This window comes from Suncus etruscus, chromosome 9 (assembly GCF_024139225.1).
Source record: "Suncus etruscus isolate mSunEtr1 chromosome 9, mSunEtr1.pri.cur, whole genome shotgun sequence".
Taxonomy (NCBI): domain Eukaryota; kingdom Metazoa; phylum Chordata; class Mammalia; order Eulipotyphla; family Soricidae; genus Suncus; species Suncus etruscus.
Genome location: NC_064856.1, coordinates 31,444,816 through 31,566,711, shown reverse-complemented (window position 1 = coordinate 31,566,711; position 121,896 = coordinate 31,444,816). Strand labels below are relative to the sequence as shown.

Here is a 121,896-nt window from a genome sequence, read left to right as displayed (position 1 = left end):
GTGCTCAGGGAACCATATAGGATGCCAGGAATTAAACACAGGTTGGCCACATTCAAGGCAAATGTCCTCCTTACTGTGCTATAGTTCCAGCTCCATGATCCGTACCTTAGAGCCTGGCTTTCAGGTCTGAAGAGACAACACAGGGATTAAGGCACTGGCCTTGTATGTGGTACCACGTGTGGTCCCCTGAGCACCTCCAGGAGTGATCCCTAAGCATAGAGTCTGAGTTCAGCTAGGTGTGATTTCCATTATAAAAAAAGAGAGAGTTGCTGGAGTGATAGCACAGTAGTAGAGTGTTTGCCTTGCACAATACTGATCCGGGATGGACTCAGGTTCAATCTCCAGCATCCCATGTAGTCCCCCAACCCTGCCAGGAGCTTAGAGCTCAGAGCCAGGAGTAACCCCTGAGCACCACCAGGTGTGGCCCAAAAACCAAAACCAAAACAAACAAAAAATACCCCAGAGCTGGGTTTTTAGTACAAAGGTTCAGGGCTGTAGATTTGTGAATTTGGGTTTGGAGATGAGCACAGGAAAAATGGCATGCGTCCTAGTTTGATCACCAGGTACAGTCCCTAGAGTCGTGAGCACTGCTAGGTGCATCATTGGAGGCCCTTGAGCACTGCTGAGGTGGCCCAAGTAACTCAGCACTGTGAGATGAGCACTGAAAGGCCAGCACTAACAGTTGCCAAGAACCTCCAGGAGGGGCTCCTGGGCATGCTTCAGAGAACCCCCTTCCAACTGCCGTCCAGAAAAGATGCTTTTTCTAGGTCTGCTGTGTAGAAAAGAAGTAGGTTTGATGGGGCCCTCAAGCTCCAACTTGAATGGTCATTCTGTGCCATTCTGGGCGAGCTCCAAGTTAGTCCTCTTGTTCTTTGTGTTAAGGTGGGGCCATATTGGGGGAATGCTATAGGAGGTAGGAAAAGGGCCCCTTTGATGCTCCACCTTTTCCTCCATAGTTACCCAGATTCTTGGCTCCTGCCCCTTCAATTCCTCTTTCTGCTGTCAACCTTGCAAAGTTCTCTGGAACCCAGAGACAGTCTTGCTTTGTGCTTCTTTCCTTACTCCCTTTGATCTTCTGTTCTCTTGTACCTTTCTCCAGGTGTCTCTCTGCTTTCCAAATACTTCGTCCTTCTTTCAGCCTCAGGACCTTTGCACCCACCACCTGCCTGGCAACCCTTCTCCACAGGGGCCCACAATGCCTCCCAGCAAGACCCTATTTGTCCCCTGCCTCTATCAGTGGGTTTCCCCAGAAGTCAACGTTCTCTCCTTTCTCCATCGGGTCGCAGTGCACCGCTCTGCCCTGAGGGGGCGCTGTGGAGCTAAACTGCCTCCCTGGCCTGGTCCGAGTGCGAGTGCGCAGCAGCTTCCTCTCAAAGGGTATGGGTAAGGCCCCAGGAGGTCAGCGGCAGGGCATAGAAGGTCGCTGGTGCTGTCCTGTTCAGGCCCTCCACCCTGTAGCCACAGAAGGCATGAGGCCAGGCACTGTGCCCCTGGCCCTGGCTCTTAAGAACACGAATTATTTGTTTTGGAAGTAAGAATATTTCTTGCCCCCAACCCTAAGTCCCACCCTTCAAGGTCACCTTTGAAGAGGAAAATCTTATTTTACAAGATCCTGTCCTAGGGTGGCATTTGATCTGTATGCTGTCCCTTTAGGATCTTTGATTGCTTTGGTGCTAATTTAAAATCCTATGAGAAGGAAGGAAGGAAGGAAGGAAGGAAGGAAGGAAGGAAGGAAGGAAGGAAGGAAGGAAGGAAGGAAGGAAGGAAGTATTCTTTTACCAGAACCATATGGTACCTCCAGCATCATCAGGTGTAGCCTTGGAAACTGAGCACTGCTGGGGGGTCCAGGTAACCCTATGTCCTTTGGCAAATATCCTCCTGGCCCTTACACTAAACTGTGGTCTAATTGTTAATTGGACCAGGGGGCCGGAGCAATGGTGCAGCAGTTTGCACTCCGCTGACCAAGTACGAACCTTGGTTTGACACCCCCCCCCCCCCGTGTCCCATATGGTTCCCTAGCCCTGAGCATCACTGGGTGTGGCCCAAAATATAAAAAAAATCACCAGAAATCTTTACAAAGTTTATCTACATACTTTTCTATATATTCAATTTCCATTCGTCCTTCATGGAAGTTTCAGTCCAAGAATCTATCCTTCCATCCATCCATCCATCCATCCTCCATACCTCTATTCATCCACCCATCCATTTGTCCATCTGTCCATTCATCCATTCATCCACCTACCCATCCATTCTTCCATTCATCTACCACCCACTTACCCACCCATTTGTCCACTTCCCTGTTCCCTGTTCCCTATATACACAGTGGGAATGAAAGAGGCAATCAGGATAACGCCTTAGTGAACCTCATAGAATTGGTTTTGGGCAAATAACTCCTGATAGTGCTAGAGTTATTTCTGGCTTAATGCTGAGGATTAAACATGGAGGCCCTTCATGTAAAGTATTTACTCTAGCCTATTAAGCTAAATCCTGGGCTTGAAGTTTTTGATTAGCAAGTTTGGGTCAACCTCATTTTTTTTGTTTCTAGGGAAAGATAGGACCGTTTGGTTGAGGGTTCTATCAAGACTTGTCAAGAGGACTTTCCCAGCACTCTGAAGTGTTGTTATCAAAAGGGAAATGGTGGTTTTGGGTGGCTAAACCAGTCCCATGTCCACTAGCTTAGAAGCATTTCATCACTATAGGATGGGTGACAATGACCCCCAGCTTTCTTCATTCTGCAGTGTATCTCTAACCCAGATTTCAGGGTCGGAAATGAAGATTTTGTGGCGCCAGGGAGATGCACAAAGTTTGGAGCACAAATGTTGCTGGTGAGGGCCCTGGTTTGAGGCCCAGCACTGTACAGTCTTCTGAACACCCTGGAACACTCCTAGAACACTGAGCCAGGACACTGCTGGGTGTGGCCCCTAAGATCCAATATAAGAAAATAAATTCGATGGACCCTCTTTCAATTCTAATAGCCAGAATATACTTCCCAGGATTCATAGTTGGCTAAGTCCTGAATCAATTATGGGCTTTTCTTTGTCCTGTTTCTTTCTTTTGGCTTATTAACATGAATGGGAATGAAGCTGACAATGACAACCAAGGAATGAGAATTATTCTACATAATTAAAATCAGTCTTCAGTCACCTCACAACTTCTTTGCTGGGGCAGGGTGCGATGAATCAGTGTCTGATGCAGTGGTTGCTCCCCGGCCACATGCTAGAAACTTCTGGGTGCTTCTTTATTTATTTTACAAAACTCTGATTTTGTAAAGCGGAGATTCCAGAGTCCAGTGTTCAGATTCTGCCTACTATTCAGATTTCCAGGTGGGTCTCATAGGTGACCAGGATGAAGGAGCCAACTCTGGGTGTGGCTTTAAAAACTTGCTCCTTTTGGGGCCTCTTGGATCCTGGAGAGAAGCAGGGACGCTGGCCCTGTGTTCAGGGAATGTCAAACAAACAAGCAAGAAATGCACATTCCTGTATCTCTTGACTGGGAGGGGCCCAGGAAGGAGCATCTCGCACTGTCCTGCAAACTTCTCTCCTGGATGCTACGCCTGCCTGAGTCGGGTTCACCTTTAGCCACTTGCAGGATTGGTCAGGACCCTCCAAATGTCACTTTCACAGTGGGCTTCTTGTTCTGGTTTCTAGAACTAGAGTTTTGCAGGTCCCCAAGTTAGGACAAGAGGTGTGTGTGTGTGTGTGTGTGTGTGTGTGTGTGTGTGTGTGTGTGTATGTGTGTGTATGGGGTCTGGGGTTCCCTTGAAAATGGTGCCAATATTAGGGGGTAAAAATCCTGCCCCAGTTGTGGTGCACAGAATCCTAGAGACTTACTTGTGTAGTAGAAAGGAGAGGGCAACCCCGAGAAGGAAGGGACCGGCGGATCACTTAGAGCAAAACTCTAGGATCTATGAAGTGGTAACTCTCTGGTCTCCACTGGGCAGGAGGTGGCAGGGCCCAGAGGGCGGGCAGCGGGCCTCCTCGCCATGGCCAGCCGGGCCACCCGCCCGCCCGCGCCGGGCTCCCTCCTTCCCCGGTGGCGCCCCGCCCCGCCCGGCCCGGCCCGCCGCCCTGTCCCCGCCTCCCCCGCTCCCCGGAGCAACAGGTGCCTTCTCGGAGCAGGAAGCTCGGCCGGGCCTCGCCGTCCGCCGCTCAGCTCCTCGTCCAGGACACGCTGCTGCGCCCCGGAGCCGGCGTGCTCCGTGATCCCGTGCCCTGCGCGCCCCGAGTTCTGCCACCTCCGCCCGGGAGCCCGCAGAGCCTCGCCGCACCCGGCCGGCCCCCAGCCCGCAGCCCCGGGTCACCTCGTGCAGCATGGACGCCCCAGAGCAGCAGCCGGACCCCGATGGTGGGGACGGCCTGGGCCGCGAGCCCGGGGGCAGCTCCCAGGACGAGCTGGACTTCTCCATCCTCTTCGACTATGATTATGACTATTTACTCCAAGGTCGGTGGGGCTGTCAACCCCTCTTCCACCCCCACCTGGCCCCCCCAGCCGTGCTGGGCAGGGTCCGGGGAGTGGACACAGGGTCCCACTTAGCTCCAGATGCCGCATTTCCAGGGGAGGGGATGGTGTGTGTGTGTGTGGGCGCCTGTTCCAGGTAGGAGAGAGGAATGGAGGGAAGGTGGCTTGGGCACAGGCCATTGGGGTGGGTGGCCGGGGCCCCTCTTGTCCTGCAGCTGGACAGTGTCCTGTTGCTTGTGACTTCTCCCTGAGAAGCATTGGTAGCCCCGAAGGAAGCAGGGGCGGGGAGGGGGGCGGAAGTGGTTCATTTGTCTTTGGGGAGAGCAGGTGAGAAAGCAAAAGACTGGAGCCTGTGGGGGGAAGGGCGCCCAGGGAGTCTGGTCCCAGGACTGGGGTGAATCCCTCCTGCTGAAACCCAGGAAAGGGTGGTGGGTGTCTCAGGTAGGCAGGAAGGGGCTCAGCTTGGCTTGAGGGACGCCCATTTCTTCCCCGGGGTTAGTTCTGCTATTGGTTCTAATGTGACTACTGGGCCCCTTCCCGGGCCCTTGCCAGCTCTCTCCAGAGCTCTCCTCCCCCTGGTGCTGGCGAGGCTTCTGGAAGGCACAAGACTCCAGCCTAATCTGCTCCTGTGCCTCTTGTGTGGAGAAGGAGAAGGGAAAAGAGGGTTTCCCCGGGCCTCATCTCTGGCTTCACGTGTTTATCAGGAGCCTTTGGCAGACAGAGGCAACAACACCCCCCACCACCACTGTATTTTGCTGGTTAGCAGGTTGTCTTGGAAAAAAAACAAAACCCCAACCAGGCTTCCTGATTTTGACAGCCCAACCCTGGCTGCCCAGCCTCGCCCCGCTGGAGCTGGGGGCAGCATGGTGGTGTGTGCTGGGCGGGCCACATCCGCTCTAGGAGGGAGGGGTTGGCTGGCTGTGGATGTGGGGGGGGGGGCGGCAAACCTGAGGACTCACTGGTTCCCTGAACCAGCCCATGAGCTTTCACTTTCCTTCCATTCCGGCCTCATCGCCCCTGGAGATGAGGGGCTCCTTCACCTGATTCCCCCTCTAGTGGTACCCCACTGGGATCTCCAGAGGCACCTCGAGTTTGGGGTTGGAGCTGGAAATGATTAGCTCTGAGGAGGCTTCTCCAGTTGCATCTGGAGACCATCCTCTGCTTTGAAAGATACAATTAGGAATCTGCAAATCAGCCCTCCAACAGCTGTGCCCTTCCTGTTGGTTAAGATTAAAGTCATATCTTGCAGGGAACTAATTCTTACACCCTCCCAGGTTCACAATCAATCAGGGTTTTATTATTTCTCTCTCCCTTCCCCCTCTCTCTTTTTGAGGGTGTGGGGGGAGATTTCCTGGGAAATAGTTTCCGAGCCAAATCGGAGGGGAGGTGCTTTGTAGAGTTTTTCTTGGCAAGTGGTACATGGTGGATGCCAGATGGGTATCAAAATGACCACAGGGAAGCCCTGGAATCTCATATTTTTTTTCCTTTCACAAAACTAATGTTAGTTTGGACTTACAGAAAAGCTGTGAAGATAATGCAGGGAGTCCCAGAATCCTCAGGACCCAAGACATACTATTGGTCCGTTATGTGAGAGAAGCTCATACTTTAGGCAAGCTCTGACAATGACAGTTTGGAGAGTCACTATCCAGGTTGGGTGCGAGACGCCCATCAGTTGGAATCCGAGTTTTTTTTCTCCCTGGTGGTTGGAGCAATGGGTTTGAGGAAGGAGATTGTGGAGGCCAAGAGGTAGTTTGTACTCTGGATTCTAGGGTACCAAGTGTGGAGGCTAGACTGGGGGTGCTGATCTGGATGGATATGTGTGTGGCTTCAGTCAGTGATTCCTGTCTGTAGAGGGCTCCTGGGGAAGGAGAGACACACCCTGTATTTTGGGCTGGGCAGTTACTGCTCAGTGATAGCCTATCCTGGGAAGAGATGGGCCCCTATGGGCTCTGAGAGACTCAAACCAGAGGTACTAGGTGTGGGCCTGGCTCTGGCTACCCCAGATGTTCCAGATGGGCACCTTGCTTTGCTTCCTGGTGGCAGGACAACCACAGTAGTTGAGGCCAGCCCCTACTTGCCTCTGGGCCTTGTCTGACACACTCTTCTTCTGGGGAGCAGAGCAGCTGTGTGGACAGCTCCCCTGACACCCATGTCTGCATGTGGGTATGGGCTATGAGACCCTCCCTTCTCCCATTGAGAGACTTCATCAGCAGATTGAAGGGGTGTGGCATCACTACAAGACTGGACTGCCATGGATTTATTAGCAGGGTGACCTGCCATGCCAGCTCCCCTCTTTGGAGCTGTTTATTCTCACAGCAAGGAGCTGTGGTCATTGTCCTTTCACCTTAATGAGTTAACCCACTTAGTCCTGAAGATATGTTCCCTATCTGATGCTTGTGTTTTCCACAGTCCTGCTTTTGTCCCTTGAGGTTTGAGGTGAGGTGGGGTTGGGGAGCCAGATTTCACTCATCCAGCTTGGCATGAAGAGCTGGTGGTGCTTGAATTGGAGCTCCATCATATTACAGCCCCCACTGGGACAGAGCACCCCCTAGTTTTCTCTGGCCTATCTGCACTGATAGCTCTGCCCAGGTGCATCATGGGGGTCTGTCCCACCCACCAGGCAGCGCTTTGTGGGGTCCACGGTGTGTGTGTGTGTGTGTGTGTGTGTGTGTGTGTGTGTGTGTGTGTGTGTGTTAAGTGAAGGGGATCTCCATCCATATGTTTTTATTAGGAATGGGGTGGAATTACTCCCAGAGACTTTCAGCCTCAATGGAAATATAGGGATTTATTTTTCAATCTCAAGTAAGTTGACTTGCAGACTTCCAACTAACAAATTATTCAAGTTGAATATTCCTCATTAAATAACCCCCTGGGTTACTGTGTTATTTATTTCCTCAGGGTGGTGCCAGTTTGTTTCATGATATTTAGGATTTCTTTCAGCAGGATTCAGGAGTGTATGTGTGTGTGTGTGTAAAGAACTCTCTGATGTGATGTCATCTGGAGGTCCATTTCTGTGCTCAGAAGCAATGAGTAGGCGGTGAGGAAGAGAATCTCCTGATTTGTAGGTCTGGGTCCCTCAAAGCCATAGAATGGAGCCTTGTTTGCTCTAAATTTTATCTGTGGAACTTGGTTCAGTGATGCCTTCTATTTCTGCTGGAGTCAGTTTTGAAAATCATGTCTTTCTTTCCCCCATCCCTTCTCTCTTGCCAGTTTTGACTGCAGTGAGATGTTGCATACTTGGGGTTGGAGTGTTGACACACGCTCACACCTACTCACACCTTTCAGTGGTGTTGCTCCTGCAAACTTGGTTGTGATGTGCCGGAGAGCACATACTTTTTTGTGGGTCTGGGGTTCCCACACAGCCAGGCTGCAGATCTGTGCTTGGCACGTGAGAGGTGTTAAGGCTCGAACTTACAAACTAAAGCTTGTAACATGTGCGTGGCCACAGAGATACCCGTGGGCCACACCCTGCACTGCTCAGGGAGTGACTGCTGGTAGTGCTTAGGGGAACGTCTATGTGGATTGGCCACATGCAAGCATCTTAACTCCTGTACTATCTCTATGACCTACAAATGATTTATTTTATTATTATCATTATTATTATTTTGTTTTTGGCTTTTGGGTCACATCTGGCAGCGCTCAGAGGTTACTCCCAGCTCTGCACTCAGCAATCAGTTCTGGCAGGCTCGAGAGACCCTATGGAATGCTGGGGCTCAAACCTAGGTCAGATAGTGGTGTTGGTGTATAGTGGTGAGCTTAGCTGCCTTCCAAACCTTAGCCAGCCATGTGCAAAGCAAATATACTTCCCAGTGTGCTATTGCTCCAGGCCCCTAGTTTAAAGAAATTATCTATTAATCCATCTAGGTTTTCAAATTTGTTTGCCTAAAGGCATGTGTGGAACAGGGGCTGAAGTAATATCATAGCGATAGAGCATTTGCCTTACATGTGGACAACACAGGACAGACCCAAATTTGATTCTCAGCACATCCCAGATGGTCTCCTGAGCCTGCCAGGAGCAGTTTCTGAGAGCAGAGTCAGGAATAACCCCTGCACACCACCAAGTGTGACCCAAAAACCAAAAACCAAAAAAATTGTGTGGGGACAAGACTGGGGTGCTGTGCATGGCTGTGACCCACAGGGTCTGGACAGGTTTGTGAATGTTCTCGACAAGAGTAGAAGTTGTCTTCTCTTGGGTTTGCTGGTGACTCCATTGCAGTTTTATTTCTTCCAACTGGTAGTGCATTAAGGGAGATGGGTACATTCTGGGTCTCCCAAGTTACCCCCAGACTTCATCTGGAGCTAAGTCAATGCAGAGGAGATGGCTGATCACCTCTTATGTAAGGAAACAACCTCTCAGTTATTGCTTATAGAGTCTGAATTTTAAGAGGAATCCCTACATTGGGGGGGGGCACAGCCCTTCGAAAGCTGATGGAAACCGAATACATTGCAGTGTTCCTCCTACATGTCTCCCCACTGTGCCCTTCCCACTGGTGTCCCTGTCATCCCCACTCATAATTCAAGCTATTTCCAGAAAAGAGAGATAGACCCTGTGACCCATCCCAGGTGTCCCTACACCTCCCTCAGGAACACCTGCTCCCCACCCTTGCCCTAGCCCCCCTTTCAGCACCCTCCCTGAATGCTGGCTCTGAGCCAGTCCCTGGGGGTTACCGAGACATGTTCACCTCGGTGCTGGCCCAACCCCTAGGCCGGTGTGAGATGGAAGTGTGATAAACAGGCAGAGACAAACGGAGCAGGGATAGAGCATGAGGGGTTTTTTTTGGGTGCCTACTAAAAATAGCATTCCAGCCTGAGCAGGCGATTTCACATGTGACATTCAGAGCCTCGGCCGTGTGTACTGAGTTAGGGACAGGCCTTAATGAGCTTTGTGCAAACAGAGTTAGAATCTCAAGTTGTGGCTGGAGTAATGACAGTCAGACCTGTCGGCAAGGCAAAGGGCCTGGGGACAGCGTGGCCTTCATTGAGCCTTGTTGTCACATTCTTGTCTGCCCGGCCTCCAGACCCCAGGCTGCAAGTCTAATAAGAAAGAGTCTTTTAGAATCCGAAATCAGGGGGTAGGCTAGGGACTTGCTAAAGGACTAGAGCACATGTTTTGCATGTAGGAGGTCCTGGTTTAATTGCTGGCATGACCAGGAGTGACTTCTAAACATCAAGCTAGAAGCAGCCCCTAGCTCCAGGCCGGGTGTACCCTCCATCCCCCAAAATAAACACCTAAACTTGAAGAAAGGGTGATTTGGGTTGGCTTGTGCAATCTTCCACCTTTGTGTGGTGGGTGATAGGGTTGATGCATCTAAGTAAGATGCAGCTTGGGTGGCCGGCAGCTCTCCCTCCTAGATGCATATTAGTTAGAACCTTCCAGACACACTCGGCCAGTGAAGTCAGACTCTTGGCTCATGGAACTTTGCTGAGAGCCAGGCAGGATTGGCTTTGAACCCTTACACTTGGGGACCCCCCAACCCCCAGTTCTTCAGCATTATTCATAGCTGTGAGAACAGTGAGCTTGAGACATTTGCTGACTCCAGCTTTCCCAGGCTTCCCACGAGGCAGTGTGGGGAGAGTTCACCCCTTTCCTTTGGTACTCATGTAATCACCATGTAATCTACAAATGTCCGCTGGAATTTGCCTCATTGTAAAAGATGCAGGAAAGAAAATGGGGAAGGACAAGGAAGACACAGGCCCTCTGCTCTTTTCAGAGCTCCCTGTATCTCTGTGTCACCCCTACCACCTGGGGTACTCCCTCTTTCTAACCAGAAGTGGTGGCAAGTCAGGGCACCCCACCTAAGCCCAGCTTGACTTGAAGTTTTCTGGATTAGTTGCTTGCTGTTCTGAGTGACCTTGGTCCATTAAGACCTGGAAGTATGGCCAGCAGGTGGGAGGCAGTCTCCAAGTGTGTGGTGGTGCTTCTGCAAGTCCTTGGGGGACTTTGATGCCCTAGAAGGGTACAGAGGGCAGAGCTGGCCTGGCTTCCTGAAATGACATGGTGGGAATGTATGTCTCAGGCAGGTTGAGGTGACAGGGGCCATGTTGGTGGTGGTAGTATCAGTGTTAATGTTGTTGGTAGTGTTAGTATTGGTGATAGTGTTAGTGGTGTTGGTAGCAATGGTGGTGTAGGTGGCAGTGGTATTAATGTTGTTAGTGATGTTGGTAGCTATGGGGGTGGTGGTGGTGGTGATGGTGGTGTTGGAAGTATTGTTGGTATTATTGTTGGTGTTGTTGATGGTGGTGTTAGTTTGGTGGTGATGGTGTTGATGGCAAGATTGGTACTGGCATTGGTATTATGGTGGTGGTGGCTCCCAGGTCTCCCCCAGCTTTCCCTTTTGAGATACCTTGGCTCCTTGGAGAAGAGTCTTGGCCTCAGTCTTCAGAGGAATCTAGGGCTTCAAGGGACCATGGAACAGGGCATAAAGGCTGTACTGTTCGAGCTGTGTGGCTTTACCATGTCACTCACTATGTATTGTGCTTTAAGTCTGATGTCACAAACCCACCTCTGACCCCACCCCAGCCCTGACCTAGCTTCCAGAACTTCTTTGGTGTCTGGCCTGTAACTGATGTCAGGAAGGCGGTATTACTCTGGGCCCCTTGGACCCCTGTGCCAGGACTGGAAGGAATAGACATGGAGAATGTAGTATGAGGGTACCTTCTGGTTTTTACCCACAAAGGGACTTCCTTCCCCTCCTCCACCTCTTCTTCCTCCTCCCCCTTCTTCCCATCCTCCCTCTCCCACCAGCACAGAAATAGCCACAGGCAGAACTTTAGACCCAACTCAGCTTACCCAGTTGGTAGCTGGAGGTTCCTGCCCCCAAACTGAGTTCAATCCTTTAAGGGATAGTGGATGCAGAGCCCCATGTGCCCTCCCCCCAACAAGAGAAAGGCTCTGGACTCTTTACTGAACTTCTCCCAAAGGAAGAAGGAGAAATTGTATTCTTCACTCCTACTCAAGAATCAGGGACTGAGGCCAAATGGATTTCATCCCTCCCCAACATAGTCTCTGTACTCACCTCAACTTTTAAATTTTAACACTATAGTATTTTAATAGATTGACCAGAAGCTCTCAAAGATAAGGATTTAAGAGAAATCAAAGACCAGTATAAAACCTAAAATTAATCTCTTAATCACTTAATTTGTAAGTTTTGGAATTAAAATTTCTTGTCTTTTTCTGTGGGGGGATGTTTGGGGGTGCTTATTCCTGGCCATGTGTTCAGGAATTACTCTTGAGTGCTTAGGATACCTATATGGTGCCGGCAATCAAGCCTGGATCTGCCATATGCAAGGCAAGAACGCTCACGCTGTATTATCGCTTCAGTTCTCTTGTCTTTTTTTTTTTGTTGTTGTTTTTTGTTTTTTTTTTTGGCCACATATGGCAGCGCTCAGGGGTTACTCCTGGCTCTATGCTCAGAAATCGCTCCTGGCAGGCTCAGGGGACCATATGGGATGCTGGGATTCGAACCACCATCCTTTTGCATGCAAGGCAAACACCTTTACCTCCATGCTATCTCTCCGGCCCCAGTTCTCTTGTCTTTTGATGGTTAATTTGAAACAAGAGTCAAACCAAATGCTCACATTATGTTTGTGGGACACAGCCTTTACCTCTGTTATTTGAGAGCAGTCCTGTCTGGCTTTCTTGCTATTCACCTATGGTAGATCAAGCCCCCTATCCCAGGCATTGCTGCACACCTGGTTCCCTCAGGCACATCCCCATGCTATCTCTCAGGCCCCAGTTCTCTTGTCTTTTGATGGTTAATTTGAAACAAGAGTCAAACCAAATGCTCACATTATGTTTGTGGGACACAGCCTTTACCTCTGTTATTTGAGAGCAGTCCTGTCTGGCTTTCTTGCTATTCACCTATGGTAGATCAAGCCCCCTATCCCAGGCATTGCTGCACACCTGGTTCCCTCAGGCACATCCCCATGGTATCTCTCCACCTGGCTCTCTGCCCTAATTTCCCATCATCTGATATTCACACTGAAAGACCATTGCAAGCCGGGGCCCTTCCTTGCCTTTTCCCTCTGTAAAAGCAATGTCTAAGGCAGACACGAGAAAGCATGAGGCAGTACAGAGGTGCTTCCTCACCATCCCCCACATTGGTCTCTGGAGCCTTTACTGCCTCCAAATCTGGGGTACAAAGGGGGTAGGGATCATCTTCTCCACAAGGCCTATTTTCTGAAAGCCAGGTATGCTGAGTGTTAAGTGATCATTGCTTGGGTGTACTTTCTGGAGAGAAAAAAAAAAGTGGCTGGTGCTTTCTAAGTTCAGAATTTAGAAAGGCCCTTATCATAATAGACCTGGTGGAATTTTTCTGCAAAGAAAAGGGTTCAGCTCACAATGCTTCCCCCATCTCTGCCCCATTATTCTAGGGATGATAGCCAGGGCTGTTTTTGTCTGCACGATGTTGGGGTAGGTGCAGGCCCGAAGCTCACAGCCTATGGCATCACCTCTATTGCCAGTGAGGATGGAGCAATGCCATTAATGACCTGGGCTGGCAGGCTCCACTGATTAAGGATGCCTGGATGCCAGTTCCAGTTATGTGGCCCTGTAGGGCAGGCCCCAGGGGAAGAATGTAAATGAAGAGGAGGCTGCCAGCAAGCTTGGAATTTGTTTAAATCTCTACCAAGGCAGAAAGGGACATGGCTCACTGTCTGCAAGGGAAAGTTTCTACTTGGAATTTGAGAAGAGAGGATAGAGATATAGAGACAGGGAGAGAGACGGAGAGAGAGGGAGAGAGAGGGAGAAGGAGAGAAGGAGGAAAGATGGAAATCGACTTTTTGAGCTGAGTCAAACTGGGGTTGTCCTTGAGGGGTAAGATAACTGGGTGAGGGGTCAGTACTAAGTTGGTTTGAACATTTTTTAAAATTATTTTTTTGTGGGAGCACTCAACTGTGCTCAGTGATCATTCTGAGCTTGGGAAACCAGATGAGGTGCCAGGCAAGTGCTTTCTCCCCTGTACTATCGCTCCAGCCCAAGCAGGGTTTCTCAATATACTGACACTCGTGTCAAGGCAAATCTAAACAAGCCACTGGTGATATGCATCAGTCTTTAGGTGTTAAATCTATTTCACATATAGCTCCTTTTCGGTCGATAGATTTTTACAGGACCCTGAATCTATGACAGAGGATGCAAGTAAAACATTTACTGATAATAAACCTTAAGTGTCTTTTAAAACAAACATTTTATGACTTCCTTATTTAGTCACACAGACCCTCCACACGCCCATGGGATTGAAGCTACAGTATAAGAAGCTTTGAGTTAGAGGATAATGGGGTTGGTGGGGGGAAGTGTTCGCTGGCCTCACACTTACTGTGAGCTCTGACCCAGTGGCTAGTGGAATCAGTTTGTTTTTGAAGGGAGCTCTTTTAGGTTGAGTCTTCTGACAAGTTCACTCCTTTTCTTTTCCATGAGGAAGCCACAGACATGCCTGACAAGCTGAGGTGGGAGGAAAGACTGTCTTGTTAGAAGTGAACACAAGGGCCTGGAGAGATAGCATGAAAACAAGGGCGTTTGCCTTGCATGCAGAGGAGATAGCATGGAGGCAAGGCTTTTGCCTTGTCTGCAGGAGGACGGTAGTTTGAATTTCTGCATCCTATATGGTCTCCTGAGCCTGCCAGGAGCAATTTCTGAGAGTAGAGCCAGGAGTAACCCCTGAGCACTGCCAGGTGTGAACCAAAAACCAAAAACCAAAAAAAAAAAAAAAAAAAAAAAAGAAAGAAAAAAAAGAAATTAACACAAGCTCAGGTTTTATATTTGGCTTGGGGGCCACACCTAGCAATGTAGTTGGGTAATTTTTGGTGATAGGGCATCTTTGGTGGTAGTGATTGAACCAACCATGGTTGGCCACATGCAAGGCAAGTGCCTTAACTCCTGTCCAATATTTCCTGGCCTTGAGTTAAATTTCAAAGGGCTGTTGGTTCTGAAAACAGGGGGCTGGGGCAGTTCATCAGGCGACTGGAGAAGTAAGAAGTCATCATTCCAAAGAATATTACATCACAGATGATCAAAAAAGAAATCTTAGCCATGAGCAAAAAGGATGCAGCTCATACAAAGACTGCCGAACAAAAGGCGTGATAAGTACATTTTTGGTGATTTTATTTGGGTGACATTCAAAACCGATTTATGAGAAGTGAGGCTGGGTGGGGGGAGAGGTTGAGTGGGACAACTGTCCGTCTTGAATGGTGCAGAGATGCCCACACAAAGTGCCTGTTTAACTGTGAGCATCAGTTCAACTGAGACCTCCACTAGGGTCATGTCCCTATTTAAGGACTGGGGTGGATCCCTGCGGCCTGATGGCGGATATGTGAACAGATAAAGCCAAAAGTTTCAGAGCTTCGGAAGAGCATAAGGGTCCCTAGTTAGAGCCCCTGGATGGACTCACCCAAAAGGGGTAGTTCTTTCCATTCTAGTTAAGTATTGGAGACAAGCCTCTCATTTACCTGGTCTCATTCCCCACCATGACCTCGTGGTCTGCAAGTTGCTGGTTCCAGGCCTTTCTGAGCCCTGCCAAATACAGCTTTGCAGCCCAGACAGCCTCACTGGCAGCCAATCAGGAAGCGACTTTGCAGATGTCCTGGGCCCGGGTCCTCGGCGCAGGGCCCCATGGCTGGCTGCCCAGGAGCAGCTCCGAGCGTCCTGGCTGCCGTGTGTGGGGTGGACAGACAGCTGTCTCAGCCAGCAAGGTCAGTGAAGGTTCCTCGCGGGCATTTCTGGTCCCAACTTCATGTGCATTTTCTCTCATGCTCTGCACCTATATGTATCATCCCAAGGGAAGCAAATGCAGCCAAGGCTCTCTATCTGGCATTATTAACACACGATTCATTGAGAATCTGATGCTGGTCCCGTGTGCACTCATAGGGTATGTGGATGGGCCGGAGAAGCCATGAGAGGTCTTTGGATGGAGCCTAGGTTGAATTTCAATGCCTATGACCACTAACAATTGCTCTGGGTCGTGTTGGACACCAGGTGAAAATCTATCCACCTTTCTTCCTGCAGCCGGGTTGCGCATAATAGTGAGGAGCCAAGGGTGTGGTGGAGGTGGGGTTCGCTGCGTCCCCCAATTTCTGGTGATCTGACTATACAAGGGTGGGGTGGCTGTGGCATCCTCAGCAGTGCCATGGCGACAGACTGTGATGTCTCACCCACACCTCAGGGCTGAGCTCATGCCCTGGTGCGTCCCCGGCCAGCCCTTGGCATCTCTCCGCCACGTCTTGCTAAACTTTCTGCCGGCCCCTCCCCACAGGGCAGCCTTTGGCGGGATCCGGAGCTGGGTTTCTGTTTCAGTCATTCTCTTCTGCTTCCTGAAAATTCCACCGTCTGGAGCTGAGACAGCTGGCTCTGCGGTCGGTGCCTTTTTTTTTTTGCAGCACTGCAAAAAAGGGCAGGGTGGCACTGACCAGCAGAGCACCTCTCCTTTCCCCCCACCACATGGCTGGAGTGGGATTTGAAAAGTCATCATTGCCTCTATTGGGGCACAATGGGATTATGATGAACATTCTAGAAGAATGCGACCTTAGTTACCAGGAGCAACCCTGCTGCTGAAGACCTACTTTAACCAGCAGCTGCTCTTTTGGACTCCCTTACTCCTCTACTCCTCTTAGGGTATAAGGGGAGTCAGGAAGGTTGAGGCCTTCCCTGATAAGCAGAAAAGAGTAGTGATGACCAGAACCAAGAAGATAGCCAGCATGGGCTTGGGGTCCCCATTGTGGTTTCTGCAGGTCCCTCTCAGAGTCACTCCCATGTTGAGTGATACCTGATGGGAAACAGCAGAAGAGTTGGGGTTTTCTGAGTTTAGGTGAACTGAGTCTGGGTATCAGTGTGGGTGCATCTCAGATTGTTTGGGGGCAAGGGGTACTGGTAACTTTGGAGAAGGGCCAGAGATCTCCCCCAATATTCCTGGGGTCTAGCTCTTGGGGATCATCTTGGGCTCAAGGCAGGAAAGTCGAGTTTGAGGTCAGCAGTTGGTGCTTTCTGAATCATTTTAATGGCTTGAGTCATGATGATTGCTGGGCTTATGGGTGTATGCTCTAGGGGACACCCCAGGGATCCGTGGGCAGTGGCTCTCAGCTGGGGGTTGTTTGCCCTACAAGAGACATTGGGAAGATGTGTTTAGGAATATGGGTTGTTTAGGGGCATGTTGTTTTTATTGGGGCCACCCTAGAGATGCTTGGGGGTAGCTCTTTGTGGCACTTAGGGGAACATGAGGTGCCAAGGATGGAATTCAGGCTTCTTGTGTGTGAAGCATATGCTCATCCTTTTTGTGTCATCTCCCTGACTCTGCTTTGGGGTTGTTACTAACCCCTGCTTGCCTGCAGAAAGTGCAGAGTCCAGTAATAAACAGTCAGGAGAATCCAGGGATCAAAGACTGAAGAGACAGCACAGCAGTAGGGCATTTGTCTTGCATGCAGCCAACCTAGGACAAACCTGGATTGGATTCCCAGCATCCCATATGGTCACCCAAGCCTGCCAGGAGTGAGTTCTAAGCTCAGAGCCAGGAGTAAACCCTGAGCTCTTCCAGGTGTGCCCCTCCCAAAAATGAGTGACTTCTAGAAGAGGTAAAACATGAGAAATGGAGTCTTGGACTCAGAGAAGAGATTGTGCAAAGTGAGTGGGATGTGGAGTACAGAGACAGCCGCCTCCAAACCCCAATCTCTGCCCATACCTCCGAGTGCTGGATGTGGGTTAGGGACCTCTGGACAGGGGCTGCACTTTAGGGGGGCCAAGCAGTGTGTGGTTTTCTCCTGGTCAGAGTTGCTCATGGATCATGGCCCACGGAGGCATCACCCTTAGCTGCTACTCTGTGATTCTTGGACCACACCATCAGGTTCTCAGGGCTTATTTTTGGCTCTCTATTTGGGGATTACTTCTGATGATGATCTGGGGGACCATTCATGGTGTTGGAGATTGTATCTGAGTTGGCTGAGTTAAGGGGAAGTGCCTTGCCATGGTATTACACGTGGCCCCGACATTTTCTCCTCAACCTCCAGCCTTACAAAAAGTGGACTCTCAAGCAGTATACAAAACTCTAACCAGAGGTGGTGGGAGCACTTTTTTTTTTGTTTGTTTTTGGGCCACACCTGGCTGTCTGCTTAGAAATAGCTCCTGGCAGGCACGGGGGACCATATGAGACACTGGGATTCGAACCAACCACCTTTGGTCCTGGATTGGCTGCTTGCAAAGCAAACGCCGCTGTGCTACCTCTCTGGGCCTGGGAGCACTTTTCAATGTGGGGAAAAGTCCTTGAATGCTCCACTATAAATCTCTATTAGTGGAAGCTCTATCCAGGGCTTTAAGAAGGTTGAATTACAGGCCTCCAATACTGAGCTTCTTGCCTCCCCCCAAGTACTGCCTCAAGTCTCACTTAATTTTAGTAACTTTTATTTTTCTTGTGGTTTCCCCTGATCTCCCTTATCTTCTCTTACTGCAGTGCTAGCATCTATTTCAAAGTAGGTGGTACTGTTTCTCCATTGGTGTGGGTGTCAAGTTTCCTCCAAAAGATCCAAGTCATTTGTGAGCGGATTAAAGTAAATATGAGGAGGAAATGATAGCTACAAGAGGCACAGGATGATGGCAGAGGTCAAATGGGAAGAAGAGCAAGATTTCTGGGAAAGCCAAAGCAACAGGGTGGTTCTGAGATGAAAGAAATGTGGTTCGGTGCTGTGGGCACTGCGGTGGCTGGCAGGAGCCATCTTCGATGCTGCAGGTGTTTACAATGAAATGTGAAGAATCCTTAACGACGGGCCTTCAGTCTGAGCTTCCCAGCTAAACCCACACCCAGAAGACTGAGCAAGAAATGATGATAAATGACCTTCCTGCTTCCTGCTTGTGATTTAACTTTCAAAACCTATGGGAGGGTGGTGAAATCTTGCTGCTTGGATGAATGAAAGCCAGTGTTGATACTGGGCCTGCTTTTTGTTCAAACCATTTCTCTGGTTTTCTGGGCTTCTAGGGCATGTTCATAGTGTGTGTGTCGATGCATAGGTTCTGAGACTGCCCACTCTAACCCAGGGTGTGTTTCTGATAAGATGTGACTTGGGCTTCCTGATAAGGGCAGAACGAGTGCTATGAGACTGGTTAGTTTTGCTGGTTGGAAGGACTATTCAGGTTGTCAGACATGGTTTAAACACTGATCTTTTCTTAGATTAGAAACCAGTGTTGTTTGTTACCTGGGGAGCAGTGTGTGTATGTGTGTTTTTGCATGCATGCAAATACAAGTTTATATTGAACTCCAGCAACATGAGAACTCCAGACCTCAGCAGATCTAGCTAGAAAATGCAAAGGGTTTCCGGGCCACAGGCAAGTGAGGAGGCTGTTGTGATAAGGATCAGACCCAGAGTAGGTACAGGACTTTTCCAAGGTCCCCCATCTTTTTAGGGGCAGAGAAGAAGACCAATTTCCTGCTTCCGGAACCAGAGTGCAGTTACTGTATATCACTTTCAATCAACCCTACCTAGAAAATAGATTACTTTTGGGGAACTGTTTTTTTTTTTAACCTTCCTATAAGACCAAAATCTAAGTCTCATTTTTGTCCTGTCACTGTCCCCCAATTCTTAGTTCCCCTCTCTGGAGGAAGTCACTGTTACCTGTAATTTTCAGAGATAGTCTTGTATATGTGCATGCATGGGAGTACACGCATACATGTGTATGCGTATACTTGTATATGATGCATACATGAGAATACATATGTACCCAGCAGCACTGAAAATGTGTATGCATTGGGAGCACAAAACATTTGCTGCACCAAATACATACATGTGTATGAGCTCACATGTGTATCAGCTCACAGTCTACTGCATTGTGTATACATGTATGTAAGTGCACACACATGCTTCATTTTATATGTCCACGTGTGCAGCAAAAGCATCCTGTAGCAATGCATGTGAGCACACACCCTACTGCATAGTATTATATCCTGTGTGGTAGTGTGCACATGTGTGAGTACACACCATCCTGCTGTGTCATGGGTACATGCATATTGCTGTATTGTATGTGAGTATATCCTGCTGCATTCTGTGTAGATACAGAAACTGTCTGATTGTCTGGGTACATATGAAGGTATATCTGTGGGTGCATTTCTAAAAATAATGTCCCCATGCTTTCAGAGATATGGGTGTTTGGCCTTTGAATAACTTACTCAGTTGCTCTCTTTTAAGGTAGTATCTTTCTTCCTTTTTGTTTGCTATTAGAACCCTTGAATAGGGGCCAGAGCGATAACATAGTGGGTAGGGTTCTTGCCTTGCATACAGCCAACCTAGGTTCCATCCTTGGCATCCTGTATGGTCTCCTAAACCTGCCAGGAATGATTCCTGTGCACAGAGCCAGGAGTAACCTGGAGGCACTGATAGGTGTGGCCCAAAAACAAACAAAAAAAAGAATTCTTGAATGGTAGTTTCCATTGTGAAGAGATGTCCCCAATGTATTTTGCTCACAAACTCAGCCAGCATCATCAAATAGATTTTGTGGGGTGAGAGGGTGGTAGGCTTTGTTTTAGGTAGGTCCTGTCTAGGTGGGGCCAGATTGGGGAGAGACCTCATGAAAGGTAGATGGTGTGGCTGGAAGAGGGGAAAGCAGCAGTCAGTCAGCTTAGGGGTCCTGTATTGGAACATTGAGTCTGAGTTGTGTTGGAGCCAGTGGTGGAACCTAGTAGGATGATGGGGGCACATGAACTCCAGGAAGGAAAGTTTAGTTATGTAGAAAAGAGCTGTGTGTGAGTGTATGAATATATGCATATGAGTGTGGTGTGAATATGTGTATGAATGCATGCGTGTGTGAGAATGTGTGTATACATATTGCGAATGTGTACGTATATGAATTTGTTTACATGAATGTGGGAGTATACATAAATGTATGTCTGAGTGTATGTTTGAATATCTATGAATGTAAGTATGTGATGTGTTTGTGAATGTGTATGGTTTGGTCAGAGTGAGTACAGTTTAGTCATGCAACGCATGCTGAGCCTTGTTAGACCCAGTTCCATGAGCTTGGAGACCAGTGCTCAAATCAAAACCCTCTCTGAATATTCAGATTCTAAATAATTCCAGCTTAGTGGGTCACACAGCCTCTGTCACAGGAACCTCAACAATTGCAATGAAAGAACAAGCCTTAGACCATGAGGAAGCAAACTGGGGTGGAAGTTTCCCCATAAAACTTGATCACACACAACCTGTGTACTGGATGTGGCCCCTGATTGTTTGCTTGTCCCTGCTCTGTGACACGAAGTTCCTTACACAGTGAAACATGGATGTGAGGGGAATTGGGCTGGAGATTGACACAAGGGGGAGAGTTATTTGATTTTTTTTTTTTGGTGGGGCCAGCTGGGTTGTTGAGGCAGCTGACCCAGGGTGGAAGAAATGAGGGGAGGGAGGTTTCAGGGAAAGAGAAGGGCCTCTGCTTGAGTGACCAGCACCTTTATGTGTGGGAAAAGGGGAATGGGACACCCCAGGGCAGGGCCCTGGGTGTTTGGGTGTTAGGGGAGAGCTTTGGTATGAGTCTCCAAATGCTGTAAATGTAGAAACCTGGAGGGATAAGGGTCGAAATGGGGAAGGGGACTCCATAGTTCAGGGGAGAGGGCTGGGGGAGCAATAGGGAAGCAATAGCAATGCTTAGGGCATGAGCAGCTTAGGAAAGGGAGAGAGAGAGGAAGGCTGGTGAAAGGAAATAGGTCTGCTGGGGGCACAGTGAGGGTCAGACAGATAAAGTGTGAAGGTAGCAGTCTGTCTCTGGGTGATTGACACAGATCAATGGGCTAGCCTCAGCCCTTTCCAGAAAGCTGTGGGTCTGAGCACACGGCTTCCATCAGGATAGATTGTTGGGGTTGGAGTAATAGCCAGCAGGTGGGGCTTTTGCCTTACATGCGGCCAACCCCAGTTTGATCCCCGGCATCCTATATGGTTCTCCAAGCTCTGCCAGGAGTGATTCCTGAGTACAGATTCAGGAGTAAACCCTAAACATCACTGGGTATGCCCCCTCCCCCAGAAAGGACAGATCATCACTGGCTTTCTCCCTGGGTTTGAAGTCTATGAGATTCTCCCCTGTTCTGGAGAAAGCTGCTTTGTGGGGTCCAAAGGTGTGTTGGGGGGATTCTGGTCTTGCTCATTCTTTGTCTTTGGGTAACCCTCCCCCCAGAACCAGTGTCTACCATGGCATGAGAACGAGGATAAAATGGAAGACAGGGTCTAGATTCTCACTCTTGGGTGGGCACCTGAGGTTTGCATCCCGAAAGCCCCCTCCCGTCCCTGGGCCTCTCTGCTGACTCGAAGTTGGGGCATGGTGAATGTTAGGGGTGATGTGTGGGACCCGCCTTTAGACAGAATATCCCAGACAAGAGAGAGAAAGGGTGATGGGGCGTCCCGGGCACGGGGCAGGGATGTTCCACTCATTACCAGGGACAGTGCACAACCGAGTTGGTGCTTTTCTTCAAAGGGATCTGGGAACAGCTCTCTGGAAACCCCAGACTGGTGTGGTACTGTAGTTATAGTTGATTTGGAGGAGCTGCACCCCTGTTCTTGGCACCGCAACCTCCCTGCTTTGTGCCCCTCAAACGAAGGAGGGGTAGAGTCTTTATCCTGGGGTTTTGGCAGTGGTGGGGATGCAGGAGGCGAACCCCAAGCACTGATGTTCTGCTCCCGGAATTCTGTTTTGGAGGCTTAAAAAGACCCCCCTTCCCTCCCCCCTTCTCTTTCCAGAAGAACCGAATGCACATAAGGTGGACAGCCCATCCCCTGGACTCGCATACCAGGATGCTCTCCCGGACTATGGCCCCAAGCCACACAGCTCCCTCTCGGATCTCGTGGGGGAGCCCCAATTCGGAGAGCCGGATAGGGTGGGGTCCCAGACTTTTCTGAGCGCGGTCAAGCCTGCAGGCACTTTGAGCATGAGCCCTCGCATCGAGATCACTCCGTCCCACGAACTCAATCAGGCAGGGGGGTCCCTCGGAGGGAGAGACACCGGTCTGCTGGGGGGCCAGCTGCCCCCGGGCTTCACGCTGCCTGTGCCGGGCTTGGAGAGCTACCGCGAGCCACCTTGCTTGAGCCCCGCTAGCAGCGGCTCCTCTGCCAGCTTCATTTCCGACTCCTTCTCCCCCTACACGTCGCCCTGCGTCTCGCCCAATAACGGCGGGCCCGATGACCTGTGTCCCCAGTTTCAAAACATCCCTGCTCATTATTCCCCCAGAACCTCGCCAATAATGTCACCTCGAGCCAGCCTAGCTGAGGACAGCTGCCTGGGCCACCACTCGCCCGTGCCCCGTTCGGCCTCCCGTTCCTCGTCGCCTGGTGCCAAGCGGAGGCATTCGTGCGCCGGGGCCCTGGCCGCCCCGCTGCCCGGAGCCTCGCCCCAGCGTTCCCGCAGCCCCTCGCCGCAGCCCCGAGACCCGGGCCCCTCTGCCGGCTACCCCACCACGGCGGGCTCCAGCGTGATCATGGACGCGCTCAGCAGCCTGGCCGCCGACTCCTGCGGGATCCCCAACAAGATGTGGAAGACCAGCTCGGAGCGGGCCCCAGGCCCCACCGGGCCTGCCAAGGCCGGCTTGCCCCATCACCTCTACCCAGCCGTGGAGTTCCTGGGGCCCTGTGAGCAGCAGGAGGAGAGGAGGAATTCAGCCCCCGAGTCCATTGTGCTGGTGGCACCCACTTGGCCGAAGCAGCTGGCACCACCGTCCTTTTCCATCTGCAGGTGAGGCGCGGGCAGACCTGCAGTGATGTTGCCTGGGTGGGGTGAGGTGACAGCTGAGACCCCTCCCAGCTCTGGACGGCAGCCCCAGTGTCCACTCACCTTAGGTGAGATCTACAACCAGAGTGACCAGCTCATTCTTTCACTCATTCGTGGTGGGGTGACAACAGTGAGCAGGGTTGGTACAGAGTTTGTGCCTGGAACTTGCATCCCTAAGCTGGCTTGGGCATCAGCGACGCCCACTCTCCTCGTGTCAGATCTTCAGATAGGGAGACCCCCAGATAAAGGTGTGAGCTGTTTCCCGGGAGCGCTGCTGCATGCAGAGAGCTAGGAGGATTTGGGCATCTCTCTGGGCCAGGGTTGGGTCCCGCCACTGATATGGGGAGCGCAGCTGCCTCTGGGGGGCATTTGCTATGTTTTGAGTGGACCTCACCTGGCCCATCCTGAGCTCAGACTAAGCCAACCCTGAGGTTCTGAATGTGGTAGAGTTCATAGTCTCCCACAATGCCAACCCACCAGCAATAGGAGACTCCTAAGAATCTCCCGCAAGATTGAGTGGAGGGGCTAGAGCTGCAGGCCATGGGATAACAGAAACAAAGACTCCTGAGGTTGAGTGGGAGGTTCAGTCAGGAAAGTTTCAGGACATTGTCTCAGGGCCTCTGGACCTTCAGTAGAGGAGTTCAAAGGCAGAATGTCAGAATGACTCTGAGGTTTCAAGTCTTAAGATTTATTTCACTTGTCAAAAGCTTCATCCAGAACCAAACCAAATGAACCATTAATCTATTCTGCATTGAATTATGTGAAACTTTAAGAGATATTAAGGAGTAAAGTGATTTTTTTTTTTTTTTTTTGGTTTTTGGGCCACACCCAGCGTTGCTCAGAGGTTACTCCTAGCTGTCTGCTCAGAAATAGCTCCTGGCAGGCACGGGGGACCATATGGGACACCGGGATTCGAACCAACCACCTTTGGTCCTGGATCGGCTGCTTGCAAGGCAAAAGCCGCTGAGCTATCTCCCCGGACCCAAGTGTTTTTGTTTTTGTTTTTTTTTTTTTAAATTAACCTTATTCTGCAGACTTTTGAGCATTCCTACTTGCGAGCACAAATGAAGTCAGAGTAATTAGCATCAGGCATCTTGGTTGCGGGCAGAAGTTGAATGGATGGCATCTAGCACTGCAAATAAGAGGTCCAAATAAGAGAGTTTTGGTCACCCTGAGACCGCAGGGAACACTGGGGAAGGGATGGAGTTCACTGGCGCAGTGAGAACAGGAGTTAAGTTGGATTGCAGTTTTTGGGATGAAGTTGCTTCAATCCATTTACAGTCATACGCTGGCCCACAGAGTTGAAATCATAACCAAGGTGGTTGACCAGTGGTATCCAACTCTATACCTGTGGTACTATACTGTTGAATTAAATAATTAACGATGGGGCTGGATGGTGGAGGATGCCATCCAGCCCACATGGCTCTGCAACCTCCATGCAGCCGGCGAGTTCCAGGCCCAGGTGAAATTACTCACTCACACGCAGCCATCAGGAAGAATCATTTTTATTCATGCCCTTGCCACCACAGGTGTGTGGCCTATGTCAACCTTTTAAGCACAGCTATATTTTGCTAGCCCTGCATCTTATCTCCTGTTAGCCATCTTCCCTTTGGGCTCCATGCGGCCCAAAGATCCAAAAGCCAGGAAGCCAAGCCGGGCCAAGAGAGAAACGGCAAAAGGGCCGAATCCCCTGGCTCAGAGGTTTATCTATCCTTTTCCAGACCCCTCCCAGAAATGGGAGGTCTTGCAGGTAGTTACACCTATTATCCGGTTCCCAAAACTCCTCCCAGATATGGGTGGGTCTTGGGGTACACCACATTTCCCCCTTTTCTAAATATTTTCATGCGCCAACGTAATAAAGTGAAAATTAATATACCAGCCCTTTTCAAAAACATATTATTTGCAAAATATACTTTACACCTGTAACCTAAAATTCTATTAATGCTTTTTTACCAAGCACTATTTTGGAACTTTCATGTTCCTATATTTTTAAACTATATTGGGGGAACTTCAATGTTCCTATATATTTTCTATACACAAGTACTTTAGCATACATGCATAACATACATTTTAAAAACAGGCTAAGTACATTAAAATACACAGTAAAACATTTTGCAATTGAAAATATTAATTTTGAAAGACAACAAAACACATTTAAATCATAAAGAAAATGACTAAGACAAAGATGCAGGTGGTTAGAAATTAGATGTTAAAATGGGCTAATTTGTATTACCTCCCTTATATTTTTATTTTTTAACCACTAACTAATTAAAACTTATTCCATCACCAACTATGAGTAAAATATTACTACCCACTAATTTTCTACACCTAAAACCATAGTTTAGATTAATTTGTCCCACGCTGATCTCACCACGTGGCTTTTGTAAACTTTTAAAGTTCAGATGTTGGTTTGTCCCACGCTGATCTTACCACGTGGCTTTCTTCCGTAGTTCCAGGCTCCGCTGCCGGTTTGTGATCTGGAGCGAGGATTCCAGGTTTTTCGCTTTTCCGGGCAAAGCTGAGCCCAGCCAAGCCGATCCCAGCCGAGATTCCAGCCGAGCCGAGCCCAGCCGCTTGGAGCTTTTCGCAGCTTTTTTTTTTTTCCTTTGGGCGCACTTTGCAAGCAAGTTTTCGGCCACTTTTCTGATGCTGGAGGGGCTTCACCGCTGCCTTATTTTTCCCTCCGGGCGCACTTTGGAAGCAGCTTATGGATGTTCAGAGTTTCAAGTGATTTAAACTAAAAGTTCAGTTCGAAATTTCCAAAGTCGAAATCCAAATTCAAGCCAAAGGTCATTTTTAGAAAATCAGTCCACTTTAAATACAGTCTTTTTTCTCCTCCGTTTCCAATTTAGACTTTTAATAAGTTTTTGAAGAGGCCGAGGTTTTTGGTTTTTGTAACAAAGTTTTAGTTCTGGGCCTTGGCCAGAGGTGGTGCAAGCTTTCACCTCTCTTGTTTTAATGGCCTTTGAACCCCCAGATGGGGTGTCGGCCATTTTTAAAAATGGTTGCACGTGGCCCAGGGTTTTGGGCTCAGTGCACCCGACAAGAGCCAAAATTAAACTGAAAAGCAGAAATGTTACCATTGTTGCTGGTTTCTTGGGTTCAGGATTCAGGTCAAAGTTCGGAGCGCCAGATGTTGAATTAAATAATTAACGATGGGGCTGGATGGTGGAGGATGCCATCCAGCCCACATGGCTCTGCAACCTCCATGCAGCCTGCGAGTTCCAGGCCCAGGTGAAATTACTCACTCACACGCAGCCATCAGGAAGAATCATTTTTATTCATGCCCTTGCCACCACAGGTGTGTGGCCTATGTCAACCTTTTAAGCACAGCTATATTTTGCTAGCCCTGCATCTTATCTCCTGTTAGCCATCTTCCCTTTGGGCTCCATGTGGCCCAAAGATCCAAAAGCCAGGAAGCCAAGCCGGGCCAAGAGAAAAACGGCAAAAGGGCCGAATCCCCTGGCTCAGAGGTTTATCTATCCTTTTCCAGACCCCTCCCAGAAATGGGAGGTCTTGCAGGTAGTTACACCTATTATCCGGTTCCCAAAACTCCTCCCAGATATGGGTGGGTCTTGGGGTACACCACACTATACTAGTCCATGACTGGTGGTGGACAAACACTGACTTAATGAGCTATGGGCTTGATGGGGTTTGAAAGGTGCTGGCCACCATCCAGTTATGTTTAGATGTATTAGGAATTGATTCCACTGCAGCTAGGACTAGTTAGTGAAATGGTCTCTCCTTCCTCTTTGGTAAGCTACCTTTGGTCACTCGACCCCAAAGCATTACATGGAATAATGTGAGAGAAGCAGGAGATGGCATTATTATCACTTTATTACAAGGGCATTCACATAACTATTCTGTTTTATGTAGGCCCATTGTTCAAGTCTTACAATGTCAGATTCATGAATTGAATGCTATTTTGTGAAGGAAAACACAGTGCATCTAAGGGTTGGTACTCTCTGTTTCATTAGACACCACTGAAGGTCTTGGACTTTATGTACTCTACTGTGAATAACGAGAGGACTAGTGCAATGTTATCTTCTAGCAACTCTGTGTGAGTGGGGACTAATGATTCCCACCACATGTGAAAAATCAGCTTATGTAAATTGGGGGCATTGGCAATACCAAAGCCATTGAGTCTACAAAGCTTTTCTGAACGAAAACTTATTTCTTTAACCCACTCTCTGAAAACCTGCCAAATGTCAGGCATTGTTGTGGAGTGTTTCATAAATGAGCCATCTTTCTTTCTTTCTTTTTTTTTCTTTTTTTTTTTTTTTTTTTTTTTTTTTATAAATGAGCCATCTTCCTGGATCTGGTTCAGACAAGCTGGCATGGCATGAGGCAGGAGGTGGAGTCCTGACTGTGTTTGCTCTGTGATCTTGGGAAAGTGCTCCCAAAACAAGTAGTATAGATAGTGGGGAGGATCTTCCTTATAGGCCACAGGTGAAGATCTTGTCACTGGGGGATCACTGGCATCAGATTAAAGGGCTGATTGGTTGGACAGGAAGGAAGGAAGGACAGAAAGATTAAGAAACACTGGCCCAAATGGATGAGAAGCCCTCAGCAGACCCCTATGTAATTTATTTTAACCATCTGACTAGTCCCAGTTATGTGTCTGACGAGCTGAGACTATCTGAAAATGAAACTAACGCTGTCCTCGTAGCTCAAGACTTACAACTTCCTACCTAAAGATGGATCCTTAATACTAAAGCATGCCAGGTTGCCTTATAGAAAAGACTGTTTATTGGGCTTATTGCCTATAAAAAGAATTGGAACTGCTATTTCCGAGCAGCACTCAGGCAAATGTTTTTGATCTCAGTATTCTTGGTTCCTCAGGAGGCATTTGCTTGAAGTTGCAGCCAGGATTTGGGACCAGGAGGGGCTTTGCCCTTTCTTCTTCTCTTCTGATTAGAGTCTGTCTGACCTGACTCCTGTGTACTCAAACTGGGCATTTCTCTGGGTTGCATTTTTGTACTGGATCTCTGTTTCATATTTGGCTGAGCAGTAAAAGATGTCCCTTCCCCCACTCCCAAACTTGTGTGTCCTTGAGATTGTGTGAGGCTGAGATAAGAGCTGAAACAACTGTGGGGACCTCACATCCATCTGTGGTGTGGTCACAGGGGATTGAGGCCAAGAAAGTGAAACTTCCTGTCTGATGCAGCATGGCATGTACATGGCCTGTTGCTGCACCACTGCCCTGTCTCACGCTCCCTCCAGTGCAAGAGGAAACCAGTTCAGCTAAGGGGGACCTGGCAGTCCCTAAGCGGTGCTTATGAGTCTGGGAGGGACCCACTGATGAATGCCAGCCAGTTTGGCTATGAGTTCAGTATAAGTGCCTGAGGATAGTGGTACTACTGTGGCCTGTGATACTCAGGGTCTCTGGGACACTCTGACAGTACTGGGGGCCCCCAGAGCAATGCCCCAGCAATGCTCTGGGGACCATGTGCTGCTGGGACCCTAACCTGGTAGGAGTCAGGATATCTCCTGCCTCTCAGGGGACTTAAAATAAATAAAATTAGAAGTTGACAGTGTTTAGAATTCCCTCAGGAAAGGAAGTAAAGGGAATCCAGAATGAAAGTAGCTTTTAGCATTGCAGTTTTTTCCTCAGACTTCATCAAGGTGGGAGAGGAAGCAGAGGAAAAGATACTCCACCTTGTGAGTATCCCCAAGAATAGGGGTCCTCACAGCCCTAAAGAAGGAGATTTTTCTAAATAGGGTGACAGCTGGCAAGAGATAGGAGTGAAGTGGAGAAGACTGGGGGAACTGCTGGGGAGGTGACGGATATGTGCAAAGGCTTGGGGTGGGAGTGGCTGCTGTGTCTGAGACTGATTCTGTTTCATTTCACAGTGTCCCAGTGACTGCATCTCTACCACCACTGGAGTGGCCTCTGTCCCAGCAGTCGGGGTCCTACGAGCTGCGCATCGAAGTACAGCCCCGACCTCACCACCGGGCCCACTACGAGACTGAAGGCAGTCGGGGGGCTGTGAAGGCGCCCACAGGTGGCCACCCTGTGGTTCAGGTAGGAGCTTGCTCATCACCTTAGTGATTGCTGGTCTGAATCTTTCATGGAGGGAAGGGACCCTCCAAAGAGGGACTTGGTGGGTACTAGTCTGAGTCTCCCTGTTGGGTGTTGGTCTGAGTCACTCATGGAGGCAAGGGGCCCTCCAAAGAGGATCTTGGTGGGTGCTGATTGAGTTGCCTGGTAGGTTCTGATCTGAGTCACTCATGAAGGAGCCCTCCAAAGAGAGACTTTGTGAGTGCTAGTCTGAATTGCTCTTTTGAGTGAGGAGATCCATGACGTCGCTTGCATTGGTGTCAGAAGCAAGATCAGCTGCTGTAAAGCCAGACAAGATGCCTTCCTGGGCGGGCCCAGGAGAGACTCACTTCCTCCTCACAGCCCTTCTGTGCTTCCCATTCTCAGGGAGAAAGTTCTTTAGTTTTGCAGAGGTTTGTGTGCGGATGGAAAGTTTGAAAGCCATCATTTGGGGTTTAAATTTCACATGAGAGCTTGCAGGAAACATAAAATTCTTGCGAGAATGGCAGAAAAGTATGGGAAAAAACTAAAACTACACATAATTAAACTATCAAAAAGAACTATGATAAAGTGTTTGGCTGCTAGCTGCTTTCTTTTTTTTTTTTTTATCAAAAGCACGGTGATGTCTAGCACTGATTGTTTATATCTCTAGTATGTAGTTTGAACTTCTTTTTATATTTTTTTAATTTTGCTTATACCATGAATGTTTCCTTCTTTTTTCTTAATCCTTGTTCATGTCTGTGGCTTTTGATTTAACCTCAGCTATTAAAAAAAAGTAGAGAAGTGTTTCTTTTCTTCCCAAAGAATGAAAGCTAAAATATTCTTCTGAATTGTATAGTTTGGACAACCAGACACTGTGGACTGGTGCCTACAAACCAACTTGCTCAACTAGAATTTTCAGTACATCTAATGTGACTTAATTTTAGTATTTTCTGAAAGTGTTGTGTGATGAACATGCTATGAGAAAAATGTGAGGTAGTGTGTATTGGACCATCAGGAATATTGTTATGCATACAGATTTTCAGGCATATCCTGGGCCTCCTTGATTAGAAACTACACAGCATGTTCAGAGCTCAGATAAAACACAACTATCCCAACAAACAAGCAAAAGAAAAACCTCAAACAAACCTCCAAACCCAACTTGCAAGAAACTGATTTCTTTTGGTCCCTGCATTATCTAAACCCAACACCATCTTGGGGTCTGTTTCTATTCTCTGCTCTTCTCCTTGACTGAATCTGTTTTTCTTTTATTGCATGTTTGGTCACTGTCATTGATGGTCTGGCATGGTGATAGCATCCGTACTAGATGCAATAGGCCAAGTACTTTTCCATCTTTCTCTGTGGGCAATTCATGTACTGGTGCCTTTGAACTTGTGCAGGCTGACAGCTCTCTTCTGTAAGGATGGCTCTGCAGAAAGCTTGTGGTGTCCCCATGCTTTCATTTTGATGGGGCTGAACCTTCAAACTCTCTCCTTTGTACCTAAATGAATCTTGGTTTTGGTTATTTATTATGGCAGTGTTGTGGATTGTATTCAGTGCCTCACACATGCAGGGCAAATGCTATACTATTGACCCCCAGTCCCAAAACTTGCTTTTAATTTATTTATTGGGGGAAGGAGGTGTTGAGCCATACCTGGTGGTGCTCTGGGGCTATTCCTGGCTCCGTGTTTAGAGATCACTCCATAGGTGCTCAGAGGACAATACATAGTGACATGGAGTGAACTGGGGTTCCGCACCTGCAAGACAAGCTTCATCTCCACACACTACCTCACCAGCCTCTCACTGTTCTGAAAGCTTCAGCTTTTGGGGTGCCTGTGGGGTATTCACTTGATTGTGATGTCTTAGAACCCTGATATGTGGCCATTGTTTGCTTATTCCTTTGATGAGGCAGTTTCCAACAGTGCCCAGGAGGCCTGGAACCCCTCCTAGTGATTCTTGGCCAGTCATGCCAATAGTTGAATGTGGGACCTGTGGATATTGAGGTGCCTGGCTCTGTGGTGGCAGGAATTTCCAGACCACTTGAAAGGTGTTGGATGGGCCTCCAGGGCAGCACCCTGGTAATGCCCAGGGGTCCAAGAGCTACCAGGGATAGAACCTTAGCCAGTTACATGTAAGGAACAAGTCTAACCTCTGGACGCCACCTCTGCCTTCCTCCCTTGGCTTTTAGCTCTTCTCTGCTGTTGATGGTGGAAGGCTGGCCAGGTGCTGCTTACTCTGATGGCTCTGAACAGATCTTTTGGAAGAAGCAAGTCTTTGCTCCTCTTTGCTCATCCTTGCTTAATCGGGAAGTGCCTCCTCTGAGAGGGTCAGGCAGGGCAGGGGTCAGAATTCCTCAGTTCCAGTCGAGCAGCAGGAAAATATATCACTTCTGTGTATTGGACCCAAAGCCACGAGCATCGATAGAATTGAGGGAAAAGAGAGAGAGTACAGCAGGGAGAGTGCTTGCCTTGTATATGGCTGACCTAGATTTGATCCCTGGCATTCTATATGGTTCCCCTAAGCACTACTGGGAATGATTCCTGAGCACAGAGCCAGGAGTAACCTTGAGCACTTCTGGGAATGTCCCCAAAATGAAAAGAAAAAATAAAAGAAAGAAACTCATTGAAAACAGTCTAGAAAAGGGGCTTTGTCAGCAGAAGTCCTAAGCTGAAGCATAAAGCCAGGCTAGTACTTAACTCAGGAGCCTGGGCCTGGAAAGTCAGGGCAGCTTTGTTGGCTCTGAGAATCAGGGATTTGTCAGACACCCACTTGGGGCTTTCAGTAGAACTGAGGAGAAACGCATAGTGAAGGACAGGAAAGCAGCTGCTGTTTTGTTTTTGTTTTGTTTTGTTTTGTTTTGTTTTGTTGTTGTTGTTGTTGTTGTTTTTTTGGTGAGGCTTGTAGTCTGGGGCTGGGAAAAAGCACCAGCTAAATGACCCTCAAACTAAAAAAAAAAAAAAGTTTATGAAGCCCTGTCCAGACTTATCCCTCTGTAGCATTCTCAAAGAGGAGAGTAGGGGTAGATTCCTCCTTATTTGGGGCGGGGGGAATTGGGTCACACCCAGCAGTGCTCAGGGTTACTCCTGGCTCTCTACTCAGAAATTGCTCCTGGCAGGCTTGGGAGGAGAGGGGGAGCATATGGGATGCCAGGATTCGAATCACCATCCATCTGCATGCAAGGCAAATGCCTTACCTCCATGCTATCTCTCCGGCCCATGATTTCTCCTTTCTTCACGAGTTACAAAAGCCCAAATTCACACATTACACTCTCTGACAAAAATGGCCCATCTCAGCAAATTAACCTTATCAAACTGCCAAATCAATAGATTTTTTGATATCTATAAAACCTATATAACTCAGTATTTTATAATAGTATCAAAGGAGTTGTGATGCAAAGTTACATAGAATCTACCAAGTTCAGGGGCCGGAGAGATAGCATGGAGGTAAGGCGTTTGCCTTTCATGCAGGAGGTCATCGGTTCGAATCCCGGTGCCCCATATGGTCTCCCGTGCCTGCCAGGAGCAATTTCTGAGCCTGGAGCCAGGAATAACCCCTGAGCACTGCCGGGTGTGACCCAAAAAACACACACACACACAAAAAAAAGAATCTACCAAGTTCAGTGAGCCTAAGCAATAACATAGAAGATCAAGTAGTACCAACCACAGCCCAGGAATTCCTTAGACACTGACTTTTATAACATCATGTGGAGACAGAACAATTATTTAAAACTTACCCATGTTGGGGCTGGAGCGGTGGCACAGGCCATAAGGCATCTGCCTTGTATGCACTAACCTAGGACAGACCACGGTTTGATCCCCAGAGTCCCTTATGGTCCCCCAAGCCAGGAGCGATTTCTGAACACATAGCCAGGAGTAACCCCTGAACGTCACTGGGTGTGGCCCCCCCAAAAAAAAACCACCAAAAGACTGACCCATGTTGATCTAAGTTTTGATCATTCCAGTTGCCTTTGTGTTGTAACAAGCAATAGAAAGCAAATTTGTTTGTGTTTGTATGGAGGCAGATTATGGTGGTAAGTGGGAGAGAGATTGGGGACACTGGTGAAGGGAAGGTCACACTGATGATGGTGGGTTTGGTACTGGAATCTGTAATGCCTAAAATAACTGTATTATGAACAACTTGGTAAATTATGGCGTTATAATAAAAATTAGGGGAAAATGATCTTGCCAGTGACTAACAGGGGCAGAAACAGACATGGGGGTCAGGGGTGCATTAGGACAGCTGGTTTACTGAGGGCTTGAGCAGATCCAGTGCTACCCAAGACTCATTTGAGCAGAGGGAAGACAGGCAGGCAGACCATCTGCCCGGGTGAATGGGGTCACTGTTGCCAGACACGAGGTGGGTCTGTGGTTTTGAGGTGCCCAGGAGATGACCCTGACACGTGCCTTGGAGGATCCATGTCTCCCTCTGGAGGCAGCTGAGGGAGGCATCAGTGGAGAATTTGATGGGAGTGAGGGGTACAAGAGCCACTGGAAAGGTGTGAGGATGTGGCCACTTTCTTAGAGGGTCAGTTTGGGGTGTCTAAATTGAGGGTGGATTTTTTTTTTTGGTCATACCTGGCAGTGCTCAGGAGTTACTCCTGGCTCCATGCTCAGAAATTGCTCCTGGCAGGCTCGGGGGAACATATGGGATGCCAGTATTCGAACCAATGACCTGCTGCAAGAAAGACAAACACCTTACCTTCATGCTATCTCTTTGGCCCCTCGAGGGTGGATTTTGAGGTGTCCAGATGGAGAGGCAAGTTGGCTCATGACTCTGAGTCTGGAGTACAGAAACAAGTGCCAGATTTCAGGGCCACTTGTACTCCCAAAGAAGGGCTTTGTACATACCCCACATGTAAGAGCTGGATCCCCTCTACCAATTGCACCTCTAACTGGGTCAGGTTCCAAAACAGATGATACTGACACCCCCAGCCCACCTATGTTGGGATGCTAGAACCCTAGGGACCCTAGAGATGCTAGAACACTGGGGAGAAGTCGCCTCAGGTGCTTCAGAGAGGTGTTTTCTATTTGTTTCCTTGGCAAAAATAAATTTCTGGAGGACACTGAGTGGTTTTTTTTTCCAGTAAAGTTGAGGAGCTAAATTATTTTGGGAACCTGCATGCCAAGGCTGGAGAAGCAGGTTAGAAACTGATGTACTCAGGGATTCTGTAGCGGGAGGAAGGGCCTGGTCTGGCTCAGAGTTTGGGAGCAATAGGAAGTTGGGGGCAGGTCACAGGTCACTATCTTTGGGGCTTCGTGAGAAATGAGGGCTGAACCTTTCCAGGTTTCACTGGCTTTTTTTCCCTCAGAATTTCTCAGAATCATATTTTTTGCAGGGGAAGAGTGAGATCTCTTTATTTTGGGGGCCCCATGAGCCATTTGGGACCCTACCAGTGTTTTTCATCCCACTAGGCTGACAGTTCAGTGCATGGGCCTACAGACATGGTGCTGTCCTGGGCATACCCACTTACTCACAGAGCCATCCTGGTTATGCTCTCTGGGCTGTCTGTCCTGTTGGGAACTGACTCAGACCAGCTGCATACTCTGTGTGTAGCTGTGTCCTGACCACTGTGCTGCCTCCCAGCCTTAAAATTCCTGCTTTGACATGTTCCTACTAAAGTCCTTTCAGACAGAAGGCACATGTGGACCATATTGTCTCTCCTGGGGGTCGTGAAGAATGTGTTTCTTTGAGGTTTATCACAGTAAAGGGAGAGAAGGCTTCATGTCCGAGATAGCTAAGGATTCCTGGCACATCTTGCTGAACTGGAAAAAAATCTCTTAACGTCCCCGGCTCAGCTCACTGCATAAGAGCCAGCACAACAGCAGGGCCCCTTCTCATGTCCATCTTCAGTGGGACAGTCTCAGAGATGAGGTCTGAGTTGATCTCCATGCACATGCTAGGCAATTAAGTAGCTTTGGTATGGAATTCTTTTTCTGGTGGAAGAACACATCTGGTAGTGCTCAGGGATTGATCCCAACCAAATTTGGGGGTGGCCATTCTTGAGGATCTCTGTGGTGCCAGGGACCAAACCTGGGTCTCTGACTTACAAAGCAGGCACTTCAGCCTTTGAGCGGTTTGACCAGCCAAGAGGTCAAATTCCTAAGTGGGGCCCACATCTGGGTGTGGACACTTGCCTGTCTGAGCTCCTCCATCTATGTAATCCCCTGCTAGTACCAGAATCTGCCTCCTGGTCTGGGGTTCTTTCTCTTTTGTACCCTCTCACTGACCAGACCCCCTGGGAAGGGAGAGGGTCTAGGGAGTCTCAAAGACTTTGACCTTTGCTTGCAACTTGCTATGTAACATTAGCCCACATGCTTCTCCTCTCTGAGCTAGCTCTGAACTGTTATTCCGTGACTCAGATTGGGAGGGGTCACCTGAGCTGAGGTACTGGGTTTTGTTTGGTTCCCTTTGAGGTGGGATTCCAGCTTCTCTTCATCATGGCCTAACTTAGTTTGCAGGGTTTCCTGGCTCCAATGTTGACTCATTTGGGAACTTGAAGGTGACATTTGAGAAAAAGAAACAACACGAATTTGTGGGTGATTGAGGCAGAAGACTTAGAAATCTAACTGAATGACTGTTGTGTATGATTAATGTATCACCTACAGAAGGCTTTGATTCCCATTGAAATGAGGTCTTCTGCTTCTATTTGACTAAAGACTTCAGCTCCCATTGAACTGAGGGCTTCACAGCTCCCATCGAACTGAGGGTTTTATGTCTGCCAGGTTTGTCTATCCTGCAATCTCACTAAATACTTGAGGGAGACACAGTCCTCATAAGTTTACACATGACCACTGCTCAAGGAGCTGATGCTTCTGGTGAAGATCATGCAGCAATCAAGTTGGTAGGTTCACAGCTCAGACTGGAGAGTAGTAGTCAGGAAAGGACTGAGCATAGACATATGCCAGAAACATGCAGAATGCTTTTGCTCCATGTGACCTATGAATTGGGTCTTTTTGTTTAACTAAGGGGAAGATTTAAACTCCAGAGAGGTCTAGGACTGGCCTCAGTGGGACCATTTTTCTTTCTTTAAACATTTTTTTAAAAATTAAATTTCTTTATTTTGTTGTGATTTAGTGTTTTTTTTTTTTGTTTTTTGTTTTTTTTTGGGCATTCATTTATTTCTAGCGTTCAATATTCCACCACATTCCCTTGAACCTGGTCATCAGTTTTTCAACCTCCCCAAAGTCTGCCCCCTTTCAGGTAGGAATAATATATTTAATATATTGTGTATTCCTGATGGGAAAACAGAATTAAAATTATGCGGCTTCAAAAATTTGAGGATGTGGGCCTAGAGAGATAGCACAGCGGTGTTTGCCTTGCAAGCAGCCGATCCAGGATCTAAGGTGGTTGGTTCGAATCCCGTTGTCCCATATGGTCCCCATGCCTGCCAGGAGCTATTTCTGAGCAGACAGCCAGGAGTAACCCCTGAGCAACACCAGGTGTGGCCCAAAAACCAAAAAAAAAAAAAAAAAAAAAAAAAGAATTTAGAATGTTTAGTGGTAGACTGATGAGCACATATGGTGTCAGCAGTGGTTTGTAAGGGCCCTCTGAAGTTCCCCAGTGCTGTGATACTGTGATACTGGTATGCTTATCAGTTTTCCCTGCTAGTGGGTCTCTCTTTTGAGTTAGATGAGTCTATGGCATTGGCTTCTTGTGCAGACATATGTCCCCCTTTTCTGTCCCTTCTGCCCTCCTCCACTTTGTCAACTCTTACTTGTTCCTTCTACCTCAGAGGTCCCTGCCCAAGGGCGGGGGATGCCAGTACTTGGATGGCCCCTGACTCAACCCTTTCTCATGGCCCGCCCACCATCCACTTGGATTGATGAGTGATGCCATCAGCAGTCCTTATCTGGTGACAGTTGACAATGAGAGCTGCCGGACTAGTTTCCTTGTCTCATCACGCCCTGTCCGCCTAACCACATGCAGCAGCCAGAGTAGCATTTACCATGTAGGCCAGCCAAGTGGTCTTAGCTGATCCAGACATGCACCCACTCCCACCCCAGGGCCTTTGTACACACTCATCACCTTCCCAGCATTGCCACCCACTGATGGTCTTCTTCATCTTATCCCATCTCATTTCCATTCCATCTCATTTCAGCTGACACCTCTACAAAGAGGCTTCCCCCTTTCCTCTGTCTTATAGGCTCCCCAGTTTATTGACCTACTGCTCCCTTTCCTGAAAAAAAAAATCACTCAGCAGCTTCTGGAAATCTACCGTCTTTTTGCAATTAAATGAAAAGTGGTCCTAGCACCCCTGGGGTGGTATCCCCACCTTAGGAGACCTGCCAGACTCTTCCCCTTCACTTGTACTGTATTTCTCCTCCCCCACTGACTTCTCTTCTTTCTTCTTTTTCCTCTCTCCCACCCCAATCTTCCCAAGCCCTATTGTTGATCAACTGAGCATCTTCTGATCGTCTCTGAGACAACACCTTCCCTTGCAGGCTCCAGGAAGTCATTTGCTGGGGCCTCAGGGGTCTAGTGGTGGCCAGTCATGCTAAGCTGTCACCCTGCCCCCAGCCTTTCCTGTGCTGGGGAAAAAGAGACAGGAAGTGCCCACAATGAAGAGGGGCTGATTCCATTCTGGGGACAGCCCAACTTCCTCCACCCAAGCCCCTCTCCTGCCCCAGGCCCTGTGGGTCTTGGGCCCCCAGAGGCAAACAGAAGTCTTGACTGGATGCAGTGGGCACAAGTTAGTTTTAGAATGATTAAGAAGAAGAAAAACTCCCTTCTTTTTCACTTTCCTTTTTTAATCAAGAAGTATGCCGTGGGTGTTCCCTTGTGGTTTTGCTGTCAAAGAGAGGATTGTCCATGAGCCCCGAGTTCCCCGGGGGGCCACGGCCCGCGTGCGTCTAACTTTAACTCTGAACTCCTGCATTAGGGGGGCTGGGGTCCCAAGTCCCTCTGGAACAAGGCAGCAGGCTTGTTGATTGTCCCACACGCCATCTCTAGAGTGCACCCCACCTCCTTCCTGTTCTGCAGCAACCCCTGGAGCTGGGGAGGGGGCCAGAAGCAGAAGCCATAGTGATCTTGGATCCGGTCTGTTTTTGGAGCATCTGGATGTGGGAGACTGAGAAGGTGTTAAAACAAAGGAGTAAGGGACCTACCTGCTGGGACCAGAGATAGGGCCCTGTTGGTTAGGCCTTAGTGCTGTCCCAGAGGTGCACACAATTCAGTCATGGAGCTTGTGCCTGGGTGCCTTCTGCCCCATGGCCCCACAAGCACACACACATATATGCAAAATACACACAACCATGCGTGCATACACATGTACACATCTACAAATGCATACACACATACATTCTTAAAAACTCTCTTCGGAGGAGTGGTATTTTCCTGCCAGGGAACAGAATTGGCTGAGATGCCCTCTGCTTTGCATTGGGGCTGTAGACAGTGCCACGCTTCTCCTTGGACAGAGGCACAGTCTTGGAGAGGGGCCCTGCTGGGTGGGAGTGTAGTTAGAGCAGCTGCTCCAGGCTGGAATTCAGGTGCTGTTTCTGCCCATGAAGTTTTGCTGCCAGGACAGCACACATTCTCCCCTGCACCCCAGCTTCCCATGAGTGGGGGACTTGGAGAGCAGGCCGGGTGAACATCCACACGTATTAACCCTCTGGTCAGCTATATCTTGGGGAGAGAAAGAGCAAGATAGCTCCTACCCGCAGGGATCTCTGACCTGCTGTGAGTCCTGGTGGTAAGAGAAGCTGTTCCCAAAGCAGGATGGAGCCAGGTCAGATTCTGGGTTCAGATCCCAGCTCTGCCGCCTCCTACAGTGACTGAGTAAATGACTTTTACTCTTTGTGGCTATAAAGTAGAAATGGTGGTCACACTTTAACCAGATGATGGCCAGAAGTCATAGGATGATGGATCCTTACATGTCCAATAAACTTCCTTGTCTGTTATTTATATATGTTTTGATTTTTCAACTGATAAGGCTGTAGGGCCTGGAAGGAGCCCCTCTCTGGGTGTCCTGGAATTAGGGCAGCTTCCTGGAGGAGGTGACATTTGCAAAAGGTAGCTGAGAAGAAAGACCTTTCTAGGCCTCCAGAATAGACCAGTCATTGAGAAAAGATAATAACCCTCTGCTCCAGGGTAATCCACACAGGGTTGCCACCAGCTCATCTTAGGAATTTAGTTCTGGGGCCGGAGAGATAGCATGGAGGTAAGGTGTTTGCCTTTCATGCAGGAGGTCATCGGTTTGAATCCCGGCGTCCCATGTGGTCCCCTGTGCCTGCCAGGAGCAATTTCTGATCCAGGAATAACCCCTGAGCACTGCCGGGTATGACCCAAAAACCACAAAAAAAAAAAAAAAAAAAAAAAAAAGGAATTTAGTTCTGGCTTTCACCGTTAGATCTATCTCTGGCAATTTCAACTTCTGTCTGTGGTAGATGATCTGATCAGAATCCAGGGTCTCTTCTCATACAACCTGACACCCCATGCCTACAGGTCCTCACCTAGTCCTGGTCATCTTGGGACTGACCTTGCATGGATGGGGAGAGCCACCAACAGGAACCAGATCTTGCTGACTTGAAAAGTCAGAGTTTGCTCAAAGTCATGGAAACAGCTCAGCTGAGGCTACTGGGCTTTGAACTCTAAGCGCACTTCCCTTCTCACGTTTCTGTCCTAGACGGGCATCCCTTCAGCGCCTCAGATTTTCCAGCAGGGAAGAGGAAGGACACAGGAGGCCAAATCAGTTCCTTTTCCCATGCCACCCAGGGTCTGCAAGAGTCCCTGGCACCGTGACCCTTGTCATCAGCTCTGAGGCCACAAAATGCTGGAAATGAACACCCCCATTACAAGGTTTTAAAATGATATTGGTTTTTTTGGGTGGAAAGGGATACACATGCCTGGCAGTCTCAGGGCTTACTTTTGGCTCTGCACTCAGGAATCATTTCTGGTGGTGCTTATGGAGCCATATGGGATGCTGGGAATCAAACCCAGGTCAGCTGCATGTAAGGCAGGCACCCTCCTTCTCCATTGTGCTGTCACTTAAGCCTGCTTTCCAAGGTTCTAAAAGGGAATGAAATAGTTTTGTTCTTAGGCTCCACTGACTCCCACACTTGCTGAATCAGAATTTCAGAGTTCTTTTGCTGTCTGCCCCCTGGACTCAGGTGGTCACAGCACAGAAGGGACTGAAAGTCTGCACTCCACACAGCTGCATGTCACTGTACAGCACATATATTCTTTCTGCATGGCCTGGGCTCCATGTTCTCTAAGGGACATCGTGGTCCCAGAGGTCCCTCTTAGCTCGGGGTGTTCAGGGCTCTCTTGTGAGGCCTCACTTCCCCCACCCCAGAAGAGAGCTGCATTTTCTTTGCCTCTTCAGGAGCTCCAGAGTCTCCCCACAGTGGCCCCATGTGGCTTGATTCCATGCATGTGTGACTAGTGGGAGGTAAGCTGGTCCCTTGAAGCCCCTGCAGAACAGGAGGTGGTTATTGTCTGCACTGGCCTCTCAGAGCACAGGTGTTCGGGGTGACCCTACCTGACCTCCCTCACCCCTAAGGGGAGATCAGTCTTTTCCCCTCAACAGCTTTGGGCCCCTTCCAAAAGTTCTTTTATTTCTGGACTCTTGTATTTGAAGAACCATGATTAATAGCACTGTTTGACAGATTTCACACACTCCCAGTGTTCGCCACCCCTAAGCCTCCAAATGTTCTTCTTGGCAAATGTGGCTTCTCAGCCTCTCTCCTCCCACACCAAGAGGCATCCACAGGGGCTTCCTGTATGGTGGTCCTGCTATTGCCCCTCAAACTTCCTGGGTCCAATTCAGCCCCACATGGTACCACCATGTAGAGCTTGTGGCCTGAGGGGGCTGATGGCAGAAGTAATGGAGATGGGAAACATTGGGAAAAAAAGGGGGGGGGGCTTTCTGGTGCCAGAGTGATAGCACAGTGGCAGGGCGTTTGCCTTGCACATGGCCAACCTGGATAGACCTGGGTTTGATCCCCAGCATGTCAGGAGTGATGCCTGCCAGGAGTGATTTCTGAGCAGAGCCAGGAATAACTCCTGAGTGCCACTGGGTGTGACCCAAAAAACAAAAACAGAAAGATAAAGGGCTTTGGGGTCTACACTTGTATGTGTGTGTATATGGGTGTTTGTGTATCTATATGTACACACATGTGTGTACAGGTAGTATATGCACATGAGTGTAATTATGTGTAACACACAAACATGCAATTGTGTGCTCACATGTATATGTGTGTGCATGGATATGTGGGTGTGGGTGTGCATCTGCATTTATGGGGTGTGGGGCATAGCCTTCTCAGATGTGAGGTGATTAGATTGTAGGTCGGTCGTCAACACTGGAAACAAAAGGCAAACGTTTTCACGAAGAAGAAATGGGAGGAGCAGGCAGCACATGGGACTATGTGGGAAGTGGGTTTGGGGAGTCTGGAGTTCCTTCATTTGGTCCATTTGGTTGTGCCCCTGTATCTGGGGAACTTTGGAGTGGTCTGAAGCCTTCCCCAGGGTAGTGTGGGTCCATCCCCACTCCATGACCATCTCTGTGGGGACCCACAGCTGGATAGAGGGGTCACAGAGCTGTGGTGGGAGGGACAGAGCAGGGGAGGGCAGAGTAGTGGACTCATAGGCCCTTGCCACAGGGGATTGGGAGGGAGTCTCCAACAGGGCCTAAGAGAGACAGGCAGGGCCTTGTGATGGGCCTGGTGCTTATTGAGGGGACACTGGGCTTAGAAAATTGGTGCTGAGGAGGGACCTTGTGTCCACACACCTCCTGTCCACTCAGTCTCTGGACCCAATCTTGGTCTTCCCAGGGCCAGCGTGTCTGGGTTCGCCTGCAGTCCCTGGATGTTGTCACAGCTGCAGTGGGGGTGGCTGCATTGTTGTGTAAATTATCCATGTCATTTCCAGATCATGTGGTGTTCTCACGGGGGTGGAATGAGGTGAGGGGCGCTAGCCTCACAAGAACCTTGTGAAAAATAGGCGACACTTAGGTTCTTAGATGGGCTGTTTCCTGCCAAACGCGTGCAAACAGCATTGATTAGTTGCCCATTGTCGGCATCACCAGCAATGGTTTCTGCTCCTGGTTCTGGACTTGCTTCTGCTCTTCCTGCTGACCAGCCAGGCACGATGGACAATAGTGGCTCAGCATATGCCACAGGCCTTGGGAGGGAGGGTGTCGTCTATGGGATAGTGCCAGCCGTGGCACCATCATGTGTGCTTGCAAACTTGCCGCTGACCGGGATGCAGCACATGAAAGTGCACGCGGCCTGGCCGGGCCAGCCCAGTGCTCTTGGAGCCACTTGAAAGACAAAACTGCCGCGAGGAGACCATCATGCCTTAGCTGGGCTGGCTTCCTCCCTCCTGTTGCGTGAGCCTCCAGCCTCCTCCAAGGCCTGGCGCCCAGCCCAGTGCCTCCTGCTCGCTCCCACTTGCTCTTGGGCCACTGGCTCTGGGAGCTGGCCCACGGTGGGCGGGTGCCAAGCCTTTGAAGCCCCCCAGCTCCCTGAGGCCCTTATCTGAGCCTGTTGGTGTTTCTGGGCCGGAAAGGGAAGTGCAAAAAGGAAGGTTTTCCCCACTGGCTTTTGTAGTTGGTGGCAGGCAAGGCTCACCCACTCTTTGTTGTCTGTTTTCCCACTTTTCAGTAAAAAGGATAAGCGATGCCTCCCTGCCTGGCAATGGGGTATCAGGCAGCTGGCAGCATGCCAGGCCCCTTGCAGACACGTGCACCTCCAGTAGCAGAGTGGGGTCCCCGAGGTCTGTGCCCAATCCTACAGGGCCTTGATAGTGCCTGAGTCAGAAGGGCTATGGGTTTATTCATGGTAGGGTCCTGGCAGCCAGCAGTGATATGCAGACAGGAAGGTGTGTGTACTTGGATTTAAGGAGTGGTCCAATCCCTGCAGAAGGCCAGGGGCTTTCTCTGGGCTGAGATGGGAACAGACTGGCAGTTCTTCAAGGAACTGAGGGGATGGCATGCATGAGGGTGTGGTTATTCCATTGCAAGGTCCTGCAGCATGGGCAGGGGCAAGAATAAGGGAGACAGAGAGACCTGGGTAGATCAGCTGCTGCTGTGCAGTCTCAGACCTGGGCAGAGACCTGTCTCTGTCTGCACCTATGTGAATCTGAGTCATGTCAGCATGTGGATCATTTCCAGGAGTTGTACTCCTTCACACTGACCTCTCTGCTTTTCCTGGGACACAATATTCATGTCCATTTGATGTCTCCATCCATGTCCATGCTCATATACACTCTGGCCAGGTCAATGCAACTGGCTACTGACCCGCCACAGTGGATAACCTGCACCAGGGAAATAGGCTGCCCCACCCCAGATGCCCTCCAGAATTGCCTGTTCATCAGTCACTGTCCTTCTGTGTCCCCCTTAACTGTTTCTGCAGACATGGGGGAAATGTGGGCAGCCATTGGGGGTCAGGAAAGTGGATCATGGAGCCCGGAGAGATAGCACAGCGGTGTTTGCCTTGCAAGCAGCCGATCCAGGACCAAAGGTGGTTGGTTCAAATCCCGGTGTCCCATATGGTCCCCCGCGCCTGCCAGGAACTATTTCTGAGCAGACAGCCAGGAGTAAGCCCTGAGCACCGCCGGGTGTGGCCCAAAAACCAAAAAAAAAAAAAAAAAAAAAGAAGAAAGTGGATCAGACTCTTAGACATCGCTTGATGCTTTTTCCACCTTTCCGGCACCCAGGGCTTTTCTCTTGGGCTGCTTCCTGTCCTCAAGCCTTTTAGCAGAGTTTTCCACCTGCATTGCATCCATCTCTCTGCCCATCAGTCTGTCTGTCCACCCTGCCTGCCTCTTCACAGGGCCATAAAGCTCCTTCTGAGGTATATTTCTATTAGTAAAAATAGGAGCCACATTGAGAAGGAAACCTCATGCTTCAGGAACAGAACACAGGAGAGACACAGATCTGGAAACAAATGCTGAGGCAGTAAAAATCCACACACATTGAAGGGGGTGAAATGGGTTCAGGAAATCCAACACGCAGGCCTTCCATTCCTAAGAAGCAGATAGCTCAGTGATGAAAGTGGAAACACAAGAGAGTGTTTTACTGAGATCTGAGTTTGTTTTTTTTTAATTAGGAAGAACCAGACCACACCCTGGCTTGGAGAACAAGTGGTCTAAACACCAATCCTAGGTGTTACATTCAAAGATGTTTCCAACCAATGAGTAACAAGGCGTATATTGAGTGGGGTGGCATCCGGTTAATGTAATACATCCTTTTCTCTTTCTTTCTTTCTTTCTTTCTTTCTTTCTTTCTTTCTTTCTTTCTTTCTTTCTTTCTTTCTTTCTTTCTTTCTTTCTTTCTTTCTTTCTTTCTTTCTTTCTTTCTTTCTTTCTTTCTTCTTTCTTCCTTCCTTCCTTCCTTCCTTCCTTCCTTCTCCTTCCTTCCTTCCTTCCTTCCTTCCTTCCTTCCTTCCTTCCTTCCTTCCTTCCTTCCTTCCTTCCTTCCTTCCTTCCTTCCTTCCTTCTTTCTTTCTTTCTTTCTTTCTTTCTTTCTTTCTTTCTTTCTTCCTCCTTCCTTCCTCCTTCCTTTCTTCCTCCTTCTTCCCTCCCTCCTTTCCTCCCTCCCACCCACCCTTTCTCCCTACCTCCCTCCCTCCGTTCCGCACTACCTCCCTCCCTGCCGCCCTTCCTTCCGTCCTTTCTTCCTCCCCCCCTCCCTCCCTCCTTCCCTCCCTCCCTCCTTCCCTCCCTCCTTCCCTCCCTCCCTCCTTTCCTCCCTCCCTCCTTTCCTCCCTCCCTCCCTTCCTCCCTCCCTCCCTTCCTTCCTCCCTCCCTTCCTCCCTCCCTTCCTTCCTTCCTTTCTTCCTTCCTTCCTTCCTTCCTTCCTTCCATCCTTCCTTCCTTCCTTCCATCCTTCTTTTCCTTCTTTTTTTTTTTTTTGGGTCACACCTGGCAGTGCTCAGGTTGTTACTCCTGGCTCTATGCTCAGAAATCGCTCCTGGCAGGTTCAGGGGACCATATGGGATGCCGGGATTTGAACCACCATCCTTCTGCATGCAAGGCAAATGCCCTACCTCCATGCTATCTCTCCAGTCCCAATACTACATTTCTAAGAGAAACTCAGTTGCTAATTGTCCAGTAAACATTCAGAACTGTGGCTGGAGAAGAAAGTTAGGGGATCACAGTGGGTCTTCTCCCACTTCCACACCAACAGGGACCAGATATATCATGGTGATGAGAGAGAGGGCCATGGGGGAGACTGGCCCCAGATGGAGTCTGCTTTATACTTTCTGGCTGCAGACTCTTGAGCAACTCGCCTGACCTCTCTGAGCCTCAATTCCCTCATGTGCATATATATCATTACAAGAATTAAATTTAAAAAATGTTAGGACTAGAGTGATAGCATAGCAGTGGGGGGGCTCTTGCCTTGCATGTGGCCACCTGGGTTGGATCCCCAGTCCCTTATGGTCTCCCAAGCCCTGCCAAGAGTGATTGCCAAGGACAGAGCTGGGAGTAATTTATGAGAATCACCAGGTATGGCCTCACCCCCCAAAAAAAAAGTTGGGTGCCAGGCATTATACCTAGAGCTTCACATATGGCAAGTGCTCTGCTCCTGAGCACCTTCCCAACCACAGCAGGGCTACTGCAGGGGATGGCCAGGGGACTGCGTGGAAGTTAGCACATGAAGCAGTGCCCGGTGCTTACAGCCCTACATCCATCAACACTGCACTCATGGTCATGGTGGTGATGTCTGTCAACCATCTGCATGTCCCTCTGTTGGACACATTGTTCCCAGAGCGCCTTCTTCCCCTCTGCCAACAGGCAATGCTCGACAAATATTTGTTGACTTCAGTTTTAAATGTTGAGAGAGCTGCCAGGCCTGGCACTTTTGAATGAGGTAAAGAGCCATTCTGAAACCAGACAGAAAGTAAGCAGTGGTTTTATTTCCAGTGTGCACCATTGCCCTGCCTGTATGCCAGGCAGTCGCATTCACTGCTTTACTCACCCCCTGTACCCACTCCTGTACCCTAGGAAGCAGGAGATGCTCAGTGTGGTGTTGGACCCAGCAGGCATGAGCTCTCTACCAACTGACTTGAACAGAACCTTAGAGGGATTTTCTTAACTGAGGTTCTCCATGGAACATAATTTTGCTTCCACTGGAATGCAACTGAGCAGTGCTGTGAGGGGGATATATTATGATGGGTCTTTCTATGACCTGGGAATTAGTGGCTTCTACTCTAATCCCTGAATAATGATTGCTTAAACACCTGATTTGTTTTCTAGCTTGCACAGTAGAGAGAAAGGATGATTAAAGTACTGGAAATTCATCTGGAACCCAGATTTTTTTCTGTTCCACTCAAGGTCACTTCATGGTCCAAGATGGTTGCCAGAGAAGCCGTTATCACATCCACATTTCAGGCAGTGGTGTTCCAAGGAGGAAAGCAGATAGGAACAGCGAGGCCAGCTTCCTCTCAGAAACCTTTCTCCAAATTCCTTGCTCTGCTTCCTTTTATCTTCCATTCACTCAGATCTAGTCCTTTGCTACCTCCATTATTGGAAAGGAAGCTGCGAGAGTAGACTTAGCTGGGTCCACCAAGTTCAATGGGACCCATCCCCGAGGTCAGGAGAAGGGCCTGTGGAGAGAGAAAACAGCAGCAACATCGATAGTCTAAGTTCTCCTCCTATTGGATTCATTTTCTGGCCTGTGGCCTAGAGGTGATGGTACCTGGGAGGGACTAATAAGCCAGCAAATGTTCAGAACTGTGGTTGGAGAAAGGAGTTTGGGGACCATAATGGGTCTTCTGCGCACTTCCACACAGAGACAAGATATGCTGACAAGGCTATGGGAGAGACTATCTTTGGGGGAGGCCCAGTGGGCAGGAGGGCAGGAAGGGTATCTATTAGGGGCAGCAGTGGATATGGGCAGGTGCAGGTACAGTGCTCTGGTCCAAGGTTGGTCTTGAGGCAGAGAATGAGGAGGGAGAAGGTAAGGAAATGACAGGATACTTAGGGCCCCGACAGGTAGCTATAGAAAATCTCCACATGTCCCCTGCTTACATATGTCAGCTCACAGGTATTTCTTGAGCTTCTTGTGCCCTGGGCAAATGTGACAAGTCCAATGTCATTTCTTGTCATCACAACCAGGGGGCTGGGTCATTTTTCTTGGCATCTGTTGAAGGGAAGCACCAATCTTGTCTTCTTTTTATTTTTCTGTGGTGAGGGAGTGTCTGTTCAACATCCAGAGGTACTCAGGGACTACCGCTAACTGTGCTCAGGGATCACTACAGCAGTGATTGGGGGGAAGGTGAACTGGGGTGACTGCATGTAAGGCAATAGCTTGAAACCCCAAATTTCTCCAGGCCCCTCCAGGGGATCCCCATACAGAAGACAGTGCTGCCTCTATACCTCCCTTCCCCCTTTGTCAGTGGTGCTGACTCTGAGGCACCCTGGGAGTAGCTTTTTCCAAATCACACATCTTAAGTCAGTTGTGGGTAATGACACACCCCATGACCCTATTAATTGGGGGGGTCAGTACAGTGAGCCCCCCAGTTCTCCCAGGCAGGGCCAACTATAAAGTTTTTTTTTTTTTGCTTTTTGGGTCACACCCAGTGATACCAGGGGTTACTCCTGGCTATTCGCTGAGAAATTGCTCCTGGCTTGGGGTTCCATATGGGATACTGGGGGATCGAACTGCGGTCCATCCTAGGTTAGTTGCGTGCAAGGCAAATGCCCTACCACCTGTGCCACCACTCTGGCCTCGAACTATAAAGTCTTGAGGTGAAGAGCCTGGCTGGCCCTGTTCCTGGGGACGTCTGCAGAGGGAATGAACCAGCGAGTGAATGACTGAATGGGTGATGCTCTCAAAGTCTTGGCTCCCGCCCCTCCATGTGGGGGTTTGCCAGGCTCGTGTGCAGCCCCAAGAACAGGCGCCTTGTTCCCCGGTGATGCGATTTGTTGACCTGCAGAGAACCAGCCCCCATCCCCCCCCAGGTCCCCACAGAGGCCAACTCAACAATCTCGCCCCCCCCCCCATCCCCGCCCAGGGCTGAGGATTCTGCAGGGCGCCCTCCCCAAGCCCAGTGTCGGCAATGAAAGAAAATGAACCTTCAAAACTCCCAAAATAGAGTCGGAACGGTGAGCATCACGTCTGCCTCCTCCGGCCCCAGTTGCAGGAGTGACTCAGAATTCTTGGTCTGGGCCCAGAGACGGGGTGGGGTGGACCCTGGCCTGGATTGGGAACGCTCCATTTGCAAGCACTATTCAGCTCTGCGGAATTCACTGGACTTCACAGCTCTTGCATGCTCAGGCTCTGGAGCACAGGCCCCGCTGTGAAACTGCTCTGCAGTGATGGAGATCTTTTATCTAAGTGTATGATGGGTTGGTGACTGCTGGTTTCCAGCCGAACACTGAGGGATATTCATCTGTCTCCTGTTGGGTCACACAGGTGGGCAGTAGTTGCATGATTTTTTATTTTTATTTATTTATTTTTTTTGGTTTTTGGGCCACACCCGGCTATGCTCAGGGGTTACTCCTGGCTGTCTGCTCAGAAATAGCTCCTTGCAGGCACGGGGGACCATGTGGGACGCTGGGATTCGAACCAAACACCTTAGGTCCTGGGTTGGCTGCTTGCAAGGCAAACACGGCTGTGCTATTTCTCCGGCCCCAGTTGCATGGGTTTTATCTCAGTCCTCAGTTTCCCTCTGAGGAACCAAGATCCTCTCCTTCCCTGTTTATTCCAGACCCCAGCTCCCCTTCTCCCAGCAGACATCTTAACTCTCGACATTATTCTCAGAGAAATGTCTCTAGAATATCTCCCCCTGTTGCCTGGACTTTGGGGACCACTCAGGTGAGGGGGACACTGCTCTTCTTGGCCTCTATAGGAAGCTGAGCCATTACTTGGTCTCTCAGCCCTGGTCGCCAGAAGCTGCCTGGAGACATGACCGAGAGCCTCCTAGCCCAGCCAAGTCAGTCCCCACCTCCCTCCCAAGGCCGCTGGCCTGGATAATGCCCCCCTTTCACAGGCTCTCTGCTGCCTGTGAACTCAGGCCGCCACCACACGTGGGGATGGTCCTTCCAGACATGAATGAGCCCTTTCTCAGGGCCGCTGGGGGCATGAATCACTCAGCAACATGCAGAACCACAAAGGAGCCCGAGAATTCGGCTGCTCGTTTATTTTCCCAGCAAATATTTATCGAGCAGCTTCTGGGTGCCAGGGAGTGTTCAGGTGGTGGGGCATGGTGACGGCCAGTTTTCATAGGCGGGTGTGTGTGTGTGTTTGTAGCAGGGGCACAGCAGACAATTACAAATGCCCAGATGCCAGCTCTCCCTTCGAGAGGCAGGCCCAGGGGGTGATGGACTCATTGACCCAAATTGGGGAAGTGCAGTCTTAGTCGACTGCTCAGGTACCAAGGAATTATGGGGGGCTCCCCAGGATGAGGGCGGGTATTTGCCAGGACCAAAAGGGAGTGGGGCTGTCGGGGAAGTGGTCAGGAAGCTGGGGTGAGTTGGTAATCGAGAAACGTCAGATCATACAGGCAGTTAATCTGTGGGGGGCATGTGCAAACCTCAACATCCCAGTGGGTCATGTGCTATAGGGCGGAAAACAAGCTTCCAGGTGAATACTCCCAAGAGCTGAGAAAAACTTCCCTGCATTGAGGAATTGAGAACTGCCTTCTCAGTCATTCACTTGCTTTATGCCCAGCCCCATTAGGTAGTGGGGAGTAGGAAAATCGAGGCAGGAGAGGGAGACTTACTTCCCATCATGACAGACAGTTCTGGAACTGGGATGACTCTTGGACACATTTCCTGGGTGTGCAAACCCCAGGTAACAGCAGCTGTACCCAACGAGACAGTATGACAATTGCTGTAACCAGGAGGGACAGTATGACAGTGGGTGTGCCTAGGGGAGGACAATTCGACTATTGCTATACCCCAGGGAAGACAATGTGACAGTGACTATGCCCATGGGAAAACAGTGTTACAGTGATTGTCCTCAGGGAGGGACAGTGTGATAGTGGCTATATCCAGGAAGGGACAGTGTGACAGCAACTATACCCAGAGACCCCTGGGCAGGGCCTCCTACAGAGGCAGCACATACCCAGCTACATCTCTCAGCACCTGAGTTCTGACATCAGTTTTGTTTCCTCCCTGCTGCTCCTGTGGCTGGAAATGAAGACCATTTCCACAGGCTTTATACAGGCCACTCGTGGAAGTTGTTCCCAATTACATGTGGACACCCTGACGGAAATAAGGATGTAGTGGGGGAGATGAGGGAGGCACATTGTATGTGAGGAGATTCAGGGCCTGGTCTATTTGCCCTCTACCTGGAGCCCTGAAGGTTTGGAAACAAAGAAATCGGTGCATTTTGTCCCTGCCTTGGCCTCTGTTCAGAAGCTGAGCAGAATTCTGCCTTTAATGGCATCTACGCTGTAAAGTGATGGCCTATAGCCCTAGATTTGGGCTCTTTTAGTCTTGCAGACTTGTGTCTCAGAGTGTTTTAGCCAGGTTTGTAGGTTGACCTGAGTCATTCCCCTCTGCCTCTGGGGAGCAGCCCCATTGGGCAGTTGTGGGGATAGCCCACTCACATTGAGAGCCTCTTAATGCTGAGTCTTTTTCTCCTCTTCTCTGAAAGGCTAGTTGGGGAATGGAGCAATAGTACAGTGGGGAGGACATTTGTTTTGCACGTGACTAACCATGATGGTTGTATTCCCCAGAATTTCATACGGTCCCTTGAGCCCTACCAGGAGTGATGCCTGAGCACAGAGCCAAAGTAAGCCCTAAGCTCTGCTAGACATGGTCTATCCCACTGCAACCCCTCCTCAAATACCAAAAAAGCAGCTGAATAGCTAATAGGACTTGACAGAGATGAAATGTGGGCAGCCATGCCCCTGCCAATCACACAGCACTTTATAATTCCAGTGCTGATGGAGGTGGCAGCACTGATGACATGGGGGTGGCCACAGAGCTTCGAGGGAAGTGGCCTTTGGGCCTAAACAATGATGGAGATTCAGTGGCATGAACTGGGGTGGGAGCAGAGAAGGAAGTGGTGGAGGACGGAGGAGCAGACATGCCTGGACTGGTGGGAATAGAATTGGCAGGAATTTGATCCAGGTCCAGCCTAGGGTGTGGCAGATGGGGACATGTTAGGATGTGGGAACTGGGTTGTTGGCGAGCGCTCAGGCTGTTCAATGGCCTGAGGAGTCTTCGAGTCACTCCTTTGCCCACCCATGTGGCCTTGTGGGCGGTTTTGGCTGAGAGCATGCTGGGGTGACAGGTATGTGCTCCGACTTTTGCATCTCAGTGAGGCCGAGTTTGGGGTCCAGGTGTACTACGAAGCTGCTCCCCTTCCCTACATTTTTCCATCAACTACCCCAGCTTGGGGGACAGTAGGGACCATGGCAAGAAAGCCACGTGGGCTTTGCCTTTCTACAGAATGAGATTTTTGGGGACGACACCAATTTCCTAAATATTCCAAATCCAACCCCTCAAAAAATGCTACTTAACATTGTTAAGGTTTGATTTGAGTGAAATTCAAAACAGCTCCTTTGACTGCATGCCACTATGGAAATCAGTCCCACATGGTGGATTTGGGGGTAGCTGCGAGCATCTGAGAGCAGTTAGAATGCGCTGTGCAGGGCTGGGAGGAAGGCAAACACCCGCTAGGGAGCTATTTCCAGCCATTCTGACCTTGAATTTGAACAACCCCGAGTCTTGCTGGAGAGGTCAGCACAACCTGGCTTGTGGGGACAAAGTTGGGAGGTACAGAGACAGCAACATCAAGGGTCAAGGGGCTCTTAGGGGCCCAGCTTGCATTTTTCTGATCCTGAGAGCAGGGACATCCTGTATCATGCCTGCTGCCTTCCCCTGAGCTCATCTGAGCCCCAGAACACTCTGAAATTATAAACCAAGAGTCATGGACCAATGTGGTGGTCCCTGTATATATATTGTTCAGAGAAAACAACATTTGAAAGAGAACGTAGTGTGGCCAGGGTGATGCTTTCAGTGCTGGAGTGCTTGCTTTGCCTCCTGGAAGTTCAGGTTCAATCCGAACACCACACAGTCCCCTGGACACTGCTCAAGAGGAGTCTGCATACCCCAGGGGTATCCAACCTCTCCTCCAAAGGAAAGGGAATTTGAAATATGTTTATGGTCCCAGAAAAAAAAAAAAACCCTGGAAGGATGGACTCTAAAATGCTTATTTGAGTGGGGAGTTCTCTGAATGATTCATCAGCTTTTAAGTGTGTATTTTTCTTGCCATAGGTGGACCTTATTGCTTTACTATAACCAGAGGAAGGAAAAGCGAGTTTCAACCAGCTTCTGCAATGGTATAGCTAAGCTGGTGCTAAGAGTGGGCAGAGGGTTAGGTGGAAGGGTTTGTAGCCTCTGGGATGAGCCTTGGCTGTCATTTGCACCCTCTCTGCCCTGCTGGCAGGATGAACCTGTCTTCAGAATGCAAATTGGGTTTCCCAATCCTTCCATGGTGGGAGGCTGAGATTAAAGGAGGAAGCAAATATTGATACAGCATTGGGGTCTGTGATGGGATTATGAATAGTTCCTTCACCCTGATGAGACTCAGCTTCCTCCTGGAGAGGAGAGGGTTGGGGTTTTTTTTTTTTTTTTTTTGCAGCCCATCAACCTCTCATAGAATGTTTCAGAAGCTTCCTTTACCCTGCCTTTGAGAGCAGGAAGCAAGAATGTCTGGTCTCCTGGTCTTCACTGGAAGGAGGCTGACCCTGATCTAACAGAGACTGGCAGGGGAACCCTGAGAAGGCCCAGAAAGCAACTTTCTGACCCAGGACCTCCTAAAATGAGAACTCCAGTGTGGGCACCTTAAGGCACGGCTTCCACCTCGGCCTCTGCACGTGGACTTCAATTGGTGGTGGTGGTGGTGGGGCAGTGCTGAAAGGTTGTGTGGCAGGAATTGATGGCTCAGAAGAAGGTTCTAGCACCTAGCTTTGAGCATCCTAACTCGGGGCTGGGAGGGGAATGGTTCCTTTTGCAGTGGGAGGTGCCCCATCCTGCCCCACCCTTCCTTCCACTGTCCACTTTAGCAGACCAGAGGGGGCACATAGGAAGCTGCTTCAGGGAGTTTCTCAAACATTTGCTATCCTATGCACTCTGAGAATTCTGTTCTGACTCAAGGTGGGAGACACTTGTTTCTGGGGTGCTGGACTGATGCTGCTCCAGGCTGTCAGCTGCCATTCTTGAGTTATTTGCATCTTTGCTTCCTCTTTCGGTGGTGCCTGGACTTGAAACCAGGTCTTCTGTATTCTCAAAAGGCAGGTGCTGTGCCACTGAGATATGGCCTGAGCAGGGCCTCTTGCATAGGAAGCACAATCTCCAACTGCTGGGTTGGACTGTGAGCCAGCAGAGAGGGCTGGGTGCAGGTGGACGTGGGATGTAGCCCAGAGGTGGGCACTCGTTTATCTCCAGCTGTCCTGGCTGCTGCTGTCCCTGTGGGCGCAACCACCTGCTCCTGTCTTCTCTTTGCTCCTACCTGCTCTGCCTGCTTCCCCTGCATGCTTCCCCCTGCCCTCTTTCCCATGCCTGCTTCTCCCTACCTTCTCCTACCCTGCCCACTTTTTTCTGCTGCCCACTTTCCCCTTGCTTGCTTCCCCCTTTGCCCATTTCCCACGACTGCTTCATCTGCCTGCTTCTCCTCTGCATGCTTTCCCCCTGCCTGCTTTCCCTCTGCCTGCTTCAACCCCCTTCTTGCTTCTCCCCTTCCTGCTTCCTCTGCCTGTTTCCTCCCTGCCCACTTCTGTGCCTGGCCACTACTCCTTCTTTCTGCTTCCTCCTGCTCGCTTCTTCCCCTGCCTGTGGAACTGAGATGATGTGTGGGCAGTGCCCTGATAGCTTAGGAGGTGAGATGGGGAAATATGTTTACTTTGGGCTCACCTGTACAGCAAAACCCAAAACAAAATTTCTTTCAACACTGCCCCACTTCATTTGTTGTTTCTGGGCTACACCCAGTGTGCTCAGAGCTCACTCCTGATGGTGTTCTGGCAATGATACGCCATGCCAGAAATTGAATCTGGGTCACCCATGTACAAGACGAGTGTGTTAACCCTTGTGCTGGCCTCTCTGACCCTGATTTTTGTCATGGAAAACAATTTGTGTGGGGGAATAGAGGCATGAATTTTAATTCTTCATCTCTGCCCTAGGCTTTGTCTGGGGGTGTATGGGAGGAACTAACATTATTGTCCCAATGTCCCAGAACTACATAGGCAGATCACAGAAAAGCTCGTCATCTGGACTTGCTGCACTTCCAGCTGGTCTGAAAATGATTCCGGGATGCCGGGGGACCATAACCTCTATCCAGCGGCATGTTCTCACATGGTCTTGTGCGAGATCTGTGCTGTCCTTTATGGTGACCACTGGCTGTCTGCAGCTTCCTAGTACTGATTGGGTGTCTAGAGCCACTGAGATATAAATTTTCCAATTTATTTGCTGGTGCATTGCTCACAGCCCTGGATGGTGCATTTAGACTGTACAATTGGACCTTGCCTTGAACCTATGTTTTAGGGCCCTGGCAGAAGTTTTGTGGGATGAGAGGGGAATGTGAGAAGGGAGCATCCTGGTGATATGTCAGAGCCTCCCAAAATGGGCAGAGAGAAAAATGGGGTGCAGGGCATGAGAGGCCCTGTTGACATGTATCAGCTGGGCTGTGGAAGGCCAGTGGGTCTGATTCCCCACTTATTGTCTCTTTAGCTTTCTTATATTTTTTAAAATCAATATTAGATTCATGAGTTTCTGGGCTCCTGTTGTTCTTCTAACCTTGTAAATGAAGATCAAGTTTTCTTTCTCTTCCTCTCAGTCTTCGTCTCCTGCTCAGATGGGGTCCTGGACTGGAGAACATTCTTCCCCCCCCCCCAATCATTATTGCATTCACAGGAGTCAGAGTGCATGGATGAAGCACATTCTGTATCTTCCATGTACGTTGTGTCCCCTATACACAGTTTCCTAGAAATCGCTTTTCTCTTTCTTTTTTTTTTTTTTTTTTTTTTTTGGTTTTTGGGCCACACCCGGTAACGCTCAGGGGTTACTCCTGGCTATGTGCTCAGAAGTTTGCTCCTGGCTTGGGGGACCATATGGGACACCGGGGGATCGAACCGCGGTCCGTCCAAGGTTAGCGCAGGCAAGGCAGGCACCTTACCTTTAGCGCCACCGCCCGGCCCCCGCTTTTCTCTTTCTACCCTTCATGTAAGATCTTTCTAGATGGGTTCACAGCTCTCACTCTTAGAGGTTTTTAAATTAACCGCTGCAGTATATTATAGTGTAGACATTTCTTACAACTTATAAACTTCTTTTATCTTTTACTTGGGTGGGGGAACTATACCCAGTGATGCTCATCAGGGCTTGCTTACTCCTGGCTTTGTGCCAGGGATCAATCCTGACAGCCAAGGGATGCTGAGAATTAAACCTGAATTTGCATGAAAAGCAAGCACTGCTGTTCTATAACTTGGATCCTACCCATAAACACTTGCAATAACTAATTATTCATGATCTTTTTTTGCTAGAGTGACCCTTTTTGTGCCTATCACAAAGTATACATGTATGGGAGTATCTACCTAGGAATGGAATGAATGGGTCATAAAGAATATGAATTCCTGGTTGGAAAAGGGCTGACTGACCCCATGCTCTTTTGAATTGTTTTCTAAACAATTTAATCATTTTCATTCTCCTCTAGTTCATGTCCCTCCATTTGTGTTTCTAGAAGCCAAATAGGTCCCCGTATTTCCCCACCACTTGATTCATCCAGAACCTATGTGCATGTCAACCCCAGAGGGACAGAGAAAACCCATGTTGAGGCATTTCGTTTTCACATTTACATGGCACAGAACATTTTCTACACTAGCAGCCTAGCAGTCATTTTTTTTTCTTTTAATTTTTTTGGGTTTGCTCAGGGATTACTCCTGGTTTTGCTCTCAGTAACAACTCCTGGCCAACTCAGGGGGACCATACGGGATGCTAGGGATCAGGTTGGCCACATGCAAAGCGACTATCCTCCCTGTTGTCCTATTGCTCCTACCTGGCTAGCAGCCATTTATTTCTCTGTGAATTGTCTGTTTAGGGTCCGGAGCAGTGGTGCAAGCACTAAGGCATCTGTCTTGCCCGTGCTAGCCTAGGATGGACAGTGGTTTGATCCCCCAGTGTCCCATATGGTCCCCCAAGCCAGGAGCGATTTTTGAACGCATAGCCAGGAGTAACCCCTGAGCATCACTGAGTGTGATCCAAAAACAACAAAAAAAGAGTAAGAATTGTCTGTTCAGGTCCCTTTTTTGTCAGTTTTCCTATTGAATATTTTCATTCATTGGCTAAGCATATGGACCTGCCTAATGTGGTGAATGTTATTCCAGGTGTGGATGTTCTTATGACCAATAAATGTACCTGCCCTATCTCAGGGGACTGATAAGGAGTTGGATAGGGATGAGGGGGACTCAGTTTTAAACTTGTAACTTGCAGGCATTCTCTTGGTATTGTACCTTAATACTTTCAGTGAATGTATTTTGAACTTTTGCCCAGTGTTAGTGAGAAATGACTGACATCCATGGCTGTCTGGGTTTCAAGGGACACCATGATGGTCAATGGCCACATTAGTGAGCCTATGACCTCAGCCATTTCTATTAAGCTCCATCTTTCTGCTCAAGCATAGGACAAAGACTAGCAGGAAAGACAGAGACTATTTTCTCTTGTGATAATAATGTATGATTTGCTTTCCTCCTGGTCTCCTTGGGGCCCTAAGCACAGCCTTGGCTTCATCTTCTTGGTATCCTGTGGTGTCCTGTGTCCTCCCTGCCCTGTACCTGTACTCAGGGCCACCTCCCTTATCCTGTGCCTTCCTTCATCCTGCATGTTGAAGGATGCGTGGCCTCACATTACTGTGTCTTTGGCAGCTTTATTATATTGTTTGATGACATATTCACACTTACTGATGGGAAGTGACACACCAGCACTATAAGTCTTTCTTTTGTCTTCCCAACCAGCCACAGCCATGAGCACCAGCATCCCCTCTCAGATCTCAGTTTTCCTTTATATTTTCTCCAGTCTGTCCCCCGCCACACACACTTAGACACCCCCTTTCTGGCACATTCTTCCAGATGTAGTTCTAATCCATCACATTTTTTTTTTCCTGGCCACTCGTTCTTCTGTCTTTGAGAGGACTTGTGTTATTGCCTCCTGCCATCCTCTCTGGCTAAACAGCAAGGCTGCAACTGTTTGCTTTCTCTGCTGGATACCCCTTGTCTTTGCAGATACATAACCTATGCACAGATAGGGCCACTTTCATTTGATTCTGTCTTCTCTCCCTTCAGCTCCATGGCTACATGGAAAACAAGCCACTGGGGCTGCAGATTTTTATTGGGACGGCTGATGAGCGGATCCTGAAGCCACACGCCTTTTACCAAGTACACCGGATCACAGGCAAAACTGTCACTACCACCAGCTATGAGAAGATTGTGGGCAACACCAAAGTCCTGGAGATCCCTCTGGAGCCAAAAAACAACATGCGGGCGACGTAAGCACTGGGGAGGGGCTGTTTTCATGGGTCCAGAGTTTGGGCACATGGCAGACATAAGGGATCTTGTCACACTGGTTGTGTGTGATGGAGACAAAGGTATGTGTTCTAGTCAATCTATAGATGAATGCACCTAAATTCTCTGAAGTGTTGGGAGGAGACTCAGAGACTGATTCATGTTGCTTGGGATAAAGTTAAGTATCTTCCTCTCTTCCTCTCTGTATCTGTCTCTCTGTATTTCTCTCACTCATTTTTGGGCCATACCCATCTATGCTCAGGCATCAATCCTGGAGGGGAGTTAAGGGAGACCATATGGGGATTCTGGGGATTGAATCTAGGTCAGCCTCATGCAAGGCAAATATCCTACATGTACTATCTCTCTGGCCCTGAAGTTAAGTCTTTTTACATTTTGAGGGGGATTTGGGCCACACCCGGTGATGCTCAAGGAATATTCCTGGCTATGTGCTCAGAAATTGCTCCTGACTTGGGGGACCATATAGGCTGCTGGGGGATCAAACTGTGGTCTGTCCTAGGTCAGCCGCATACAAGCAAACAACCTATGGCTGCGCCACTGCTCTGGCCCCTTTTCACATTTGGAAATTTCTCTTTGACTCAAAGAAACTCACAGAGCTATCAGACACTCAGATTTTGGAAACATTAGCATCTAGATGTTGGCAGAGAAACCTGTTACTTTGGAAAATATCCTTTAATGTCACAGAAACTCTTCCATATTCATATGAAAACTCTGGCAATTGCTCAGCTGGACACATGGATTCAGCCATGTGTCACCCTGGGTCACAGGGTCACCTTGCCCCTGTGTTTCCTGAATGGGCAACAGGGTGGGTGCAGATCTCAGGCCTTATATTCCTAATGTCCTAAGAAGCAGAGTAACTTCAGCCCCTGGCCCAACTCAGGAGACTCAATGACTGATGATCTGCTTTCCTATCTGGTGGTTCCTAATCCATTTCTGATCCTTTGCCATTTGGGTTTCCCAGATTCTTTCACAAAGAGAAAAGTTGCTTTGAGGAAAATCTGCTGGGGAGACAACTCACTCCCGCCCTACCTCATTCTTCAGGGTCTGCGACTATGTCCCCACTGGGTCATGGCGAGTTTGTGCAGGCTGCAACTTTGGTGGGGAGATTGTAACTGTTTATTGGGAGGCCTCTCCTGCCCAATGAGGCTGTGTCTCACAAGTAGGTGTCCCCCTCCTCCAGCATTGACTGCGCAGGGATCCTGAAGCTGCGGAATGCTGACATTGAGCTGCGGAAGGGGGAGACGGACATCGGGAGGAAGAACACGCGGGTGCGGCTGGTCTTCCGGGTGCATATCCCTGAGGCCAGCGGGAGGGTCGTCTCCTTGCAGGCTGCCTCCAACCCAATCGAGTGCTGTAAGTGGGGCTCAGGGCTAGGGAGGGGACCTAGGGAATGGGATAAGGTGCCCGGCAAGGGTGGTGCAGAAAGTGTGGCACCTGTGAGGATGCTGCTTCAGCCTTGGGTGATAAACAGACTAGGCCTGAGTGCAATGGACGTTTCTGTGTGCAGTTAGGCCTTACAGGAAATTAAAAAATGAATAAGCCAATGAGTAGCCTATGGCTTGGTTCAGAAGCTAGTAAATGCTCCAGTATTCTAGTCTTTCAAAGTGCAGATGCACTGGAGGGGGGTTTGAGCTCATTGTGAGAATCCCCTTCCCCTTCCATCTCCTTTCAGTAGAACTGCTAGGACTGACTCCTTCTCCTGCCTCAAGGCAGCGTGCTGGGTAGATGTGCAAGTGATCGGGTTTGGTCAGTGCACTCCTGGGCACTGAGCCATGAGGAGTAGAGTCAAGGTTTGGCTCTTTGACATACCAGTAAACTTGCCCTTGGCCAGGAGTCCTCAGAGCCCCCTCAGCCTCTGTGTGCGATAGCAGGGTGGTAGGGAGATGGGAGGAGGCAGCACACTGTACTGGGAACCATGCGTATATGGGGTGGAGATAGGGGACAGGAACCTTGTTCTCTGAGACCTTGGTGTGGCTGAGATAAAGTTGTCTGGCACAAAGAGGACAGTGGGTACTCTCTGGAGGGGTTTAGACCTTACATCAAGCCATAACATGGAGCAACTTCATTTGTAATTTTCTCAGGTTTTGTTTTGTTGTTGTTGTTGGTTTTTGTTTTGTTTTGTTTTGGGGTCACATCTGGCAGCGCTCAGGGGTTACTCCTGGCTCTGTGCTCAGAAATCGCTCCTGGCAGGCACTGGGGATGGTAATGGGGTGCTGGGATTCGAACTACCTGGGTCGACCACTTGCAAGGCAAACACCCTATCGCTGTGCTATCTCTCCAGGAGAAAAGTTATCTGTGTGGGGTCTCAAGAATACTTTTGTATTGTTATAATTATTTGTATTGTTATTGTATTGTTATAATTATTTTGCATAATCACTGTTTTGGGGATACACTGGCAGTGCTAAAGGGTTGCTCTGGCTCTGCACTCAGAGATCACTCCTGGTAGGCTTGAAGATATGAGATAGGGATATCAAACCTGGGTAAGCCACTTGCAAAGTAAAGGCCCTCTCTGCTCCACTAGTGCTCTGTCCCATATTTTACTTCCTTATTGGACATTTCCTCCTTATTAGATGCAACAGAATTGTGACTGTCTACAGAGGCCAGAGATGATGTGAGTGAAGTGACTAGGGTAGGTGGCAATAGTGAGTGGTGAAGTCTGCAACCCAGAGGGTATATTTACCTGTTGGGCCTATTGTTCCTTAACTTACCCAGTATTTTCCATGCAAGCATGGAAACTCAGTGTAGCCAGTGAACCCAGACCTGATTTGAAAAAAATAAAAGTTCACAAGTACAAAAGAATCATGAATCTGGATTGATCCGTGCATGTGACTGGGATTGATCCGAGGTTGCCTTAATGAGTTCTACAGACAGGAATGTGAAGCATGAGTGTTTGATGCAAAAAGTGGGCAGGGGTGCTGGGAAGGTGGCACTAGAGGTAAGGTGTCTGCCTTGCAAGCGTAGCATAGGATGGACTGCGGTTTGATCCCCCTGCGTCCCATATGGTCCCCCCAAGCCAGCAGCGATTTCTGAGTGTGTAGCCAGGAGTAACCCCTGAGCGTCAAACGGGTGTGGTCCAAAACAAAACAAAACAAAACAAAACAAAAAAGTAGGCAGGGGCCTGTCCTGGTATGAAGGCAGCCAGAAAAGAGTCTGGGCTTCCATTGGTAGAGAAGCCAGATGAGGTCGTGCTCAGTTGATCTTTGGAAACAGATTTCCTCAGGCTCATGTGTCAGGCAGGCTGCATGGGTTGGTGGGTTTGCAAGCAGCTGATGGAGGAGGCAGAACCAGGGGCTCAACACAAGGTTGGTGGAAAGATTTCCCAATGGCAGGCTGGGATTCCCTTCCACCCACAGCCTCTGCTGCCCAGGACCCTACATCGAGTCCCCAAAGCTGCCTCTAACTCTGCTGGGTTTGAACTTCGAAAGCTGTTTTGGGAAGGAAACTCAGGGCGCTTTCTCCTGGGGGGGGGGGGGCTGCAAAGGCCAGGTCTCCCAGTTCTGACCCATGACTCATTCTTCAGGGTGGGGCTGTGGTTTGTTTGCAAATGGGAGGGGAAAAGTGAGGAGTTGTGGGGGCACTGACAGGAGCCCCACAGGGTCCCTCTCTGGGCCCCTATGGCAGCTCAGTCATGGTCACCAGAATTGTAGGAACCCCTGGTCATATCTTCAGAGAGTGTCACTGTTATAAGAACCTCAAACATGGGGTTTTCCTTTTTCCTTAAAACAATTTTATGGTGGGGAGGGGGTTGGCTGGTTCTCACTCACCCCCAGATCTAGCAGATAAGGAGAAAGACTTTCTTGTAAGGTGGCTCACTCACTCTGGCTCAGCAGGCAGCAGTTTCAAACCTCAGTAGCCTATCTTCTCCTCTGCTTCTAGAACATGACCCTTCTTTCTGCCATTCCTGGCTCCCAACAGCCAAGTGAGTCCACACCAACTCTCGGGCCATTCTTGTGTCCCTTTTTTTGTTCAGTCTTTCTAGGTCAGTGCCTGGCAGTCACATAAATATTTATTGACCAGTTGACCTGGTGTGTAATCCTCAGGGAACTTTTCAATAAATATTTATTGACCATCAGTCCATCATGGGAATTGACACGGGGTGGGCACGATAAATATTTATTGACCAGTGGACTAGCCTTCCTCTCTGGGGGAGGACGAGTTAGTAGGAAAATACTGCTTAAAGGCATAGCTAACTGTTAGCTTTAGAGGTTTAGAGGTAGGTCTTGAGGGTCAAGGGTAAGTGCATGGATTCTGCTAGAAAGCCCCACGCCGACATAGACCTCCTTTCTGGACAGTTCAGGAAAGCTCATTTGCAGGATGTGTGGGCCACAGTTAGAGTACAATTTTGCACAAACTTCTACCAGAGCTGCTGAGACTTGGGGAGAGGGTCACACAGGTTCCCTCTGTTGCAAGTCAGCCCTTGATAGGGTTGACTGATGGAGGGATGGAAGATGAGGTCTTTCCCCTCCAGCTCGGAGCACACGTCTGCCACCCTGTTCAGCCAGTGGTTCTGAGGTGAAGCGGTGGGTAAAGGCTAGCAGACAGTCAGGCTTGTGAAAATATTAGCTTTATTTGGAGGACAAGACTGAAGCCCACAGCCTCAGCATTCATTCCAGCCAACAAGTCCCTCGCCTTCCACAGACCCTTGTTTTTATCCCTCAGAATCAGGAACCACCCAATGGTGGAAGCAGAATCAGGTACCACCCTAGAGTGGGGGCAGAATGCCAGGTCACACCCTAGGGTAGGGCACAATCAACGATCAAGGTAGGGTCAGTAACATAGTAATCCCATAAAATGTTTACATACACAACACCCTCCAGATTCTTAGTGAGGACTATGTATTTTTGGGGTAGCACACCTGGCTGTGCTCAGGACTTGAAGAGAGAACCCTATGCAGTCCTGGGAATCAAATTCAAGTTGGCTGTGTACTAGGCAAATGCCTTACCTACCTGCAGTAATATTGCTCGTGCTCCTGAGATAATCTTTGTAACCTGCTGGCCACCTCCAACCTCACCAGGCTTCTGTCATTCTTTGTCTGATGTTCCCTGGAATAAGAAGCTTTCCTGGCCCTCTTTCTGTGGATCTGCCTCTGTTTCCCACAGCCCAATCTCTCATATGAAAACTGGGAAGGTGAGGGGCTTGCAGGAAGTGTGTGTGTGTGTGTGTGTGTGTGTGTGTGTGTGTACTCTTGCATGCACACAACCTTGTGGCCATGCTGATCTGAGAAATTCACCCACCAATTGCCAGCCACATGCTGTTTCTGTATGATATGTGCTTCATTCTGGTGGTGGAACAGTGTCTGATTGTGTGACCATGACAGTGGTGGAACAGCATCTGACTGTGTGGCTGTGACAGTGATGGAGGAGTATTTGGTTGTGTGGCTATGACGGTGATGGAACAGCATCCAGAATAGTGTGCCTATGAAATGATATTTTTGCCATTAGAGAACATAGGATGTTGTGGATTATGGATAAAGCTGAATTTCTCATTCAAGCCCTTTGTGGACAACCTCTTTCTTTTCTTTCGAAGGGGCTGGTGGTCTTTGGGGCTGGTCCAGCTCGGGCCTAGGGCCTCACTCTGTAGTTTGTGCAAGGAGTAAAGGAGGTTTAGGAGACACATCCATATATGGATACACAGATTCTGTGGATATTGTGCCCCCACCCAGGGAGAGTAGGGGCTCTCTGGCCCCCTCCTTCTAGAAAAATTTTAGGAAGATCGGGGCAAGAACTGGGAGCCATGATGCCCTTAGGCCAGGCCTGAGTCATCACTGCTGTGTAAGCAGAGTCAGGTTGGCAGCTGGCTCAGGGCAGGTGTGCTCCAGCCATCACAGCAGTATTGGCCAGAAGGGGTCTGGTTAGCTGGGTTCACCTGTGGAGGTCTTTTACTGGCCCTATGGGGGTTTCTAAGGGTGGGTGCCCCACAGTCTGTGTTCAACTTCTCTGCTTCCTTCATCAACCTGAGGGACCCAGGTCTGTCTCTTCTTGGGAATACTCATTGCTTCCTCCCTAATGACAAGAGTATCCTGCCTGTGGCCCTGGTGGCCAGATCTCCAATCCTCATCTCAGCTCTCCCCAACATTGGCCTATTACAGCTACTTGTCCCATGGGGTACAGCAGCACTGAGAAGCACATCCCTTATCCATGGTCCCAGTAACTGCTGAGTGAGTGGGCCCCACGTGCCTTGGAAGCACCTCACTCCTGGAATCTCTGAAGACCTCAGGATCAAGGACATGAGGTGTCTGTACCACAGTTACTGAACCTTGTCCTACCATGGCCTCTTCAACCCTGCTTCCTCCCTGTACCCTCCCCTATCCCCTGACTACCTCTGGTAGTCTGGTGCTGTAGCCCCTCATGGATATGATTTTTGCCTGGGGACCCTCTGGAATATCCCTGGTGTGCACTGGGGTTTGTGGTATAGAAATGCACCCTCACCTCTGCTGGCAGAGAATCCCCTGCCCATCTAGCTTTACCCACTTGTATTCTAGAGTCCATTGCCCAGCAAAGCCCAGTAGGATCCAGTCCCTTGAAGTAGGAGACTGTCACTTGAAGGGGAACTTCATGCTGCCCCCACCCATTTCTGATGTTAGTAGGATTTGCAGCTGTACCAGTGAAGGTATCAGTACCCTTGGAGGAATGAGCCCCCATCACTTTCCCTGTGGAAGGCAGACATGGGGAGGGGAGCAGAACAGAGAGGGGTGCTCACTGTTCTAGAAGACTCAAGGAGGGAACACGTCAGGGTGGAGGGCTGGAGGGATCAACTGGGGGTTGCCTGGGTTCCCAATGAGACTCCCCAGGTCCAAGGTTGCTTCAGTACCAGGCACTCAAAATTGCAACAGGGAGAACTAAGGGATTGAGGGCACCCCAGAAGGGCAGTGGGGGTGCAATCCTGTTTCAGCAGCTCATCAGACTTGCTGCCTTTGCTCCTGCCCTAGAGAATGTCCTTGTGACCCTCTTGGGTCCCCAGCATTTGTGGTTGGCTCAGCCCTGGCAGGGAGGTGGGCAATTAGGTGCCCAGGAGCCTGTTAGAGAAGCTGCTCAGCAGGGCCTAGGCGCCTGCTCCAGAGAAGAAATGCAAGCCAAGTTTCACTTCTGTAGAACAATTTATGCCTCTACATTGATTTTAAATCAAGCCAAAAGAGAAACAGAGGAGGTCCTCTGGGGCTCCCAGGGAGGTTTCAGTGGGGTACATGTCTCTCCTAAGGGCCTGTAGGGAATTTCTTTGCAGCTGCTTTGATCTGCCAGAATGGGCTGAGCACCAGATGCTGATATGGGGAACCCTCCCATCAAACCCTTCCCTCAGCCTCTGAGAGGTATCTCTGAACAGCCCCAATTTTTTTGTTCTTTTTTAGGGGGGCATACTTGGCAGTGTTCAAGGGTTACTCCTGGCTCTGTGCTCAGGGATTAGTCTTGGCAGGGCTCAGGGGACCAGCCACATGCAAGGTGCACTATATTGACTCGCTGGCTCCTGAACAGCCCCATTTTTCAGATGGGGAGACTGATATTTTGATCAGAGCGGGCACTGCAAGTTCTACTTTGCAGGTCTGTGAATGGGAACCAAGGTCTTTTCTAATATGGAAAACTGTTCTGAAAGTGGGCACTGAGCCTCAGGGTGCTGCCTCTGCCTCTGCTGAGCCCTGCCAGTGTTTTTTGGTTAATGTGAGAGGCTGAGATGGACAGTGACACTGCAGCATAGCCTAGAAGTGTCTGAACAAGTGACAACCTGCAGCAGTGCTGTTCAGCAGCTGTGAAGGCAAGTAGCCCACTGGGTCTTGCCTGCCTATCTGAGCCACTTTTTTATTTTCAGATATAAATAATTTGTTTGTTTGTTTTTGTTTTTTGTTTTTGAGCCACACCTGGCATTGCTCAGGGGTTACTCCTGGCTGTCTGCTCAGAAATAGCTCCGGCAGGCACGGGGGGGGGGGGGGGGGGGGGAGGGGGGGCATATGGGACACCGGGATTCGAACCAACCACCTTTGGTCCTGGATCAGCTGCTTGCAAGGCAAACGCTGCTGTGCTATCTCTCTGGGCCCCAGATATAAATACTTTATTTAAGCACTATGGTTACAGAATTGTTTATGACTGATTTTTTTTTTTTTTTTTTTTTTTTTTTGCTGCACCAAGTAACACTCGGGGAGTACTCCTGGCTCTGTGCTCAGAAATCGCTCCTAGCAGGCTCAGGGGACCATATGGGATGCCCGGATATGAACTGGTGTTTGTCCTGTGTTGACCGCATACAAAGCTCAGGCCCCTATGACTGAGTTTCTATCATCGAAAGCTCACCACCCTTCACCAAAGCTCTTTTCCTGCCACCAGTATCCCCAGTTTTCCTCCCTCCCACCTACTTACCCCTGTGTCTGGGGCAGGCATATTCTCTCTCTCTCTCTCTCTCTCTCTCTCTCTCTCTCTCTCTCTCTCTCTCTCTCACACACACACACACACACACACACACATACACACACACATATTATCTCTCTCTCCTTTTTGACAGTATGGTTTACACTGTTGTTAATGGAGTACCATGCTTGTCACTTTATCCTTTTATAGCACTCAGTTGTTGTCCAGATGATCAGTTCCAACTATCATTGCCATAGTGGGACTCTCTTCTCCACCCTAATTGCACTCACCACTCTTTGTAGCAAACTTCCTACCATGAAATAGCCCTTCTGGCCCTCATCTCTATCATCTCTGGATAGCATTTTTAAAATAAATATCTTTATTAAAGCACCATGATTACAAGCATATTTGTAGTTGGATTTTAGTTATATATATACATATATACATATATATATATATGTATATATATATATATATATATATATATATATATATATATATATAAAGAACACCTCTCTTCACCAATGAAACGTTTCCACCACCAATGCCCTTCATCTCCCTCCTCCCCCACCCCTTGCCTGTATTCAAGACAGGCATTCTATTTCTCTCTGAGCCATGTTTTTCTGTTTCACAATAGTGCAACAAGCCAGGTTAACTTTACACATCCAAGGTGGGGAACACATCCACAGAGCTATGTAACTGCCACCTCTGTTTTCATAACTTCCCCTCACCCAAACCCATCCACAGCTCTGGCATGGGTAACCTCCACTGCTTGCTTTCTCTGGGGCTCTACCCCTTCTGGGGGTCCCTATCCTGTGTGTGAGTCTGCTTCCATATGGCACATGGAGTTTGCAAGCTGGAGATGGTAGCAGATACCACATTCTTTCCCCAGTAGCTCAGCTACATTATGTGCTTGGACCATACTCATTCACCATTGGCTGCCCTTGGGCAATCGGCATTAGATTTTATTATATACATGTTGACTGCTGACATCAGAATCAGATGCCAAGGCAGATTCTGTTGGGTTTTGCTGGGGAGGATGGTTCATCTGAGACTCAGAGAGTTCAAGAGTCTTGCTCAGGGTACATGATAGGGAGCTTGTAGTTTGGAGGGTTTGAAATCACAGTGTGTCATACATAGGACCATGGCATGCAAGACACAGGACTTGGCACCTCCTAGAGCCTGCCTTATGTGCCATGAGGCACTGTGATCCATTGAACCCATCATCTGAGGATGGTTCGGGAGTAACTATGCCATGCTCCTTCGTCAGACCACCACAGGCAGAACTTTCTAGAATAGCAGCAGTTGGGGGATGGATTTGATCCCTGGGTTCCCTGGGAGCAGATGGCTACCAAGAGAGATGCTTTTCAGCCTCTGGTAACTGGCCTGGGAAAGATGAAAACAAACAAACAAATAAACACACGTCTACTGCAGTGGTTATTAACTATAGTCTGCAGTTAGGTTAGGGTAGGGGTCTAAAAGGCTGAAATCTGCTCATTATGAGCTGCTTTGCTTATTGCATTGGGGTGGAGGCTGGGAGCTGCTATTGGAATCTTGGTCCATGGTTCTAGGTGCTGCTCCCCACATACCCAGGACAGCCTCACACAGGAATTGGCCCAGCCCAGATATCTGTCTCTGCTCTAGAATAAAAGTCCTTGGACCTTAAAGGTCACTTGTAACCCCTGTTTGCCCTCACTAAAAGCAGCACAAGTGACAGAAACCCATGTCTTGGCAGGGAGGATATACCCTTCACTTAGCTTCTCACTCAGCTGCAGATTTGGGCTTAGTGCTCTGAGGGCCGCATCTAATAAGATTCCCTGGAGCTCCTGGCCAGATACAGGTTGCAGAAGAAGTGGATAAATGCCTGCAGGAAGCTGAGAGTGCTCCAGTTCTTTTTCTTTCCAGTCTCCCTGAAAAAGAAGCTTTTCCTTCAAGTGGGAAGAAAGGTTTGGGGACATGTGGACTGGCTGAGTGGAAATGGGGAGCCCTGAGTGAGCAGGAAATGGACGTACTGTGTTTGCTGCCCAGAAGCCTGATTCATGGAGCCCTGTCCAGCCAGCAGCAGTGCTCAGGGCTCTGGCCAGGCCTTGCTTTGCTGGCTGGGAGCCCATGGCCAGCTGGCCTGGTGGGGATGACTCAGGAATAGGAGGGAGGATTCTTGCCACCACCTCACCATCCCTGGGGCCCAAATTCCCTAGCTCCCCATTTCATCACAGGCAGATCTTAAAATCGTGAACCTGCTTTTTGAGGCAAATGGACACTGTTTTCATCGCTACTACAAGTATGAGATAGAAAGGAAGTTACTAGTCCCAGCCCATGTGGTATCATTTGTAGCTTCTACACAGAGACATTCACCATGTTCTTTCCTGCCCTAAGAATGGGGAGATGTGGCAGGGAACTGAGATACATTTCTAGGTGTAGAAATTTCTAGGTATGTCCAAGGACACACACAGCTGACCTTGGACTCCTTCAGTGCTGCCCACTTAGCATAGCTATTCCTGAGGGAGTTGGGAACATTGAGGCTCTAGTCACTTGAGAGACTGTTTAGCCCTCTGGATGCCTCTCCAGCTGTTCAGGAAGGAAGGGTTTGCTATGGCCTCTGCTCTGGGATAATCAGGTATATAAAAGCCCTGCAAAGTGAGGCTGGCCTTCAGCCTAGTTCTGGGATGTGGGGAAGGTAACCTGATTTAAGAGGGGTGAAAGGGCCTGCAGAGATGGCACCTACCAAGGAACATCAGCTAGAGAGCAAGTCTAGGTGTTTCTGCAGAAACCCTTTGTAGGTGGGTGGATGGATAGAATGGAGGGGTTCAGACTTCTCTAGGGCTTTCTCCCAGAGCAATTTATGACCGAGAGTGGTAGAGAGATGTCAGGCTTGGAGGGGGACAGAATTCATGTTTAAGCCTCAACACATATCCTTGGCATGATTTCTCTGACTAGTTTTCTCTCTACTTAAATGTGCATGTTCTTGGCAATTCTTTCCTTGGAAGGCAGCTGAGTTTTCAGCCCTGTCATTGTGATTAAGGGCACAGCATGGGCCTATCCTATTCCTCTGGTTTTTATTATGTAGACGAGAATCTCTACAGGTATACATCAATGTCTGTCTTCTACCCATCTTTCCACCTCCCCATCCATCTAGCACCCCATTCATTTATTATCCATCCACCCACCCATTTATCTACCCATCTATCTACCCATCAACCCACCCATCCATCCATCAATCCACCCACTTACCCATTCATCTCTCTCCATCCATCTATCATCTACCCTTTTACCCACCCATCCACTCATCCATCCATCAACCCATCCACCCATTCACCCATTCATCCATCATCCAGTCTCCAGATCTACTATCTCTTTATTCACTCATCCATCTACCCACCTTTTGATTATTCTCCCTCCTTCCATCTACCTATCCACCCAAACATCCACTTATTCCTTCCTTTCATCTGTCCATGCATCCATGCATCCATGTATCCACACATACATACATGCATCCCAAGAACCTCCTCCTAGGAGCTCTCTTCAATCAGTTCCCCTAAGCAGCAGGCTCTGGGATAATATTATCTATTGAACAGAGCCCCTCCCTCCACATTTGAGAGATGTGAAAGAAGGATGAACCAATACAACTACAGGTAGTATATCTAACATGGAAAGAATTTTTGGAGAAAAATGAAACAGAGAAATTGGGATAGAGGAAATGAGGAAGAGACGGAGATAGACAGATGAGGTGAATGCTGTTTAACTGTGAGTGGAAGGAGGCTGGTAGGGAAGGGTCACCTCTTTGCTGATGTTGGAACCAATACCTGCAAGAAGTGAGGAGGGACTCTATGCAGGTAGTCAGTAAAAAACCTTCCAGAGAGAAAGAATGGAAAATAGAAACATAAGATTAGAGCTTGCTGAGGGTGTTTGGGAGACAGTGAGCTTGAGTGTCTGGGGGAAAGGGCCCTAAAGGGTGGGAGGAAGTGTAGTCAAAGCTAACGGGATAGATGGGGGATCTTGGGCAGCATGCTCAGGCCTGGGATGAATTCCAAAGCCAATTCCTGTAACTTACACGAGTCAGCTCCAGAGTTGAGCATGTGTGAACCCTCAGAGGGAGCACAGGAGGACCAATGACTGTTAGTGAAGGAAATAGCATGAAAAAGTGACTTTTATGAAACCTATAGCCCACTTCCCCCTGTACCTGACTCATGAAAAACAAGTGTTCTTGACAGAAGGTGGGACCGAGCACATACCTTATAGTGGGTCCCTGTGGGCAATGAACATAGGGGACTTGGGTGGCTGGGGCTCAGTGGGGAGCCTCTGTGTGAGACAGGATGGTTCACACTACTCTTTGGTCACACCCACAGCCCAGCGATCAGCCCACGAGCTGCCCATGGTGGAGAGACAAGACATCGACAGCTGTGTGGTGTACGGGGGCCAACAGATGATCCTCACCGGGCAGAACTTCACAGCCGAGTCCAAAGTTGTGTTCACCGAGAAGACCACAGGTCAGGGCATGGGTCACAGGGCTTCTCCTTCAGGTGGCACTGACTGAGCTGGAGATACTGATCTGCTCTGGCCTCCCTGAGTCTTCCACTTTCACAAGCTGATGGCTCTGAATGTAACTGCCCTGGGGTGCTTGCCTTGGATGCTGAGGTCTCAGGACTTACCTGAGGACTTACCTCAGAACTACCCAGGACTCTGTAAAGTTCCTTTGTAAACATTTACTTTATTTTTTTTAGAGAGGCTTTTTTTTTTCTTTTTTTTCTTTGTTTATTTTTTAGTTTTGGGGTCACATCCAACAGTGCTTCGGTCCTACTCCTGGCTCTATGCTCAGGGACCACTTTTGGCAGGTTTGGGAGACCTGGGTCAACTGTCTGCAAAACAAACATTATATCTGCTCTGCTATCTCTCTGGCTCGGACTACTCAAAGTTTTATTACAACACAGTGCTGTGTTTAATCTTGTGTTTTTACAATTGATGATTCGATTTTGAGGTGCTCCCAAGCAGTGCTTAGGACCCTCATCAGTCATTCTTGACTGACTTGACTAGCTTTTAAATGGAAGGTCCTTGATTATCTGAGACACTCTTGCCTAGGACTGCAGCCTGCGGTGTGCAGGGCTGCCATGTTATTTCCAGGACTTGATGCTAAAGCAATGTGTGCTGGGCATATGCTGAACCACTCTTCTACCCTCTGGCCCACTCCTAGTCTTCTAATAGACCTATGGGGTCCTTCTGTCAGGGTTTATTCCTACATGGAGTCATGTGGAGGTTTAAATGCTGGGCTAGGCCACTTCAGGAAACTGTCTATAGGGATGCTCATCTGTACAGTGCCAGAAAGATAACCCAGAGGGGCAAGGAGCAGAAAGTGGGTGGACAGAGGGTGGGTGGACAGAGGGTATTGTGGGCAATCTGTCCTGGGGGAATGCACTCACTGTTCTGGACCCCTCCTAGTCACTGTCTTTCACAGCAGCTCTATCACCATCTGGTCTTCCTATGCAACTCAGACATAGAGAAGCAGTATGTCCCCATGTTCCACCACCTTCTAAGGGGTCTGTTGCTGTGAAAGGGGGACAAGGGGCCCCACAGAAAGCCTGGGGGAGGCAGGTGGCTTTGACTGAAGTCTGAGGGGGTGGAGCAGAGTCCAGGCTGTGGAATGGCAGGGTGGGGCCACCAAAAAGGTGCAAAGTGAGGTGTTCCCCTCTGACAAATCTTATATTCATCACTGGTGTCAGGGACACACTCAGAGAACATGTGCATACACAATTGTGCATGTGTGTGCACACATATGCATGTGTAATCTCATCTAACCGCCCCTCAGGGGCAGCATATATGGCCAGATACCTGCCCCTGGATATTCTCCAACACTGTCCTGCTGTGCTGCTTCCTCAACCCTAATTCCTCTCTACAAAGCAAAATGCTTGCAGACCTTCCCCAGGAGACTCTGTATGCTGTGAGCAGTGGTCTCAAAGGGCAAAGCACATCAAATTCACATGCCAGCATCCTTGGGGCTCTGTGCTGGTCTCGTCTCAGGCCACAGATCCAGGCTGTGAGGTGCACACTCCCCGGGTCATCCAAGCTTTCCAGCCTCTCCAGCCAGGGAGTTGGAGAGGGCCAGCAGCCCAGGTGTGGGTCCTCATCTGCCTCCTAAGACTGTGTGTGATGTATGCAGGGTCCCCTTCTCCCTCAGGGTAAACAGCACTAGGCTCAGAGACAGCTGATTCACTTCTCTTGGGAGGTGAGAATTGTCTCTGGGCTGGTGCTGGCGCAGCTCCTAGTTCAGAACTTGGCTCTGCCTGGTGCGTGTGACGTGGCTGCTGCTATTCTTGCTCTTATTATTCTCAGGTCCTGGGAGGATCAGGATGAGTAAGATGTTATCTCGTGGAACCAGGGAACACTGCAAAACACTGAGCGAGAGAGTAGGTGCTGCCAGGCCTTGTTCCGCTTTCCTTTCATGCAGGGACTAGCCCAAGTGCTCATCAGTCGCCCGAGTGAGCCAGAGGTGGAGCACAGGGACAGTTCTCAAGCTGAGTGGATTTCTATCAGCTCTGACTCCAGGATTAGTCCCCTCAGCCAGTCACAGGTCCAGAGTTAGGCTCCTTTAACAGAGACCCCCCCCAACCAGCTCCTCTGAGTTGCTGACTTGATTTATTTTGTGGGTGCTATGGACTCCTGAATTCTGCAGGAGGTCCCCAGGGTGGGAAGAATTCACTCAGACAGGTTCTTTCTTGTCAGAAGGACCAGAAGCAGAAGCCATATTCTTGGACTGAGGCTAACAGGCAAATAAGAGGGTCTGATAAGTAGAGGCCTTCTTCCTAGGTAGACACTGCCTGGCTTCTCATGGCTTTGGAGCCGGTCCTGCTCCTTTGACCACCCGGGTCTGCCTTCTGCCTGGGGAACCCCTAGGAACCCTTGGCTTTTTTCCCAAATGCACCCCACCCCCGCCATTTCATCCCCATGGGCCTCCTGGCTGGCAGGCACATGGCGGGGTGGGGTTCTGGCTGCGGTTTTCCAAGGAAGGGGGACCCAGCTGGTTCTCACATTAAGGAAAGGTGGCAGCCGCCCGGGGCTAATCTTAGCCTCACGTTGGATCATCGGAGGCAGCAGCTCCAAAGTGCTTTTTATAGCTGTCGACTGGGATGGAATTGGCGGTTTCCACTCCAGCAGGAGGACAAATTGGAGATTGCTGGAAAAACAGTAGGAGAGGACCGCGTGGAGTTTCTTAAGTTAGAAGAGAGCTCCGTGTTTTGGAAAATGGCCTCTTATTTATAGCAGCAGTATTAATAATGACTATCATATTATTTTTATTTCTATTTTCAAGTACAGCCATGCCTTCCAAGAGCTGGTATGATCTGGCCCGTGTGCTCAGACTCCAGCTTATTCGACTCACCCTGGTTGGCTCAAGGAAGCCACTGAGCCTTATTCTGTCCTTAGTCACCCCTCCACTCCAGGTTCTCTGCTCCTCATTTGTCCTAGGATATTCTTTTGCTGTTTGAGGAGGGGACCCCTCGTGGCAGAGCTCAGGCCACCCTGAGGTCATCCTGGGCCAGTCCCGCAGTGCTCAGCTAACCAGATCACACACAGTTTGGTGTTCTGACTAGTCCTGGGACCGTTGGCCCACACCTAGTAGTCCTGGGGGACACTATGAAGCTGGGGGTGGAATCAGCTTCTTGAGAGGCTACTCCATGTCTCCCCTTCCCCACCAGCTAGCTCCTGGCTAAATCCTGCTGTTTCTTTTTCCCTCTTCCTGGTTTTTGCTCAGACTTGCTCATGCAGCCCCTCCTCAGTGGAGGATTGTGACATCCATGGTACCTGCCTGTCCTTCTGCCTGCTGTCTCTTCTGGGGGGCACTTAGCATCATAGCCCACATTTTTGCCACTTTAGGATCTGGTCTTCCAAACTCATCCCTGGGTCTTTGCGAGTAAGGATGGGTGGGTGGGTGGAGTTACTTCTTTGTGAGCCTCATCTGGAAAAGACTTTGGCAGTCAGGAGGGCTCACACCTAGACCTGACCCCTGGTTGGGGTGTCAGCTCCCCTCACCACCATACCAGCCTCTGTGCAGAAAAATGTCACCCCCATTGGCCTACGTGGGAACTGAGTGACCCAGAGGTCAGCTTGCCTTGGAGGAGGTCATTTCAGGGGCATCTATCTCACAGGTTTTCTCTGAGGAAAAATCACAGGGAGGGGTTCTGCTTTTTCCTTCTTCACCCCCACCGCACCCCAGTCCCTGTTCCAGGCCCTTCCCAGCTTGTGACCCTCCAGGTCCAGTTCAAGTACACATCGGGCAGAGTGGGCAGCTTTTGACCTCAGCAGCTCACCCTGGACTCTTGCTACATGGGCCTCAGGCAGAGTTGGGGGGTCCCTGCAAAACATTGCAAAACAGGAAAAAATCTAAGGACACCAAAATAAAAGCGAGGTGGCAGCGGAAACACAGTTGCCACGGCGACCAGGGCTGCCCCAGGCATGTAGGGGGAGATGTGTGCGGGGGTGCGGGTCAGTGTTGTGAAGGTGCCGGCCTGTGACACAGGCCTCTGGAATGTTTCAGCTGGTAAATCTGTCTTCAGTGGGCCCGTGGCCTTGGACAAGGAGCTCCCTGGCTCTGGGGTCTGCGGGGGTGTTGGCTGGATGGCTGCCCGTGTGGGTTCACTCAGCTTCGGATTCAGATGGTTTGGGGAGGGGTTTTGTTCTGCTCAGCCTGAGGGGGGCATGCTGGTCCCCCACTACCTGTTGAGCAGCCAACGGGGTTTTCTAGAGCGCGTGGGCGGTGGAATCCCCTTTCCCACTGACTCATCGAGTCCTCCACTGAGTCATTTTATTACTTGGAGGTTCCCAAAGGTGGTATTTTGAGCTTTGTTTAATAAATGCATAATACTTAGAATGTTTTTCTTTTCTTTTCTGCCTAGATTAAGTATTTTTCCATGAATTAGTGTTCAGAGAACTATGGGCATCGCCCTCAAAGTAGGAACTGTGCCCCCAGATTTGGTTTGGAGCACTCCACCCCCCATCCGCACCAGTGTCAGGACATTTGGGGAACAATAGGTCGGGATGGGGAGTCACTGGAATAGGGCTTCCCTTGGGAAACTGGAGGCTCCAGGCTGGGCTGGGAGGGCTGAGGCTGTGCAGCTTTGCCTTGGGTGACTCACTCATGGACACTGTGTCATGGTCCCCCAGGGCTAGAGCCCACCAGATGCACAGCTGACCCAGGTACTGTGTGCTTCTGCAAGACGTGTCAGTTGACTGGCTTTGGTGTGGCGTCTGGAGAAAGGAGCTTCCTAGTCCATAAGGATCCAAGGTTATTTCATCTTGGAAGAAGAGAAACCTGTCTCCAAGTGTCCTGGCACTGAGCGTCTACACCCTTAGAGCCAGGCCTGGGCCCAAAGGCCTTTGTGCCATAATGGCTACTGTCTGCTAGAGACAGACCCTGCCACTCTCATGAATATCCTGATACCCTCTGGAGTCATTCTCTTTATACTGTTTTGGTTGCCTTTAAAAACTTTTTTTTAATTATTTATTTGATTTTTGGGCCATCCCAGAGGTACTTTGGGGTTAGTCCTGCCTCTGCACTCAAGAATTATTCCCAGAGGAGCTGAGAGGACCAAATGGGATGCCAAGGATCGAACATGGGTCAGCTACATTTAAGGCAAACACCTTCTCACTGCTCTATTGCTTCAGCCCCTTTTTAATATTTTGAATAAGAATATATATTTGAAGTGAGTAGGTTGGCAGATTGGCTGGAAACACAGGTTGGCTTCCTATTGGGTCCTTTGGTACTCAGTTTCCCTGGATATAAATACGGTTGGTGCTATTTTCATAGCCCAGGATAGGCTCTGAGTGCTGGACACAGAGCAAGTGGGCAGGATATACTGGCACCCTTCTAGTGCCCTGGCAGAACTTGAGGACCTGGACTGTTCCCCTAATACTTGTCACAAGTACAGGGATGGTCACATAAATAGGCTTCCTCCAGGCACCATTGGGGGGTCTAAGCCTCACCCCCATTTTCTGGTTCCCAGAGGGACTGTCTCATGCTGAGGAGCATCTAGTGGTGATTGTGGTCACAGAAAAGAGCTCCAGTTGGGTGGGTAGATGGGTGGTCATGCAATGTCCATGTAGACTGAGACCCTCGGGTTCACCCCAAGTCACTTCTCTATATCATCATCATCATCATCATCATTTTATTCTTTGGTTTTTGGGCCATACCTGGTGATGATCAGGAATTACTCCTGGAAAGGCTCGGGGGACCATATGGGATTCTTGGAATCAAACCTGGGTCAGCTATGTGTAAGGCAAATGCCCTCCTTGCTGTATTATTGCTCTGATCTCCCAACTCACTCTTCTATTAGCCTCACACTTGTTCTGGGCTGGAGAAATAAATTGCTGAGATGGCCACAGGGATTGGGGGAGCCAGAGTGGTAGTGAGAGGAGAAGAGGTGGGTGGGCCTGGCAATGCTGATGGATACTACCACGCCTGATCTCAGTAAGGAGATATGGACAGAGATAAAGATTCCACACATGGGCACAGAGGTTGAGACTTATTGATAGACAGACATGGTTCCTTCTCTTACTGAAATTCCAGTCTATTTGAATGTTTGGTTTAATCTGGCATCCCTGAGGAGAGAGGGCTTCCCAGAGGAGGTGGCTTTGGGCTAAACTCTAAAGATGGGAGATTGGAAGCTGCATGAACCAGAAGAGAAATGTCCTCCAGGCAGAAGGAACTGCCTGCTGCCCAGGCCCAGAGTGAGGAGGGCATTTGAGGAACAGAAAGCAGATGCAAGGGCTAGTGTGGTGGGACAGGGCTGCAGGGTGGGTGGGGAGGGACAGGCTGGTTCAGGCTGCCCGGAGGCACAGTGATGAGTTTGGGTTTTATTCCAAAAGCTATGAGTAGCTGTCTCAGGCTTTTAAGCAGGGCGTGACAGGATTTACTTTCTATTTTTGGGATTGTGCTTGCAAGCTGGATGAAGGATAGATTTGGAGAATGGAGTGATGCCAGGAGGTGAGGGAGCAGCTTTAGCAGTTGCCTGGCTGCAGGGGGAAGGGATGGGAGGGCAGAGAAATTGGGCCCCGCTAGGAAGTGATGAAGCAGACCAGACAGGGCTGGCTGGGGGTCCAGGCTCGCCTATTCAGACACATTGGACATTTGGACAGTTGCATGGGAAAATCAGACACGGAGGAGACATTCTGCACCCCCATGTCCACTTCTGCAGCTGGGGCATTCGAGGGGAAGTGACTCTGCTGATCAGTGGTGGCGCAGTGCGGCACAGCCTGAGATGACTTCAGCTGCCCTGGCTAAGCTCATGCTTGCCAGCAGAGCTGGCCTGGGGCGCGTCACGCAAGTCTCCTAATGCACAGTGACAGTCTGATCCCCTCCTTGTCCCCTCACCCGGAGGCCTGCGGATGGCCCATTGGGTTTGTCTGAGCATCTGAATGGTCCCCCTTCTCTCCTTTTTGACCACTTCTGATACTGGTTTCCATGGTGGGATCTAAAGCTGCCCACCACAATGTCCCTGGAATCCCCTGACAGTGGTGCAGAGCGCCTCAGGGCTCTTATTGATTTTTCAGGCTTGTGTTTCTGGCTTGGCACAGGGTTTCAAAGGCTGAACGTGGTGCCAGCTTCCCAAACCTACCCACCCAATTTTTCTGCCCTACTCTTCTATTTACCACATATCCCCTTGCCCTAAAAATGGGCTTTCTCTGCACCTCTGCTGAGTTACTTAGCCAACCTTCCTGCAGCTCTGCTGGCCTCCTTCCTTTGCTTCATGTAGCCAGAACCATCGAGGGCAGCCTTTGGGGCATTTACTGTCCCAAGCAAGTTTTCCCGTGTCTATGAGTTCCAAGAATGGGGATGGATTTCAGAAACCCCGAAGAACCTGTGTTAACTTTCTTATCTGCATGCCTAGCCTAGAATCTTTCCTTGGGCTTTCATAATGACTTTCATAAAGATGAGGCAATGTCCAGGGGATTTCTGGTGGTCAGACAACATAAGCAGCCCCTAGATCAATCTGAGGGAACTTGAGTTCAGTCTCAACAGTAGGATGCCTGGAAAACAGAAGAGTCCATGTGTGGTGTCCCCCACCACCTCTTTCTGGGGCCAGCAGGAGCTCAGTCATTACCTGAGGTCTATGCCTGTTCCAGATAAGAGGAGACACAGGCAAGGCTTTCGTTTTACAGGTGCTTTTCCTAGCAGGAGAATTTTATTTTCTAAGTCTCTGAAAAAGTACTCACTAGAAACTTACCCAGTGCTACATGGAGTTTTTAAAAGCACATGAAAGCCTTGTTTAGTCTGGATGTGAATGGGCCTGGGGCCACACAGGTTCTCCTGATTTCTGATCACAAGCTTCTGGGTAGCATGACTTCTGCTTTTCACCAGGACAGTCCCTTGTTCAGGAAACACGAGTCTGTTCTCAGCATCCTGGGGCTTCCTGTCCCCCAGTAAACCAGCTTGTTCTGGCCAAGGATGGGTGGCTGAAAGAGAGTCCAACCTGACCCTTCCCAGAACTTTCTCTGTGGCTGTTTCATTCCTGGGTAATGAAAGTGTGGTTCTCAGAAGGCCGCCTCTGATTCTTCCTCCTGAAGTCATTGGGGGGGGGGGGTGGGTGGGTGATGTCCTCCTTAGGTCAGAGCCCTGAGAACTGAGGTGACAGTCCATGCACTAAATGAAACTTTTTACATCTGCTGTACATTTGAAAGCTTGTTTCAGTGTCTCAAGGTCAGAACTTAACTTCCTTTTCCAGCTCTGAGAAACAGAGAGGTTGACCCATCCTCAAAGGGTACATAGCCTGTCAGCAGGGACACCAGTCCCCAGAGTGTGAGCCAGGCTGTGTTTGTTGTGAATCTACGTTTAGTGGCTTCATGTGGACCTGGGCGAGTTCACAGGTCCTAAAATTTATATGGCCCATGCCCCCTTTTCAGAAGGAAAATAAAATCAGTCATTCTTTGCCCTAAAATTTACCTTCTTTCTTTTTAACATGAGAATCTTTTAAAAAGTGCTCAGAGCTCTGGAGTCCTCAGAAGTTCAATGCAAGGACCAAGGAAGCAGTGTTGTTCTGGCCTAGGGTGCAAGGGTCCCCAGGGTGTGGTTTGGATGACACCACAGAGGATGAGTGTGTGTTAGGTCTTTCCTCATGAAACTCCCTGCTGCTTGTGCCTCCCTCTGGGATGCACTCTGGGAATCAGACCCTGGGGTGGAGACAGCAGAGAACCTGGCTGGGGGTTGAGTCTGGTCATACACTGTTTGTGGGAGCTTAGTTTGGGGCTGGATGAGTGGGGGTGGATCATGCAAGTAGCCATGAGGGGCCCTCTGTTTGGTCTGGACATATGGCAGCTTGAAAGAATGCCAGAGCAAGCATTGGACTTATACCTAAAAAGCAGCTCAGGCTCTTGAAACAGGAGTCTGGAGAGGAGGGAAAGTGAGTTTCCACTCCTGAAAGGAGTGTAGAAGGCTGGGATTGTGGGACATGTGTGTAGCAGATGAATACTGATAGGATTATTGGGGGATTTTTGGGTCCAAATATCACAGCTAATAGTAGGTTTCTGGGTACCACCAATGGGACCATATAGGGTGCATGGGATATAATCTGAGTGGATTGTACTATCAATCCACTATCAATCTGGCGATAGACTGTATCTGCAGGGTGCATTTCTCTTATTGTTTATTTATTTATTTATGTTTGGTTTGTAGGTCTAACCTAGTGGTGCTCAGGGTTTATTTCTGGCTCTGCACTGAGAAATTACTCCTGCTAGGCTCAGGAATCATATGGGATGCTAAGGATCAAATCTTGGTCAGTCAAGTGCAAGGCAAGCTTCCTACCAGTTGTATTATAATTTTGGCCCACAGGATACATTTCTAATAAGCTCCTTTTAAATTGTTTTTGTTTGGGGCCACACCCAGCTGTGTTCTTCTGGCACTATTTGGGGAACAATTTGCAGTGCCAAGGAGGGAACCTAGGTCAACCATGAGCAAGGTAAATGTCCTATCTGTTGCACTATTGTTCTGTCCCCCTGATAGACCATTTCTGTTTGGCTCCATTTCTATTGCTGCCAGTTTCCCATTGTTAACATAGGAAAAACTATAAACACAATAAATAGACTCCTCATACATATACATCAAATATACACGTATACTCGTGCGCACACGCGCGCGCACACACACATATTCAGGATTACAGTTTGCTGAAATGATCTATGCCAATAAGGATCAGTTATACTTTTTTGTCTTAAACTTTTGATAGCTAAAACATTCAGTTCCTTGCAACACTAAAAGGTCATTTCTTGATTTTTCCAGATGGGCAGCAGATCTGGGAGGTGGAGGCCACGGTGGACAAAGACAAGAGCCAACCTGTAAGCACTCAAGCAGGAGGGCTTGGTCCCTCTTTCCTTCATTTCTATTTCCTTCACCCAAGTCCCTGTGCTACCTCTACCCTGCAGTGAGTGCCCTGGGAACTAATGATACTGAGTCCCAGTCTGTAGCTGGGTCTTACTGCATTGTGTAACCAGGACCACCTTTCTGAGCTGCTCTGAGGGGCCAGAGGGTGTCCCTGAACAGGATCTATCCTGAGCAATCCCAAGCCCTGGTGGGGTTGCAGGTGCCTGGGGCTTTGAGGAGTCATGTGGCATGACTGCCTCTCTGTGACTGGTGGTGCCTTCCTTCCAGAACATGCTTTTTGTGGAGATTCCTGAGTATCGGAATAAACACATTCACACGGCAGTGAAGGTGAGCTTCTATGTCATCAATGGGAAGAGAAAACGAAGCCAGCCCCAGCATTTTACCTATCAGCCAGGTAAGGTCTCATGCCAGGAGGAGATAGGGCACATGGGCAAAAATTTGGCTCCTGGCAATGTGGCTTGGGCAGCAGATGCAATCTAATCCACAAAGGGTGGCATTCCAAACCCTTGTTTGTAAAAAGCCTACAGGGGCCCCAGCAGCTGAGGCAACAGGGTTACTATTGTTGTCATTGTTCTCCTTTGGAAGGTGGAGGTGGGAAAGAGGCATGCTGGGAGAGAATGGTAGGGTGCATGCTGGGAGGGTCTACCTGTGTGTGTGTGTGTGTGTGTGTGTGTGTGTGTGTGTGTGTGTAGGTGTAGTATCTTTGGAGGCTATAGTCTGCAATCCAAACTGAAGTGACCATGTCCTAAAGGTGCCATAGGTAGGTGTGTGTGTGTGTGTGTGTGTGTGTGTGTGTGTGTAATATCTTTGGAGGCTGCAGTCTGTAGTCCAAGCTTCTCAGCTTCAACGTTTTTTGGCTTTGTTTCACCCTCTTCTTGAGGGGTGTCCTCTCTGACTTCAGCCCCCAGCTGCTTTGAGCCCAGGGTTTTGCAAACCCAGGCTGGAGACATTGTTGCAGCTCCTGCCCCATAAGGCCCCCAGCATGGGGAGCCCCTGCTACCCAATATGATTCCAGTCCTGCCACCAGCTCACTCCAGTGGAATAAAAACCTCTTTTCAGTGCCCTGGTACTGGGACTGTTGAGGTAAAGCATGTTTGAAAATTTGGAATTGGGAGACTGGGCTCACAAGGGCAGGAGGAGCAGGAGCAGAGGCTGTCCCGGGCAAAGGGGGACTTCCATCCTGTACACTGTGCCCAATATCCCCAGAAATCCCTTGAGGTCTTTAACATGTGGGAAACTGAAGCCCAAGCCAGCAAGTCTTGTTTACTGGAAATGCCGAAGATCTCACAAAGGGAGAAGTGCTACTTGCCATGTGGCCAACTGTCCAAAAAATTGAGTGCCATTTCAATGCTAAGCAAGGTGGTAGGTGCCAGGTATGGCGGCAAATGCCCAGGCACAGTGGTGGGTTCAGGTATAATGACTTCTAGAACTGCTACACTGGGGAATAAATTAGATGGTGATTTAAATCATAGATTAGATGGTGACAGGGTCGTAGAGACAAGATGTGGGGCACAGAGAGGCAGGGTTTATTGCATTTACTTTTGTGATTCTGAACATTGAACTCAGGGCTTTACCTTTGCAAGGCATGTGCTCCATTGCCAGGCTCCAGCTCAGAGGCATAGTTTGAAATCATATTATGGGGAGGACATTTGGACACAGGCCTACTTACTACCCTGAAAATGACCCAGCTAAAATTTCTGATCGAGACTAGTAACCCAGGTGATCTGGTCTGTGACTGCCAAGCCCTGTGAATGCCCCTTCCCACTTAACAGATGTGTCTAATCTTGCCAGCCAACCCTATGGTCCTGCCCCACTCCATGCCTTTCTCTTCCCACAGTACCAGCCATCAAGACGGAGCCCAGTGATGAATACGACCCCACCCTGATTTGCGCCCCAGCACATGGGGGCCTGGGGAGCCAGCCCTACTACCCCCAGCACCCCATGGTGGCCGAGTCCCCATCCTGCCTTGTGGCCACCATGGCTCCCTGCCAGCAGTTCCGCTCGGGCCTCTCATCTCCTGACGCCCGCTACCAGCAGCAAAACCCCGCGGCTGTCCTGTACCAGCGGAGCAAGAGCCTGAGCCCCAGCCTGCTGGGCTATCAACAGCCGACCCTGATGGCCGCGCCCCTATCCCTCGGGGACCCTCACCGCTCTGTGCTGGTGCACACGGGCGCCCAGGGCCAGGGCTCAGGCCTGCTCCACTCCTCAACCCCAGCCCAGCAGGCCTCGCCTGTGATTCACTACTCGCCCACCCACCAGCAGTTGCGCTGTGGCAGCCAAGAGTTCCAGCACATCATGTACTGCGAGAATTTCGGCCCGGGTGCTGCCAGGCCCGGCCCACCACCCTCTGTTGCTCCAGGGCAGCGACTAAGCCCTGGCTCATACCCCACGGTCATTCAGCAGCAAAACGCGGGCAGCCCAAGAGCAGCCAAAAATGGACCCCCGGTCAGTGACCAAAAGGAAGTATTACCTGCAGGGGTGACCATTAAGCAGGAGCAGAACTTGGACCAGACCTACCTGGATGACGGTGAGCTCATGTCCTTTCTCCTGGCCCTGGGGGAGGAAGCCCCAAAACTCCCCTTGCCCCAGTATATGCCTGTACAGCCTTGAGTCCTCATTGTGATGGCGAGAGTCCTAGATACCTGTACCCCACCCCCTCTGTCCTTTAGTCATCCCAATAGAAAAGCCAACAATGATTCTAGCCAGAGGAACATCCACTAGGTGGTTGGGGTCAGCTGAACCATGACCACTCTTTCCATTTGCCAAATTTAGAGCAAGGAGAGGAAATGGAGGGACAGGCCAGGAACCTCTGAGTCCTGCTCACAGCCCTTTCTGTGTAGGTCCGAGGGGGGCACAGAGAATGTAAGAGGAGTACATGAATGGGTGTTCTGCTTGGTCTGCACTGGAGAACACAGGGCACATTGATATGGGGGCAGTGGCCTTTGATTGTGTTGAGCTCAGTGGGGAGTAGGAGTGAAGAAGAAAAAGGTGTGGGGGCTGCTTTGTGTGAGACCATAGGTGCCCAGTGGGTTGTGAGGATCTATCTGGAGGTTTGGTCTGACTGCCCTGGCTGGACTGTGGCATAGATCCATAGGATCTGGGAAGAAGCTGTGTTGTCAGCTGTCCTGGGATCTGCCAGGTGGGCTGAAGGCAGGGAGGACAACAAGACTCTCAGAAGCTCCCGGCACAAGGACCCAGGGAGAAAGGAAGCTGGACTCAGCTCCGACTGGCATCTGATCAGCCTGAAACCTCAATTATTTAGGAACATTCCCTCTCTGGCTTCTAGCCAAGGAGAAGATGGAGGGGCTCAGAGCAGCAAAGCTGCAGTTATACAGGCGAGCACTGATCTCAGACCCACTCTGCCAGGCACCACTGGAAGCTTACCCCTAGATTGGGACTGGCACTTCTTGCAAAGCCTTGTAGGTACAGCCGAGGGGGACTCTGCGGCTGTCACCATTTCCCCTCATGAAGCTTTTCTCCCCATGTAGCCAGCCAAGTTTTCTGGGGCCTGCTTGGGGTTGCTCAGACTGCAGCGCTACTACCAGTCTGACCTCGAGGTACTGCATTGTTAATAATTGATCTGTCTAGTCTTGAATAATCAAAGAGGGGTTGAGGTCAGGTCACTGTGTGTGGTTTTAGAAAGGGAGACCCCGGTGCCACTTATTGTTGAGCCAGTGACTCCCAAGTGGTCAGGAGGAGGTGTGGGAGCTTATTTGAGGGGAATATCTCATGCAGAGAACCCAGTTTCTGTAGATAAAGTTAACATGGCTGTAACTGGAGCTTTCTCCAAGCTCCTAGCAGTGCATTGGGCCTGATAAATAAGTAAATGAGTGAGTGAGTGAACTAGTGAGTGCCTGAGTGACAAGCTTGCTCTGGCTAATTCCGGCAAGACCCTCTCTATCCAAGCAGTCCCAGGCCCGATGATGACGCCAGAGCCACCAAATGTTTTCCAGAGAGAAAAGTAGAGAGGGGGACCCTTAGAGTATCTCTGAGTCCACGCAAGTTCAAGGTAATTGTGGGTCTGAGTGCACAGACAGTATGTAACCCACATGATGATGTTTGAGCATCAGGCATGGAGCACAGCCAATTTGCTGCTTTTGGTGCAGCTGGACAGGCTCAATCTCATGAGCTCTGAGGAGACGTATTTTGAAGTTGCAGCATCAAAAACCAAAAAAGTTTCCTATAGCCAAGTCAAAAGTTTTTATTTCTTCTGGACTTATCAGAACCTTTCTTTCAAGAGTGGAAGGAAGGGTAGGCACTGACAGTGCCAAATCACCCCAACCTCAGTGAGAGTGCCCTATACAGCTGTTCATGATGTATTGGATTATCCCCCTGCATGATGGTGCCTGATGAGGTCTGGTTGCATCTCTTAGCATCAGAACATGACGGAAAATAAAGGAAGTTCTGAGTCAGGGGCCAAGCACTGCCTAGCTGAGGGCAGCAGAATTGGTCCTTCCCTTGGAAGCCCAGCCACAAGGGGTTTCTAATCTTGTTTTCATCTCTTGGTGTGTCTCAGCCACTTGCTAGGGATAGGGCCCCCTATCATGTCTTTGTGACCTGAGGTGGGGCCTGCATCTGTTTCTCACCAGAAAACTGGCCCTGGACTCTGTCCTCACATCAGGTGGAAAAGGCTCAACAGGGGAGGAGCTGTTCAGTGGCAGTTCCTCAGTTGAGCTGATTTGAGAGACAATTCTCTAGGACAGCAATTCCCAGAGCAAGCTGTGCTGCCCCCAGGGGTTGCAGGAACAACTGGGGACCAGTGATATTCTCAAGTGCAATTATGAGGTGCTTTCTGTTTGCTTGAAGAAGGGAAATGCTTATAGGGTTGCTACGTGATTTTTTTCAAAAAGGATGTTAGCCCAGACCAGTTTGTTAGTTTCTGGGATCTGAGGGGCAGAAGTCTAGGGCAGACCCCAGGGCCAGGGCCAACAAGCTCTCCAACAATGTTGGGTTTTTTTTGTTTTGTTTTTTTGTTTTTTTGCTCTTGGGGTTTGCTGGCATGGGAGTGCCGATGCTGTCAGCCCGGAGCTAGCTGGGAACCCCACAGTGCATTCTGTTCTGATCGACCCTGTCAGCATTTCTGGAAGATACTGGGCCCAGAAGCTGGTGTGCGGGTCCTGGAGGAGCAGATCAGGGAAGAGTGGCCAGGGACACACCTGGAAGGGGACCTGGGCCAGGGGTGGTGTGGCCTCAGCAGCTCCTGCAGTGCCCAGCACTTGTAGCTGGACACCAGGCTGGCCCCAGAGGTCACTTCTCAGGGCAGCAGCCCCTAGAGACAGAGGCACTCAGGTGGGCAGAGTTTAGGTTCTCTTTATTTTGACACAACCAGGTAGGATGGCAGCTGGCTGAGCAAGTCAGAGATGGTGTGTGTGTGTGTGTGTGTGTGTGTGTGTGCGCACACGTGTGTGTGCGCACACGTGTGTGCACGCGCGCCCATGCGTGTGGGTGGCGGCAGCTGGGAAACCCCACTGGGGGTCCTTGGAGGAAGCATGTGGGGTATGTATATGTGTGTGTGTGGTGGCAGCTGGGGAACTCCATTAGGGGTCATCAGAGGGAGCATGTAGTGTGTGTGTGTGTGTGTGTGTGTGTGTGTGTGTGTCTGTGTGTGTGTGTGTCTGTGTGAGCACGAGGTCAGGTCAGGTCTCTGCTTTCTTTTAGGTTATTTAAAACTGTGTTTTGTACAAGTAGTAGTAGTAGTAGTAGTAGTAGTAGTAGTAGTAGTAGTAGTAGTAGAAGATTATCATGCTTGAAAAGGCCCAACACTATGACAGATAATCCAGCGTAAGTCTTGTTTGCACTTCCACTCAGCCTTCCCACAAGGGTCTTTCTGAAATCTTCTAGAACTAATCAACACTATTCTGGAGGTAATATCCACTCTGTTTAGGAGCCTCTGGACAATTTCTTCCTGAAGTTCACTCTAATTATGGGCTCTATTTCTGTTAGGAACCCCATTTCCAGACCGTCACTGTGGTCTAAGTATTAAAGTCCCTCCATGGGGTATAAAGTGAATCTGGATTCCTAACTCCCAGTACCCTGGGCCAAGATAGTTCTAGGAAGAATCTCAATAAGTAGCAGGTGTCCTTACTGCATGGTGGGTTTTAGTTATAGCAGCATGGATGGACCAAGAGACCACGCACTCACCCATCGCTCAGTCTGCCTCTCCCCCACCTTCCTCCTTTACCCCACTGCTCAGTCCCAGCTCCTTGTCCGCTTCTGCCACTTCCTCTGCCTCTGACCCCCCTCCTCCACTTCCGCAGTGGGAAGTAGGCACAGAGCTGGCCTTTGAAGCTGAGCCCCATGGCTGACTCAGCCTGTGCCCTTATTACTCGACAGGCTGCTGCTTACTAATTAAGCAAAGACTTTTTTAACAGGCATGCTAGGAAATTTCAAAGTCCAGAAAACCCCACTTGCCCACAAAGCTTGCACGAGAGCTACTGTTTGCAAAGCCCGTCTCGGAGGCCGAACCGGGGTAGATCCAGGTCCTCATCCTGGAAGATCGACCTTAGCCCTGAGAGTCTTTGCTTAGCTCCTCCAGCTGGTACCCTGCTGATCACCAGCTGAGCCACCACCCTGTCCCTGTCCCTTAGCCCAGAGGACAATGCTTTGCATCACTGGCTTATGTAAATAGAAAGAGACACCTTCCAGCTGACTCCAGCCCCAGAAAGAAACTCTCATCCATCTCTTTTGAAATTCTGCAAAGCAGATGTTTCCAAAGGAACGCACGCTTGCATTTCAGGGTCAAAAGTCCCCAAACCACAAGAAAGCCGGTCCTTCCCGCCTGCATTCCTGAGCAGCAGCTGATCCTAGGGGGGAGCTGGACCCAGAAAGAAAACTCTGAGATAGATGGCATTTCGGGGCATCTGAAGCCTCCCACATCAACTTCAGTCCTCAGCTAAAACTCCACTTTAACTACTTGAGTCTTCTGTGCTACATCTCATCTTTATGTCCACATGAGGCTAGATATTCACTCCTGGTAACAAGTGCCTCTCCGTGCCTGAGAAGGTGATTGGTTATGCAAGATTTCTGGCTGGGCTAGCATTGAAGATCCCTACACAACTTTCATTCTTACTTGCAGAGTGTAGACATGCTGAAAATCACTTCCGCCCTTGTGAGTTTGCAGAAGCCTTGGCTTATCTCAGACCCATTCATGTGGGGACATGTTGCTTATGCCCATCACCACTCGTTCTCGGTGAAGAGCAGCTTCATCTCAGACCCAAACCAGAACTTTCCTATTAAAGATGCAAAACCTTCCAGCACTCACTCCTGCTGCACTTTGTTTCTCTCTAAAACAGACAAACCTGGAAAGACATCTCTAGTGGTTTGATGCCATGAATTATCTGATGGACTCTCATCTTGCTTGATGTGTTTATTGTTTCTTCGTCCTTCTCATCCCCAGCAAACTACTCATTTCAGCTAAATAATCCAGCAGCCTTATTCCTAGATGAAAAACTTCCAGCTGTCCCTTCTCAAATAGGTTTGCTTTTCATCTGTGTCAAAGAAGTGAGATTTGGGAGCATTTTGTCTTTTGGTGCCTTTGGAAAGCACTGTGAGCTCTGCTCTTGCCTGTGTCCCATTCAGCATTATTTCAGCACCAATTATCTTCTGTTTTCTCCCTTTCCAGGATAAGAGAGGGGCTTTGTGCTAGCTAGGGGAATGATAAAACCATGTCTGCTCTTGACCACATTTTTCACACCTCATCGTGATGGGCCAGGGATCTGGCTGCGTATAGAAATAGAAAGGCGGGGGTAGGCCTGTTTTGTCCATCCAGGATACTGGCCTTCTTTGTCTGGGTGAAGGCGAAAGTTACTGAGGGTCGATTTGAAGTCTGTTCTGGTCTTCAACAGCCAGTCCTACCATTCACTGTTTCCAGAATGACAGCTGCTACATCCCTTTAAACTGCTATGAAAGCAGATCGCTGTTGGAGCAATCAAAGCCAAACACTGCTTGGTCATTTTACAAGGAGTGCCAAGCACCCAACTTGATTCTATGATTGGGGCATAGGGTTTGGACTACAATTCCAGGCCTTTTGAAGCCCTTCGAGTGGTTGCAGCTGAAGCCAGTTAGTTCCACCCTCCACAGAAAGTTGACAGGACACTGCCTGGCTCTGGGATTCCAGGACGCTGGCCCAAGCGGTGGTTCTATTGCATAAGCCGCCTGTGTGGAGGCTGCCTTTGAAATGTTCCGCAGCCGGTTCTTATAGATCTCTGGAAGTTGCTGGTGTCTTTTGAATTCTCAGCTTTATTGGAGACTGAAAAGAGAATGGCCCCAACGTTGATTAATGGACCCTTTCCACTTCTTACACATGGATCGAGTTGTGGTCGGCTTCGGGGCTTGGAATGGGGCAGCCCATGGGTGTTCTGAGAGCTGCATTTAGCCTGCAGATATTTCATTTGGCCCACATCGAATTAAAGCTCAAGCACACATACACACAAATTAGATGCCAATGTTAAAACCCCCAGAATTTATACATAAAAGTACAGATTTCTGGCTTTCTTTGGAAGCAGAGATGGATCTAGTTGCTGAGGGCCTCACATTCTGGAGGATGGCTATCTAGAGTCAGTATCAGGCCAGTCCTGGGACCCCACTTCCTCCTGAGGATTCCCCCCCTCATCTCTTCAGAGAGTGAGAGTGTCCACCAGTTCCTTTCACATCTGTGCTACACCCCTCTGCTCTGGTCCACTTCCTTGAGTGACCTTTCTAGGTGAAATGACTCCCATTGTGATCTATCTTGGGAAGCCTCCTCCCACACACACACCTCGAAGCCCAGGCTCACTGGGGACCTGGAGCTGTGAGGTTCCCCTTTCTCTCCCCTCTGTGGCACTGAGTGACTGTTTCTATGGCAGTGCTGAGGGCTTTGGGACAGATTCACATCCAGAGATTGATAAGTGCAGGCTACAACCGTCTCCAGCTCACAGCTAGTAAGGCACTCACCTCCTTCTTCACCACGGCAGCCCTTGAAAGCAAATCCTGGACATCAAAGGTTTTAACTCAGAGCCACATGACTTCATGTCATGTTCCAGATGTATCTTTAAAAGAGAAAGCTTTGGAAAGACCTCATCATACCACTGGCATGCACACAACTTAGGGAATGCCTAAATGTCACGACATAGGCAATGTTTCCACTTCAGGTAGGTATGTCAGAGTCATTGTCAGGGCTTCCTTGGTTTGTCTGCATTTGTTTATAGTTTTCTTGGATCAGGATTCAGACCAGGCCACCTGTGGCGAGTAGAAACTGATGTATTTTTGTCTTAGTTACCTCCCACTTTCTCAATACAATTAAATAGGCGAACCCCTTTGATTACTATTACCATATTTTCCGGCGTATAAGATGACTGAGAATATAAGACGACCCCCTAATTTTACAGTTAAAACATAGGTTTAGGCCTACCATATTTTCTGGCGTATAAGACGACTTTTGAAACAAAAAAAAGTCACGGGGGTCATCTTATACGCCGAGTTTATCCCGAAAAATGTTTCAATATGCCGCTAAACAAAAATTGTCTGAATATTGCCACAAAACGAATTTTCCAACTCGATCCTGCACCAGTCACTGCAAGGCTGCTCGGACAGGCACCTCTCTAACTCAGCCAATCCAAGCAGGCTTTTTTTTTTTTTTTTTGGTAGTTTTTGGGTCACACCCGGCAGTGCTCAGGGGTTACTCCTGGCTTCATGCTCAGAAATTGTTCCTGGCAGGCACGGGGACCATATGGGACGCTGGGATTCGAACCGATGACCTCCTGCATGAAAGGCAAACGCCTTACCTCCATGCTATCTCTCCAGCCCTCAAGCAGGCTTTTTATGCATGCAAATTAGACAATGTTCTGGACCCGAATCTACACTGTAAAAAGCCTGCTCAGATTGGCCAGTCAGAGAGGACGTCTATTACAGTATAACCTTTGGACCTTTGCTTGCTGTGATTGGCTCACTGTGGTACATGAGCACAGGAACATTCTGTCTGATACAGTGAATATAGGCCTAAACCTATGTTTAGGGGGTCGTCTTATACGCCCAGCCGTCTTATATGCTGAAAAATATGGTATATTTGCTGTATAAGACAGAATGTTCCTGTGCTGCAACTGTATCTTCCACAGTGAGCCAATCACAACAAGCAAAGGTCCAAAGGTTATACTGTAATAGACATCCTCTCTGACTCTGGCCAATCTGAGCAGGCTTTTTACACTGTAGATTCGGGTACAGAACACTGTCTAATTTGCATGCATAAAAAGCCTGCTGGATTGGCTGAATTAGAGAGGCGGTCTGAGCAGCCTGGCAGTGATTGGTGCAGGATCGAGTTGGAAAATTCGTTTTGTGGCAATATTCAGACAATTTTTGTTTAGCAGCATATTGAAACATTTTTCAGGATATACTCAGCGTATAAGACGACTCCCAATTTTCGGTTGACTTTTTTTTTGTTTCAAAAGTCGTCTTATACACCGGAAAATACGGTATTATTTTGCAAGTTGTTGGGGGAAAAGTGTGTTTAACCTGTAAAAATCTTTTACACGATGGCTTTCATCATTGATATCCCATGGAGGCCTATAACGGGCTCCCCCTAGATTCAGGATTTGGGGCCCTCCTCTGTATATATGACTGAAAAGTGCCAGAGGATTCTAGAGTCTGTTGATTCTGACTCAGTTGTCAGGGCTCAGCTGGTTCCCTACTTGGTGGGTCCCTGTTAGGAACTGTGGGTTGTGGGTGGGCATCTCCCCTTCCGTGCTTCAGAGCTGTCGCTACTTGCTCATTTCTTAAGTAACTCAAAGTGCCTTTATTGTAAAATGGTGATATTATATTCCACTTCTGTCTTTCCTTCCTCCTCTGTTAGCTGGAAAATGTTTATAAAGAGAAACTTTCCTTTGTCAACAATGGCAGAATTCATATAGGAAAAGCAGGATGAATGCCTGATTCTTTTTCCCTTATTCACTTGGATTTTAGATAATGAGCTTATTTCATTGAAGCCCTCCAGTGGTGACCAGTGAGGATCTTTTGTATGTGTGTGTGGTGCCACTGTGTACTCATAAATTTAAGCATAATTGATGTTTAAAGGTTTAGTGGACTTTTCTTGGGTAGCTCCTTTTGTCCTGGTAATCAGATGGCTCTAAATAATATAACTTCCTCTCTTTTCTTTCTATGGTTTACTAATGCACCCAAATGTCCCGAGGTGCCTGGGGAAAAAGAATCGTGCCTATCCACTGTGTATTATATTCCAGACCTTTGTGAAGGGGTCCTGCAATTGCTTCAGCTCTAGCTAGCTGAGTTATTCAGCTTGAAGGAATACTTGTCTGTGCTCTCAGAAGAGTTTATTGAATAGAGGAAAGTTATGAGTTGATTAAAATGTAGATAACTATTGTAACCAAAACCGGAAGTATTGGAGCTGGAGAGATAGTACCAGGTGAAGGTGCTTGCCTACATGTGGCTGATCCCCATTTGATCCCCAATACCTGGCACCACATGTGCCCAGAGCAACACTGGCAATGACTCCAGACCACAGAGTTGAGAGTGACCCCTGAAGCATCACCAGGTGTGATGCATTCCTTTCATGCAATCGCTGAAAGGAAGAGTAGCTCAAACAACATAGCTACTATATTTCTCACGTAAAGGTACAGGCATGTGAAAGAGCATAACACTTGTATGGGGGGCTCCAGAATTCCAAAAAGTAGGTTTGTCTGTTAAATCACCCCTGTTCTGAGGTGCACTTGCACATCCCAGTGGCCCTGAAATGTGAAAAAAGGGTGAGGGGTAGAGGAAAGTTTTTGCATGCCCCTTTCCTTTAAGGGCATCACTTGGAAATCCCTTTAGTAGACTCCTTATTGGTCAGAGCTTGTCATGTGACTATAGCGAGCTGCAATAAAGATTGGGAAATGTAGTTTTAATAATTGCATGACCCACCCATACACCGAGAATTAAAATCTAATACTCTGCAAGACAGGAAGAATGGATATGGGTTTCTATACAGGAAGTTGGATCATAATGGCTAAATACCTCCAAAAGATATTTAGATATCTTTTGGAACTTAGATCTTTTTTGAACTTAGATATTTGGTATTGTTTGTCCTTAAGGATTTTTCATCTATTCCCCCAAATATTTATCGAATGTATTCTATGTGTCATTTTTGAGGTCCTGGTGAGGGGTAGAGCAGGAAATGAATTAGATAGAGCCCAGAGCTTCATGAAGCTTTACTTTCTCACCAGACAGATGGCAGCGAGTATGTCTTAGGCATTTAGTGGTATAAAAATCACTGAAATACAAGGACTTACTCATTCTCCCCAAGTTCAAAAAGTCTTTCATAGTCAGTCCAAGAACACCGACATTTTCTTAAACTCCTTTAAACTACTTTATTTTAGGCATCATGATTTACAGTACTGTTAATGGGTTTCGTGAACACAATCCCTTACTACACCCACACACGTCCCCAGTGTCCCCTCAAATTCCACTCCCCATCTATCCCTCCTCTATGGTAAGCTTCCTTCTGAAGACTAGGTCTGTTTCTGTTGCCTTTGGGCATTGGTTGTTTCCTTACTTTTTTTTTTAAATGTTCCTCATATGAGAGATCATTCTGTGCCCTTCCCTCTCTTGACTACCATCACTCAGCGTGTTTCTCTCCACATCCATCCATGTAGCAGCAAAGTGCATCTTTCCTTATAGTTGAATAGTATTCCATTGTGAATATGTACCATAGTCTCTTTATTCATTCTTTATCTATTCTTAGACACTTGGCTTGCTTCCAGATTTTGTTTATTGTGAATAGTGCTGTAATTAACATAGAAATGCAAGTGTCTTTTCCGAATAGGTTTTTTTGGCAGGGAGGATTCTTGGGATAGATGCCAAGAAGTGGAATTGATAGGGCAAATGGGAACTCAATTCCCAGTTTTTTTGAGAAGAGTTTATATATTTTTCAAAAAGGCTGGAGCAGTTGATGTTCCCAGCAGTAGTGAATGAGGGTCCCCTTTTTTGCATCTGTGCCAGGACTGGTTGTTCTTGTTCTTTGTGATGTGTGTCAGTCTCTGTGATGGTATCTCATTGTTTTGATTTGCATCTCCCTGATGATTAGTGATGCAGAGCCTTTTTTCATACACCTTTAAACCATTTGCATGTCTTCTTTGAGGAAGTTTCTGTTCATTGCTGCCCCATATATTTGTTTTTAGCTTGTAAGTTTCTACCAGAGCTCTTGAATATTAACTTCATTAGATGAGTGGTATTGCAAATATCCTCTCTCATTCTGTGAGGTATCTTTGTGTTTGGACCTCTTTTTTTTTTTCTGTGGTACAGAACTTCTCAGTTTGCTGTATTCCCATGTTGGTTTTTGCTTCCCTTTGCTTAACCAATAGCTTTGAATCATATAAGATACTTCTAAATTCAGTGTTATGAAGTGTTCTACTTGTGTTTTATTCAATATAATTTATGGATTCAGGTCTGATATCTCCGTATTTAATTCTTTTTATTTATTTTGTATTTTGTTTTGTTTTGGGACCACACCGGCTGGTGCTAAGGGCTTGCCCCTTTCTCTATCCTTATATGGTGCTTAGGGGATTATATGGGATGTTGGGAATCAAACACTGGTCGGCCATGTGCAAGGCAAGCATACGATCCACTGAACTATCTCTCCAGCTCCTTTAATCCATTTTGATTTGACTTTTGCACAATGGTGTAAAAAGGAGTTCGTGTGTGTGTGTGTGTGTGTGTGTGTGTGTGTGTGTGTGTGTGTGTGTGTGTGTGTGTGTGTGTGAGACTGATGAGTTATCTAAGACTTTCCTTGCTCTGATTCATACTTTTTTCCACCTGAGGGTTCATCTCTGGATTCTCAATTCCATGTCATTGATCTGAGTCTGTCCTTTTCCAGTACCACACTTTTTGATTACCACCACTTTATAATACAATTTGAAGTTGTATAAAGAGTGGCTTCACATCTTTTCCCTAGGATTGCTTTCTTAATTCTTTTTACCTAAAGCAGGGGAAGCTTTAAATTAAGTTAACCAATAAGCAATTAGAACTTACGGCATGACGTTCTGCATTATATCAGCTCAAATTATTTTATATATTTTTGTTTTGCAAGTTAAAATTTTTTTAATAAAGATACTATTTACAGTCAAAAAAAGAGAAAATATCTTAGAGGATGTTTTATACTTGAAAGTTCTACCTATATTTTTCTAAATGTATTTTACAAATTTTGGTCTTATGTTGTGATCTTTAGTTTCTTTTGAATTAAATTTTGTATATGGCCAAAAAAAAAAAAAAAATAGACAAGCTGGGCTTAACCAGATAGACTTTGAGCCTGAGCCTCCTGGGGGCAGGGCAGGGCCTAAGACTTGAAGGAGGCTGCAGAGAAGAATCTGGCAGAGGGAGCAGCATGTGTGAGGGCCATGAACCTGACTAGATGGGAGGACAGAAGGGTAGGGGTGAGCAGAGTGGAGGGGAACGTGTGTGTGAGTTTGTGTGTGTCTGTGTGAAAGTCTGTATGTGTGAGTCAATGTGTGAGAGTCTTATGTGTGTATGTGTGTATCTGAGTCTGTGAGTTTATGTGTGTGCGAGTCTGTGCAAGAGAATCTATGTGTCTTGTGTTTGAATCTGTGTGGGAGAGTATGTATGAGATTTTTTGTGTGTGAGAGAAAGTCTTATATATAGTCTTTTATATGCATGCAAATCTGTGTGAGAGACTGTGTGCAAGAGTCTCTGTGTGTGAAAGAGTCTATGTGTGAGTGTACATGAGAACGTGTGTGTGTGTGTGTGTGTGTGTGTGTGTGTGTGTGTGTGTGTGTGTGTGTGTGTGTGTGATAGTGAGGGGTTGACAGGTCCCCAAGGGCATCAGGGCATAACAATTGGTGAGAATTGGACTCCAGGCAGGAAGGTTATATTGGGGGCCAGGGATGTTTACCAGACTGGCAATCACAGGAAATAATTAAACAGAAACAACAGTGCCACCCAGGTAATGAGCCCCTCAGGGGCGCAGAGAAGCACAGCTGTGAGACCAGATTGGTCTGAATGGGCTGTGAGCAAGGAGGCCCCAATTCTGCCCACAAACCCCAGGGGATTGCTTGACCTAGGTCCCTCTCTTGGAGGAGACAAACATGGGCATGCCTGTGTGGGCCACAGGAGCTAAAGCCCCCATGGGTTCACATAGGCGCCCCAACACTGTGCTTTGTCTGCTGTTATCTACCTTCTAAGGAATAGCTGCTTCAGCCTGGTATCTCAGTTTCCCCTGTGCAATGTGGACAGCATGCTGCTTTAGGTCTGGATGAAGGTGCCTTTGGCAGGGTGGCACTGAGAGGGGCCTCTGAAGAGCAGCCCAACTTCCCCCATCACCTCTGGCCCCTTAGCAGTCCAGCCCTTCTACAATGTCCTCACTGCACTTCCCAGATCCATGTAGCCTACTCTCCACTGGAACAGGCCCTAGCCCAGACCTTATAGAGGGGACTGTGTCAGCTGTGAAAGAATGGGTGGGAGCCCAGATGTTCCCAGGTGCAGGGTGCTGGTCCACATCTGGTTCACTGCTTCAAACAAATCCTTCAGCTGCATCCAGGACTTCGGACTGGAGTCCAGCTTGCTCTGTCATGGGGACCTTTCCCCACCCCCCCCCCCACACCTCAGGGACCAGTGCCATTCAAGTCGGAGATCAACCTCAGGGCAAGAAAGAGGGAAGGGGGTGAGAAGTTGGTTTGGGGAGGCGAATAGGTATGAAGTGGGGGTGGTTGCCTTCCAGTGTGCAGTCATTGTGCCCAGAGTCTATGTAGTGTGATTTGCAGTGCATCCTGGAATTTAGGGGATGGGATACCTATCCATGCTTTGTTTCCCAGCCCTACCTCGTGCATGTGTTCCTGGGTTTCCAGGGTCACTGGAGGAGACACTGAGGCCATGAACTCAGGCCCCACAAGAAGCCCCATGCTCAGGAGGCCTGCCTGGACTGTCCATGGAGCATGCAATAGGAAATGGAATGTGGATCATAGTAAAAACCACCACCAGAAGAAACCTAGGATAGTTGCTGCCACACAGGGAGGCCTGAGCAGGAGGAGACTGCTCAGGTGTCTTTATCCTCTGGGTAGTTCTCTCTCTCTGTCTTTCTTACTCTCTTTCCTACTTTTCCCTTTCTCTCCTCCCTCTCTTCCTCTCTCCTTGTGTCTCCCTCTCTTTCCTCTCCTTCCCTTTCTGTGTCTCCCTCTCTCTCTTTCCTCTCCCCCCTCCCTTCCACTCTCTCTCCCCATCTATTTCCCACTCTCTCTCTCTCCCTCTAGGTCTCCCTTTCTCACTCCCCTACCACCACCACCACATGCACAGATTATAGAACTCTTTACAATGGGCAAAGCAGAAATGTTTGTGCCAGTAAGATAGGAAGGGAGGTACAAAAACAGAGCTCCAGAACGCTTCTCCAAGCTGGGTGTACCTGCCTCCCACATCTGGGTGTGCCAGCCTCCCCCGTCTAGGTGTGCTGTTCTGGCCTTTTGGCATGTTGAGATGGAGTGTCCATTACCTGCCTCTACTGGCCACAGGCTCTGTCTGGGTCCTTGTGTAATGGGGCTGAGTTTCTGGTGCCGACAAGATCTCTTGTGGGCGAGTTTATCTTCCTTTGAGCCGAACACCCACACCCAAACTGGTGGGTTCTGAGGATGGGCATTCAGCACCTTCCAGGAACTCCTTTGTTTTCTTTGTGTTGGTTCACCCAGACCGTTCCCTGTTAGCAAATGCTGGGGCCTCTGTCTCTCCTCAACTTTCTCATTCCCATGCGGACTTGGCAATTGGGGACATTGGTAAAAGTCCCCCTTTTGTTCAGACCCCACTTCAGATCCCTGTGCCTAAGATATTCTTCAAATCCTTGTGGAATTGAGTGAAGACCCTGGAATGAGATGGATATCCTAGGTTGAGCCTGAGATTTAGAATGACTGCCTTTGAAGCATGATACTTCTCAGTGATAATAATACTGACGCAGCTGGCACTTATGAGACATTTCTCCAAGCCCCTGGTGTTCACACATTCAGCCTCACACATCCTCATGGAGACAAGCATTGTTACTCTCACTCTCATCTTATGGATGTAGAAATTGTAGCCTGAGAGGTAAAGTAACTGGCCCAAGATCACACAAGACAGTGAAGTGAAGAAATGTGCTTTGACCTTTGTTTCTTTTTGAGGAAGGTTGCCACTAGCAATAGTATAGTGGGAAGTCATTTGCACATGGCAAACCTGGGTTCAATCCCCTGAATCTCATTTGGTTCCCTGAGCACCACCAGGAATGATTCCTGAGTGCTGAGTCAAGAATAACCCTTGAGCCTCTCTGGGTGTAGTCCCCCCAAATATCCACTGGCATCTGCCCTCCCTTCATTGTCCTGTCACTCCTGGCCTGGTTTCCTATGTCAGGAGCTCCTGAGCCATGTGTGTATCTACACTGCAGGGTCCATCTGTTCCCCCATATGAGGACTCCCTCATAGTAAGCATGTTCTTCCCCAGGTTGGTGGGTGCTCTGGGCCTCCCTTAGCTGTTAAGGAATGTTCTCACATCTTCTCAGGGAGCTGCTGAGTTTCTGGGCATGGGCACGGATGTCACTATCTAAGTAGACACCTCCAGTGGCCATAGCAACTCAACACTGTCATCTATCACAGATCTTCTTCCAGCTCCACCTCGCACCTGCAAGGATATGTCATTTCATGTACCACAAGATCTTTAGGAGGACAGAGACTTTTTGTATTTGCTGTTGATTGGGGACAGTGCTCAGAGACTGCTTCCAGCCAGCTACATGTCTGGGGGTCACTCTTTGTGGTGCTGGGATGAGATCCATGCTCCAGTGCTAGGGGCTGTTCTCCCCAACCACAGTCCTTTTGTGCTGGGAAGTTCACTCTGAGGTCGGGAACCCCCAATTGAAGACTGGGAAGGTGTGCCCCCAAACTGTAGCATTGGCCTGTCAGTCTCTCTCCATCCCTGAGTTTGTTGTCAATGCAGATTCTCAGACCACATCCCCAGAACTGTTGAATCCACAAAGCCAGGGGTGTGGCCAGGCAGCAGTGGGTGCTGCCAGGCTGGGCAGTGGCCCAGGAGCACCCCTGGCTCGCTGCCCTCAGGAGCTCCCCGAGCTGGTCTCCAGCAGTGCACATCCCTGTCATCCTAAACCACCAATCCGGATGCTGCCCCTGCCACCTCAGGCTTGTCACCCCTCGGTGCTGTAACTGTCACTTCCGCAGATGCTTGGCTCTACCTGGCTCTGTCCCACACACTGTGGGTATGTACCCAGCCAGGGCACACAATACGCAAGCAGCTTCACGCAGCTTCTTGATTTCTCCTTCCATTCAGCTCCTTGTCCTTCACAGTGTCTTTGCAAATCTCCTTTCTTTCTGGCCATATACTGGGTTTTGCACGTTTTTCCTAACTGATTCTATCTCCCCTTCCCGCTTCTGGGGGCTGGGGTGCCCTTCTGCTGCCTGTGATTATCCCCTGGAAGTTCTGCAGGGATGGGTGGAAGGGCCACTTCTGACTCCAGGGAGCCACTGCCTTGGAACTCGCCTCTTGGGTGCTGCTTTTCTGGGGCAGTTTCCAGGCGGGTCCCGGATGGTGGGTGGATCGGGGTCAGTCAGGAGCGGGGTGTTCCCGAGGGAGGAACAGCTGCTACTCCTTTACATTAGTCACCCTGAGCCTGGCTTCTCGATCTTGCTCTCTCCCAGACTCAGTGCCACAAAAGCAGGGTTGGGGCCTGGAGGGGGGCATTTTCAGTCCAAGGGAGCTGCCAGCTCTCTGGAGCCTCCTGCACCTCATGCCCTTGTTCCTGCATTTGTCCTCTAATAAAGGAGTGCACTGAGTGCTCTGAGTACCGGCACTCAAGCCAGCGGTCTGCCAGGACATCCCTTCACAGAAGTGGTGCCCGCCCACAGAGTTAGAGCTGGGTGCCAGAGGTCTATGCTAGTTGTCAGGATGGGGGTGGTGAGATGGGTGTGCCCGAGGCCTGTGCTGTCTGGACAGTGACCTTGAGCAGAGATCCCGCAGGAGCCTCACAGGGAACTAAAACAGGTGCAAAGACCCTGGGGTATGTGCCAAAGAAGTGGCTCAAAGCACCAAGGGAAGGGATCTTTGGGTCCCAGCAGTGGGTGGGTCAAGAGCAGAGTCTGCTGAAGGGCATTCAGCTTCTGCTGTGGGTCACACAGCTGCTGCCCTCAGTTGTTCTGGGCATCAGACCCATACCCATACCACCCCACCTGTCAAGGCTAAGGTGGTGCTAGTGGCCAGTCTGATTTGTCAGAGCCACCATGGATAGGTAGGGTCCTTGGTGCGAGGGCCAAGGATGCTTTATGGGGAAGGAGCTTGCCTGCAGGACATAGTGACCCCAGAAGTGGGCAGTGACAACAAATGCTCAGGAAGCCATTACTGCAGACACATGCAAGAATTTGGCTCCATAGACCCTCCTCCCTTCCTAACTAGGTCCTGGGGGTGGGGAGTACTCTGCGTGTCAGCAGCCACCCTGGATAGAGCATTGAGGACAGGTAGTAAGGAGGACAGGCCAGTGGCCTTGGGGAAGTCCAGTGGCATGGGGGTGACCATGACCATTACCTGTGTCTCTTCTCCCATTCTCTAGCCCTAAGGCCCCAATCCTGTCTCTCCCCATATCCCCACATCTCCCCTTATACCCCATTCCCTCCCCAGTTCTTCTTCCCAGAGCCATGCTGGTCGAGCAGCTGTGGGCTGGGGTGATATGGGGCGTGCTTGTGTGGATGATGTTCACTGCATGCCCTGCTGATGGTATCTGCTATTGTGTCTTCTCTGTCCAGCAGCTACCAGTTTAGTCCATAACCTTCAATTGGGGGTCTGGCCCGACAGGCTATAGTGTGGGATCATTTGCATCAGTTAAAGGGTTTGTGTCTTGTCCTCCTACTCTCCCAGCCCTCCATGACATGCTCACCAAGCACCTTTGATGTGCTGGGAGCAGTGCCCTGAGTGGGATATGAAATCAAAATACCATGGGGGGGGCTGATATCACAAGGGACCAACATCAACATGTCACAAGACTCAAGATCCAGGACCCAAGTTGTGTTCCTGCTCCTGGAAAGTAAGATCTGTCCCCTTAGGATTGCTGGGACCCTCTGAGCTGTGACCCAATTCAACCACTGCTATGGATAGTTTCTGGAGAGTAACCATGCGAAATGCACTCCCCAAATGCTGCTTCATCACTCCCATGCACTTGTCCCCAAGCACTTGTCCTTCAGGATCAGAACATGAACTTGGCCCCTGCCACCCTCTTCACCCGGCATCTTTTTTTTTTTTTTTTAATTTTGGGCCACACCTAATGGTGTTCAGGGGTGACTCATAGACCTGTACTCAGAAATCACTCCTGGCAGGCTCGGGGGACCCTATAGGATGTTAGGGATCAAACTGTGTTGGCTGCAAGCAAGGCAGTGTGCTATTGCCCCTGCACCTTTGTCAAGGCCTTGAGGGGCATCCCACAGCACCCACCCCTACCCTCACATGGCATCCCTAGGTCCCCAGAAGAATTAGATGGTGGATGCCTGTAGAATATTCCAGATGATGCAGTCTGACGAGGTAGGGGGCTAGGCTGGATTCTGAACTAGTGCTGGTGACCAGAGCTGTATGGAGGGTTTTCCTAGAGTGAGCCCAGGGCACAGCATACAGGACCTTCTTGACTACACTTCCCTCCACCCATCACACCTCCTCCCCATTAGCACCTCAGCTTTTCTCTTGAAACCAGAGCCTTAGAATTGCCACATTTACTCATCCCGAGAGCCCAGCCAGTTGGACCGGGCATGTTTCCAGTAAACCCTGAGGTCTTGCTAATAAGATGTCTTGGAGCTGGTGGTGGTGGGGGCACGTTGCTTAAGTCAGCTTCCGGGCCCCTGGTTTTTGGGGTGGGCCACAGCCAGTAGGGGCCCCTTAGCAGGATGTGGAGGCTCCCTAAGGACTCACTGATCTGAGAGCTGATTTCAGATCCTCTGAAATCAGATGGAGCTATGTGGGTGAGTGCTCCCAGACTTGACTGTCAGTGACCAGAGATACCCAGGCATACTGTTTTAGCCCAGGAGCCAGCCCCATGACATTCACAGGGGGCCTGGATCTGTGGATTTTGGGTGGATACGCGGTACCCCATCACAGCAACTGAGAGCACGGGGCCCATGTCTGTCATAGGGAGCCGAGCTCATAAGCAGATACCAGCCCTGCGTGGCTGCATCTGGGATTTTCTTCCAGCCAATCCCTGATTTCTCTCAGCCTCCAATCTGGAAATGAGGGGCAGAGAGTTGAGTGACCCTTGAGCCAAGGACAGAAATGTTTCTTGTCAGATAATTCAAGGGTTAAGTTACTTGTCTTACAAGAAGTTGACCCAGGTTCAGTCCCCAGCACCCTCTCTCATCCCCTAAACCCCATCAGGGGTAATCCCTGAGGGCAGAGCGAGAAGTAATTAATCCTGGAATACTGCTGGATGTAGCTCAAGTAAACAAACAAAATGTTTCTCAGGCTTCTATTTTCCACCTGCTCCTCTATCCTGAGCCTGCCTAGCTCTCCCATTTCAGTCTCCAGCCCCACTCTCAGAAATGGAAAGGCAAGCGGCATCAAATACATGTTTGGGTGGTTCTTCCAGCCCCTGAGAGAAAGACGGCTTTGCGAACAATTGGGTATTTATTTTATCATCTCATTTGTGGTCACAGGCTCATTTGTGGGTTTGGATGCTTCCTTTCTCAGATCTTGACTGAATGTAGTAACAATTGCACCACCTCCTGACATCCTCCCTCCCATTTCGTTTAAAAAAACAAACCAATGCAGCATATTTTGCAACGCTAGCTTTGTGGCTGATGCGTGGGGTCAAGGTGAAAGAAACAGACACCAGGAGGACTGGTGAGCATTGCTTCTTCCTGCCACAGCAGCCGCCTGAGAAGCAGACACTACACCAGAGAAAACCAGCCTGCTTTCTGTTTTGCCTTCCTCCACTTAAAGAAAATCCCCAACATCCATGTCCCCCTGAAAAATGTGCCAAAGGGGGCGGAGGGTGGCTGCCAGTTCTGTGTGGTCGGGTCACTGTTACAGGTGCCATGACCATCAGTTGATCCTGAGAGGTGAAACCCTTGTCATCTTTCCAGCACCTTGAAGCCATTTGGGGTTAGGAACAGCTGAGCCCAGTGCTTGACTGTGTCCCCTGAGCTTGGGACCCTTGGAAAGCTGGAGAAATGGACAGAACATAGGGATGGACAGAAATGGATGTAGGTGGATGGAATCTGTCTCTGGCCATATTCTGAGGGCAGATTCAAGAGCATTTGCATAGGAAGGGGATTTGAGCTGTGGCCAGGATTGCACTAAAGAGAACAGTGAGTTTGGGGCCTGAGGGGGATTGGTGTAGGGGTGGTCCTGAATGAAGATCAGAAATGGGTTTCAACCTTGTGACCTTGGAAAAAGCCAGTGGGCAGCTGGCTCTCAGGTCAGCAGCAGGGGCAGCTCTCAGCATATCACCGGCCACTCTCAGGGCTGGGGCAGGTTTCTGCTCCCAGTCGGAACTAGTCAGAACAAGGCAGCAGAGAGTAGAGCTAGAGCTGGCTGATGCGTGCTGGCTTCGGTAGGCTGATGTCAGAGCTCCCCCTGGCATTTTCCTCGGGGGGGGGGGTGCCTTGGGCCATTCTTGCTTTGGGACTGTCTTTCCATATACCCTGTGAGCTGTGTGTGCAAGGGGTACTTGGAGAGAGATGGTCCTCATTCCTGGGACTATGGGCAGCTGTAGCTTGGACACACACTGATACTCTCTGGAGCCCCACAGTGGAAAGTTGAGGTTACTCACTGACCACCTTTGAGCAAAGTAATTAGAGGGGACTGATGCCTTTTCTTGAAAGTGCATCCTGGGCCACTTGGTGCATTAGTGAGGCTCACATTGGGGGGGATCAATTCTGGTAGGTAATTGGTATCCAAAAGCACTTTTAAGTCTGAAACGCCCTCTCCCCTCCTTTTCATTTGGCTATTCTGGAGTCGAGAGCTTGTGGCATCAGACAGCAATAAAGAGAGTTGATTGAAAATTGATAACATGCAACATGCTAGCCTGGTGTGGAGAGAGATCATGCGGGTCTTGTGTTTTTCTAAGAGTCTTCACTGCTCTGAGTGTGAGGGGACTCTAAAATCGAATTTTCTTTGTCAAAAAAAAAAATGTGCAGACATGTAAATTCATATGCCCCCTCTCCCAGGTGCCCACATTGTGAGGAGTAAGAGTGAGCTTGAGTCAAAGGCCTAGGGAGAAGTTGGGTGGAGGAGGTTGGCTTGGCCCCAAGCACCAGCCCCACTTCCTTTCTGCAGTGGCTACATTGGGAACTCCTGACTCAGCTCCTGGAACCCCATTCCTGAGCAGAAAGCCCCTCAGCTTGGTAATCTAGGAGACCTACTGGGGGGCTGGTTGTGGCACTGAGAGGTGTAGAGGGATCCAGCTCTGGGGTTAGACTGTGACAGGGGGTTCAGGCCCACCCGGGGTTCCAGAGGCCCTAGGTAAGAGAGACTCATTGAATGACTTACTGGGAGCATAATAGAGGTGAAAGGTGATATTTTTTCTTCTCAAAAATGGTTTTGCAAATCTTTTTCAGAGCTGATAGATACACACCTTAGCTGGATACAAAACATATTATGAAACAGAATGACAGTGGTCTTTGATCCGAGAAATCAAAGTGAAAGGTAATCGATATCTTCTGTCTCTCCTGCTGTTTTCCAGCTGTGTTTGACTTTGCTGTACTTATTTTTAAGTCAAAGAAAACTTGCCTCTCTGAAGACCCTCTCTTTTTCTAACCAGCCTCACAGACACCAGTTTCTGCTCTTACAGAGTGGATTCCCCAAACTCCTGAGGTTCAGAGTCTGTGAGGCTGGGGCTCCAGGTTGGGCGGGGTGGGGTAGGATCGAGTCTGGAAACTGCATGTTGTCCCCAGCCGGCCACCACATATATGTGTGGAGAGACACAGTAGTCTTGCCCAGATCTTGACTTTCTGCAGTGGCCAGTTAAGGAAAGATCCATGTCTGTGCGAACAGGGGTCTGCTAGTGGGGAGAATGTGCAGAAGAGAAAACCTGGGGAGACTCAGGGCGTCAGTTCCTGATCTCAGTAGTTTGGGCCCAAATTCATGTCTCCCTCAGGGCTCACTGTATGTGCAAGGGATGCCCCTGGTGGGTTCTCAGAGATGGCCCCTGTCTGCGTGCAGAGGAAGCTTGAGCTCCAAGCTGCACTGGAACCTGGAGTCCAAAGGGGCTACATGGCAGAGCCTATAGCTCAGCCAGACTGTGTGCACTGTGGATGTAGGAGATGAGGCATCTACATGAGACATGGTCTTCTGTGCTGTATCCCAGATGCTGAGACATACATGCTACTGCTGAGAGATGCCCCAGGCATGCACCCTAGAAGAGGGGTTGGTGTCCATGCTGGGTGCTTCAAGCTTTCTGATGACCCTTAAATAGGACTCTAGTCAGTGGAAGGAAGTTCTGGAGGTCAGAGGCCAAACCCAGAAGGCCTTGGCCACAGTCCCAGAACCCTGAAGACCTCAGATCTCTTAAGAGTCAGAGGCCATACCCAAGAGTCCAGCCAGGGCTGCTGCTACCCCAAACAGGTTCCTCCAGGAATAAGGCCTGTGAGAAGGGAGCATCTGTAATTGGGAAGGAAGGTTCTTCTAGAACCTTCTCCACCACACTCTGAGCACAGGTGCTGGACAGTGTCTGAGAGAGACTGTCAAAAGGCTGCTCTGAACCCTAATGGTTGACCTTGGCCGTGCTCTGACCTTGCAGGGCCTGGGAATTGTGTAGAGTTGGCCAGGCCATCAACAGGCCCCACTCTGGGCAGGGCCCTGATAGATTGGCCTCAAGAGCCTGTCACACTGCCCTAGCATGGGCTCAGGCTGGGGTGGGTGTGGGGCCTTTAGTTTTTCCCCTGTGCTTCTAAGAATCCTGGGGGTCCACCATTGTCCCTAAGTGCTCAGTTTGGTTCTGAAACCAAGTCTTAGGGTAGTCTGAGCTTGGAGCTCCTGTTTCTGAGAATAATCTGTGTTGTGAGGTGCTGCTGGCCCTGGTGTCCACACTGTCAGAGCCTTTGGGGGCTGGGGTGCTGCTAAAAGCTGGTGGGCTCAGAGAATGCTGCCTTGGCCTCAGCTTGCTTGTTCCCACTCCAGCCCATGTCTGGGGTACAGAGCCAGGACTGGGGGTGGGGAGACCCCCCTGTTGAATCTGATAACCTGATCACCCCATGCCCCGTGAGGCTGGCTTGCGTCTTTTAGGCCCCGTGTCTGGTTCTGGACCCACAGGCTTGAGAATATGCACATGGACCCACTGGGATCCTTTGAAAGCTGCCAGAGATTTGGGAGGGGTGGGAGGCCTGTCTACTCCTTCCAGCCCCACTCAGGGGTCTCAAACTCAATTTACCTGGGGGCCGCAGGAGGCAAAGTCGGGGTGATCCTTAAGTGCAAAGTCAGTAGTAAGCCTTGAACATTGGGGGGGGGGATGACCCAAACAACTAAAAAAACAAAACAAAACAAAAAAGATTCCTCTAGGGCAAGGCCACAAAATATTGTATGGAGGGCCGTTTGCAGCCCACGGGCCGAGAGTTTGAGACATCCTTGTTCAGTCAGTGATTGAGGTGAAGAGACCGCTACCAGGAACTCTAAGGCCCTCTGGGCTTGCTCAGCATATGGTTGTGGTCGAAAAAGTGGGGCCCCCCATTGTGGGAGACAGGTCAGGTTTAACCCACTCCAACCTGAGGGACAAGGCTAGACAGAAGTATTGTCCCCCAAAGCAGGTGAGGAACCCCAGCTCTGCTCTTCCAGGTTACTGAGCATGTTCAGGGCTCAGGCCACTCCCACTTGTTTTGGAGGGGGCCGCAGGAGGCAAAGTCGGGGTGATCCTGAGTGTAAAGTCAGTAGCAAGCCTTGAACATTGGGGGGGGGTGACCCAAACAACTAAAACAAACAAAACAAAAAGAAGATTCCTCTAAGACAGGGCCACAAAATGTTGTACGGAGGGCTGTTTGCGGCCCGAGGGCCTCGAGTTTGAGACCCCAACCCCTTCTCTCTGGCCCTGACAGAAGGTGGGTGCTGACTGGGACTCCTTCACTCCATGCCTGGGCACTTCTTGGTGGAGATGTCATGGATATGTCACCCCTTATACCCCAAAATGACCCTTAAGAAGGTGCAGAAAATGGAGACTATAGGAAAATTGTCTGTCCCACCCTGAAGAGCCTGGCCATAAGCACACTGCTTTCTGGGGCCTCTCTGTGTCAGGGCACGTATGACCACCACCTCACTCTTGCTTCTATACCTGGGGCTGAGCACCTCCAGAGCGCAGATGGCCAAGTCTGGGGGAGCAGCTGCAAGTATAGTCTTGGCTCAGGTTCGAGTCATATTTCCTGTCTGGCCCCTGTGATGCCCAGGACCTGAACCTAGAGAACAAGACCATGGGGGCCCTGGTAGACAGGAAGAGGGAAACTTCCCACCCCAGGGCTGACAGTGCTGGGGACTGTAGGGTGGGGGACTGTGTACATGGCAGTCAGGGGGCGGGCAAGGTCTGTATCAAGTGAGAATGTGGGGTACCCTGGGCTGGGGGACGGGGTGTTGGTAGGGGTGGGGCTCTTTGGGAGGAGGAAGGAAATGTGGAGACAGGGACGGGGACCAGAACATGGGTCCTAGCTGGGTACAGAGGTGCCAGCTCATCGCTTCTTCTTGAAGGGGGCTGAGTTCTTTCTGGGGACTAATCTGGTTTGTGAGCCCTTCCCTCTCCCAGAGGTCTGCAGGAAGGTGGGGCAAGTGGGGTGTCCACTACAGCCATTATTGGGGCCTTAGAGACGGAACAGTACAAAGGCAGAAGGCACTGAAGTGGTGGTGGGGCAGTTGGAGACCAGACCACAGTTGGGCTCATAGAGAACTTGAAATGGGGTCACCCTCCCCACAAGGACAGCAGAGCAGTCTTGGGTAGCTGTGGGTCCTATCCTCTCCCTCCTGCCTTCTGCAGCAGGTTCAAGCCAGGGTGATGTGGCTGGGCAGAAACCACCACCCAGCACCCCTCCTAAACTCAAGTGGCTGCAGAGCTACAATTGACCCCCACTTGACCTTTCAGTTCTAGAACTTTCTCTTCATTCTCAGCCTAAGGAGAGCAAGCGCTGAGGGCAAGAGAGAGGTGATTTTTCCCCCCAGAGAGGTACTAGGGTCTAGAGCCTAGAGCCTTGTGAGTGCTGTCTTCCACCCCTTCAGCTCCCATTAGTCCCTGAGCCCTGTGGGATTGGAACCCGAGGGCACCCCACACCCTGGCCCAACTTGCTGTGGAAGGTTCCCTGCAGTCAGGTTCCTCAGCTGAGAAAACAGGAAACTGCAGAGTTGGCTCTGAAAGCAGCCCCTGAAGCCACCCAGACCTGCCACAGCCAGCCAGCACGCCCCCCCTCAGCACCTGACTCCAGTTCCCCTCAGGCTGGGTATGACTGGGGGGCACCCCTGGGGTGCAGAAGAAGCTGGGGAGGAGGAGAACAGGGGAGGAGCGGAGCTGTACTGCGATTCCTGCAGCTCTTCTGTGCTGCAGTGCCTGCCCTGCATGGGACACGTGGGAGGGAAGGAACCCTCTGTGTTCAGAGCCCATGAGAAAGCAACAAGGTGGGACTTGGGCCTTGAGCTCTGACCTTGCACATTGTGCTGGCACTAAGCGGAGCCCAGGAAGCCAGTGCCGAGCTCAGAGCTGAGGGCACCGCAGCACCTGACGACGAGGAGTTGTTCTTAGTCTTTCATGAACAGTCTCTGTAATGACTGACCTTACAGAGGGGAAACTGAGGTTCAGGGCACTATACAGCTCAGTGAAGGCAGAGGGCCACACCAGTGAGAGGAGTCCTAAGGCAGTGTCTGCTTCCTTCTTATTCTGAGGACCCTGCCCCCCTCTATTATACCCTGGGATGAGTCACAACATGACTCCCCAAAGCTACCACATCCCACATCCCTCACCTGCCTATACCAGCCATGATTCAGTGTCAAGAATGCCATTAGCAGAAGGCTGGGCTGGGCATTCTATATGTGCATATAGGAGGCAAAACTTTGCAAAGCCCCTGAGGACGTCCACTATGGACACTCGGACATGATCCTTGTGAGTGCTCCTGGTTTTTCTGAAAGAGAAAATCCACGGGGCTGGAGTGATAATACAGCAGGTATGCTAGTACAGAAAGGACAAGTGTTTGTCTTGTATGCAGCCGAATCAGTTCAATCTGTTGGATCCCATATGGTCCCTCAAACACCACCAGGAGTCATTTCTGAGCTCAAAGCCAAGAGTAGCTCCTGAGCATTGCTGTGCGTGGCTCAAAACCAAAAGAAAGAACAAAACAAGAAAGTCCATAGGCCAAGTGGAGAGTGCATGAATGAGTGGGATGCTTACTGCCAGGCTAAGAGCAGGTACACAGGGTGCAGAATGCAGGGTCCATGCACAAGTCTTGGGCCAGGAGATCTTTGGCTGCTGGTTAGTCTTTGTTGAGTGTTACATCCAGGCCCTCCTTTAGAAAACCATTCAGGACTCCATCATGAGGCAGGTGTCTGATGGACATGGTCCTCCCAGAAGTGGCACACACGAGGAACAGGCAGCTCACTCACTGTGAGAGTGACTGGGAAATTCCACCCCAGCTCAAGGCCTGGCTTCCTCTCTACCACCACCATAGTCCAGAGCTGTTCCTGATATCAAGAGTGTAGGGCTAGAATTCCAGTCTGGTAAACTTGTCTTATGTTGAAAATTGTTGAATGTTGAGCTGAGAAAGGTGCCCAGAGGCAGAACACAGCCAGAAATGGCCACCACAGCCACGGAAAAACAAATGAGGGCACAGGGAAAAAAAAAATAATTGAAAACAAATCACCCCTTTAAGTCGATTCTAGGAGACTTGTCTGTTTGGGGGTTCCTCCGAAACTCATCTGTCCTCTCTTTCTCCCTTCTTTTGCAGTTAATGAAATTATCAGGAAGGAGTTTTCAGGACCTCCCACCCGAAATCAGACGTAGAAGCAGTTATTAGCCAGACACCTGCTCCCGGACCTTGGCACCACGCACGACTCCCAAATGATTCTTTCCCACCTCTGGCCCAGACTCCATATAGGTCATCACTGCCCCTCAGTGCCTTCCTGGGGGACTGTGATGTCACAGAGAGTGTCTGCCACCCTTCCTGGCATCCCCTAGGACCCAAAGTGCCTGCTGACTACACTGACATACTGCACAGGATGTGCCGCTGGAACACGCTGGGGGACTGGAAAGGTGACCCTGTGATGAGACCACAGGCCTGGCACACATTTCCCAAGGCCACACATAGCTCCTGGCCCTGTGGAAGGGAAAATGTCATCATCTAGGATCCTAGAGTCTCTGGGTGGACACAGAACTGGGGCCTCATCAGCGTTAGGCCACACAGATGCCCATCTTTCACCAACCATTTTCTCAGAGCCAGGCTGTACGGGAGCTCACTGGCTTACACCATAGGATGTGTGGTGACTCCTGCACACTTCGGCCTCATTTCCCTCTGCTTGAAGAAGCTGCTGAATGAGAGCCCAGCCCGCTCCTGGCCTGCCTCACCTATTAAATCCCGGACAGAGTCACCAGGCTACAGAGTGTCCACCTGCTACTCATGACACTGCTGCATCCCTGGTGGCCAATAAGTGGCCAGAATCTCCCTCACATGCATTGAGTTTTGAAAATGAACAGCACAAGTAGACTGAGTCACCCCACAAGGGCAGATGCCGTCATTAAGTTGTGAAATGAGGCTGGACCATCACAAGTGTACTGCAGAGGAAACGGAGTGAAGGGGTGAATCATCATTCGGGTCTCCACTCAAAGTGGGAGATACCCAAGTCAAGACCTGGCTCGAGTTCATTTTTCTTAATTCTCACCCTTGCAAAGTCAAGTGGCCCCCGCAAACCTGTCTGCTTGAGATGGCTTGGGGCTTCTCCGCTGGACACAGACCTGCATGGTTTAGACAGAGCCTGAGTCAAATGTCCATCTCAGCTGCCCACACCGAGATCTGTCTCCTGTGGAGCAACTGTCTGTCTTTTGCAAACAAAACCTTTGGCAGGTGAGCACTCCACAGATGAGAGTGCTTGCACCAGTCAGAGATGGCCTGGACACTTCAGGACTCATCCGCCCAGTGCTTGCTTCCCAGGCCGTCAGCTAAGCACCAGTGGCATCAGACGAGTAGTCCTCCCAGTTCTTCACAGTTCACCCTGTGAAACAGCAGGTCCCAGACAGACAGTCCCAAGGGGCTTCAGTGGCTGCCAAGGGCAGGTGCTGGGGACTCTGGCCCAGAGAATCAGGCTCTTCCTCAGAGCCAGGTCAGGCACAGTCTGATAAACCTGCTTGGTGCTCCAGAGCAGAGCATTGGCGCCCACCAGTTGTAACCTTTGGGTCAAGACCTAGAATTTATTTTCCCAACAACACACCCCCACCCTGAATCTTAGCAGAACTTGAATCTGATGCCAGTAAGAAGTCGGCCGCTACTTGCTACTCACGCCTTCCTGAATGAGGTTTCCTGACAAGTAGGAAGTGCCTTCCCCAAGCAGCTTTATCGAAGTGCCTTCTCCCCCTCTCCTCAAAATACTGACTTCATTGGGGTGCAGAGTGTTTGGGGCCCGAATGCTTCTTGCGCGATCTGGCGTGGCGCCAGTGTTTGCACATGAGGAAACGTGGCGTTTCCTCTGTTATCTGAATGTCTTACTCAAATGCCTTCCTGCTATTGTAGCAAAGCCGCCCAGCTTCATTGTCCCCGGGGTGAAAAAAAGGACTAATGCATTTTCCATCCATTTTTCTAACCCCGTTCGTGAAAAGGGTCTCTTGGAAGCTCCAACTCCTGTATGTGTGTATATGTGTGTGTAGATGGTGTGTGTGTGTGCGCGCGCGTGTGTATAATACATAAATAAGGAGAACCCGTCCCCCTTTTTTTTTAAGACATCCAAACTGGATATTATAGGAAGCACCTTCAAAAATAGCTCTACCAAATATCAAGAGAAAGAAACCAAAGCATTAGTTTCACACAGAAACCAGCAAGAGAAAGAGTTTTAGGAATGCGTGTTATCAAAAGAGTTCTGCCAGTCACAAATGGTGGGAGGAAGTTTTGGTCCAAGAGTGATGAATGAGTTGCTTGGGAGATTTTTTTTTTTTTTAGCAGAGGAAGAAGCAATTAGCTCTTGAGGAGGGAATGAGAATGTCTGGTAAAGATGCGAGTGTTTGTAGGTGTGGATTCAGGATCTTATGGGGTGAAGCGTTCTACTTGCTGCATTGAAGGCAATGCCAGTCAAGCAAGCACTTCCCCGAGAAATCTACCCAGTGTCACCGAAGGTAGCAGAATCCCAAGATTCTCAAGTCTTCCTGTATTGTACAAAGAAACTGCTGCTTGATAATATATAATAGCCTTCCAAATTTTAGTATGTTATTAAATTTTATTTTCTTATCTGTATTTTTATGCTTATTAATCTGTCCTCAAAATACCACCCCCCCATTTGGGGATTTGAAAGTATTTATAAACGGTCAAAAATCTTCTCCAAGTGTTTCCTTTTTACCGAAAGGTAGATTTCGGTCCCCCCCTCCTCAAGAGAAATGATATATTTTTGGAAATTTGTTAATCATTCCAGGCATCTCAAGACCCCACTTCAGAGCCTGTTGGTTGCTGGCACCCGGGAAGAAGAGCTCTGTGTAGAGTGGACATCTGGGGGAAAAGGGCTGTGTGTTTGAGCAAAGGCTGTGTTCAGCCCTGAGCCAGACCTTTGTTTCCCAGCACTAGAGTGAAGATGCCCCAGGAGGTGAGCCCTTGGAAGCTGCTGCTGGAAATTCAGCCTCCAGCTTGAAGCCCTAACTGTAGGCTGATGCTTACCCAGTTCATCAGCTCACTACCCAAAGGCCTGGCAGAGTTTTCCAGTGACATGCCTGCATGGAGCAGAGTCCAGAGCCGCTCTGGACTTCAAAGCGGCAGGATGTTTTGCATCAAAGGCAGATGTTCGGTTTAGTGCTTTATGACCATATCCTGGCTCCAGTGGACATACTTGTTCATGTATGAAGATGACAGAGGGGCTGTTAACTTCCTAACCAACCAGCAGTGCTGGAGGAACACCCAAATGCCTCCCATCAGCCAAGCTTCAGAGCAACCTCATGGCTCCAGTATTACATTTACAGTGTAGTAAAACTGGGGTCCCAGTACTCAGGCAAAGCAACCTTGAGTAAATCCATTGGAGCCAGCCAGCATCACTGTCTTCCCTCTGTAAAAACAAAGCTGCTGAGCTAGGCAGCTTCCCCCCAAAACTGAAAGAGATGGAGTGTAGTCAGGAGCCTGATCTCAGATACCCTGAGTCCAGGAATTGGCTGAGTCAGACAAGATGTCTGCTCCAGCAGGCTCTTATGACTGACACTCCCATAGGTTGTGCCTCTTGTCAAAGAATCTCATTGACTCCTTAAGTGTCTCCCTTCCCCTCAGCATTCTCCCCTCAAACCAGAGGAGATAATGTCCTCACCTGGTTCTTCAACAAATGTCTCAAAGGGCAGAACTGGAAGGCTTGGAAGATCCTGACTGCTCAATGCACCTGAATACATCGCATTCCTATGCAAAACGTTTTTAATCTCCAGTTCAATGTAGTTTATTTTTGCTATATGTAAAGTATTTTTATACGGCTTGTATCATGATAGTTTAGCAATAAAATGGTTCCGAGCCACGGAGACTCTAGTGCTTGCTGTCCTCCAGTCTGCGGCAAGGGGGCAGCTGTGTGCCAAGGACACTCCTGCTCCCACCGTGGGGGGAAAGGGCGCCACCAGATACCCCACATCCATTCCGAGATAGAGGCAAGTAACCCTCATGGATGTGTCCCCCTGCTCTGTCCTATATGTCTCTTCCACACCTCATTAGAAGAAGCATCAGGGAGATTTGTCCACTCCCCTTTGGCTCCTGAGCATTTGCAACCTTTGGGACTGAGCTGGTCACTTGGAGAGCCATGGCCATCTCCTCTTTTGCTGAATTATGCTCCAAAATTCCAAAACAGGGCAAATTATGCCCCTTTTACCATCAGCCCACAAATAAAATAAGAAATTTTAAGGTTAGAACTTTTTACTAGTGATGTGCTTCAAATAGCTTTGCATGGCCAGAACTGGGGCATCTGGGAAAGCCAACATGGAAGCTCTGAGCACAATATTGTTTGGCCAACTCCTCCCACACCTACATTGCCCAGGGCCTGTCTCAGGGACCCTGTGACCCTAGCCTGTCTTAGCTATCCCTGTGATCCCAGCACCTATGTCTGGGGACTCTTGTCTATGTCTAGGGCCTGTGTCTCAGGGTCTCTCCACCCTTTAGGAATGTCCTCTTAAGAATGTTAAAAACTTCATTGTCTGAAACCAGCAAGGCCACATAAGTGGTGGTTTTCCTCACCTTCAGGTCCTGCCTAGAATTTGTGCACCTGATCCCTGCTCATGGCTCATCAGGGACCCCCAGTTCTCCCCTCTGGCAAGTCAACCAGACTCCCCAGAGTCCCAACCCCATAGCTGTGGGAACTTATTTTGTGTGGAGATGGTAAAGGGAAAATGTTAGATCAAACCACAGAATGGGTTAAAAAGCTGATCAGAAGATGGCCAGATTGCTAATGTGGACAGAAGCTCCAGCCAGAAATACAGTGCAATGGTGAAAGTACTTGCCTTCATGTGGCAGACCTGAATTTGATCCCCAGCACCTCATGTGGTTCCCCAAGCATGGCCAAGAGCAATCTTTGAGCACAAAATTAGAAGTGACCCTTGAGCACTACTGCTGTGGTCCCCAGAAACAAACACAAAGCCTTCCCAGGATGGTACCTCCAGGGCAAGCCTGCCCCCTAGTTGGCTACAGTAATTTTGTGAGGCAGATTCTCTTTACAAAATCTTACTTCCTGAAAACTCTATACCATTTTTCCTGGACAAAAACCATCTTAAGCAGAAGACACAAGAAGATGATCCAACCACTTAAAACCATAGGTCTATTCTACATTCATGTGGGAGATGCCCAAGAGAAACCACTCAATTCAACCATTTTAGAAGAACACAATGAATGTTATTGATTCAATAGCCCACAACTGAGCAAACAGACTTACATGCTCATGTGTAAGTAACATGTCATTTTCCAACTTTCGGAGCTGGCAGTGCTGGACTCAAACTAGACATTGAACCAAAACCAAACGTACTCACCAGCATCACACACACACACACACACACACACACACACACACACACACACACTCAGATCTCTTACACTGTGTCTGTGTATTACATGCTATCTATACCTATACATACAAAGCACACATGCACCTGTGCAATGTGTGTACAGATACATATATACAATTACAATGTGCATGTGTATACAAGTACTGTACATCCAGTTATAATATGCACATGCACACATAGTATAACATACATCCTGACTCTGATACATAAACAATACCATATATAATTCAAAATACTTGCATAACTCCACATTCTATATGATGAACTAACTACTTTATATGCATACCAGTGTGCCATATCAAATAGTAATGCCATATACACAAATTATACAAAATCATACATGTGTGTATATAAACATACTACCTTTCCCAAATCCTCTACCCACCAGTAACCATCTGGTTACTTCTGTGTTTCCTTCCAGTAATAAATGCTGCACCCAAGAGGTCACACTAAGGACTAGTAGACATATCCTGCATGCAGTTGCCATGGGCTTGATTCCTCATACCACATGGTTCCCCAGATACCACCAGTATTTGAGCCAGTAGTTGCCCCTGATCACCCCAGGTGCAGTTCCTAAACAAAACACACAGAAACAAAATTTAAAATTCTGCATTGAACCTGGGGTGTCTTGGCTGTCCTGTGTTCTCTGACTTTGGGGATTTATTCCCAAAGTGGGGGTGTGGTTAGAGGGCAGGTCTGTCACTTTCCTTCATGAAAGGACCTGTATCCTGTTTGCTCCACTTAACAGGGCCCTGCAGCTCAGAAATATCCTTTTTTCTCAAGCTTAGCCTGTGGCCCTCTGGCTGTCTGATAAGAGCCATTCAAGGTGTGTTATTGTCAGGACACTGTAGATTTACATTTTGAGTCTGATATTGACTGGAAGGGAGGGATTTTATATACCTTGTCTTTGCAAAAGCATCTGCTCAGGTCCTTGGACAATTTTTTTAAATGGGATTTTGTGTTTTTTTTTTTTTTTTTTTTTTGGAGAAGTCTTCCAATTTTCCCTTAAATTATATGTTCATTATGTTTTGGACTTGCAAATATTTTCTCCCATTCATAAGGCTGCCTTTTAATTTTATTGATATCTTTTGTTTTGTAATTTGTTTTTATTTGGGGGCCACACCCAGTAGTATCTGGGGAATCCAGGATCAAATGGGCAAAATAATAAAAAGAATAATAAAAATTTAAAATTTAGTTTTGGATTTTAGAGATACATCATGCAATGCTCAGGCTCAGGGCTCACTCTTAGCTCTGCATTCAGGGATCACACCTGGTGGGGATCAGGGGGCCATCTGGGGTGCTGAAGATGGGACTGAGGTCAGCCATGTGCAAGGCAAGCACTATAACCCCTGTATTATTTCCCTAGGCCCATAATTCAACTTTTAAAATTGTGCCAAGGACCTGAACAGAAACTTAAACAAAGACACACAAATGTGAACCAGGTATATGAAAAGGCTCCACGTCACTAACTGCCAGGGAAATGCAAATCTACACCTGGAGCCACAACTCTTATCAATAAACCAGAGGGCAGTGCTGGCGAACCTCCCAGAAGAAAGAACATTTCTGTGCTGGGGGGAAGGTGAGGCCTTGTGATGTGGAGCAGCTCCGTTGCAAACAGGATGTAGGTCTCTCCATGAAGGAAAGTGACAAACCTACCCTCTGACCACACCTCCACATTGGGAATTCATCCCCAAAGGCGGGAGACACAGGGTGACCTTGGGGGACACAGGGTGATTTTGCGTCCCCATATCTAATGGTAATTTCTGAGAAGCCAAGTCAAGGCACAGCAGAGAGTTGTGCCAGGATGCTGTATATGGTGGTATGTGCAATAAAAAAATGACTCAACCATAAGGGAGTAGGGCCAGTCGTTTTGCATCAAGTGGACAGAACTTGAAGCTGTTATGCTGAGTGATGAAAGTCAGAGTAAGATGAATACCACAGAGTACCTCTTATAGGAGGAATGGAAGAACAGTAAGAAGTCAGCTTCTGACAATAGCGAAGAGGAGGTTCCAGGGGTTGGGGGGGGGGGCAGGTGAAGACTACACACTGGGGCCAACAACCTGGGTTGCTCTTAGGTTTGGCTGCACATGGTAGGATGCACACCTCTACCATCTGATTGTGCTTGGGGTGAGGGGATGGACAGGTTCTCTCAGTGCAGACCTCCCCTTTCTGTCTCTTACAGTCTCACAGCTTAGCAAATCATGCCTCATAGTGGAAAATAAAGCACCAAGGCTTTTTGTCCCAGAGAGAACCCTTGGAGTACTTGTCTCCCCCACACCCCAACATACCCCAAGTCCTTCCCTTTGCTTTCATTCCTGGTTATTACCAACCAGGAGCAGACAACTCTGCTCCCTGTCTTTCACTCAAGCATTCCAGCTGACCTAGAGTGAAGGTCTTCCCTTTGCACTGAGAATGTTTCAGAATGTTCCAAGATTTAGGCAAGATAGGGCTGGAGTGATAGTACAGTGGGTAGGGAGCCAGTCTTGCACGTGATCTATGAAGTTGCATCCCTGGCACCATATAGGCTCCTTTGAAACCTGTTCGTAATAATCCCTGAGTGTAGAGCTAGGAGTTAGCCCTGAGCACTGCCAGGTAAGAGAGAAGCACTCCCAGCCTTCAGGGAGCACTGCTGTGGGCCTGAGGACTCTGGTAGTCAGAAACCTATCTCCAAGGAATAAGAAGGGAATAAGAATGGGGATTCCTTAGAATGGGAACACACCTCAGGGTATGTATTGGAGGGTAGACTCAAAGGAATGGATTCAGACCCCAGTATAGTGCTGCAGAGACTGTCCATCTCATCTTGCAAGGACACATGCCACAAGTGTCACGTGTCTGCTCCCCATTACACTCCTCTGTCCACCTGAGTGCATCCTCCAGCCCAGAAGCCAAGGCTCAGGGGTACAGCTGCAGCTGTGGGGGTGCTGCTTCCATCTGTCCCCCCAACACACACACACACACACACACACACACACACACACACACACACACACACACATCAGGAACAGGCTCAGAGTCTGAGTCCCAGGGCCACACAACTGCACAGAATGAGCCCCTGCCTGATTCCAGCACTGCATAACCTGTGACACCACAGGTGTCAGTTTCTCCTTTTGTCATGCAATCCATCAGATTAGCACAGAGCATCCCCCTTGGGTGTTTTTAGGGGGCATCACAGGGGAATTGTGGGAGAGGCAAGTCATGGTCCTGGAGTAGCATTGGAGGTGATGCTATTTTGCTTTCCTCAATTTAGATGCTGGTCTTTGAAAGCCCCTAGCAGCTGGGGGTGTCCTGAGATATGGCTAATCTATCCTTGCTGCCCGCCTAGGGAACTTGGAGGTGAATGGGGCCTTTGCTCGCCCAGATGTGAGCTGCTGTGGGCTTAACCCACCACTTCCTGATTGTTTCTGAGGCAGCTGAATCAAATAGCCATAAGTGACCTCAGAGTGTCCTGTAGCATTGGAGGCCAGTAGCAAGGCTGTGCCCATCTGTGGCCTTAGTTTTTCCTTGCCTTCCAGACTTCTCAGGGCTCCCCAAAACCTTGGCTCTAGCTTTTCTCCAGCTCCACAGCTTCCTAGCAGGCAGAGGTTCCTTCAGCTACTTCTCAGCCCTCCTCACCCCCCCATCATCAGGCCAGTGGATCCCCAACCTTCCTCCCTGGGGCTGAATCCCTTGCATCCCAGGGTCTTGAGTGAGCACCAGTTTCTTTGGGGGGGTCACTGTTCGGCTTGCTCTGGTCTGAACCCCACACGGTGACACATATGTCTCTCCAGAGCTGCTTCTCTCCACAGTTCTTATTGTCACCTCCACTTGCCAGAAAACAGTTTCAGAGCTGTGAAGCCCCTGCCAGAAGCATTCCAGTGTTCCCCAGGTCTCATGCACAATCACCCACATTTTCTCAGAGCAACCCTACTGAGCCACCATAGCAGGGGTTCTGTTACCCACCCAGTGACCCGAGCCCAGCTTTTCCTGAAGAACCAGAACTCAGCCAGTCCCACATCCCCATTGACACTTGCACAGCCTCAGATGCTCTCCTGCCACACCGGGAGCATCGTGGGACACTGCTTTGACTTCACTGAGTCTGCAAAAGCCCTGTTTGTGGGCTCAAATAGTTCTCCTGATGCTAAGGAAGCTGCAGAGAACCCTGACATCTAACCCGGAAGTACATCTGAATGCCTGAGCCAGGGCTCTCCCTGCCTGCAACAGATCCAAAGTGAGCTTGAAAGCCTGATCCTTCTTGCATGCAGGGGAAACTGAAGCCCAGACACAGGAAAGAGAGCACCATCATTCATGCATGACCTTAACAAATATTTTGTAATGCCCAAGAACAGGAGCCAGCTTGTGCAGACAGCAGTGCCCGCATCCCAGCGGGAGAGATAGCTTCTGGGAACAGTAGGCCTGGCACAGGGGTAGTGGCAGGCAGTGGGTGGAGTAGCTGGTGGAGTGAGCAAGAGAGCTCAGTTCTGAGTGTGGGGGCCTGCACTACAGTCTTCCTGGCCTAGAAACAAATGGCTGTGGATACCCCCCATACCCTCTCCCACCCATACAGAGGCTTCTCGTCATTTCTCAGGCAGCCAGAGAGACTGGAGACTTGACTATTGCAAAGGGTCATAAAGTGGGAGGTCAGGGCCAAAGTCTGTGTAGACCCAGGAGCCTCATGCCTGCTCCAGGAAACTGGGCAGTAATAAAAGGTGCTACATGGACCCCAGCTCTAGAAACAATGACACTGCTAGCGAGATATCCCTATTTGCCAAGCGATGGGCAGACAGTTCCCAAGGGCTGGAGTGAGGAGAGGAGACCCCATCTTGAGCTAGCTTTAAGTTTCCATGTGACCCATCTGGCAGGGTCTCCTTGTATTGGCAGGAACTCCTGAGAGCCCCCTAAGTGGGTCCAGCTGCTGAGCTTCCGTTTTCAGAAACACTCACATGTTACTGTCACACTAAATTCTCTCCTTCCCAGTGAGCGCCCCCCACCTTGAGTCTGTGAAAGATGGTTCTCCAGGCCCAACCAAGGTCAAGTTCTGGTAGAGAGTCCTCTTTGTGCTAAGCAAAGGGGCGCATTCTAAGGCAAGGCATTTTAGGGCATTCTAATTCTCCCTTTTCCTGCTTTGGGGGTAGCCAGCAGAGGGCAGATTCTGATGGAGCCTTACTGCCCCCTAGAGGCATCAACGTCCTCGTTCCTGGGCCCCATCTGAGACGCCTTTCTGGGGGTGTGTGGGGCAAACTTGAAGGCAGTTGCTGAGTTTCAGCGGTCAGGAACCCCCGAGGGGTCCAGAATTGTATCAGGGACCTCAGGGCTTGCCTTATCCTCCTCTGATAGGGTCACATACCCAACCCTGAAGACCCAGCTCTGTGGCACCAGGCCCATCCTCCTAGCTGAATCTAAAACCTCCCACAGAAAGTAGGAGCATGGCTTGGGGATGCCCATAATGTCTTAGTTATTTCTAAAAAAAAAAAACAACAAAAATTCCCCAAATTGTGGAAAATAGTGCCTGTGTGTGGCAGAGGGTGGATGGGGTCACTCTTTGTAGATTCTTCCCTGCAAGGTAGCTTGGCTAAGAAAGAAATACTGGGAGCCTTGTCTGTTGAGAGCTCCCCATTTGAATTCAGGTCTCCCAAGTTGTAGTGCTGTGACCTTGGCACAGAGTCTCAGCCAAGATCACACAGTGCAGAGGTAAAGGGGAGATTCCAGCTAGCCCAGAGGTAACGGGGAGATTCCAGCCAAATCCTTCATTGCATCCCAGGTTCTGTTCAGCAGTCACATCTTCCCTGGTCTCCCTGGTTAGAGCTGCCCTACCCCCACCCCCCATATACACTCCCCTCCCCATTCCTTTCTCTGTAATCACCTTTTTTGCTTCAACTGAGGGAAATTTGGCCCCAACACCATTGCAAGCTCAATCTCACCTCCCCCGGGCAGGACAACAATTTGTTTTGTTCTTCCTGGAGCTCAATGAAGTGAAATGGGTGTTCCCACAGTGTTCATAAAGTGGACGAATGAGTGGAAGAATTAATGAGTGGATGATTAAATGAATGAGTGAGTGAATTAGTGAATGAGTGAGTGAATTATTGAGCAATTGAATGACTGCATGAGTGAGAAAGTAGAAGAATGAGTGAATGAGTGTGTGAATGAATGAGTGAACAAATGAATGGGTGCATGAGTGAGTGAATGTATGAGTAGATGACTGAGGAAATGCTTGTAGGAGTAACTGAATGGATGAATGAGTGAATGAATGAGTAGATGAATGATGAATGCATGCATGAATGAGCAAATGAATTAGTGAGTGAATGACTGAGTGGTTGGATGAGTAAGTATATATATATTAATGAGTGAATGAATGAGTAGATGGATGAATATTGCATGTGTGAATGAGTTGATGATTGAATATACATGCATAGGTATGCATGAGTGAGCGAGCAAATATGAGTGAATAAGTGAGAGTGACTATAATTAATGGACCCCTAATCTCAAGGACACCCACTCAGAGAGGGGAGGAGCCTAACTGTGGTGGGTAGAATGGTGTCCCAGCTGCCTCACTGCCCCAGGAACCTCTGATTATGACTTCATTTGGAGAAAGGGTTTTAGCAGGTGTCATAAAGCTTATGATGAGATCATTAAGTCATCCCAAAGTCTAAGTCTAAGCATCTCTGTGTGGCAGGAAGAACCCGACCCAGAGGAGAACCAGGTGGAAGTAAGGGAAAGCCTAGAGATTGGGGACACAGTCTAGGGACCAGGAGCCCTAGGAACCAGAGAAGTCCCATTTCATTGGAACTTTGGGTGGGGGCTTGCCTTCAACCCCAATTTCCACCTAGAGGTCTTGAGCTTCCAGACATGGGCCCTGCAAAAAGTGAGTCTTCACATCTCCATCACCATGATGTCTCAGACTAGCAGGACAGGTTGCCTTCTTGGTGGATATTTACTTCTAGAATCTTCTGTCTCTCCATTCAGTCTTCTGCTTATGGAACCCCGTAAGTCCCCTCCTGCTCCTGGGTGCCGTGTCCCATCTTTCTTGGTTTCTGTCCCTACCCAAGGAGCAACTGGCCATGTCCTTGGCAACCCAAGCTTCCTGCCGCCTTCCTGGCTCAGCCTACACCCATCCCCTCTGCTGTGCTGACCCCTTGCCCCTCTCTCAAGATGTCTGGCTTCACTCCGACCAGCCTTTCCCTCCAAGATTCAGCCAAAGCTAACCTCCAAACCCTCAGCCCCAAGTAGCCCCTGACCATGTCCCTTGAACTCCAGTCAGAGTCGGGGACCATTGTAACAATGACCATGCAGCTATCAGTATTGCTCCCACAGCTCAGTGAGTGTCTACGGGAACAGCATCCTGATTCCCTTGGCAGGAAGCAGCTTTCAGTCCTGTGGGGGACCAGGCGGGCAGACAGGGCACCCACATGTCCTGGCCCCCAGACCACACATGTCCCTGAGGACCGCACAA

General features: G+C 49.3%; 1 protein-coding gene across 1 annotated transcript; it reads left to right on the top strand.

The window, feature by feature from the left end:
• Positions 1 to 4,310: 4,310 nt before the first annotated feature.
• NFATC2 (nuclear factor of activated T cells 2) lies at positions 4,311 to 109,321 on the top strand. Its single transcript, XM_049781321.1, has 11 exons — positions 4,311 to 4,440; positions 22,147 to 23,134; positions 29,024 to 29,195; positions 57,413 to 57,615; positions 58,830 to 59,002; positions 70,326 to 70,466; positions 80,237 to 80,292; positions 80,606 to 80,732; positions 82,176 to 82,865; positions 103,864 to 103,951; positions 109,207 to 109,321. The coding sequence occupies exons 1-10, from the start codon at positions 4,311 to 4,313 to the stop codon at positions 103,905 to 103,907; spliced, it is 2,724 nt and encodes a 907-aa protein (XP_049637278.1). The 3' UTR covers positions 103,908 to 103,951; positions 109,207 to 109,321.
• The last annotated feature ends 12,575 nt before the right edge of the window (positions 109,322 to 121,896 follow it).

Coding starts and splice junctions, on each gene's coding strand:
- NFATC2 (XM_049781321.1), top strand. CDS start 4,311: ATGGACGCCCCAGAGCAGCAGCCGGACCCCGATGGTGGGGACGGCCTG. Junction 23,135..29,023: donor CCGTCCTTTTCCATCTGCAG/GTGAGGCGCGGG, acceptor TTCATTTCACAG/TGTCCCAGTGACTGCATCTC. Junction 80,733..82,175: donor GCATTTTACCTATCAGCCAG/GTAAGGTCTCAT, acceptor CTCTTCCCACAG/TACCAGCCATCAAGACGGAG.